The 140,900-nt window shown below is 39.4% G+C and overlaps 14 protein-coding genes across 15 annotated transcripts in view; 6 read left to right on the top strand and 8 right to left on the bottom strand.

Moving 5' to 3' along the window:
* The first annotated feature begins 710 nt into the window (after positions 1-710).
* LOC107303736 (GATA-type transcription factor sreA-like) lies at positions 711-2,727 on the top strand. Its single transcript, XM_040529521.1, has 2 exons — positions 711-823; positions 931-2,727. Exons 1-2 carry the CDS (start codon positions 794-796, stop codon positions 2,158-2,160), a joined length of 1,260 nt encoding a protein of 419 aa, XP_040385455.1. The 5' UTR covers positions 711-793; the 3' UTR covers positions 2,161-2,727.
* Positions 2,728-5,963: 3,236 nt separating this feature from the next.
* On the bottom strand, positions 5,964-9,450 carry LOC102715713 (V-type proton ATPase 16 kDa proteolipid subunit). The gene is made up of 3 exons (XM_006663795.2): positions 9,165-9,450; positions 8,621-8,906; positions 5,964-6,398 (listed from the first exon to the last, which is right to left on the bottom strand). The coding sequence occupies exons 1-3, from the start codon at positions 9,241-9,243 to the stop codon at positions 6,266-6,268; spliced, it is 498 nt and encodes a 165-aa protein (XP_006663858.1). The 5' UTR covers positions 9,244-9,450; the 3' UTR covers positions 5,964-6,265.
* Positions 9,451-10,781: 1,331 nt separating this feature from the next.
* Positions 10,782-16,866, bottom strand: LOC102715992 (fatty acid amide hydrolase-like). The gene is made up of 18 exons (XM_040529908.1): positions 16,460-16,866; positions 16,169-16,278; positions 15,822-15,882; positions 15,509-15,699; positions 15,146-15,275; positions 14,149-14,226; positions 13,514-13,774; positions 13,273-13,420; positions 12,925-12,967; positions 12,751-12,822; positions 12,582-12,662; positions 12,347-12,450; positions 12,167-12,259; positions 11,981-12,049; positions 11,644-11,708; positions 11,490-11,551; positions 11,301-11,396; positions 10,782-11,131 (listed from the first exon to the last, which is right to left on the bottom strand). Exons 1-18 carry the CDS (start codon positions 16,542-16,544, stop codon positions 11,069-11,071), a joined length of 1,812 nt encoding a protein of 603 aa, XP_040385842.1. The 5' UTR covers positions 16,545-16,866; the 3' UTR covers positions 10,782-11,068.
* Positions 16,867-22,886: 6,020 nt separating this feature from the next.
* Positions 22,887-29,337, bottom strand: LOC102716271 (filament-like plant protein 3). 2 transcript variants are annotated; one of them, XM_006663797.3, is made up of 5 exons: positions 29,240-29,337; positions 27,715-27,931; positions 26,329-26,656; positions 23,691-26,071; positions 22,887-23,543 (listed from the first exon to the last, which is right to left on the bottom strand). In XM_006663797.3, exons 2-5 carry the CDS (start codon positions 27,829-27,831, stop codon positions 23,199-23,201), a joined length of 3,171 nt encoding a protein of 1,056 aa, XP_006663860.1. In that variant the 5' UTR covers positions 27,832-27,931; positions 29,240-29,337; the 3' UTR covers positions 22,887-23,198. The 2 variants fall into 2 exon arrangements, with proteins under 2 accessions (XP_006663860.1, XP_040385841.1); XM_040529907.1 differs by lacking the exon at positions 29,240-29,337 and adding an exon at positions 28,664-29,053.
* A 2,795-nt stretch (positions 29,338-32,132) lies between these two features.
* Positions 32,133-38,271, bottom strand: LOC102713230 (CBS domain-containing protein CBSCBSPB3-like). The gene is made up of 14 exons (XM_015843348.2): positions 37,966-38,271; positions 37,719-37,878; positions 37,026-37,158; positions 34,821-34,991; positions 34,569-34,647; positions 34,361-34,474; positions 34,203-34,269; positions 33,994-34,099; positions 33,855-33,913; positions 33,657-33,766; positions 33,452-33,579; positions 33,288-33,370; positions 32,896-32,985; positions 32,133-32,783 (listed from the first exon to the last, which is right to left on the bottom strand). Exons 1-14 carry the CDS (start codon positions 38,121-38,123, stop codon positions 32,607-32,609), a joined length of 1,635 nt encoding a protein of 544 aa, XP_015698834.2. The 5' UTR covers positions 38,124-38,271; the 3' UTR covers positions 32,133-32,606.
* Positions 38,272-41,202: 2,931 nt separating this feature from the next.
* Positions 41,203-44,543, bottom strand: LOC102716550 (gamma carbonic anhydrase 2, mitochondrial). The gene is made up of 5 exons (XM_006663798.3): positions 44,294-44,543; positions 43,359-43,502; positions 42,527-42,652; positions 42,126-42,277; positions 41,203-41,702 (listed from the first exon to the last, which is right to left on the bottom strand). Exons 1-5 carry the CDS (start codon positions 44,406-44,408, stop codon positions 41,418-41,420), a joined length of 822 nt encoding a protein of 273 aa, XP_006663861.1. The 5' UTR covers positions 44,409-44,543; the 3' UTR covers positions 41,203-41,417.
* A 1,301-nt stretch (positions 44,544-45,844) lies between these two features.
* LOC102713507 (calcium-dependent protein kinase 28) lies at positions 45,845-50,568 on the bottom strand. Its single transcript, XM_006664311.2, has 7 exons — positions 49,442-50,568; positions 47,917-48,060; positions 47,682-47,834; positions 47,462-47,577; positions 46,718-46,885; positions 46,373-46,597; positions 45,845-46,291 (listed from the first exon to the last, which is right to left on the bottom strand). Exons 1-7 carry the CDS (start codon positions 50,058-50,060, stop codon positions 46,160-46,162), a joined length of 1,557 nt encoding a protein of 518 aa, XP_006664374.2. The 5' UTR covers positions 50,061-50,568; the 3' UTR covers positions 45,845-46,159.
* A 3,971-nt stretch (positions 50,569-54,539) lies between these two features.
* On the bottom strand, positions 54,540-58,920 carry LOC102713784 (probable sodium/metabolite cotransporter BASS1, chloroplastic). The gene is made up of 7 exons (XM_006664312.3): positions 58,402-58,920; positions 57,897-58,037; positions 56,414-56,569; positions 56,218-56,339; positions 55,996-56,133; positions 55,731-55,791; positions 54,540-55,270 (listed from the first exon to the last, which is right to left on the bottom strand). The coding sequence occupies exons 1-7, from the start codon at positions 58,834-58,836 to the stop codon at positions 55,073-55,075; spliced, it is 1,251 nt and encodes a 416-aa protein (XP_006664375.3). The 5' UTR covers positions 58,837-58,920; the 3' UTR covers positions 54,540-55,072.
* Positions 58,921-61,906: 2,986 nt separating this feature from the next.
* On the top strand, positions 61,907-64,769 carry LOC121056039 (zinc finger protein STAR3-like). The gene is made up of 2 exons (XM_040529769.1): positions 61,907-62,300; positions 63,003-64,769. Exon 2 carries the CDS (start codon positions 63,068-63,070, stop codon positions 64,502-64,504), a length of 1,437 nt encoding a protein of 478 aa, XP_040385703.1. The 5' UTR covers positions 61,907-62,300; positions 63,003-63,067; the 3' UTR covers positions 64,505-64,769.
* A 2,001-nt stretch (positions 64,770-66,770) lies between these two features.
* LOC102714333 (alpha-(1,4)-fucosyltransferase-like) lies at positions 66,771-70,643 on the top strand. Its single transcript, XM_040529770.1, has 4 exons — positions 66,771-67,404; positions 68,876-69,049; positions 69,588-70,164; positions 70,236-70,643. Exons 1-3 carry the CDS (start codon positions 66,889-66,891, stop codon positions 70,155-70,157), a joined length of 1,260 nt encoding a protein of 419 aa, XP_040385704.1. The 5' UTR covers positions 66,771-66,888; the 3' UTR covers positions 70,158-70,164; positions 70,236-70,643.
* Positions 70,644-71,775: 1,132 nt separating this feature from the next.
* LOC102716830 (RNA cytidine acetyltransferase 1-like) lies at positions 71,776-82,838 on the top strand. The gene is made up of 25 exons (XM_006663799.3): positions 71,776-72,002; positions 72,293-72,464; positions 72,572-72,694; positions 72,877-73,050; positions 73,245-73,355; positions 73,593-73,726; positions 73,804-73,897; positions 73,981-74,079; positions 74,647-74,783; positions 74,861-74,955; positions 75,076-75,199; positions 75,275-75,362; positions 75,432-75,531; positions 75,624-75,676; positions 76,434-76,610; positions 76,696-76,733; positions 77,007-77,094; positions 79,267-79,446; positions 79,535-79,643; positions 79,807-79,876; positions 79,955-80,102; positions 81,282-81,410; positions 81,487-81,612; positions 81,860-81,922; positions 82,149-82,838. The coding sequence occupies exons 1-25, from the start codon at positions 71,806-71,808 to the stop codon at positions 82,392-82,394; spliced, it is 3,075 nt and encodes a 1,024-aa protein (XP_006663862.1). The 5' UTR covers positions 71,776-71,805; the 3' UTR covers positions 82,395-82,838.
* Positions 82,839-84,440: 1,602 nt separating this feature from the next.
* Positions 84,441-96,321, top strand: LOC102714877 (tRNA nucleotidyltransferase cca2). The gene is made up of 17 exons (XM_006664316.3): positions 84,441-84,448; positions 84,863-85,273; positions 89,219-89,492; positions 90,541-90,671; positions 91,047-91,164; positions 91,622-91,674; positions 91,786-91,835; positions 91,938-92,036; positions 92,475-92,584; positions 92,742-92,869; positions 93,037-93,127; positions 93,921-94,004; positions 94,931-94,993; positions 95,098-95,242; positions 95,421-95,585; positions 95,689-95,783; positions 95,868-96,321. Exons 1-17 carry the CDS (start codon positions 84,441-84,443, stop codon positions 95,979-95,981), a joined length of 2,139 nt encoding a protein of 712 aa, XP_006664379.3. The 3' UTR covers positions 95,982-96,321.
* A 13,579-nt stretch (positions 96,322-109,900) lies between these two features.
* Positions 109,901-111,953, bottom strand: LOC107305422 (transcription factor PCF3-like). The gene has a single exon (XM_040529487.1). The coding sequence runs from the start codon at positions 111,728-111,730 to the stop codon at positions 110,435-110,437; it is 1,296 nt and encodes a 431-aa protein (XP_040385421.1). The 5' UTR covers positions 111,731-111,953; the 3' UTR covers positions 109,901-110,434.
* A 26,092-nt stretch (positions 111,954-138,045) lies between these two features.
* The window catches only part of LOC102715164 (dystrophia myotonica WD repeat-containing protein-like), a 5,855-nt gene continuing 3,000 nt past the window's right edge, over positions 138,046-140,900 (top strand). The window contains exons 1-6 of the mRNA XM_040529328.1: positions 138,046-138,497; positions 138,941-139,255; positions 139,339-139,447; positions 139,536-139,638; positions 140,540-140,627; positions 140,723-140,806. Coding sequence (XP_040385262.1) covers positions 138,318-138,497; positions 138,941-139,255; positions 139,339-139,447; positions 139,536-139,638; positions 140,540-140,627; positions 140,723-140,806 — 879 coding nt within the window. The 5' untranslated portion in view covers positions 138,046-138,317. The remainder of the gene's footprint in view (positions 138,498-138,940; positions 139,256-139,338; positions 139,448-139,535; positions 139,639-140,539; positions 140,628-140,722; positions 140,807-140,900) is intronic.

A 140,900-nucleotide genomic window follows, 5' to 3' on the forward strand; every position in this document is an offset into this window, starting at 1 on the left:
TAGAAGAGTCGGTAGGATAAAAGCGACAAATGGATCATTGAATAGGCCAGGATGGTGTACGGTCCAATCAATACGCTATCTAGAAAATTTGGATTAACTTGGTCGGATAATCCACATCCGCCAAAATAAAAACGTCATATCCAAAATTCGCAAACGTCCATTACTAAGCTTTATGAAAGCATTACCATATCTTCACTTGGTTATCTCTAACTGAACATGGAGCAGATTGGTCGGATGGATACTATCCAATCCACTTTCAACCTAGTATCCGACAAACTTATTTATTATGTGTTTCATATATATCCTTATACTAATTAACATACTCGAGTTCAAAATTACTTATCGAAACTCATCTTACTTTTAATCAATTTTACCTTTTTAGTTTCGAAGACACTTTCAAAGTCAGCCTAGGGCGAGTGAATCCGGTTTAATTGAGAGCCAACAGATTTTTTAGTGGTATTCCTTCTCGAGCTCCAATTCATTCTGTTAAGCTCCCGTTAATGAGATGCATGGAAAGATGGAATGGGAGGAAATGCAGTCCAGCCAGGAGATTTGGACAAATATACTTTAACTCAAGAGATAACCTACAAATGACAAAACAAAACCGAAAAATGTCTTTTTTTTTCCAATTTTGCGTCATTCGATTTCCAGACGCCAAAAAAAGAGAGAGTAAAGAGAGTCCCACGTCTTGCGTCGGCATCTTTACTGAAGCTCCCCTCTTTCCCTCGCCTGCTGACACGCCTCGCCGCTCGCCGCCGCTCGAGCTCGGTTTGCTTTCCGGCGCCCGGCGTCCATGGCGGCGGCGGAGGGCGCCGGAGAAGAGGTACAAGTATCAACCAATCTCTCTTCTTTGTTTGTTTGGTTGTTTCTTTCGTGGGGGTGGATTGATTTTTCGGGAGTCTAAAGATAGCATTTTTTGTAGCCGAGCAGCCGCCTGGATTAGCCAGGCAGAGGCGCCCAAGATTCCGGCGATCTGTGGCCACCGGAGACATGGACGGCGCCGGCGGCGGCGGGGAGCGGGGGCCTCCCCACGAGTACGTCCTCGCGCTCCCTGTCATGGCGTCGCTCGCCGTCGTGGCTTGCCACCTCGGCGTCTCCGTCCCCCGCAAGCCGCGGAGCTGCCTCCCCCGCGCCGTGCCCATGGGGTGGTGGTCGTTCAGGCTCCCCGTCCTCCCCCCGCCGCCGCCGCCGCTGCATGCGGTCAAGAAGGAGAAGGAGGAGGAGGAGGAGGAGGCGAGGGGGACGCGGTGCCCGCCGCGCGTGGTCGTGGCCCTGCTTCTCGATCCCGCCGCCGCCGCCGCCACGGGCAAGAGGCCGCCGAAGAGGGCGAGGAGGTGCCTGAACTGCGACGCGATGGAGACGCCGCAGTGGAGGTCGGGGCCGATGGGGAAGAGCACCCTCTGCAACGCGTGCGGCGTCCGGCTCAGGGCGGTGGGCACGCTGCTGGACCGCCGGCCGGCGGCGAGGACGATGGCCGAGCCTCTCCCGAGGCCGGAGAGCCCCGAGTCGCCGCCGGACGGCCCGATCTGGGAGCCCAGCCACAGGCCGTCGCCGTCGCCCGACATCTACCTGGTCAGGAAGACGCCGAAGCCGGTAAGGCCGCCTCCCAATAAGAACCACCAGCCTTCGCCTTCGCCATCACCGGCGCCGGCGGCGAAGGCGAAGGCGAAGAAGCCGAAGCAGAAGAAGAAAAAGAAGAGGAGCTGCGTGCACTGCGGCTCGACGGAGACGCCGCAGTGGAGGGAGGGGCCGACTGGGCGTGGCACGCTGTGCAACGCGTGCGGCGTGCGGTACCGGCAGGGGAGGCTGCTGCCGGAGTACCGCCCCAAGGGGAGCCCCACCTTCTCGCCGTCGGAGCACGCCGCCAACCACCGCCGGGTGCTCCAGCTTCACCGCCAGCATCGCCAGAACAGCAGCTTCCCTCCTCCTCCGCCGCCGGCGCCGCCGCCCAAGACGGTCGACGAGCACCAACCGGTCGCTCCGTCGCAGGAACAGCCGGCTGACATACCGCCACCGCAGGAAGAGCTGGTAGACGTGCCGGCCGCCGCCAACGCCGGTGGCGGCATCGGCGAGGCGACGAGCGCGCTGGACGCGCTGCTGTTGGACGGGCCGTCGGCGCCGCTCATCGTGGACGGCGACGACGATTTCTTGGTTAGTTAGGTAGCCCAAAGAGGAATAATTTCAGCTGAGATGAGAAGAAAAAAAATACTAGTTTTTTCGTTTGATTTTTCGGCAAACAGTTTTACCATCTTTCATTGTGAATACTCTCGTCTTGGAAAATCGATCTTTGCGTGAAAATCTCGCTAAATCTCTCACCGAACTTAACGATTTTTTAAAAAAATTCTTGTGCTGATGAAATTGATTCTAAGGATTAATAGGTTTTTCTGGGTGTGCCAAATTTTGCTGCACTTGCCATATTTTTACTTTAGCTCAACTCAGTAGTAGATTATTGGTAACATTTCCAGTTATTGGCGTGGAGATTTTACAACCACAAAAAGAATTCAGGTCGATCTAGGTTGATGTATATGTAAAAAAAGACTACAGATTCAGAGATGATTTTAGATTTGGAGTGTGTCAAGATAATTAAAACTAGCATGGAACCTCCACATGTGCTTTTGTGATAAATATATAGATTTCCGATACTATAGTTTACATATATATGTTTCGTCGTAAATTCGATGCCATCAGTCCATGTATAGATTTGCAATAGTATGGCTTAAATCTGCATTCGGTGACAATTTTGTTCAAGCATATATAGCCTTGTTCAATTTACTCTAAACATGATCACTACAATGTGTGTTATACGAAACATGGAAATGGTCCTGGTTGCACTTTTTGCCGGAATCCTGTTTCGATAGTTCGAATACAGAATACTACTACAATTTGCAACATAAAGCATGGTAGTAGTAGTATGTACATGAGAGACAAATTGGGCAAGACTGTGTGTGTGAGCTTCACTTTCTTCAGATAGGAGACAAATCGGGCAAGACTGCTGTGTGTGAAATTCAGAACATTTCATTCTTCTTCGGATAGCTAGATTCCCCGGACATAGGCCTAAGCCTAGTATGCTTCTAGTACTACTGTTTGTAGACTTCCAGATTGCCCACTCGTGAAATGGTGATGCTTCTGCTGCCCACTGCAATCTGTCAGACTGTCAGTTCAGACTTCTGTCCCATCAGACATGGTGAGATGAGGTGCCAAGTGGCCCCACCGTGCCCACGTGGATGCTGTCGCTCCACCTCAGCCTGGCTGTGCCCTCAAGGCTCCTTGTACATTGGGAGCACACCGTTGCTTCGGGAGGACACGGCCACGTTAAGGCTATCCCCAATCCTTACTATCATTCAATTTTCATAGCGTTAAATACATTGTCACGTAAGTAAAAATCTTATGGAGCAAGAAAGTTAATAAAAAAAAAGAAAAAAGACGAAGAAACCATGTCTCATAAAAAAAACCATCTCTACATAAGAACCAACGATAAAAACAAAATTATAGGTGGATAAAAGGAAAGAAAGGAGAGATGATTGGATGATAATTTAATTTGAAGACACTATCCATTGAATACATAGTTTCTACTTATAGTGTCTATATAACATGACAAGTATGGAAACTACTTGATAGTTTCTGGGTTGAAAATAGCCTAATGGGGTAAACCATGGCCTAAAACAGGTGTGCAGTTTTAGGCCATTCATATTGCGGTGAGGTGGCGTTCAACCCTAACATGCCACGATTGCAAAAGCTTGCCACCTTGCACTTTTCGGCTTGAAGATGGAGCCCCTTGTACCCTGGGCAGAAGACGATCACCCCAACCTCGAGAGTGGCGAGGGGGTCCCTAGGGCTACGCGCTGCGGGAGCTCGGTTCCTCCGAGCGTAGCCTGGGCGCCCATGAGCTGCCATCTTCACCAAATAGTCGACCGTTGTCGTCCGCTGAGCTCCACCGCTGCCTGTCGCCCATGGCGCGCCCCGACGCCCATCGCACACCGAGCTCCGTCGGCTTCGTCGCACTTCGCCACCTGCCACCCGACTGTCGTCGCATCCGCCCGCCGCAGCCAGATCTGCGCTTCCGGAGCCAGATCCACGCCGCGTCACGCTTGACCACCACCGTTGTCGCCTAGGCTCCGCCGCGTCTGCCTAAGCGCCATCGCGTCAGACCGCCGGAGAGAGAGAGGGAGGGAGTGTTGGAGAGGTGGAGAGAGGGAGGGAGAGGCAGAGAGAGGAAAGGGCGGGCGAGGAGAGGGATAGAGAGAGAGGCGAAGAAAGGAAAGGGAGAGAGGGTGGCGGAGAGACCAAGGAGGATTCAGAGTTTACTGTGTTTGTGGGTCTCATTTGGAGTAGCCTCCGCTGTAAAAGAAGTGGTTTACGTGGTAGTTTCATTCACGTGGCATATGGACGTGCACCCTGCAATGTGAATGGCTTTAGGAGAATATGCTGTTTGAGCATTTCATTGTCACTTGGATGAAGGAGTGAGGGAAAAGAGGCAATAACAGTAGCACTAAGGGTATTCATAGTACAAAGGATCTCCATCAAGAATCCTTAGGACCCAACTAGGATAAAACCATCCATCTAAAAAGAACCACATCCCACGTGTAAGTGGTTCTAACTGATTCTCAGTTTTTCATGTCATCCCCTATATATGTCTATTTTGACAATATATTTTTTTTATTTATATAGAAGTCCATATTTTTACAATAAAGATCCTAAAATAAACAAGTAATACTAAATCTACTCCACCCCCACTCCATCTGGCGACCTACTCCTTTGGACCCCTCCACCACAGTTGGCGTCGTGCTCCTCGCCTCCCCATCCAGCGCGATGCTTCCCCTCCCCGCTTCGCGTCGATGACGTACTCCTCTCCCCCTCCACCACCGCCTGCGCCATGCTCCTCTCCCCCTCCACCAACACAGCATTTCCCCTCCCCCGTCGGCACCGTTCTCCTCTCCCTCCCTTGGCATGTCGTGCTCTTCTTATGCGGCAGCCACCTATGGAGCTTGGGCGCCACGTGGAGAAGCTCGAGTGGCGTGGATCCGGCGGGAGCTCAACGATGCAGCGTGGAGGAGCTTGGGCGTCCCGGATCGCTACGAGGAACATAGAGCTCGGGCAAGATTTGACTTGGCTTTCCCAAGGCACATGCCCGCCATGGCTTGCTCTATTTTCTGACAAAGTCATTCTATCCTGCTGAAGATACGTGGGTCCTGGTGAAACTACTCTTCCCCATCTATCCCACCTGCACATAAGCAGTACGCCTACGTGACAAGTTAAAACCACTTGCTATATGTAGATGCACTGTAAATGCACTAAATCACAAGGTGACAAAGTGAGTGAAAAGCGTTTAGGGCAGGCAGGCGTTAAACATGGGGGGTGGCAATGCAACTATGCAAGCAGCACACACTTCTTGACAAGATTCCAAAAATGGTTGAAATTTGTGAATATTCTTACATGGCCAAAGACAAGGTAACTCTACATTGTATATATGGTAATGTCGGAAACGAGGATTTAGAGTTTATATGGTGGATTAATGATGAGGTTAATATGGAAATTTGATTTTCTAAGTTCAAATCCTTTTTGGGTTGAAGTAACAATTACTCTATTCTATCCGTTATGTATTGTAAAACTTTCTATTATCCATAGGGTCGATGTATACACGTTTAAATTCATTATTATTTATATAAATATAGATAGAATCAAACAATCATATGATATAGAAAAGAGAGTAGTAAGACCAAAGTAGTAGACAGCTCACACCAATGGCCCAGTCCCTCTCATCATCCCCAACAAAAATCTCACAACCCTTAAACAATCGAAGCAGAGTAAACCGTAGAATTTATAAATATAGTTTTATAAAACCATAGTTTGTGAGGGCCAATAAGGCGATATGAAGGGACGCATGAAAGCTGTACCATCTTGAAAACCATGTTCAACAATCCCATGCAAAATTCACTTATCACAACTCAATGACGAAGACAGAATGATTGAATGAAGTCTCATGCTCCCATTGCATTGCGAGTTATTTGCTTATTCACCAGATTACAGCACTGTCTAGCCAGACCCAAAAAACTGTGCATAAATAAGATTCAGATCGTCGCCAGCACCACCACAACGAAAAAGAATGGCACCACAAGGGGCAAACCTCCCTTGGATACATATGTTTTTTTTTTCACGACCCAACAGAAGAACATAAACTAGACAGAATAAACCCCTAGAGCTCAGCTTGTAGTTTCAGGAATATGAAACAAGAACCCACTAAGGGTTGCGTGTTGAAGCAATATGCCTAATCGGCACGAGATTGGCCGGCACGAGACGATAGGATGATGCCGACAATGAGGCCATAGAGAGCAAGAGCTTCAGCGAAAATGAGGATGAGGATCATGCCCACAAACAGCTTTGGTTGCTGAGCATTCGCCCTGGAGACAAAGAATGTAATTAGAAAGGAGTAATAAAAAATTATAATGCTAGAACCACATGTTTTCACTAGCAGAGAAATTTAAAGCTTCAAATAACTCCTGCCATAGTAGTGTGCTACTCTAAACAGGGTTTCTCTGACACAACTATCCAAACTATTTTAGGTGTGGATGTGGAAACCCTCAAGTGATGAACTCTTAACATGGAAATAAATTAAGCCTTGTACTTTGTTGGAATCATCAAATAAGCTAGAACAGAGGTAACAATTTACAAAATACCAAAACATCATATAGGTGAAACAGAATACAGATAGGGTACCATATCAAACTGCAAACTTAAAATAAGATAGAGAAAATAGATGTGAAAGCAAAAGTTGAAATAACAGCATAAATCAGCAATATAGACAATATATTGTGCTGCTAAACTGGATAATCTACCTAAAAAAGAAAAGAATTTATGGAAGAGACGGGACTCTTTTATTCAGATTTGTATGAATTAGAAAATTAAAAAAAAATGTCTATTTTACTCCACCGAGCTATTTCATTGGAGCACTTAGTCCCCTAAACTATTTTTTGGCTCATTTTACACCCAAACTATTAAAAATGATTCAGTTTACTCTCTAATGCTACTTCTATTTTTTGTTTCTCTTCATATTAGTCATAGTTTGCACTGAAATTTTGATAGGATGATAGATGCATTACAACTTACGTCTCACCAATCTTTTAGAATTTTCAAACTGTTTACATAGGTTGGAAGTACCTTAGGTTGATTTATACATCAATGGTTTAAGGTTCAGGCAAATAGTCACGAAAAAATGAAAATGTTTTTAGGGGTTAAGTGGTCCAATCAATTAGTTTGAGGGAGTAAAATGGACCTTTTTTCTAAAAAAAAAAACAGCTTAAAATACAACTTATGGCTCTAAAAAAAGGGAAAAAGTCCATTTTACTCCCCCGAACTATTCCATTGGAGCACTTAGTCCCCTAAACTATTTTTTTAGCTCATTTTACACCCCAAACTATTAAAAACAGGTTACTCTCTAACGCTACTTCTATTTTTTGTTTCTGTCCATATTAGTCATAGTTTGCACTAATATTTTGATAGGATGATAGATGCATTACAACTTACGTCTTGCCAATCTTTCAGAACTTTTCAAGCTGTTTACATAGGTTGGAAACACCTTAGATTGATTTAAACATCTACATTTTAAAGTTCAAGCAAATAGTCACGAAAAAATGAAAATATTTTAAGGGGTTAAGTGGTCCAATCAATTAGTTTGAGGGAGTAAAATGGACCTTTTTTATAAAAAAAAATCAGCTTAAAATACAACTTGTACTAACAATAACAATAAAAGAAATGTTATGAAGTGGTGAAGTGAAATATTTTCAATAGTTTAGGGGGTAAAATGAGCCAAAAAAATAGGTTAAGGGGTTAAGTGGTCCATTCAATTAGTTTGGGGGGAGTAAGATGGACTGTTTTCATTAGAAAAAGCTCCCAATATACCAGATATAATGTTCATGTCGGATATCTAAAGAGCCATATAAATATTGTGGAACATTTCACATATTTTGGTCCTCGGTGGATAAATATGTAGAATGATCTTATTGGAAACACCTAAGGAATTTGGGGATTAATACTGTGATCAATTGTGCCAACATCCTTAGCTCTGTTAGAACAATAAGACCAAAGGTTTAAATTCACGGTTTGACAGCCTTGTCCTAAAAAAGCTAAAGTGCTCTGAAGCCTGAAATTTAACTGATTGGACCATGATTTAACACACTCAAGCTAATTGTTTGTTTGACACTGATAGCAGCAGTACAAGTAGTCTGTTAGTTAAATAAAACATACCCTTTTTTAACACACAAAAATGTGAATCTGACATATCAATGTTAACCGGCAAGCACAAGACAGAAGCTCCAGAAAAAGTAGAGTTTTGTCATATCTGGAGTATTCACAAAAATCTAAAACATATACAACTAGCAACTTGAAGCTCTAAAAAATTTCGTTTAAGTATTCATTCACATAAACAAGTATGCACTTGCAAATGTAATACTTCACTTATAGTTTGCTACGCATATCATATCCTAATCTAATCGGATGGAGCCACATTAACAACAAGCAAATTAACTTTAGTAGCAACTAGCAAACCAAAGCCAATGGCAATTACAGCTAATGAATATTGATACTCATTATACAACAAGGGAAGATAAAGCACGCGGTTTTCTACCTGACTCCGGCATCACCAACAATGCCAATGGCCATTCCGGCAGCAAGACCAGCAAGACCACAAGCGAGTCCAGATGAGAGGTGCGCGTAGCCATCGAAGAGGTAGTAAGGCTTGGCCTTGGGGTTGATCCCTGTGCTGATGATGACGGCGATGATGAGACCGTAGATACCGAGCACACCAGCCATGACCACGGGCACGATGGACTTCATCACCAGCTCCGGCCGCATCACACCCATGGACGCCACCCCGACGCCGCTCTTGGCCGTCCCGTACGCTGCCCCCATGCCTGCAGCCACCCAGAGATCTCGTCAGAATCGCATCGTGGCTCCAATACGAGCTTTTCTCAGATCAGATCGGATCGAAGCGCGCAGCACGCGGATCACGGCGGATCGGAGCAGCCCGGAAGCTCCAGTGCCCCGCGAACCTCTCATTCTCTCATGGAATCGAGCGCCAAGAAGAAAAGATCGGGGATTTCGCAAGTCCAGACCAGCGCGGAGGCGAGAAAGGAGAGGGAGGGGGAGAGAGAGAGAGAGAGAGAGCGTACAGGAGAAGACGAGCGCGGAGGCGGCGCCGAGGAAGCCGAAGAAGGGAGCGGTCTCATCGCCGCTGAACACCGACGACATCTTCGCCTCCTCTCCTGGTCGTCTGCCGCTGCGACGGTGAGCCCGCAAGCTCTCTCCGGTCGCCGCGAGCAAGGGACGGGTCGAACGAGAGCGAGCTCGTGGGATTGGGATTGGGATTGGGCTCTGGTGATCCGATCTGAGGAGATGGGGAGCTTCGATTTGGGGGGCTCGAGGTTGAGGAAGACGGGAGGGGGGCAAGCCGCGAGGTCGTGTGAGGAAGAGAAAACGAGAGGCGCACGCCGCGGCGTCGTTGGGTTTGGACGGTTTTGCCCCTCGTGACGTAGGCAGGCAGGCACGGCTGTGGTTGCCTCAGTGTGGAGGGGTACTATTGTCCAATGTTAGGAAGAGAGAGCCCAAAAGGATGTTTTCCTCTGCTCCTCCGTCTGTCCTAAAATACTCCTTCGGTCATTTTACTGCTGATTTATTATGAGATATTGAGATATACTATATTAATATTTATTATTTTATATATTTATTGAAAATAGATTTAATAAATAGATCAAGTAAAATATATATTGTTTATTCATTTTGATTTTCAAAGTGAAACATTCAAAGCTACAATGTATCTGAAGTTTAATAGTTATGGCTCCCATAGGAACACATGATTTTTGCTTTATTTTTCTTATACATTTATCCACTTTATTTAAAATTCCTCCATTACACACTTAAAACTAAGATCTAGGCATGAGGGGGTCCACTTAAATGGTGATTATAATTAAAAAAACGTAAAAACTTTATAACTTTTAGGGCTTCTCATATGTAATGTGTCATATCAGTGTAAAATCATATGACAATACATGGATAGGTAGATAGCTTTCATATTTTAGTTAACTCTTTTGGGTATTATGCAAACAGATCATAAAGATGGCAATATCATATGAGTTAAATTCGTATCAATGTTTTCTACTCGTCCAACCATAAGTGTACATGTCAATTTGTTTTTGGATTACGCAATAGTACTACAAAAAGGTATAACTTACCTGGTTATGTTTTTTGGGTGGAACCTCCTCATCAAGATTCTAAATTTGATACAGGTTTTCATATTTATAACCAATTATTCTTTCATATAAACAATTGCGGTGACATCTCATAAAGATATTTACTCATTTGTCACTCTTACATTTAGCATTTAACTTTTGTCTATGACATATAAATTCAGAACTCACTTGTCATAAACACAGGACGATAAATTATTAAAGTAGTTATGATAGCATTAGTAGTAGTAAATAATTGAATGCCATCGTGCCATAACGAGATAGGATGAACCATATCTGACACTATTGCCCTTGTGAAGGAGACGTATTTACCGGGGGCACTATCGTCAACTCGCAAAGTGATTTTTATTGGGGATACTTGTCGCCACGTCCGTGGTTTGTCCCTGCGCCCACGTGTATGTGCGGCCACCGCGCTGAACAGTCCACCGACATGGCCCCACATGCCAGTGGCCCACATGCAGCCGATGCTGCAAAAATCCTAATCATTTCCTTTTTTTTTGTCCTCCTCCAGTAAACTTGCTAAATCGTACTACTACATTTATGTGCTAAGTACACTAGACGAATTTTCATATATATATTTGCATCTATCGTACAGAAAGTATTTGCTCATATAATGCATGCATTTAACTCATTTTTTTGTTCCCACTAATCATCAGTGTCTGCACTTGGATCTAATTTTGCTCTCTTCCTTCTGATCATATACGCTACCAACAATTTGTGTCGTTGGGAATTCTTCCGCGAACTGAAAATTGATTCTCTTCAATTTCGGAGACTTGATCGAATCAACGAGCTGAACTTTCTGAATTCTGATAGATATATACATACGCGGGCTACTCTTTCTTGAGGAGATCATAGAATACTGTAGGCTTCATGTAGTTCTTCTTGCATGCCTCCTGTAGATCAAACCCAAAAAAAAAAAAAAATTGCCAGCCTGAGTAATCGATCAGCAAGCACAACCCAGGTTTCACTTCCAAACAAATGCAGATGTCTGTAGTTCTTCAGACAGGATGCTGTTTATACATTCTGATAGAGTAAATGTTTCGTTTGTGTTTTTTTACTTGCCTGCATTGCGAATGCTATGTGGAGCAGAGTCGCTTCTGACCACGGCCTGCCGATGAACTGGAGACCAATCGGCAACCCGGCTCTGTCATACCCAACCTGAAGATTGATCACTGGTTAAATTCTTCTTGTCTTAAGCACAGTTTGAGTTCTTGATGCAGAAAGGTATAAACAAGCTCAGGTATATGTTACCATGACAGTAATGGCCGGCAAACCGAGGAAGTTTCCTGCAATCGAGTACCTGACCAGCGCGGCTTTGATCGAAAAGGCATGGGGCTCAATTAGGATACATTGTACTAGGTGTGAAGTTAGTGACCTTTGTTTCTTATGAATTTTGATTCATTACCTCCGTTTATGTAGTCGAGTTCTCCGCTTTCGAGCGCGTCATTTTGCAGCTTGTAGGCAGTCACACTGCAGAAAGATTTAGTAAGGAAGGATGAACATAATCTAGTGAAAAAATGAACATAATCTAGTGAAAACAAAGCAAACATGCAAATTTTTTAAACATGCACATTACGACATTTATACTTTTCAGAATTCTGAAACGGCTACTGTAGCTTATCATGACAACTTTGCAGGTGCCGAGAATTGCTTTGCAGATTGATGGGTGAGAAATATTTAATGCCAGGTGATGCATGTGAGATTATCTGAATAGAATGGATAGAGAAGAAACATGACAATACCCGGTCATTGGTGAGACAATCACATCTGCTGACTTGAATATCTCCTTGTGGAAGTACATCTGACGATTCCTGAAAACATGGATAGCAGTTTATCACCAAGGTTTGTAAACACTGAAGCACTCAATTGTCATTTTTTACAAGATATTCTCTTGTGTTGATGGCTTCATCTTTCAAATATCAACTCACCGAAGTCGTTGTGAATTCAGATAAGCTCTACTGCTGAAGGAACCATACACGCTCAGTGCTACCCTTACATCCCAACCGATTTCAGATCTTCTCCTAACATAATTCACGCAATGCAATGTCAGTTAATCCGCAGGTTTGATGCATCAAATGCACAAAAAGGACACTATGCAAACTACTCACAGTTTATCGAGATATTTAGCAAGGGAAGCTGTACACTCTGAACCGATTGTCACATAGTGCGCAAGGCGCATCTCCTCGATCTCCGGTATGGTCACATCCAGAGTCTTATAGCAAGAAAAAAAATCAATGAGATCGTATTCCTTTAAACCGAATGACTGATCATGGAGTTCATGACAAAATTGCTGGCAAAATTGTCCGTGCTGATTTAGGACTTCAACCACAGAATCTTCCTTACCTCCCAACCATAGTGTGCATGCAGAGTCTGAAGAGCTTTGTCACAGCAGCTCCTGATTTCCTCTGCACTGTCATTAAACCACTGTTTCCAGCGCACATTTAGTACAAGGTCACAGTTAAATCATGCCAAATTTATTTGCTCACTTCACTTGTGCAATAGTCTCGCTGACCTTTGCATATTTTGCAAGCTTGATGTTCTTGATGGAGAGTGAAGACTTCAGCAAGGGCAGATTCAGCTCAGGCTATAAATAAAAAGACACCAACTTTGTCAGGAATTCAATATCACTTAATCAGTCATCACAGAAACTGTAAATCAGCAAGTACTTATTAGGGTCTCAAGTTACCCGCAAGTAAGAAGGCTGAGACTGATCAACGATTGCTGAATATCTGGAATCAAGAACCGAAAACATCACAAGATTTTAACTTCGTTTCTTTCAAAGCACGCATTGTACAATGTATGTTAATGCGATCAGGTTTACTTCACTCCAACAAAAAAATAACTCGAGATACCAAATCGTTTCTACTATTGGATCTAGCTGAGTGAGATGTATACTGTTAGATCCAACGATCAGAAATGATTTGGTATCGTAAGATATCGGTACTCGAGGTATTTTTTTTTTACCGAAGCAAATCTCTAATGCAATGATTAAGATGGATTTGTGGAAGTAATTAAGAGGTGTAGTGTCACTGACGCGACTGCGGCATCCTCGACCGTGCCAGCCAGGATCCCCGGCATTCCGACCGTCCAGTTCAGCGGGAGAACTCCGGCGTTCGACAGCCGGCCCGCCGTCGGCTTGAAGCCCACCACGCCGCACAGCGCCGCCGGCATACGGACAGATCCTGCAAGACACGGCGGCGCCAGGGGGCGCCGGCGTCAGTGTGGCCGGCATGCACGGACAGCAGATCGAGAAGCGGGAAGAGGTACGCTTTTACCTCCTCCGTCGACGCCGAGGGCGACGGGGCAGAGGCCGGCGCAGACGGCGGCGGCGGAGCCGCTGGAGGAGCCGCCGGAGACCCTGCCGGGGTTGTAGGGGTTCCTGGTGGAGCCGTGGTGCGGGTTGATGCCGCTGGTGCCGGCGCCGATCTCGTGCATGTTGGTCTTGCCGGCGAGCACCGCGCCGCACGCGCGCAGCTGCGCCACCACCGCCGCGTCCGCGACGCACGGCCGCGCGCGCCCCAGCCACCGCGTCCCGCCTGCATCACCACCGTCCGATCTTCATCTCACCGTCCAAATTTAATCACAGCATATACAGCATTGTCTCCATTCAAAATAAAGATTTTTTTTTCTCATCCTTAAAGAATTAAATATATTAAGATGTCATATTTTTCAATGTAAAAATTTAATACCTAAGATACCAAAATTTTACATTTTTGGTATCTTAAAGTATTTTTTAAGAACGGTAAAAAAGTACTCTAAACTATTAGCATTTTCTTTTGCGTTTTTCAAGATGTAAATGGATATCTGTCCATCCAAATTTAATATTAAAATCCGTACATTGATTGTATAAAACATATAGAAATGTTTATAATTTAAAGCGGATGGGTAATTATTACAGCACACAATTAACCTGTGGTTGGGTAGTGCAAACAGTCGATCTCGTCCTTGACGGCGACCAGTATCCCGTCCATGGCAGACAGTGGTGTCCCTGCGATTAATGTCGAATTAACAGCAGATTAGTACATGTAATTACCACAAGATTCTACTGCACCGCATTGTAAATTATTTTCAGGTGTCTGAACTCCGGTGATGCATAATTCTCCCTGTAATTTTAGTAACGATCGTTCAAGATGGCAGAAGTGATGTTTCAATCCAAATGGCTTTATTTTGTCACAATTTTTTCATGGTTCATAAGGAATATTGTCCATTTCTATGTAGATTTGCATCTAAATGTGATCACCAACAATCCTAAGAACTAGACTGGACAGGCCAGCCATAACTCTGCAACAGCCCTGATTGACCTGCAACCCAATCGAATACAAGCTAACAGCTAACGGATCGATCGGCTACGCAATGAATGCTTGTCTCCACGGCCGTCTTTACAGTTGGATCAAAACTCCCTGTCAGGCTGTCACTGTTTCCTGCAAGTGATCTTAACCTGAATGTGGCATTTGACATTTGGGTATGCTAATTGCAAACATTAACCTTTCTTCTTGATAAATCCTGGTGCCTTTCTCTTGTTCAGAGAATTCATTGCAGCCGGCAGAATTCATTGCAGCAGCCTCCTTTCCTTTCTGTCTTTCCTCATCTTCCCATTGTGGATCAACCATGATGCATTTTTATTCAGAGATGTCAAAACAGAAAAAACTCAAGAAATTCTTTGGACTTATATATGTAGTACACTGATGCTGCCTGCCTGGTTGTTACCAAGTGGGTACAAAAAGTTTGGTTGGCTAAAGGTCAAAACTGAAAGGTGGTGAGTTGGTTGAGAGGGACACTTTCAGGCCACTCCTGTGTGCTGCTACTGCTGCTGATAATTGCACTGATCTTGCTTCTGATATTGTTACTGTCAACTTTTCTTTTGATAACTAATGAGTACTATCCAGTGTAAAAGAATGTTTTTTTACCTCTCTGGTATCTCAGGGTGGACTCCTCAGCCTGCCTGATGATGTCTTCAGGGTTGTAGCTGATGAAGAAGGCCATGCTGAGGCCTGGGCTTGAGCACTCCCTCACTGCATCCAGGAACCTCTTTGCAACCTACAACAAAGTTGCTGTTCTTGATCATTTCTAGCCTTGCAATTTCTAGTTTTTGTTATCATATGTTGCAATTGTCAGTAACTACTAACTAACTAAACCTAAATGTATTTTCACATGAGTACAAGACAATTCAGTTACTAGTCAAGGAAAGAGACTTGTAACCATATTATTAGGCCTAATAACTATGAATCTTTTTAAGTTGAGTACAATGCAGCCATGCAAGATCACAAAACCTGAACAGGAGTGGTCTCCCCTGAGCTGTACGCCCTGTTGAAGTCCCTGATCGTCCAGCGCTTGAGGCTCGACGACGGCGAGCCGGCGAGGGTCGACTCGAGGCTCGCCGGGAGGCAGCTGATGGCCTCCTGGACGCGCTCCGGTGGCGACAAGTCCGGCTTCGTCAGGCACACATTCTGCTCCGGAATGTCTGCAGAGGATCCATCGATCAACAGTGTCGTTGTTTTGCGTCAGATGAGATCAATCGAAGAAGAAGATTTTTGTTGTCAGAGCAGGAAAAAAGTTTGCAGAGTTCAGAGAAGTGCAGAGAACCTTCCCAGCTGTGTGTTGCAGTGAACAGTGGAGGCTCTGGGATTTCGGCATCCTGCACAAGCTGCAGATGAACAGTGTGGGTTAGTTCACAAGTTCACGACATACAGAAAGCTGTGTCAAATCAGAGAAATTATTCCTGACACTGCTCCTAGGAATCGCAAAACAGTGCCACTTGCTGGTTTGCACTAAGCTGAAATGAAAAGTTGAGAAGAAGATATCTTTTTCAGGTGGAACTCTTCAGTTCTCACTGAATTGTCAGACGACGCGATCAGAATTCAGAACTAAAGGAGAAATTTTTATCTGAAAAAAAGGGAAAACTTTTCAGGAGAATTGGAGCGCTGCTGCACCTTGTTGATGAGATTATCCTTCTTCAGGATGTAAAGCACCATCGGGCCGATGATTGGCATCTCAAGAATCCACACGAAGATCTTCACCAGGAGCCCGGCTACCCGAGGAGCTGAAGAACAAGAAACCAGAAAAAGCAAGAAGAAAGAAAGAAAGAAAAGAAAAATTCAGGCTCCAACCTCACGAAGAACAAAGTTCCGAAACCAGAATTCAGAATTCGCCGCTGAACTCAAGACCAAGCTCCAAGAACTGAGCCCAGAATCTCGAACGAGACTGAGGCAAGAGAAGCAAACCTTTCACGTTGGGGCTGATGTAGAACTCGTCGCTGTCAGGGCCGAGATTGACCTCGGCGGCCGGCCTGTACACCTTGGCGGCCATGGACGGCAACTTGGGGGGGGGGGGGGGGGGGGGGGGCAAAGAGACGCTCTCTCTGAACTCTGAACAACAACAACGACTGCTCCTCCCTTCCCTGTCTGATCAGCACCAAGAATTGGTACCTTTTATACGACGACAAGACCCAAGATGAACGGCAAAAACAAAGAGAAAAGGTAATTTCTTGGTGAAGAATTAACTAATCAGAGAGGAGGAATGGACAAACTGATATATAGATGGTGATAGAGAGAGAAATGTGTGGCTTTGGACTGTGCATGATATATACACGCACAGACACAGTGATTGGTGTGTCTGTCAGTGTGCAGCAGAGAGAGAGAGAGAGAATTGAGAATCAGCGAAGTTTCTTGTTGAAGTTTTGGCGGGGATCCTGGGAGGAACGGTTGCTTGGTTTCCAACGGTGGCTTCTTTTTCTCTGTCCCTCTGCCTTGGGTGTTTCTCCCAGTAGACCCTGTTTTAATTAGTCGGTACGAAAAAATAGTAACAGATTACTATATGATTAATTAATTATTAGCTATAAAAATTAAAAATAGATTGATCTGGTTTTTAAATTAGCTTTTTCTATAAAAAAAATTTTTAAAAAAATACCGTTTAACAGTTTGGGAAGCGCGTACGAGAAAAAAAAGGAAGTCTGGGTTATTAATGATTACAAACGAACTAGGTTTACATCAATTTTGGGTACTCATCAATGTTGGGGGTACCATGAAATTTAATATGGCAAAAATTGTTGGAGGACTAGCTTAATCTTTGATATTTTTAAACACTGTTTAAATGTGAGTTGTTACTCCAGTTTGTTCTTGTGTACAGGCTAGGACGAATGAACGGTGTACAATCAATGTTACCATCTAATATTATTTATATTTATATTTATACATCGATTAAATAGTACTGGTAGGAGGGGCAGTACCAGTTTGTTCTTGTGTACAAGTAAGTTAGGACAATGTGTAAATTGTAGTTTTGTAGATATGCATATGTTGACAAACTGAGGCTTTAATTTTAATGAAAATAAGTTACAATTATAAAGAAAAATTCTAGGTGAAAATCGTGCAAAGTCAACTACATGTAATAAAACTGCACTGGTTTACTTTAATTTGGTTTTATGCGCTTAATTGGTACGGTAATTTTCTGGGTGAATTTTTACCGGCTTGGTCCATCTCAAAAGGTGATGCCTAATGTTTTTTCAGGTCCATGTTACTGTCAAACCGAAGCTTCTATTTTGGTCCTCGATGATAATTCTATGTCAATTGAATTCAAAATAACCAAAAAAGAAGGTTTTAAAGCAACATCTCTGTTCTACGGTTTCATTACGTCGATTCGCATCAAAAAATTAAGATAGAGCCTTTCAAAGAAAATGATGATTAATTGAGTCAACGTAGAATTTTGGTCATTAGGATAAATAGTTGAGCATGTGGTCCATTAGCCACTTGACTGGATTTATTATTTTTAATGTCACCCTCTCTTGATTTTGTAATCCATAATACTGCAAATGATTCTTTTTATGATAAACAAAGAAGAGGATAAAGCTTACCAGCCTCATCTTACACTCCGTCTTATGCTTATAAGCCAAAATTTGAATTTTTAACTTTAATTTTAGAGTAGATTTTAGTGTCTAATTTCCTGTCTTAACTTTTAATCACTAAGAACACATATATAAAAGTTTTATTCATAAATTATTTTTATTTGCAAATAGATTATCACCCCTAAAATTCATAGGAAGCCGAAATGAAGAGTTGAAACATCTTGACATGACCTATGAGGAAAGTAAGTTTTTTAAGAGTAAAATTACTATTAAAGAAGACCTTAAGTCGTTATCCACCTTCAACATGTCCCTAGAGAAGGCAATTTAACCGCCTCTCTCCCACCAAACTCATTCACAGGTTGTCACAAAAACCTGTATACTCTGCCCATATTCTACATGAATCCAGCAACCAATCAATATTTGCTGATTTTCAAGACGTGTAGCATACAAAAACCATAAGCATGCAAAGGAGATCTTCTGGAAGCTCACAGAATTTTTTTTAAAAAAAAGGATAAACAAAAAAGAAAGGAAGGCAAGGATGGAAGCTGGGAAAAGGAAGAGAGAAAATCAGCAACCAACTATTCCAGCAATTGATGCATGCATGCCCAATTAATTCATCATCTCTTGTACCTCCCATCTATCCTTGCAAAGATGGTTAACCTAAACCCATTCAATACCTCTTCTCTCAGGGCATTAACTTGCCTCCTATGATTAAACCCTGTGGTGTGCTCACCCAAATTGGAGGCTGATTTATGCTTGTACTACTGCTACACTTTTTGTTGATATGAGCTAATTCTATTGACCATTGATTGCATCTAGATCCAACCCTTGCTATGGCATGAGCAGTTCTTGCCTAATTCTTGGATGCATTGATGCATAGAAGCTTCGGTGCTGCGGTGCTCACTCTCTTGCCAATGATGTGTGTCTGTTTCTCCATCTGATTCTAAATATAAGCTGCTCTAGACTTGTGCCTTTCATTTATAATAGTAGTTTAAAAATATAATTTATTTATTTACAAGAGAAATTGCAATTGTTTATTAAGGGCAAATAGGATAAAATTTAAGAAAATGCAAAAAGTTTAAAGAAATATATATTTAAAAGAGATGAGAAGGCTAGAACTACTTGATTTGGAACCAAAGAAAGTACGTAGTACCTCAGCTCAGGGATTCGGACCATCTACCATGGTTAAGCAATGGCAGGCTAGCACAGCAAGAACATAGAGGGAAAATAGCATAACACCGTAATTGGCGCCGTGGTACTGTAGCAAATCACTGTGGTAAAAATAACACTATACTTATTGTTTTGTAGCGTAGCATGTGATGTAGCAGATGAATCTATAGCCGTCCATCTTAAAATAGATGGCTAAAAATCTTCCAATGTTACTGTTCCTTGTCTACCATTAGCATGGAATGGCGGAGGATCAAATTCCCCTCAGCTCAGCTCAGCACATGCTGGATGCAACTGGAACCAAATTTGCAGAATAAGCTGTGGGCGTTTGCAGTCAAGAATGTGACATGTTCCACTGATGGAATGGATGGTTAAATTGTGCTACAGACAGCTACCGATACTGCGTAGTACTACGTCCTTCTCAAAATTTATGTTTGTTCATTTTCTCCAAATGTGTACTTCCAGTATTTGCCAATGGAGAGGAAATTTTAGGAGAGCACATAATATTTGCGCCTCCAAGAAAAGGAAATGTTTCCACTTCGTACAACGTTTTTCTTCAAAAGATCAACACTTAATCTCATGCAATAAAATGCTCTACTATTTAGCCAAATGCGATCTATCAATTAATAGGGGTAGTTATGAACCTTCCGTGCAAATATATGAATTTCAGTCTCATCTTTTCGCTTATGTTTATGTTTATAAATAAAATTTAAAATTTTAACCTTAAATTTAGAGTAGAGTTGAGGTTTTATTCATCGTATTTTATTTTTTAACTTTCGTTTTTAGATCGCTAAGAATATGTATATAAAAGTTTTATTCATAGGTTATTTTTTATTTGTAAGGGTCCTTTGAATCACAGGAATGAAAAAATGGAGGAATAGGAAAAACAAATGATTCTGACAGGATTATAGGTGTAAAACAGAGGATTGTAAAACACAGGAAAAACGTAGGAATGACCGTTTGATTGGAGCACAGGAAAAAACACAGGAATTTGAGAAGAGATATAGACTCAAAGGATTTTTTCCATGAGGTTCAGCCTCTTGTTAAATTTTCTCCAAAACTTGTATAGGAAGATGATTTCCATAGGAATTTCATAGGATTTGATAGGGTTCATTCCTTTGATTCAAAGGGTTTTGTAGGAAAAATTTCTATAGGAATAAAATCCTATAAAATTCCTTTGAATCAAATGCCTAAATATATCGTTTAGTGTTGTTTTGGTACGTGGGTTCATAAGTTTGACAAAAAGAAACAACTATTTGCAAATTATCTTCATGCATCCTAGTTCCTTGTAGTTTTGGGCTTTAGTTCAAGGGAAGTGGGAGCGGTAGGAATCGGGCTATTACGGCAATCATACATCAACTAAGGTCATCTTATAGGCAGGTTTCCGTTTCCATTGGTTACCACGGGAACCGATTTTATTACCACTGCCATATAATGTACTTTATTTTTTGATTTTTTGTCTAAAGTTTGATCATTCGTCTTATTTGAATAAAAACTTAAAAAAGTTAGTCACGCATAAAGTACTATGATCTATAACAATAAAAATATAAATTGCAAAGAAATTTCAAATAAGACGAAGAGTCAAGATATTGTATCTAAAAATTAAAAAATAAAGTTATTATGGGACAGAGGCAGTAGCAATAAGTACTTGCCTACCCCATGGGTAAACATCTTTTGGTTTATCGGTGGAATATGCAAATATTTGGAAACAAAAAATGATTTATAAATAAAAGTTTTATATATGTGTTCTTAGTGATATAAAAGAGAAGACTGGAAAATAAACTACGATGAAGCAAGTCTTAAAATCAACTCTAAATTTAAGATTAAAAATTTAATTTTTAGCTTATAAGTATAAGTATAAGCGAAAAGACGAGGGTATAGTTTAAAAAAAATGAAATTTGGGTAAATACTGTCCGAGTACCCCCATTATTCACTGCAGTAACCGTAAAGTTTTCAGACTTATCGCCAGTGCAAATCCTTCTAGTAGGCATTTAATTTGCATTATTAAATGATTAGCAATATGCTTTTTGCAAGTTACAATTTAGGATTTGATTCGCTTCAGCTTGTTGCTTTTATTTACACATGCATTCTATTTCGTGCGAAATACTTGTGATATATAGTTGACTATGACTTTATACACCTTATTATTATTTATAGTACTCGTAGAACAATAGCTGTGGCTTATAGAGTTCAGCCATATCGCGTGGATGATTTAGCTATATGACATATGTGAATCCAATCGGCAGAGGGACATGAATTATGGCAAAAAAAAAGTGTTTTTTTTATTTCTGAAAATGTTTGATTTACCTGCGGAATTTCTGGCTTCGTCTAATTATGAAATCAGACATTTTAAGCCCCTAACTCTTTAAATTGAATGAATTAATCAAGGGGTGTCTGGTTCGTAGTTTAGCGGGACAAATCAGATGAAGTCAATAGTCCAAGTTCTATTGCGTAATAATCATGCTCGTATTTTTACTTTTGCTTATGCTTATAAGCCAAGATTTAAATTTTCAATCTTAAATTTAGAGTTGATTTTTGAGATTTTTTATTATAATTTATTTTACAATGCTTTTAGATCGCTAATAATACATATATAATAACTTTATAGGATGGGTTACTGTATTTGCGGGGCACGTAGAAGTTTGGAGTGATGGTGCAACGTCACCAATTGATATGGGAGGGGCAATGTACGAAAATAAATTTTTGTAATTGGTAACAGTGGTGTAATTATAAGGGTATTTTAGTGACAATTGTATTTTGTGTGAATATCTTCTACGCTGAATACGCTGAATAGTGATCGAAAAGTAGTCCCTAAAATATAATCAAAAATTATACAAATATGGTCGGTACCATGTAAATCGATGATCAATACCTTTGATCTCACTTACAGCGTACCAACATGGTATCTTTCTCTATTTTTCTAGACTTTATTGCCTTTATGTGTAATTATCATTTTACTCTAGCACCTAAACATCTCTAGTATCTTTTATGTAGTACCTTCTACCGTGGAGCGTCAAATCTTTACCCTTTTACAATACAAACACTGAAATAGATCTCAGGTTTTATTTACAAATTATTTTTTCATTCGTAAATATGTTGTTAGCCAAAAGATCATTAATACTTGTGCTGCTTGTTTCTGTAGCCCTTCCTGATAAAGTCATAAAACAACACTATTTTGCGATCAATGCTAATGAATTCTGGATTTGAATTTGCTAAACTGTACAGTATAGCTGTACAAGTATGGTACAGGTTAGGGTTCGTCGACAAATTTGCGCCACCTACCGGTCAAGAGCATCGCAACGCACCCTGTACCCTACAATTTACTCTAATTTCAGGATATTTTTACTATCCAATTTCAGGACATTCATTTGGACCAGCAGAGCAGTAATTTTCTCCTCTCCAGCACTGGAAGCCTTCTGATGGATTGCACAGTACTTTCAAGACATTTTAACTTGATCAGCACCAAAAGACAAAAACTTGTTCTTCTGTTTTATTGTTGTAGCATTCTGTATTGAACACTGAAAATAAAAATATATAGTGCAACATGAACAGCCAAACTTCATCAACCCATGCAATTATTTTCCCAGAGAAATTGGAAGACACTGAATGTGGACATTTTGTTGCAAGAGGCAAAACAAGTATGATTGGTAATATGATCACACAGCAAGTATAAGCCGCACAACACAAATACACAATGTATCTGCACTTCTGCAGTCTCACACTGATACTGAGCTTACATTTTTTCTTCTTCTTCTTCTTCTTCCTTTTTTTTGGCAGCAAACAGCCAACACTGATACAGTAAAATCTCATCAAGCAGGCTGTAAAAACTGAGCTTGCTGGAATGGAATTCAGCACACGAATCTAACAATCAGCTTCTGTAAATGTACACGGATCTACCTAAAGATGAGAGCATCCATGAACTGTTAGTGGCATCTGGACAATTTCTTCGCCAGCTCTTACTTTCTTCTTTTGCTTCTGAAACTACTAAGTGAAGACAGCCCCCCTGCAAACACTGACATTTCTTCGGGTGGGGAAGAGGGCTGGATCGATGGTAGCGGTGAAAAGCAGCTGCTGTTGCTCTTTGGAAGGTCGAAATCATACAATTCATCTGCAAATACTGCAAAGTCAGCGTCACTGTTTCTAAAGTCAAGAGGCATTTCTCTGATTTCTCTGGGTTCAAGCCTTTCAGGCTCCACAATCATGTTGTCGATGTCTGTCAGTGATTTCAACTGACGTCCAAGAGAAGCTATGGTCTTCTGGCACTCCGCGAGCTTCCCGGCAGCGCTCGCAAGCTCCTTCTCCTATGACAAACACAGGGATTTATAATCGGATCAACTTCTTGATAAATTCTAATGTTGTGTCCAGTGTGTGCTAAGCAAAGAGTAAATGTTGTCAGGTGTATCTAGCAAACAAAACAATTACAAGGATAAGTATATAGATAAACCTACCTGCTTGGCCTTCAGACCACCATTCGAATTTGCAAGTCGCCAGAGCTTTGCATCCCGACTATCCCTCGATAACCGAGCCTCTAGCTTGCGGTATTCTTGTTCGAACTCTTCTGATAACAATCTCTCCTGCAACAGCTCCCCTTGGAGCAAGCTCACCTTGTTTGTCAGATTTCCAACTTCCATCTTTGCTGCATCAAGTTGTTGCTTCATTGCCCTTCTCTCTGACTGCATGGCTTCTTCCTTTGCAGTGAATTCCACTGCTGAAGATACCTGTTTCTTGAGTTTTGCTTCAAAAGTTTCCACCTTCTCATTGAGCTTTCTGTTATCCTGAAGTGCAGACTCAACCTCGGACTCCAACACCCTTTTTATAGCCTCCACAGCTTCTAGCTGCATTTGAAGCTCTGCAGAAAATGTCTTCTCCTTTACCACCTCATGCTCAAGTGCAGTCATCGTACCACGCAGCTTCACTACTTCTGAGTTTACTGACTGGAGTTCTGCCTGAAATGATTCTTTAAAAGCATCCACAGAAAGAGTTCTCTCTGCTTCGATCTTCATCTCCAACTGTGCTGCAAGATCTTCATGCAGTGCCTTCTCTTTTTCTACCTCATTCTGTAGTGCTCTAACAATGTTACGCAGTTTCAGTACTTCAGTGTTTGATGAACATAGCTGTGCCTCCATTGATTCCTTAACAGTCTGGACAGAACGAGTTCTCTCTTCTTCAATCTTCACCTCTAATTGTGCTGTCAGTTCTTTATGTAGTGCCTTCTCTTTTTCAACATCATTCTCTAGTGCCTGAACTATGCCATGTAGTCTCTCTACTTCAGTGTTTGCTGAACAAAGTTGTGCTTGCAATGATTCTTTAACAGCCCCAACAGCTGTTTCAATCTCCATTTCTAATTCAGCTGTGAGTTCTTCCTGCCTCACCTTCTCTTTTTCTACTTCATCCTCCAGATCTTTGACAATGCCACGCAATCTCCCTACTTCAGTGTTAGCTGAGTGCAGCTGTCCCTCCAATGATTCTTTTGCATTACATGCAGCCTCTGCTGTTGCTTGGTGCTGCATGGAAAGAACCCTTTCAGCTTCAATCCTCTCTTCTAATGATGTTACAGTCAGACGAAGCTCTTTGACTTCCACTGAAAGCTGTTCTAATTGTGACTCCAATTCTTTCCTTTCTGCATTTTCATCCAATGAAGCCACCACCAGAAGTAACTCCTCTACTTGTACAGATTTAGACTCCAGTTGAAATTCCAAAGCCTTCTTCTCCGAGCTCAATCTCTCCAAATCCCCCAAAGTAGCATGCTTGGATTCATTTGCCGAGTCCAACTCCATTTCCATTTCAACTAGCCTGTTCTTAGCTGCCACTAGTGCATTGCAGGAGATGTCAAGTTGATTTCTTGCTTCCATTAGCGCTATCTCGAGCTCCTTTTTTTCACATTCAATATTCTCAACCTGTGCATGCAAATCAGCCACCTGGTTCCTCAATTCTTCAGTTTCAAGTTTAGTGGAGTTGTTTCGGGTCACAGCTTTATCAGAATCTGTTTCCATATCGAAGGTAGAGCTTGTGCGGTCTGATTCAGGCAATGCAGCTAATCTTTCCATCTCAAGAAAGTCATCCATTAGGTCAATTTCAACAGGATTATTCACAAGATTTTTCTCATCAGCTTTGCCACTCCTGAACTGATCAAGCTCGGCTACCAGAGCAGATGCCCACGAGTCAGAATTTCGCAGTTCATTATCAACAGCAGCCATACGTTCAGCACTGTCAGAGTGGCTATCAGTTAGTGATTCCACACAATTATTGCTTGCCAGAGGCCTAGAATCATTAATTAATGTTGTTTTGCAAGTTAGATGATGTAATCTGCGGCACTCTGCCTCAAGCCTTGCAATTTTTTTCACACTTTCCAAATGTTGCTTACTTGCTGTCTCCGCTGCTTGATTGCTCAAGTCTCTTTCCAGTGATAGTATCTTTAGATCCTTGGACTGTACAAGAAGCTTGGACTTGACATCCAAGTTCTCTTTCTTAATTTCCTGAAACTTTTCTTGCAGGTCATGCTCTATAGACATGTTGGAGGCTTCTATTTTCATGGCTTCCAGCTGCTTCGTCAGCTCAGTGATGCAGTTTTGGAGCTTTGAGTTCTCAGACTCCAACTCCTGGGATTTGGTAACTACATCACGGACTTTCTCCTTCTGATCTTCCCGTGCTAGGTGCAGCTGCCTGACACATTCCTTTAGGGCCTCGTCTAAGTGGCTGACTTGAACCTCGAGAGAAGCATTTTTTTCAGCTAAGTGGCCAACTTGAACCTCGAGAGAACCATTCTTCTGTGCTGAAGCTTCAAGTAGCTTCTTCAGGGCAGTAACTTCAGATTCAGCTTGTTCCCAACCTACAAAATATTGTCAAGGACAAGATGAGTAACACAGAAACAGAGATAAATAAAGTTAACTAAATCAAGTAGATCTCTTGCACTAACTGTCTAACTTCCACAAATATAATTCAGTACTCAGAAGTAACTTTGCAGATTAATGAATGGATATGTGGATCAATCATTAAGTGCACAGTTTCTAAGGACTACACACAAAATAATTTACATAGAGGAATCATTTAGTTAATATGCATAAGTTATAGAAAGGGAAGTTTTACCCAAAACAGCCTCTTCTGTGACTTTGGCGTGCTGCCTCACCAAGTCCTCTTTAGCATTAATTGTTAAAAGTGCAGCAGCAAGTTTTTCATTCAAACTCTTCAAGTTCTCCTTGACATCTTCATCTTTGACATTTGAAGACGACTGCGGCTGTGGTGATTGGCCATGCTGTGGAGAAGAATCATTTAGTTTCACTCCCAATACTAACTTATCATTCACGGGTTTGCTGTCTCCAGACTCTTGGGTCCCATCATCCCTAATCCGTGAAGATATTCCAGTTAATTGGCCAGGATGTGGTGGAGCATTGTTTGAGACAGGCCTCAGAATCTCCTGGTTTAACAAGAACAAAAATTGAACAGTCAGAATAAATCATCTATTATAATTTAGGGAAAAGATATCCAGATTTAGCAAAAAAAGATGTCATATATGTATAACTTATGTCCATATTAGGTGCTATTAGGCAGCTCATTTAGCTCCATACAAGAAAACACAAAAAGGTTGACAAAAAAAGGCATTGTGTTTATTGCTGCAGAACTTACTAGTTAGCACCTTGAATAATATACATAGATTTCAAGAGCATTCTGTAGGAGACTGGAGAAACTGAATCTCATTGTCTTTATTTGGTAGATACTATTTTAAATGATTTTACAGAATTGAATTTCCTCATAATTAGAAGTACTTAACTCCATAAATACTACCAACTTCATTTTGTCTGTTCAAAGTTTTTTCTTTGCTTTCATGGAAAAGGGGGTTACAAATATTATGAAACATCACTATAATACTCATTAATAGAAGTAGAACTTCAGCTTCATACTCAACCACAAGTCCTCAACATCACAAATCATATACGGTTTGAGCTACCGTTATGAGCATGATACTCAGTAGGTATTAGGTAGCGGCATGCTGCTCAATCTCGGACATAATACATCGAGTCAACATCAATGCATTCATCGGACATTATCATCTGAACCACTAGAATCAGGTCAGACTATAGGTTTGTCTGTGCTAGATATCTCTCCAATGAAGCGAAAATGACATCTTGCCTGTACATGCCTAAAGTGACATTTCTGATAATCTTATAATGTAAAGCTCCAAAGTTACAATCTATGAAAATCTACGCTCTCTCTGATAACTAAATTTATCACATCGGCAGAGTCATGGATTGTTACTCCCACTCTCCTTTATATCAAAAACTTGTAAATCGGGCTTCTCGTTTCCTTAAAACCTAAAATGAAGATTAATTTATACTAGCTAGAAAGAGAATGGCTATGACTAAAGAATGCAACAACCGTGACGCAAGACTGAAAAGAACACAGCAACTAAACTGTCCTAGTGAGGTAGAAAGATATCCAGGATAGAAAACGAAGGCATCAGGCATGGGGTAAAACCTGATCATCAGAGTAATGCTCAGAATGTGACGACACAGAAACGGTGTTCTCGGTGCCTCCAGGGCTCTTGTCTGACGGCTTGCGCCTCCAGAGCCAACTAGTACGATCCATAACCATGAACTGTTCAGCAGATCAGAGCTGAAACTCCTGCTTTCCGAGTTACCACCAAATGCTGCTTTTCATAGGTCGGCAGCTCGTCAAGTTGCAGATTGCTGGTCTGGATTGAACAACATGCAATAGAAAAATTACCACCGAGAATGACAACATTTGATTGTGAAAGACGCAACATCCTCAACACACTACCTACTGTAAAGAAAGAAGCAGCCATGACAATTCACAAGCACACAACTTTTTGCATTGACTAGTACCCCACAGCACATGCTGCAAGACTGTCACTCAATTCTTTCATCGCAACTTGCCTAAAGTTAATCAAGCCCTCCTCATATACATACTAACGCTAAACCCAATCAGAAACAAACCAGCGCAGTGAAAACGAAGAGGCAAAAAAACTGCAAGAGAAGAAATTTGAACCAAGAAGGTGCAAGGCTGCATCATTGTACAAAAGAGAAGTGGGCCAAGATGAAATTTATCACCAATCGCAGTAAATAAAACAGTAGCAAAAAGGAAGTTGCACTACTATTTTTTCACAAAGAGAATGGCTCGGTGCAAATAAAGAGTAGCCACCAAGCACCCCCCCCCCCCCCCCCCAATTCCCTCAAAATCACAAGAATCCCTGAAAAAGATCTCAGCTTGACGCCCAAACTCCTCTCGAGGTCCCAAAATCCAGACGCAATATTCAGGTATTCCCGCGAAATCCGGCGAGAAAGGAGGTAGCAGAAGTGGGAGAAAACAACTGATGCTCAAAGCAGGTGAGGAAGAAACGAAGAAGGGAGAAGAGCCGAGGAGAGCGGAGCAGCAAGCAAGGAGGAATGGTGGCGGGCATTAATACCGCGTCGAATTCATCGTCTACACGGAGAAGAGAGTGCGGCCTCGCGTCGCAAGACCTCCGTGAAGAACGCAGCACAGCCACCACATTGCCTCTCCCTTCCCAATAACTCTCTCTCTCTCTCTCTCTCCTCTTTATCTCTCTAGGACGAACAGGGCGGCCATGAGCTGAGCTGGGAGGGAAAGCGAGAGGGGGCAGGCGTCGTCACAGCTCACGCGCACAGATCGGCAGCGCACACAGGGAGAGGAGAGGAGGAGCTCAAAAGCGGGTGGATGGAGGGGGAGAGAAGAACAAAAAAGTGGCGCGGGGCCAGCCAGCCATGGCCACCACCACCCCCTGCAGCTTTCGCCATGTGAGGCCAGTACAGCTTGTGCACTCGCTCCCTCCCCTCCGCTTTCGAGCTCCCGAGCAGAGCGAGGAGATGAGGAATAAATGCCTCGGGGAAAGTGATAAATGCAAGCATCCAAAGCTCCTCTCTTTTTTCTTCTTCTTCTTAAACAAAAAATCAATACAGAAGAGATTTCGCGAAGAACATCACAAGAAGAAGAGGTAGAAGAAGAGGAAGAAGAAGAAGAACACCTGCATCATTCGCCATTGGCGACCGGCATTGCCTCGCTCCCGCGCGTGCAGCTCGAAATCGGGGGAGAAGAAAAGCTCGCAGCTTTCTTAGCCACCGCTACTCTCGCGCAAGGAGTATAATAGTGCGGTGTTCGATGCAACCACCAGAGGATTTGGATTCTTTTTGTGCTGCTGCCGACCCTGGCGAGGATTTGATTGCGAGATTCCAGCGACGACGGGGGTTTAGTTAATTAATCAAGGGATTAAGCAGCGGGTTAAGTATAGTAGGGGATTAATTAGCGGCGAGATTCCGGTTGGTTTATTTTTTCTCCTGACGACGGTTCGAGTTTTTGTCGGTCTGGATGGTCAGCGGGGCCCACGCCTGTCAGTGACTCAGACGCGGCGGGCCCCACGTGTCGCCGCACGCGACGACGTGTACGCCTACGTGGCGGGCGCGCGCGCGCGCTCTCCCTCCCTGATTCCCTCCCTAGTGAGCGGGGCCCACGCTGTCAGTGGGATGGGGGTGGCGCTCTCCCTCTCGCTGGTGGGTGGGGCCCGCGTTGTCAGTGGGATGGAGGTGGGGGCCCACGTGTACGAGTACGTAGAGGGAAGTCGTGGGATTGTGTACTGTATAGAGCTTATTTACTCGTGCTTGTATTGATGTATTTTTGTACCTTCTTGTACTGGGTATTTCCACGGCAATAATGTGATTGATTGATTTATTTATTTATTTATTTATTTATTTATAGGGGTTCGTACTTGTAATTGATTCACTCAGGATGGATGCATGGGGTACGGGAGAAAGTATGTACTCTGTACGCATGGTTTCTGTACTTTGTTATGGTAAGAATTTGAAGGCTTCTTTAAGCTACTTTTTAGTGTGCTTTTTTTTCTGTGTGTAAGGATTTGACTTGTTAGAATTTTTTTTTGTTTCCATGGTATCCTTAAGGAGAGGTTTTGTAGGCACATGAGTAGTTGATTATATGTACGAGTTGTATAGGTTTTTTTTTTATATGTCTATTTCTATTTGAATTATAAAAGATTTTACCTTTTAATGGTAAGACTTTGAGTTTAGACAACAGTGGTCTGTTAGGTTAAGAAATATTTCTTGATAGAATTAGGGCTAAATGTCGCTACTTCTTTGGTAGGTTTTCAGTTTAAAGGCTCATTATTTTTCCCTAAAATATGTATGTTAACCGTAAAAAAAAGATGAATTTAAAAACTGTGCGAATAAAAATATAAATGTTTTATACCAACCGATGAGGCTCTAAATTAAGGAAAGAATGTAGCAATTGCCTGGTTAATATTCGCGGCAGATTCTAGATGTTGCAGTTCATGAAAATATACCATGGTTCAGCCAAACGTTGAATAGAGCGTCAAATGACCGTCACGTGTTGCACGGGCTCACCTTTCCTTTCTCATGATTTATCTCACCCCATACGTGTTCTTTCGTGTGCACTCATCGCTCAATGTCCTTAATTAAATCATATACTTTTCATATACCACCGCATGTAACAAAAAAAAACATGGATTATTATAGTTACATTCTTTACAGGTAAAAAATTATCTGATTTTTTAAAAATTATTTATAGTATAAATAATGGAATTAATTATTATAAAGTTGAAATATATTTTAAAAATATAAGATGATAAATTTCTATATAGAAATATTAACAAAATTGCATTGTTTAGTAATCTAGAATCCGTACAGGCAAAAGCCAAGAAATAATACACAAACAAGTACAACTCATATCTGATTCGTCCTTGATAACATATGTTAAACCGAATCTACAAAGTGCGACATGGTGAAACATAAAAAAGATAGGATTTTATTGGTATAAATCCATATATTAATACAAACCGGGCAGTTTTTTTTTTGAAAAACAATTCTCTGTCATAAATTTGGTTACACCTTAACAGATATATGTAGAAGTGGTCCTGAAGCATTATTCTGAAATCTAACTTCCCAGCAAGGTCAGTGGCAGCTATGGTGCCCATGCTATGTGATCTCCCGGCAATGATGGCCTCATGGACTAGAGAAAGTGGTACATCCACACTAGCAGCTAGGTAGCACATGTTCTCACTTTAAGCTCACTCAATTATGCTCCTGTGTTTATGGTTTGAGAGTGTGTCCACAACCTACACAGAGATTTTGTGCCCTAATTGTTGATGCTATCTGCTAATCTATATACTCCATGTACAGAGACAGAGTGCATATCCAGAGTGAGAGATGCTATTACAATCTAATCATTGTGTAGTTAGCAACTGCATTATTTTGTTAGTGGACATGCTAACTACCAACATGCTATACTGCTGGTACAGATATGCTGCTACAATCAATATTCCATGGTATTAATTATTATCCCTTAATGAATAGCTAATTAGTATACTTCTTGTATTTATTATATGCATTAGAGCATGCATGCATGTGTATTAAATATAATGTTATGCTTGGGGGGAAAATGAAGAGCAAAATTGCAATCATGTTGCTAAACCAAGCATTGCCTTTCAAGATACAGAAAGGCAAAAAAAAAAAAAAAAGGTGAAAGAAGCACGAGACTACACTCTAAGCCAAAGCTGCTGTTGCCGAGGAGGTTAAGAAACTAACCAAAACCAACTAACTGAATGAAAAGCTCACCAAAAGATCCAACACAACCAACATGCAAGATGCAACCATAACCTAACTTGAGCCACACATCATGCACACCTCTCTCTCTTTTTTTTCCCCTCACCCAATCATGCCTTAATGATCAATCAATCACACAAATGGATTAGGGGCCACTCTACTCTTACTGGGGACAGTATAATGATCACTGAAAGTTAAGTCATGTTTTACACTATAGAAGGTAATACTGTTGTTTTAACTTTTTTTTTTCAGAGAGTAGTATAGCTTAAAGGTTGAGTTGCTTCACTCACAGTACAAGAATCTATTTACAGCTCATCTTAACTTGTTTATAGAATAAAGAGGCACATACAGTTTTGTCAGTACAGTGGAGAGTGGACAGTGGAGTGCATCTCCTCATTAGTACGGCCTTGTTCATCACAATAACTCTCTAACTTGAAATGGAAGCCAAATAGTAAAAGAAGATCTATTTACGGGTGTCCTTTAAAAGTGAATTTTACACTGGTTATCTGTAAACAAGTAGTGGTACATAAATATGAACTAGTAGGAGCATCCTAATGTTTATAGTACATTTCACCGCAGTAGTGAATTTGCTGATATGCGTGCAAAATTAAGAGACAAAACCAACATGGGCAGATCCTGCTGCCCGGCGTCAGAAAATTTCAGTTCATCTGATGCAACCTTTGATTGCTCTTCACTGTGTCATTTCTTGGCATGACTTAATTAGCTGGAGATGCATTGGAAAATTACCGGTTCTTCAGGAGATCACACTTTAGCTCGTTTCAAGTAAACCATCACTGCTGCACCGCTGAGAGCGACCACACCAGCCATGAGCCCAACATGAACAGGCGACAACCGAGTTCTGCGAGCAGGTGCCAGCTCCTGTGATGGTTTTGTCACCTCCGTGCTGAGATCAGACATATCGATGTGCAACTTCAAAACCTGACAAAAGATATATTTTCACTGTGGTGAGATGGCAGCAAGAAAAGTTGGAGAGCCCTGCAAGTTGCTGGAGTGGCTACGATACCAAGAAGAGTCCATGAACAATGGATACCTTCAGCCCAGACGACTTGGCATGGAGCACGGCACCAGCAAGATCGGTGTCGGTTGTCAGCAGCACGCGGTCGCCTTCATCATCTTCGTACTACATAGAACAACACGATTAAAATGTGGGGAAGTGCTGGGAAATGGTGGCTACCCTCTAATTAGTGTCTTAATGGTGTAGGGTAAAGACAGTAATTAAAGATTTACAGGAATAGATAGATGCATATTAAGCTAACAGTAACAGTTTTCCTCTCAAAGTGCATTATTTAAGGCAGTGAATATTTTGTCACTGACAAAACAAGGGAAGCTTGGCCATTGATACCAGAAATAACACAGCTAATCTCTTTGTTCTGCATCATTATGAAAGCACTAGAAATTGTCAAGACAAATACTCAGTCTTACCAGGAGTTGCATTCTGCCCTCTTCATCAGTAATACTTAATCTTTGCTTTATTGAAGACACTAGCTCGTTTAAGCTCTCTGAGCCTGCAGCAACAAAAAAACAAGTTAAGAACAGTTATGTTTGGATGGTATGAGAATTGTTAACATACTTGTGCAAACTATTACCACAAGTGAATCTATGCACGCGACCCTTTTGGTCTTGAAGCTTAAAGGCAAATGAATTTCCAATAACAGGGGGGTAAATACTACTCTTTCCATCTCCAGCCTCTGACGCCAAGAGCAATGATACTTCGCTGGGAGATGTAGAAGAGAATAATATTAGGGGCAAGCAAATTATCAAAAAAAATCAACAAATGAACCATCAACAGACCTACGGCTATCGCATTCCTCATCAGGAGACTCCAAAGCAAGAGTAGAGTCCCAAAACCTCTGCATTACTGTATTTGCCACGTCGTTTACAGTGTCATTGCCTCCTTCAACCTACAAATTGAGAATATATTCAGAAGCTTAGCATTGGAATCTACTGCAGAGTGGAAGCAATGTCAGGAACTAAGGAGCTAGGGACTACCAATTGAATGGCTGTGTGTGTAAGCTGCAGGACATCCAAGCAAGCAGCAATTTGTCCTTCTGTTGAGGAAAATGTAAGACATGCATCAAATAATAAAGTCCCAGAAGGTGGTCATGCAGACATAGCAATAAGATTGTACCTCGATCAACAACAGGAATATGCAAGAATTTTCCATCATGCATTATATGTAATGCATCAAGAATTGTTGTGTCTAATGTAGCAAAATCTGGGTTTATAGTCATCACCTTGAAAAAAAAAACACAAGTTACGCAGTGAGTTCATGAGCAATTAAACAAAGCTTAGATGTTATCTGAAGAGAGACAAGAAATTGTAAATCTGGTGGGAAACCTTTTCTACTAAGGTCAATTCAGGAGAAAGGTTCTGTGCAACAACACGCATAAGCAAATCTTTTGAGCTGCATTTGGAAATCATGTACGCATCAGTAAGTAGAAAGAAAAATAACGATGTTGTAAACAATAATAGAAGTACTAAAATAGAATGCTCACGTGAAGATCCCCTGTAGTGTGTTTCCTGTAGTGACAACCACTGAATTAACTCGAAACTCACGCATTTTCTGTGTTGCTACATACACTGGATCTGAAGGAGAAACGATTGCTACTCTGAAAGTTAACAGAAAATAGTCAGAGAAAACTCATACTGTTCAATCTTTTGCTATAATTTAACAGAAAATATCATAGGAACCAGTTACTATACTTTGTGCCCTCCGTGATAATGGTTGACAAAGAAGGTTTGAACATCCGCTCTCTTAGAGTTTCTATGAAAGCATAAGGAGCTGCATCCAAAAACAGAGAATACCTTAAACTGATTGGTACCAGACATAAATATGTATATAGCAAAATGGAGAAGTGACAGTCCACAAAATGTACCATACATGATATATGTTATGCACGTTGTACTTTCAGGAATGAAAAAGAGTGAAGTAATTGATAATATGCAACGAAGTACCTGAAAAGTTTCCTCCTAATTGGCGCTCAACCCCTTCTACAGCAGCTGCTATTGCGCTCCCCTGTTCTGCTGCCTTTTCCAGTCTTGATATTGCATCATAAAGGCATTTAGCAATGTCCAGCATAGCAATAACCTCACCATTTTCCACAACTGGGAGGTGTCTAAATTTCCCTAAAATATGTAAGAACATATTAAAGAAACTGTTGCCACTATGTTTGTGAAAGAAGGAACTAAATTCCTAGCCAACCAAGTTCTATGTGTAACAAAGTGAAATAGCCAGAATACTTATATGCCAACTGAAGTCAGGAACACACCAAAGATATCCTAGACATCAGATAAGAAAAATCAAGGAATCTTCTTTACTTGTTTTTTTTGCTGAAGATATTGAGATACAAAGACAGATAAGATGCCTAACATTACCTAGAATCGTGCTTTAACCTTTCACTACACTGACAGAAAAAGGTGCATATTAAGCTGATCTGATAGTGACAAAGAAGTACACATCACAGAATATAACTAAACACTTCGTATTTTCACCTAAGATAGTATTTGAAAGTTGAAAAGCAGGAAAAATCGTAATAATATAGTTCATGTGGATATTCCAAGAGAAACATGAGCTGCGCCAGAATTTAGGAGGTAGGCAGTGAGAAAGTTGAGCTTGCTCATGCAAAGAGAATACAAATTTGGCCTCTAACATCAGGGTTGCTTTAGTTTTCCTCACTCTGTCAGCCTTTACAGGGCTTAACCATCATGTAATTTCTGGATATTGGCATATTGCATTCTTATTCTCTGCCTACTATAAATTAAAGAGGCAAAACTACACTTTTTCCAAAGAAAAAAAGGCACGAGCAATTTACACAGCAAACACATATATTATCTTTAATGTTCTAACAAATTTTTCATGTAGTGCAATAAATTATCCCCATTTCACAAAAGCTCTAACAATATTTACTTCTCCACGTGTCAGTTACAACAGTTAGGTGGTCCCATTTTGTCTAACCGGGTACTTTGTGTCAACTATGATTTAGGCCGCGTTCGGCAGCCCCCCTTAGTTAACTAAGCCCCCCTCGTTTTCCACGCGCACACTTCCCGAATTGCTAAACGGTGTATTTTTTGCAAAAATTTTCTATAGGAAAGTTGTTTTAAAAAATCATATTAATCTATTTTATATTTTTTAATAATTAATAGTTAATTAATCATATACTAATCTATTACTACGTTTTCCGTGCTAGGCATAAGGCCCTGTTTCTTTCAGCTTAAGATTATTATAATCTAGATTATTGAGTCAGATTATGTAAGCTAGATTGTTATAATCTATAGTAGAATAAGTTGTGAGTTGTTTCTTTTCTAGATTATTAGAGCCTAGATTATTGGGTTTACAAGTCTAAAAAAGGAGTGGGATGGCATGGTGGGTAATTTTTCAACCAATAATCTGAAAAAAGCTCACCTAAATGAGCTTATTAGATTATAATAAGCTGGGCTCCAGATTATAATAAGTTACTACAATAAGCTGTCTGTTTCTTTCAGTTTACTTCCAACAATCTGGATTATAATAATCTCAAGCTAAAAGAAACAAGCATAAGTTAACTTATGCCCCCCATGCCGAACGGGGCCTTAGTACAACACTGAAACGTTGGCAAAAGAGTCATGTACAATGATAGTGAAAATAACTTGACGTGGTACTACTGCTAAATGAATAACGGAAATAACTGAGTAGTCTGCTACAGTCATATCAAAGAACATTTCATAACACGGTATGGGAAATTAGGAATTTAGCGCCTGTTTAGTTCATGAAAAGAAAATTTTTTGGAGACACATCGAACGTTTGACCGGATGTCGGAAGGGGTTTTCAGACACGAATCAAAAAGCGAATTTTATAGCTCGTGTGGAAACCGCGAGACGAATCTTTTGAGCCTAATAAATAATCATTAGCATATATGGGTTACTGTAACACTTATGGCTAATCATGGACTAATTAGACTCAAAAAATTGGTCCCACGATTTCTCCCCTAACTGTGCGATTAGTTTTTTCATCTATGTTTAATGCTCCATTTAGGTGTAAAGATTCGATGTGATATTTTTGAGAAAAAATTTGGGGAACTAAACAGGCCCTAATAACTAACTCAATGTCACTGCTACAGTGCTACGGTGTTCCTATAAATATTTTACTGAAGAAAGCATACAAATGGAGTGCATCTGACATACCTTGAACCATCTTCTGCAATGCTTCAATGGCAAGCGTATCAGACATGGCATATGTGGGGTTCCGCGTCATGATCTTGGACATGATGGTTTGCTCCACCCGCAGCCCCTCAGCAACCACCCTTGTAGCAACATCCTGCACCCCCGAATGGAACCCCAAAAAGTTGAGAAAAAGAATCATCTTCATCTTGAACGCGCTAAAATTGACCATATGCCAATCAGCAAGATACTGTAGCTAAAATTTACAAAGACGTTGGGGCTTTTTTTTTCCTGTTTAAAGCAGGGTACAAAGCATAAATGGAACTCCATGGCTTGGTGCAAACGGACTTTCACTTTACCTCAGCTAAATTCAAACTTTTTGCCAACATCGAAGTGAAAATGAAAAGGCAGAGGGAAAAATATGCAGCAATACAGCACTGGTCCTACTTTTTTTTATGGATAGAAACATACAAATGAAAATAAAAGATCTTTAACTTTGACACAAAAAGCCACTTGCTATGCTCCAAAGTCCAAACTGGTAATCCAATCCAGCCATCGATGTTTTTCAAAAGAGAAGCGCGAGGGTGTCGTATCCACATAGCATCGAGTTCAAAGAATCATACTACTCTGCCAATCAATCACTATAAAAGCAAACTAGTAGACATTCCAACCATCAAAATTCTAACAGATTGGGAGGGAACAAAAAGGGAAATCCACCTTGTCAGTAACTATGCCGGAGAGGAGGCCCTGGGCGTCGGTGAGCAGCACGGCGTCGACCCGCCTCGCCGCCATCCTCCTGCACGCCTCCGACACCGTCGTCCCCTCCGGTATCGTCAGCGCCTTGGACAGCCTCAGCTTCCTCACCGTCCTCTCCCCGCTTCCACCCAGTACCCAAAAACCCGATCAAAATCCAACCTTTTTAAGGGACGGAAGGGAGGTTCCAAGAGTCGGTCGGTGTGCTTACGTCAGCTTTCCGGGGGAGGTGGGCTTGGAGGAGGCCTTCCCGTTCCCATTGGCGGTGGCCGCGGCGGCGGAGGGGTCGTCGGACTTGCGGGAGGAGGCCGACGGCGGGCGGCTGCGCGTCCGGCGGGTCGGTGGCGCCGCGGCCGAGGCGGTGCTCATGGAGCTTGTGGCGGGGATAGGTTACGTCGATGAGGGAGTTCGGGGAGGCGGCGGCGGCGGCGGCCGGAGAGTTTGGAGAGCAGGTGGGGATGGGAGCTTCCGCTTCGTTTCTCCTGGGGGCGTCGTCCCTTCGACAGCGCGTGGGCTTTTTTCCAAGACGGCCCTTGAATTATCAAATTATTAGTTTTTCAAGTGGTAGTACTATATGAAATGCTTGTTTCTTTTTTATTTTTTTATATTTCTAGATTTATGTATTAATTAGTGTGTATATATATATATAATTTATTACTATCTATTTAATTTAAACGATGCCAGAAAGACATAAGCGAAACTGAGATATTAATTTGTTATTAAGGCCGCTTTTATTATCTTTTTTTATTACTCTATGGTAGTTAATTTAGTTATTTGTATCCGCTGATAGATATCCAAAATTAGATAATTCAAATAATCTGACAAGCTCATGTAGAAATAACGGCATCTTGATGAGTAGTACCAGTATCTTTATTAGATTTGAACATTTTCATGCATGGAGAATTATGTTGTGTGATTTTATGACAACTCCCTCCATTTGCAAATACTTCTTAGCTTTAACTATAAATAGTTGAAATTTTTAACTGACATTGTAGTGAGTCGCTCTAACTATAGAATATTGGTAAAGTATGCTTTCAATTATAAATCTAGTTATAATTTTCACTGTACATCATAAATGATGCGTTTTTGTTTGATCAGCTTCTCCACACACACAAACAAATAAATTTGTGCCACCCTATCTCTAACAAAAGAAAAAGAAATTCAGGGGCTGATTGAAACATCCCCCACCACCACCCCCTAAAAAAATGTAGCACGGGTAGCCGAATATTGTAATTGTACACTCATTAAGGCGATGTTCTTTCCGGGACGAAGTATAGAAGATTATACTATGTTTTATGAGTATTTAATGATATAAATGATAAAATTAATTACTATATAACTTAAAAAATACTGTAAAAAATGAGATAATTACTTTTGTATAGAAACTATTTTAAAAAATCATTTAGCAGTTAGCAGCGTGTGTAGAGACAGGAAATAACTTGCACTGTACCATTATAACGAACGCAGCCTAACTAATTTCCACCCTGACATCCCAACGCGTGAACCATATCCCACTGCCTCTGGGTCCCACACGCCACCGGGCCCACACGACAGGTGCGTGTCCACACTGGTGAACCGGGTCCACGCAGATCATCCCCCCAAATCACTCAAATCTGGGAGTTGCTGCGCTCCGCGCCGCCGCTTCCTGCGGCGGATTTTGAATACTCCCAAATTTTTTGAATCCGCTCCCCGCGGGACGAGCGAAAAGCCCCCCGGATTCATTAAAATTTCCGAAACAGGCCCCTCACCTCCAGGTCAGCTGGGGCCCACCTGGCAGTGACGAGGGCGGCGTGGCCGTTGGTGCGGAAGGCTGTGGCGCCGCCACGTCACCCGCGGAGCGAATCGGTGGAGACGGGTTTGGTGGTTTTGGTGCCACGCTGTCATGTTCAGCTGATCGCTGACATGCGTAGGTAGGACAAAATATTGGGTGCTAAGCGACAGCGCTGACACGATCACAAGGACAAAATCCTGAAGAAAAAACATCGGTTTTTTAGTTTAAGAGAAAATAGTTGGGTGGATTGCTGCTATTTTTCGTGGGCAGGGAAGTTCAGTCTATCCGCTAGCGTTCTTATCTTTTCATTTTTATTTATTTTTATAAATTTAGATTTAAATTTTTAACATTAGATATAGAGTTAATTATCAAAGTTTATTTTTCAACTTTAACTTTTAAATCGCTAGAAATATGTATGTAAGAGTTTTATTTATAAATTATTTTAATTTATAAATATATTGTTTGACTTTTCCATAAAAAAACAAACAATCCCTTAGTTTGATTTTCGTCGTTAGATGTCCACTTGTTTGTTGTTTTCTTTAATTTTGAGTAAATTTTATAATAAGTATAGCTCAAGTGTGCGGGATAATCTAAAAGAACAACAACGATAAGATAAATGTAATCCCATCAACGAAGCAGTGTTAGAGGTTTAGCTAGAGAATAGAGGAGATAGCGACTCGTGAGGCAAATAGAAGAGGAAGATGAGTGGATGTGCACCGTCAGTGTTTGAGCGGCTGAGGTGTGAAGGTTTGTGCCCTATGCTCCTTTTAAGCATGGATTTGAGTAAACATGAGCAACCAAACAAAACTCTTAGATGTAGGAGATCCGTTAGAAATGGAGTATTGGACTCCCATAGTTTCGTGTTTTTTAAAGAAAAAGGTAAAGCCATGTTTTTAAATAAAAAATATTTTACGAGAAAAAAAAATTTATATATATGTTTATAGCAACTCAAAAGCAAAATCTGTAAAATAAATCATGATTAAAAAACCATAAAATTAAGCTCAAATTAAGTTTTAAAATTTAAACTAAAATTTTAAAGTTTAGTTTATTAGTTCCAGCTGCGAAAGATGGGAGCCTTGGTCTGTTATGTTCACTTGTTAGATATGCATGCAAGTGGTATTAATGCTACAATTTTTCATCACCTAATAGACACATAAAGAGGATTAGGTTGGGGCTTGGTAATGGAATCATACGTTCTCGTATTTTTTATAAAATGTGTAACTGAAGCTAATATTCTTGAGAAGATATTAACAGCTTATTAAAGTTTACTCAGAAATTTTATATTGCATAGATGTGTGACTTCACCATTTTGCTAGTACGAGCAAAATGTGTTTACATTGTTTACAGAATAAAATCAGATTACCACATTACAAAGGGAAATTTTATTTTGAATCTTAGAATTAATTGGAGGTTTTTTGCTTGCCAGGTATACGAAAAGGCTCCATTTATAATAGAAACCTACTTTAAAATTTAGAGCTTAATTTTATAATTAATTAGAGTTTTTTGCCTGCTAACTTTTACTCAAGTATGAATAGACATGGCAACGGGGACCCATAACCCGATGGGTATTTACTCCATTAGGATACACGTATGAACTAAATATATTACCCGTAGGTATGTAATCGAGCAAATGTCTTTATCCGATGGGTACGCGTTTCTACTCCAATGAACTGAACTGTATATATGGTGTAAAAAAGTGACCCCCAAACTAAACTGCTCTTCATTGTAATGCAAAAAAAGGGTAGTGATGTATATGGTCGATTCTAAAACAATGCTCGACCCAAATCTTATTGGGCTTGAAAACATGCAATGAGATCAAAACAATTGTTCCAAGGTCAACATGTGACAACAGCACAAGCTTCCCGAAGAGGAGGGAGCTTGACAAAACACATTCAGTGAGCAACAGCATTTGGAGCCTTGTTTGGGAGGATGTTGTCCGGGAGGATGAGCTCCGGCGGGATCTCACGGACCACGCCGAGCATCGAATCGTACTCCTCGTCTTTGTGGGCAAACTTTTTCCTCAGCATCTTCTCGAGCTCAATCTCGTCGAAGGTCTTGGCGTTCTCAGCAGCATGGACTTGAGCCAAATTGATGTAGTTCATTGCGGACTGAGCAATGAACGCCATCTCCTCTTCAGTAAGCTTTCTTAGGAACTTGGCAGGATTACCAACCCAGACCTAGCAGTGTCAGGAAACTCTATGGTTTAATAAAGTCATGTAATATATTGAATTAATTGTAAAAACGAAACATAATTTAAGTCTCGCAGCTGTTCATAGCAATAGCATGGAACGTAAAATATGGAAATCAATATACATATGCAGCCAGCAGCTTTGTTTGGTAATCCTCCAGCCCCCAATTACAGGCTTGGAAATGAGGGAAGAAAAACTACAGTGATTCATGTAATTATGTTGTCAACACATTGTAATTATAAAGTAACCGTTCTTTGGAAAAAAAATGTAGACTAAACCTCTACGTCAGAATCATTTAATTGCATTATCTCTGATAACTCCCTAATTACAAAATGTTGGCAGTTCAGTGCATATTTCCCATATAGCAAGTGAAAAAAAAAAACTTGCTTAGCAAGAGAATAAGAAGGTAACCTCTCCAGAAGGAATCCTTGTGTTCTGCTTAACAAGCGATCCTGCCCCAACCATGCTGTGCTTTTCAACCACCACTCCATCAAGCAGAGTGGCACCCATACCAACAAAAGCTTCATCCTCGATGGTGCATGCATGCAGAACAGCACTATGACCTGGCGGAAGCTTATTAGTTTAGGTAGGAGCATAACACAGTGAATAGTCCAGGCAAAGTGAAGCTCAGAATTTTCAGTTCATGAATCAATTGAAACACTGCAATGAAAACCATTTTTATATGATTCTATCATGTATAAATGATGTCATGTGATTAATGTCTTCCAGAAAAACCAAATCACTACCAACAGCATAACATCATGTGTATTGCCAAAATCATTATGAAATAAGATAGGAAATGCTCTACTGACCTATTGTAACATTGCTTCCAATTATGGTTGGGAGAACCTTCCCACTGATGTTCGCTTTTGAAACATGTACAAGGGAATTGTCTTGTATATTTGTTCCAGATCCAATATGAATGCTGTTGACATCACCTGAGGACAAAAGAATGAAAAGGAGCTAAAATGGTTATCACTGAACACAGGAAGCATATACAGTACAACCCCAACATTATAGTTACTGAAACTTAAAATAGCTATATGCTTGAGTTTAACCTATTAAGTATGACAGCACAAATACCTCACAGTCAGACTATGATACAAGATCATATGGTGCTGGAGGAATGTGATCATCTGAACAAAGATGCTTGGACACTTTTTCTACTTAGATTTGGTTATAAATGAGACCGTACAGCAATTGATCAAAACTCAAAACTATTCTCATCATGGTGGTGAGCATAGAAGTCTCATAATAATCTAGCATCAGTTACAAACCCAATTCTTTTCAAAAAGTGATGTAAATCCAAAGCTGGTATGTTGGGATCTGATGTGTTGTTATCGCATCATGTCATCAATGCAGGTCAAAAACTGAAGCTTCATGCGAAGTGTCGATTGAGAGTCTAACAATGAAAAGATGATGTACTAGAGCTGTTTGATTGCATTTCCTGACAACGGGCAGTTATGTCAGTTTTCTATATACCATAACAATGGGTGTTATGCAGTCAGAAGCAAGTTCAATCCAAAAACAAAACGTAAACTAAACATACTGTTGCCAACAAGGGGAGATAATTATCAAGACAAAGTCCATGCTTACTCAGTAGTGCATATATAATACTAGAGTATTTATTGACAAAGAAATTACCTCTTAAAATGGAGCCATACCAGATTGAGGATCCATGTCCAATCTCAACATCGCCAATCACAGCTGCACTGGGAGCAACAAAAACATCCTTGTGGATTCTGGGTTCTTTCTCAAATATGTTCATGATCGTGCGATGCCTTGACACTGACAAATGCCAGACAGCAAACGCTAACATATCAGTCGAGCTCAGGCTAAAATTCAAGTATCTCAGTGAATTCATACACTTACAGAAGTTGTAAATTGATCTATCAAACTAAATGCGCAGAGGCCCAAAAAAACAACAGAACAAGACCTTGATCATAATGTCCTATACACTCCTAAGTCCTATCTATGCTAATTTCTGCCGATTTACCTGATGCTGCAGCACGGTGATGATAACTCAGCCAACTACAGCAGCACTCCCAGCCCAACTAGAGGGGAAAATGACATTCTTCATAATTCTATGGAACAGAAAATAATAGTAGATACACATCCACTCGAAATGACATTCCAATGAGTAACATAAACATAATAACCAATATGGCGCAATCCTTGATTTACTTCACTGCTGTTTTGAGTTTTGACACACAGGAATCACTTATTGAAACCTTCAAACGCAGCACTTGACAAATAACTGACGATACTGGAAGCAAACACAGTGAAACCTAACTTAGCTCATTTCAAGATTCATTGGATCGCATTACCCCTAATCCATCCCTACTATGTGCCTTCCCAACAACAACCACAAGGCCGTCAAGGCTGTGGCTAGCGTGCTCAAGAATGTGTATGCATACCAATCAATCAAACCTGATCCGACACTAACAACAGCTCCCGAACTCTCCCACAGGGGAAACGATGAGGAGCGGCCGACGACCGACCCCCGGGTGCGAGGCCGGTAACTAGGGAGGTGGGGGAAGGGGGGGATAGAGGGAGAGAAGGGCGGTGCTGCTGCTTACGCTGCTCCTCGACGCGGAGGCCGCCCTGGATGGTGGATCCGAGGCGGTCCATGGCCTGCCCGGTGCCGCGGATCCACTTCCCCACCGTGTAGATCGCGCGCCCGAGGGTACCCATGCCGGCCTGCCCCTCCCCTCCTCTCCTCTCCTCGCCCCGCACCCTACCTCTGCCCGTCCGACCGTCCGTCCGGTGCTCGCCGCCGGCCGCCGCGCGCGAGGTGGTGGGGTTTGATGGCGTCTGGTGAGGCGAGAGTGAGGAGAGAGAGGAGGCGAGGAGATGGGATGGGGGCAAGCCCCAGAGACTACGGCCCACAACTGTATGGGCCCAGTTCTGTTGGGCCACGGAATATAACTTTTTAATATGAGAGATTTAAAACTTTTGATGCGGAGATAAAAAAAAATTGATGTTTTTTTCATTGTGAAGGTTAAAAGTTTTGATGCGTAGGTTAAATGTTTTGTCGCAGGGATGACAATTTTAACGTGTGGTATGTATAGGGTGGGTGTTCGTGCTGAATAACCAGACCGATTGGGACGAGATTATGCCTCGTGACTGGCATGTGAGGTCTCTACTGTATTCACCGTCCACCGTCGTTGCTTGCTATAGATATAGTATTTTCTGTTTACAAAACTTGTATCTGTAAACTTTGGTGCAAACATCATGGGTTAAAAAGTGTGTGCCAGTAGGGCATATATGCGAATTAACAATGTGTTTGGAAAGATACCATCAGCAATGGTAGAAGCATTTTGATAGGTGAAACCAAAAATCCTGTCGAAAGATAAATACTACTCCTATTAAATAAAAATATAGATCAACCTCTACTCTAATGTATCTTTCTTTATTTTTTTAAAACTTTTTGTACTAGTCCACTGTGATAAATTTTTTGCGGTTTTTACGGTTTGCAACCACTGTGGATTCAGAAGCAGGTTGGCTTGGGTTCAACCTTACGGCCCAGGACGGTTAACCGCGGTTACCATGGTTGCAAACCGCAAAAACCGCACAAAATTTATCAAAAGTTTATTTTTGCCATCAGACACTAAAAGCTTCCACGATTTATGGTTTTTCTGCACATGGAAGAGTCCTTGATCTGAAGTCTACACACATGCTTAAGACTAAAGACATTCATAATTGTCAGTAGTATAAATGTTGCATCTGAAAGCACAGTTGGCTTCTCCATCAATTCAGACAGACTGAAGATGAAAATCAGACCCATCACCATGAGCCTCCATTCCTTCATCCCATCAGTTTCAGTACAAGGGACTAGGAAGCAACACGTCACAGAGCTGATTGTCTGAACATACTTTCAGAGATCAAGCAGCTGACCAATTCAGGAAAAAAAAAAGGCTGAAAATTAGGGTCTCAAAAACATTTTCATTGCACCATTTTCACCTGTCTTTAAAGAAATGCAACAAGGTGCATCCATTCATTTAGAGAGAGAGAGAGAGAGAGAGGCATATATCATATAACACTTCCCCCATACATACTGCACAAGGCAATGTTTCCAGAGATCAATCGAAGATAGCGAGAAACGTTTGGAGCAAAATTCCACACATACCTTATTGGAACTATAAGGAAAAAACAATACATTAACAACAGTGGAATTCCAATACAACATAAAATCATCAACATTTATCCATGATGAAAAAGACTGATATGAGCAACTTAACATACAATCTCCACTTGTCTTGAACCTAAATTTTGTTACAGTTGTACCATAGTATGCTCTCTACAACTAATGCTACTACGGAAATTTCACAGCATCTGGACAGAACAAACAACAGATGACATATCAGTCACTAAATCATGTGTTCTGATAAGTCCAGCTGATCAGGCATGCAAAACTTGAGAAGATCAGGACCCTATTCTTCGAGTCAGTTTTCGCTGGGTTTCAAGATATCACCAAGATTCACATGCAAGCTGTTCCTCATTGTTCTCCTTCCTGCTCCACCAGCATTGCCCTTTCTCATCATCGCAGCAAATTCACTGTAATCAATTTGTCCATCCTGAAAACCAATTCAACAATTAAGTGAAAAGCTAAAGCAGACAAGTATTGAGGTGGAAAAAGAAAAGGAAAGAAGACCAACGTTATTTTGATCCACATCTTTGATCATATCCTCAAGATGAACATCAGAAATGCCAAACTGCTCACAGGCTTGTGAGAGTTCATCAATGGTTATGAAGCCACTTCCATCCTTATCAAAGAAGGAGAACGCTGACACCAAGTTTTCCTCCCTCTCCAGCTTATTCATGTGCAATGTAGCTGCTAAGAATTCACCGTAGTCAATGGTTCCGCTGTTGTCAATATCAGCCTAGAACAGATAAACAAAGTCAAATTTACAATCTCAATGGTGTGTACTATAGTATAAAACTCTAAGCATTTTATCTTTCAATAAATATGAAACAGTATATTAAAAAAGACAGTAGCTTACAGCATCCATTAGAGCCTGGATTTCTGGTTCCATTAGATCTGAGCCCACCCTTTTCAGGCCATTCTTCAGTTCATCATAAGTTATTGTCCCACTATTGTCAGTATCAATCATTTTAAACAATTCCTTCAAACCTCCTATCTCTTCTTCAGATAGGCTTTCAGCAATAACCTGCAAGAAAATAAGATGCTTAGTCACTGAAGAGTTCTAGGTTCGAGTTCAAGCATCCTGAACCATGGTGCCATCTGTATTGAGCACATTTGCAGTCTTATGTGATACTAGCTATTCAGTGAGATGACAGTTGAGAAAGATCCAATTGAACAGAACTGCACATCTTAGATAAATGAGGAAGAGACAAGGCCTAATAATATTATCGTTACACGATAATTCATCTATGCAAGTCTTAATCTTCTCAATTGAAAATGTGCAAATGGTTATGACATAAGGTCAACTAGAAACTTCCATTTTGAGTGAAATTCTTTCTAGTCTTAATATTTTGCACTCTGTTAACAGGACTGCAAGACTAACCAGCTAAGACATGAAAAACATATGTTCTTAGTTAACTTGAATGAAAGGTTCAAAATATAGAGTTAACTTGAATGCATCGAACAAATAAGGCAACATGAATAGAAGTGAGGCTCATTAATCTAATGCAGTGCTAATGGAGTACTGAATTTAGTACACAAAACGGGTCAATTGGAAAAATAAACTTAGCACGCAAATCAGCTACATGAGAGATCCCCATACCCTCAGTGCCATCTTCTTGAGTTTGTTCATTGCAGAAAAGTGTTTCAGCCTTGACAAAACAGCAGAATCAATAGGCTTATCAGGTGCCACAGCATCATCAACAATCCACGGATGACCTGGCATAGACAATGTGGTTCTTAGTAAAATACACTTCCATGACATAGGTTCTTAAACACACACACCAACTCTCGAAGAGGGAGAGGGAACAAAAAAGACTTACAGAGAACCTCATGAGCAGTCAATCTCTTTGTAGGATCTCGGATAAGCATCTTACGGACTAGATCTTTAGCACTATCAGATATACTAGGCCATGGTTCAGATTCACAATCAAGTTTGCCTCTCAGAATCTGCCTGAAGATTCCAGATTCAGTTTCTGCAAAAAGAAAATTTAACCTATGTAAACATGGTAATTTCATTATCACAATTCAATATCCAGAAACAGCGGATAATTTTACCTGCCCAAAATGGGGGCACACCGCACAGCAAAATGTACAGAATTACTCCAGCACTCCAGACATCAGCTTCTGGGCCATAGCATTTCTGAAGTACCTCAGGTGCGACATAATAAGGGCTCCCAACAACATCAGAAAATTTGTCGCCTGAAGAAATGTAAAGGAAAATTATTCTCTGTCAACAGACTTTGAGTGTGAATTTGGACTTTTAATTGGTTGTATCTAATAAATACAAGCAAATGCGCATGAGCTAAATACTTCACTCCCTGATGAATAACAGGAAATTCTTGTCCATAGGCAAGGTTCCATTTTGACATAAGGTTAAATTTAGCTTATACTGCATAACTATCAAAGGTAACACGGAGGGGCACCCATTTTGACATAAGGGCCACACTTCACTCAAAGGCAAGGCTCTAAATATCAAGCAGTGTTGATCACCCACCTAGTAGCAACTATACTGCATAACTGGCCTGACCATACAAACCAGTAAATTAGTAATCATAAGGTAACACGGAGGGGCACCTGTTCCTTTTGCAGCATATCATACAGCATAGCATAACCATTTTTTAGACTCTGCTTGAATGAATGGTACTGCCAAAAAAAATCACCGTATGCAATATAGCTCATGTCCAAATTGTGAAATGGGTATTCAGTGGCAGGATTGTCTACTGAAATTGGTATAGCTATGCTGGAAGAGTTTTATTTCAGAAAAGAAAGGATCAGAGTATAGAATGCTTTTCAGGAAAGTTAAGCCTTTCAAAGTTGAAGACAAGAATGTGCTTTCTGGTACCACAGAGTTTGTCAAGTGCCTCTACTAGCTGATACAGCGCTTAACCAAGTGCATGTTCTGCACGTCCACATATGAACTTAAACACCTAAAGTTTGATTTGATATGCTATGAACTCATATCAGGCCACAAGAATAATCATCCATCTAACCATCACTGTTAAAACTGGAAGTCATTTTCAAATCCCATGACATTTCACTGGAATTTGACGAGGACAATGCTATATAGACACATTCACCCTCACATCCTAGTGATAACTGCTACTGGTGATCACATAAATTTCCCTCAAAAAGTTGTAGCTTATGAAAATTACCAAAAGAAGCGCAGCTACAAAATCTGATGGCATGTTATGATTATATACCAACAAGCAGAAATGCCTTAGAAAATCAAACCAATCAGACCACAGGAATACTCCTTTCCAACCATTTACAGTAGCATTACTGATGTATGTAAAATTAAAAATTATATCTACCATCGATAATACTCAACCGATGACTACTGTAAATTCCAACCTACAATTTTGGCATGGTTTCAATCCAGTACAATTGCTCCTATCATATAAACCTGAGGACACTTTTAACAGCATAATGAGCCATCCAATATATGTAAACACAATGTTAGTGAGCCCACTATCTGCCATAATTACACTAGGCTGATGCCGTTGTTGGATCAAACAGCAAAATTAAAGTTACGCTACGCTGCCAAATTGATCAAAGTATGAAAAAGATCGAAGACACTCACCGGGCTTGTAGAACACAGAGAGCCCAAAATCGGTGGCCTTGAGCGGGGCGTCCTCGGCGGTGCTGGCGAAGAGGAAATTCTCCGGCTTGAGGTCCCGGTGCATGACGCCGAGCGAGTGGCACCCCTCGACCACCCCGACGATCGTCCTGATGAGCTGCGCGGCGGCGCGCTCGCTGTAGTGGCCCTTGGCGACGATGCGGTCGAAGAGCTCGCCGCCGGCGCAGAGCTCCATGACAATGTGCACGAAGAGCGCGTCCTCGTAGGCGCCGCGGATGCGGACGACGTTGGGGTGCTCGGAGAGGTGGTGCATGATCTGGATCTCGCGCCACACGTCCTCGTAGTCCTCCCGGCACAACAGCTTCCGCTTGGGGATGGACTTGCACGCGTACTCGCCGCCGTCCGCCTTGCCCACGCACAGGTACGTCGTCCCGAACTGCCCCTGCCCGAGCTTCTTCCCGATGCGGTAGTGGTCCCGCACGTTCGCCGTCTTGTGCGGCAGCACCGACGCCGGCCGCCCCACCGACGGCGCCGTCACCGGCGGCGGCAGCCGCGGGTGGTGCGCGTTCGCCGCCCCGCCCTTCTCCCTCCCCGGCCCATGCGGCTGCGGGTCCGGCTGCATTGCCGATCGAAATCGGAAGCTTCCTCTTGCGATTCTCGCCTCCTCCTCCTCGAAATTCCTACGGATTTGGATTGAACAACGCCAAAAAAAAATACTGGATCTCGCGGCGGGGGGGCCTCTCGCCTCGGCCGATTCTCGGATGAACACGACACGATCTGTGGCTACCAAGAAGCTTTAGGTGAGGTTTATGGCGGCCAAAGGGAAGGAGGAAATGCAAAGCAATGGGATTGATTGCTTGCTTGCTTGCTCGCTCCCCCCTTTTCTCCCCCTTCTGGGGCGGTGGATTCTTGCAGGGATTCCAGGTGGTGGTCACATGCAAAGATCAGATTTTTTCCTCCATGTGAGGCTGGATTGGGATCAAAAGAACCGGCTTTGATGATTAATTCGATTGGGGTTTGCGAATGGGAATGGAGCTTTGGATTATTAGGGCATGTGGGGGAGCATGCCGACGATGGTTATCTTCTCCTTTCTTGAGAGAGAGAGAGAAGAGAGAGAGGGGAAGGGAGGAAGAAGACAACCGTGGTCGGAAACTTCCCCTCCAAATATTTTTTTATTATTTTTCTCAACAGTTTATCACATGCCCTTATTAATTTCATTTTGCCTTTTTCTCTTCTCTGTTGTTGCTGTATTTTCTGAAATTTTATATTAATTAGTTTCTCGGTAAGAAAAATGTTAAATATCGTACATTCAAGAGACCATAATTATGTGTACGGAGTACATTCATTTACTACGGTTGATTTGTTATGACATGAAGTCGAGTTTTTTAATAGGCAATAAAAGTCTCAAACCCTCAATTTTTCTTCAATATATGCTTATAATTATAAGTTAAGATTTAAAATTTTTAACTTTTTTTATCGTAATATTTTTCACTCTTTCTTTATATTAATAATAACTTTATATTAATAATAAGAACACGTATGTAAATGTTTTAATTATAAATTATTTTTTATTTATAAATATGTCTTGTGATAATATAAGTCTACGGCCATCCCAATAAATTTTTTATTTGCATAAATACCTTTTTTCACATTAAATAATGTATCATGTCAATACTTTTAATGATATAGTAAAATAATAATAAATTTAAATGTAAAATAGGAAATATCTTACTGTTGTAAATAGGGTCAGAGTAGGATTATTTGTTTAATTTATTTATGCATTTGTCTTATAGAAAAAAGATTCGGTGAAACCATATATGCATTGTTTATATATAGTGTCTCTGGCATATATTTGTGTACGAAACAACTTCAATAAAAACGATGCATTGATATATGGATTATTTTCATCCATTAATTAAATGTTCGATACTTATATTTAAAAACATAAAAAAAAATAAAACCTCTCAACAGAAATGGTCTAATGGTGATCATTAGGAAGTGAAATCAACTGCTGATTAGTGGGGTCGCATGTTTCACTAATCATTCCTGGTTTATATATACTTTAATTAATCCGGTCCAATATATTTCATTATTTTTATATCGTCCTTCTCACATATGATTATACCTTTTTTTTTGTGTGTGCGCACATGCCTCTGAAAATTGCTAGATCCACGTGATCATGCGGACTTGTTTTGATTACAACTGGTTCAACCATTCAAAGATATTTTTCCATCACATGTGCATATGCTCTTTCTTTCTGATGTGTCCTTTTCCGATGTGAAGTCATTTAGATTTGTAATAATCCCAATAAATGAGTCTGGAATTTTCTAAGTCAATAATTACTTTGAGTGAGGTTGGGGTCTAAAGTTTCTCTTTTCAGCTTTGATAAATATTTTCCCAAATCACGATGTAACTAGACGTAATTCTAATAATAATAATAGCATACTCACTTCTTTCCCGGAATAAGTGATCTATTTACATTCTAAACTTGTTCCTAAATAAGCTATCATTTTATATTATTATTTATTCCACCTGTAACCTCTCATCCTCCCTATTTTACCACCAATTACCTCCCCCTCATAAACATCTATCATTTAATAAGGGGTATTTGATCATTTTTCTCCCCTGATAAATTAGCATCTCTCTTTTGAAACTGAGTAAGCTCCTACAAAGTTTGCCCTATATAAAATTGTCTGAAGTAATATATTCAGGTAGATATTTGCTCTCCAGTGAGTAATGACCAATCTAAACATAAATAATTAGACGAAAAAAGCCATATTAAGAATACAATAATTAATTGAGCCGAAACATTAGAAAATAACGGGTTCTAATGAACTAAAAATATTTAAATGTTCGTTCAAGAGTTAGAGCATCCTCAACAACTCATCTATCTCATCCTCTATCCTGAAAATAGAGGATGAAGACTACAAATTGAGCTCCAACAGAACGGCTATCCTATCATCTATTTTTAGATATCATCATATAGAACCTTCATATTTGAATGATCTCTCTTCATCCTTCATCCAAAGAGATATAGAGGAGGGTGAAAATAGTTTAGATGATCATCCAAATGAAGATATGGATGACCAAATTTAGATGAGCTGTGAGGATGCTCTTATATCGTAGTTCATCTAACAGCCTTGTATCTATAAAAAAGACTTGCACAGTTGCACAAGATGAGCCATACATGACAGTGGTTCTCTAATTATTTTTTTCCCTTTCCTCGTTCGCCATCTCTCGTGCTATTGGCTATTGGATTTTTCCCCTTTATTTATATTATGGAAATGAGACCTATGATAATTAGGTTGTTGAATGGAAGAGCAGATGAATGATGAAGCCTCCCATTGAGTTTGTGAGTGTTATTTGCACTATGGACTATGGACAGGAAAAGAGAGGCTGGAATGAGAGCCATGGCAGCTGAGCTGAGCTGAGCTCACCACTGTCCTTGCATGATGACAGCATGATGTGTTTGAAATCTAAATGCACCATCGAGAAAGGGATTGTTCATCGGTGACAACGGTAATTAACGAGTCCTCGTTTGGCTTAGTGAAGAAAAAACCAATATCATTTTTACAAATAAAAAATAATTTATGAATAAAAAATATATATATATTCTTAGTAATATAAAAATCAGAGTTGGGAAATAAACTACCATGAAAAAACTTAAAATCTACTTATAGATTTAAGATTGACAATTCAAATATTTAACTTATAAGTATAAACGGATACGAAAAGATGTGGCTGTAATAAATCTGGCATCAATCCAACATCAACTCTAATTAATCCTAAAACTAAACTCTAAAATTTAAAAGAGATTTTCACTTTGAAACGTGCCGATGTGATTTTTTTGTTAATTGCGTACCAACGTAAGACCATTTTGCTAGTATAACAAACTACTGCATTAACACATGGATTACATAGATGTAGATGTAGTCATATCTAGATATTTTTGGTTCTTTGATAGTGATATGTTGATGTTGATAACAATCTCGTTTTATAAGTTAACTGACATCCTTCCAAAAATTTATATTCTCAGAAACATTAGAGATTTTCTCTGTTTTGTATAATTTTTTGTTCGGCTGATAGCAATATAGAACTACTACTAGTACATCGAGTAAAGGAGCATCAATTTGTCGTTTTTTTGTCAGTAACTCTTTTCTCGCAAGATGCAGTTTTTTTTTTCTGAGACATCTTTAATAACAAATAACAAGGTATAAGGGGTAAAAAGTTAAGGAGCACATGATTCACACATCATATTAAAAATAGTAAAATTTTGGACGTCAATCAGCGTGCAAATTTATCTATAGTTAAACCAGAAAGTAGACATCAGCTGTAGTTAAGTACTACTAGTATAGACAACTTGCAATTGTTTAATAAACGGATTAAAGGGGAAAAATCCAGTTTGCTGATAGCAACCAATGAAACAAAGATAGGTGCTCAAACATGCCATGCAACAGGTCACATGCAACAGGTCAGGTCATGGATTTATTTTATTTTATTTTACTATGGAAAAATGGTGATGAATTATTAGGATATACTGGCAAGATTTGTCATACATCTGTTCTTTTTTTTTTTCAGGAATTGGGCTTAAACTCCTTTGTGCACATGACCCAACAGCTGTTGAAACAAAGTGGAAAGGCAAGTAAAAACTGTCATCGGTTCATCACAGCTATTCATATTCCATTGCATACCTTTTCAAATGTTTGACCTAGAAATATTCAACAGAATCTGACCTGTACAGCCTTATGATTCATTCAACCATGATAGCTTCATTTAGATAACATGTGCACAGCTTCATTTAGATAACATGTGCACCTGATCATGTCAATATCATGCAGAGTTGCTAGCCACTAACATGGATTTACAAATGAAAAAAAATCTTATGATAAAAAATGTAAGAAAATTTGTACAGCTGTTCCAACATATATAAAAGAAGATAGAGATGTGCTCCAAGGGTTCCTTGAACCTCACCAACCAACACATCTCCATGTGGGGTGCTGCAGTGTTTGGTGATTATTTATGATAAGTACCATGAATGCTGGTGTGTATCCTTGACCAGTGCCATTGTACCCTGCTTCCTAGTGCATTGAAAATCATACATGGATTTAAAATTGATGGCATGTGGCTTTGTCTTCAAGCATAATATTGTACAGAATCACATGCTACATGATTCAGCTGGTCCTGATTTTTTTTTTGTCACATGCTAACAGGAAGCCAATGTTACTAGGAGCTTCCCAAAATCAGATCATCAGACAGTCACATTAGCATAATGGAAATAACTACATATGCAGTGTTCAACTTTTGACCATAATTCTCCTCTTAATTTGCTGACATTGTACAGCTGATGGTTCTTAGACTTCTGGGTTGTTGTTTAGATTTTTTGTTTTTCTGTCACAGCATACATTGCTAAGATCTTTGCATTATTCCTCCGATAACAATTGATTGTGTACATCAGCAGAAGTTCAAGAAGGGCGACATTTGAAATTTATCTGCAATCTCAGAATCCCTAGTTCCCTACTTAACATCAGGAAGGGCACCATTGAAAGTCAAGGATATACACAGCATAGTTTTAACGTTTCTAATGTTTCTTACAGAAGATTATGCGAAGAGTTAACTACACAAGATAAGAGCAGGTCATATATCTGGGCCATTTGGCATATCAATGGTTTCAGTCTTCAGATCAGGTGGAGTCATGTATTGCCAGACAAGACCTAATGTGCTGCCCATTATGTTCATGATGACAGCCGAGAGTGCAGGTGGCAACGCAACTAAGGGAGAGGAGAAATGCGCAGCTGCTAATACTACCCCTAAGGATGAATTCTGCATCCCTACCTGCAATCCGAAAAGGAATTCTATTCATCATACTGGAGATAACCATTCACAGACTAATTCTATTCAGTTCTGAACTGAAACAAGACCAGTTGAAAACGTTACACATACACACATGATCAAGACCATGTTATCAACTTTAATGCTCCATATTTAACTGTATTATGAGAAATATACTTACACTATGGGCGATATACCAATTTAAACTATAAGAAATGGATAGATATCTTTTTATGGTCAGTGATTTACTGTTGGTAATGGTTAGATTTTGTCATGTTTACTACTGCCTCTCCCAAGCAATGTAAACCATCTGATTTTCTAAATGAAATTAAACAGTACACTTTTACATAGTTGAATAAGACTTCACTTTAATTGTGATAGAAAACTGGTAGCTATGGATGCAATCTGCATTTCTGATGATGAAAACTTAGTGGCTTTGGTAATTTCTGATCAGATTGCATACCTCAATGGATATTGCTCTCCTTTGTCGTTCCTTAAAACCACCTATGGCTGCTGTCATGTACCTATGTGTGGTAAAATTGTGTAAAGAATCAGAAATCTCGATGGTTGATACTACTACAACAAGCATCCATAACATTTTGGTTGAATTAATAGAAAGACAAAACCTCACAACTAGTGCCCAATTTTTCTTAAACAAAAAATCTCCTATTCACACAACCCAATGTAGTTCCTTCATATAAAAAACTATCAAACCGTTCAGTGCTCACCCGACAATAAAACCAGCAAAATGCAGCAGGAAAACAGACAGCATCACAACCCCCATATCCCCAGAAAATAGGCTTCCATTCCCATAAGATGCATCAGCAATTGTTGATCTTAGCCGTACAAAGTTCTCAGAGAACACACTGTCCAGGAGAAAAATTGGTAAAAACAGGTGCAGTTTCAGCTATTCAAAATCCAATAATATAACATGTTAGAAGAACTCAAACCTGCATGCCAGAAGTGATGAAGTTAAGACTGCCAGAAGAGGTGCAAAAGGAGTAACAAATTTAACTATTGATGGGAATGCACTTTGTATAGAGGACCCTAATAGAATTGGAGCAACAACCACCTAAAGTGGAAAAGAGAATGTCAGAAAAGGCTAATCCATATTCTACAATGAATCAGTGGCCTAAGAAATTTCACCTGCAGAGTACTTAGAGAAAGCTTCACCGCATCCACTGGAACATAAGCACCAGCAAGAATTTTTGTTAACAGTGGAGTAAGGAACACTGCACCAAGAGTGCTGCACACAGTCATGACGATTGATAGTGGAACATCACCTTTAGCAACTAAAGTCACCTGAACCACTATATAGAAGAACTAGGTCAATGCATAACAAAGAAAATCCAGGAAAAAATTCAGAGCATGCAAAAGATTTGTGTGCCTTTTCATAAAGAGACAACCTAATGTACGGAAATCATGGACAGCACAAGGGAAATTCCACACATGGCAGCTAACCAGAAAACGCGGATTTTGCGAAATTGGTATTTAGTTCTGATGCTTCCCCAAATATTCCTAAAATATATTTCGCCATGTGAAAATTAAAAGTTCTTCTAGGAAGAGCATAATCAGTCCCACATACATGGACAACCTATGTGGCATACTCTGCCTCCAACCAACCATAGATAAGAGTCAGATGTATCAACCTTAGCAAACAGCCCATCAAGAGCGTTCATTACCAACGCAAATAACGCAAATTGTCATCAGTGCCATCCAAGTACACCATTGCTCACCAAAGCCTTTGTGTTTGAGAATTTCCCAGAGAAACAGTCAGGAGACAGAATCAAAAGTAAGAGGATGTTATGAGAATTGACAGTTTTCGTATGCAAGATTGAAAACAGATGTGGGATACTCTAGAGAAGTATCCCCCAATAGATTTAACCAAGAATAAGTTCTAGTTTTAAATCCATTGCATTTTTCCCCTCCTTTTCAAAATTTCGAGTTAGAATAAAAAGAAAAAAGGAAACGATTTTGCATCTTTGGGAAAAGATTGCATGACATCCAATTGTACATAGATGCTAGCCTATGGATATAATTCTTAAGAAGCTTCACAATTCATTGAACCCGATGGTTCAAAGAATTGTGAAGCTTCTTTAATAGAGAGACACTTTGCTCAATCATGCATATTTGACTGGCACGACAAACACTTGGAGAACTAATGGCTCATAAAGCCAGAAAGCTAAACTAAAATAACAGAACATCTTATTTAGAAGTAACCTGTCACCAAGAATAACTTGGTGTTTGGATGTTCCTTTGCCACTCAAAATCATATGTTCACTGTTGGGACTAGTTGTTCAGCTCTACAGTGCTTTTATGAAACAGGTTGGGTCGCCGCACATTTCACCTTAAACCTAGTTGGAAGTAAAACTTCAATGTTGGACTGTGCAAATAGCCATAGGATTCAAAGTTCAAACACTTGATCAATATGCACATTTGAATTCTTGATTTGCATGGCCATGTGTGTTTTAATCCTTAATTCCATTTCAGTACATAAAAGGGGCCACCAGTGAAGTTCCCACTCACCCAAGTACACAATCAAGTGCTAAATTATCCTGGAAAAATTCCAAATAATGAAATACTAAGAGTCTAAGAGGAATGGTTCTCTGGGAAAGTTTGACAGTCTTACCACATTGGATGCAGTTCCTCCAGGACAGCATCCTAGTAGAATTAGGCCAACTGAGAGGGCTGGAGAGAGCCCCAGCACCCGGCTAACAATTGCTCCAAAGGCAGGCATTATGGTGTACTGTGCAGCACAACCAAACAAAATCTGCAGCGGCCAAAATACCAAAAACCTTGTAAATTCCTTCCTGTCTTAATGAAATTTGGTTGTGCAAAGAACCAAAAAAAAAATCATCTCCTTGGATTAATCACTACTCCCTGAGTCGTTTTGACTTTGGTGAAAGTCGAACTACTTCAAGTTTGACACTTTGACTAAGTTTATAAAAAAAATTGTAACATTTACAACTGAAATTTGAGACTTTGGAGACTTAGAATCATGGACACAACTGAAATTTGAAAGATATAGATCATCAAGAGGGCAATGAATCGACAGGGGAGATTGCCATGGAATTAGAGCTAGAAATGGAGAATCTTTGGCGCCAAAATTTGCAGGGTGGGAGGAGAGTGCTTACGGAGAGGGGCCTCTCGCGAAGGAGCGCCAAGAACTCCCGGAGCTCGAGGGTGAGGCCCATGGCTAGCATGATGAGCCCCAGGGCGAACGTGTACGACCCCGGCGCCAGCGCGACGAACCACCGGAACGCCTCGGGCCGCGCGACGGCGACCGCGGCGCCGGCCGTCACGTAGGCCGGGTACAGGCCCGCCGCGGCGGCGAGCGCGGAGTGCCACCACGGTGCTGCGGCCGCCGCCGCCGTCACCACTGGCGGCGACGGAGCAGGAGGTGCCGGGCCGGGGCCGGGGCCGGGGCCAGCGCGGCATTGGCGCGGTGCGGCGAGGCGCCTGGCGTAGGAGAGGCCGGAGCTTGGCCGCGGGGAGCTGGCACGGAGGCGGGCAGGGGTGGCGGTTGCCTCCGGGAGGAGGCGGAGAGGGAGGAGGAGGAGGGGAGCCATGGCGCGGCCTGTGGGCGGTGGGTGTTCGTCCGGTTCGCGCGCGCGCAGGCGGCGCGGCAGGTGGACGTGGAGGTGGTTGCGCGGTGGTGGCAGCAGAAATGGAGTGGAGTGCGAAATATCGCTTCGAGGACAGGTGGTCACTGGTCAGTGCGCGCAACGCGACGACGCCTTGCTGGGTTAATTTGTTTACGAGAATGTCATTACAACGTGTGTATTTGGATGTGTGTCATTAATATTTTAATATTTTTTATGTGTGTCACTAATATTTTTTTAAATTAGATTCATGTTATTGCCGTGATTTTTTCCATCCATTTGTCTTATTCCTTCCATTTTCTTCCCTCTCCTTATCTGTCGGACATGGAGGTAAAGATGACGATGACGGATAGAGCAGCGACGGCGAGCAGCAAGACGGGGCGGGAGGTCGGCGGCAAGGCGGGCGAAGGTCAGCGGCGAGCATGCGGGACGAGCGAAGGCCGCCGATGGGGCGGACTGGGCATGCGGAGGCCGACAGCAGGCGGGCGCGGAGGCTGACGGCGGGCGTGCGGGGCGGGACGGAGGCCGGTGATGACGACGTACTCCTGGATGGTGACTCTCGAACAGTGGCGACGACCGACTTCCGGCCAAATCTGGACGGTGGAAGCGGCAGCCTGGCCGAGCAGTGGCCGGACGACGGCTTCGGCGGCGGCCGGACGATGACTTCGGTGGCGGCCGGATGTAGGGGAGATGACGGAGTGGATGGAAAAAGTTACGACAGTGGCATGGATCCAATTTGGGAGTTGTGGCACCATCCAAATACACGAATTACAATGGTATTTTTCTAAATAGCTATATTTACAATGGCATGGAACGGATTAACCATTTTATTTTCCCGTCTCCACGTTTTGGATTTTTTTCATCGGCATGCTTTACAAGTTCACAAGAAATACTATTCTCTCCATTTTGTATTATAAGACTTTTGTATATTCATTTGTGTCCTAATAAATCTAAGAGAAAATCTAACAAATGTCATTGACAAACACTTGCTCTAAGAAATGTCATCTATGAATGTGAGTTCTGTAAAATGCTATCATACAAATGAATTTGTCTAAGAAATGCCACCGCCGTTAGGGTTCTGTCAACTTTTTTCGTTAAGTGCTATAGTATGAACAGTATATTTAATGGCAAAAAATGGACAGAAACGTACGGCAATGGTATTTTTCAGACAAATTATGACATTCTTAGAACTCGCATTCGTCAATTGCATTTTTTAGACTTGGACGTTTGTCAATGGCATTGTTTAATTTTTCTCTAAATCTAAGCACATATACAAAACATATATATTGATATATAGATGAATCTAGACAAGCCTAGAAAGTCTTGTAATATAGAATAGAGGGAGTACTTTACCGAAAGAATTTTTAAGCTATAATTAGATTTATCTATTGATTACTATATATTATTTATATATGTATATATTTTTTTAGTATTTACAAGAACCCCAGACAATACTAAAAAGTTTTACATTAAGAAATTGATGCATTAGGTTTAAAATTTTCTATGTGAAAATTATTCTTGTTATATTTAAAAGCAATGTTTTAATTTTATAGAAGTTAATTCGGTCCTTTATATCCTTAAACTGCTACCAAGAAATCATACCATCCAAAAGTTCCATCCAATTATTTCGCTTCCGTTTATACTTATAAGTCAAAATTTAAAATTTTTAGCTTTAAATTTGAAGCTTGCATCATACTTTATTTTTCAGCATCTTTCTACTATTTTTCGTTTGTAAATATGTCACTAAACAATCGCCCTCTCGTTGAGTTTTAAACTGAGATGATTGCTTTGAGAAAACAATATCTTATGTTGCTTGCACAAACAAGTTAGGAATTGCTTATTTGAGCTGACAGTGTTTATGGACTTATAATCTCATTTCCACTCTTGCTTTTAGAGCCACACAAGTATAAAAATCTTGCGTAGACAATTTTAGCTTATTTTTTTCTCAGCAAGGTGCAAGACTCGATACGTTGTACGGAGTTGGTTTGGCCAAATGAGCCACAAACTTTTCCCAACCTAAATTTGAAATTTGGTTTTGGGTTTTTACCGTCGTTTATTTTACGGTCTTAATTTTTGATCACCAAAAATACGCACATAAAAAAGTTATCCTTAAATTATTTTTTATTTATAATATATTGTTTGGTTTTTTAATAAAAAAGCCAAACAATCGCTGCTACGATGCTAGAAAGCGTATCTTGTTTGTTTTTTTGAGTGTGCCAAATGATAATCTCATACCGTTCCTTCTTAACGGAAGTGGATCCTCTGCCATTCCATGCTAATAGGCTAATAGTAGAGGATGAACAATGCACTGGTATCGGATAAATCTCAGCCCTCCGTTTCAAGGCAAACGGCTACGGATCGGTGTGCTACAGTGATATGCTAAGTACAAAACAGTGTGAATATTATTATTTTTTGAGCCACAGTGCATATGCTCCGATATTTTGCCATCCTCTTCTTTTACTGTGCTGGCATACCATTGTTTAGGTGATCCGAATCCCTTCCTAAGGGTCCCTTTGAATCACAGGAATGCAAAAACGAAAGAGTAGAAAAAATATAGGATTCTGATAAAAATGTAAGTGGAAAACAAAGTGTTACGAAACACAGGAAAAACATAGAAATGACCGTTTGATTAGACCACAGGAAAAACACAGGAATTTGAGGAGCGATATATAATTTTTTCCATGAGGTTCTGCCTCATGTTAAAATTCCTCCAAAACTTGTATGAAAAGTGGCATTCCATATGAATTTCACAGGATTTCATATGGTTTATTCCTTTGATTCAAAGGGCTCTGTAGGAAAAATTTCTATAGAAATAAAATCTTCTAAAATTCCTATTGAATTTCCTTTAAATCAAATGGGAGGCCTTAACCCACAGAGGAGAAGACCACCCGTCTGAAAACAAATACAATCACACGCAAAGGCCTGACTGATCATCTCTCCACTAACCACTAGTATAATCAAGCTGCTATAAACAAGTGCTCCCATGTGCTAAGCACCTGCGTTACTGCCAACCAAAAGAGCCGGCAAGCAACTCAAATCTCAATCCCCAATCAGAGAGGTCAAACCAGCCAGCCCAGCCCAACAAGCTCAGAGCAGCGTGGGGGTGACCGAGGCTCGAGGGGCGCAGAAACCCATCGAGGCTAATCAATCGCGATTAGCCACTGACAGCCGACTAAACTAGTAGCAGTAGCAAGACAGTCGGTCGATCGATCCTGATCTTGGAATCGGGAGCCCCATCCCAATTAATTTGACTCTACAGCCCACGACTCCATAGCTAACACCCCCAGCTTCCCGGATGCTTCTTTCCTCCTCCTCCTCATCCCCTCTCCACCATCTGCTGTTCTTGGCGAGGAGAGGAGAAGACGACGACGACGAGGCGTCGTCCATGGCGATGAGCTATCAGTGATTCTCCTGCTTGGCTGATTGACTGGGTATGTGATCGCCAACTTGCAGCTTCTGTTTTGTTCTCGTGTAGGAGGAGGAGATGAGGCTGGGGAAAGTGATCTGGTTAAGTTTTTTTTTTTCTTTTTTTGGCTTGATGCTGGATTTGGAAGCATCTTGCTGGCCAATTAGGTTATTATGATTGGAGTGGGTGTTTTGTTTCCCCTCTGCTTTTTGATCTTGGGAGGTCAGGGGGATGTTCTTGGATCTGAGTGTTTTTTCCTTATTGTTCCTGTGGAAATTTCTTCAGGGTTTGTAGTTAACTAGTTAAGTTTAGGTGGATTATTAGGCTATTCTGAGCAAAGATTGCGACTTATGGTTCTTAGGATATCTAGTCCCTGCAGGAAGTTAATGATTCCGTTGTCCTTGTTTTCAATGTTAAATTTGTTTTGTGTTAGTAAACATGGATGCTTCTTAGATTAGCTTGCATCATGGATTCTGAAAATGATCAAAGATGGTATCTTGTTGTGCTTAGCATATTCGCTCAGATAAGAACTTTGATCGTGTAGTTTATATCAATAAAAGGTATCGGTTTAAGTTCATTTCGGCATTGCTGACTGTGTTAGTGAAAAGGATGGAGCAGATTAATTCCCAGTTTCTTCGAAACGAAAAAAGTGTTCTTTTTTAGTTGGCAAAAAGAAAAGAACAATCTTTGAACAGGCTATGGTTTCTTGATTCCTCTTCCTGTGCAGACTTCAGACGCGATATCTTCTAATTTTTCTTTGAGAGAGCACGCGAGATCCTTGGCAAGGTTTCGATGGATCGCGATCAGGCTGCAAACCTCAGCGCCATGAATCCTCTGTACCAGTTCATGGCGGATCAGGACGCTCTCCTCGGCATGGGGATGCAGCAGCAGCAGATGCTGGCATCGGCTAGCATCCGGCACATGGACTGGAGCCCGGACACGATGCTGGACAACCTCACCTTCATCGAGGAGAAGATCCGGCAGGTCAAGGACGTCATCCGAGCGATGGCCGGCCGCCGCGGCCCGGCGCCGGGGGACCTCGCGCAGCAGCAGCAGCAGCAGCTTGTCAATGCCGACCTGACGTGTCTGATAGTTCAGCTCATCTCCACCGCCGGGAGCCTCCTCCCGTCGCTCAGGAACTCGTCGTTCCTCAGCCGCTCCCCGCCGCCGCCGCCCGCCGGGGCAGGAGCCGGAGCTGGAGCTGGAGCTGGACAGGCGGTCGGTCTCGCCGCCGGGGAGAGCTCGAGCTCGGTTCGGAACGAGGTGAACAGGGAGGAGGAGATGGGTAGCCCTGACTACGAGGAGCTCTTCAAGGGATGGACCAACGGCGGCGCCATGGACGAGTGCATCGGTGACGACGACGACATTGCCGGCGGCGAGGAGCAGGGCGTGAAGGCCGACGTGGAGAACCCGCCGCCGGCGCTGCCGGAGACGTCGTACCAGGTGCTGCAGCTGGAGGAGGACGAGATCCTGGCGCCGCACACGCACTTCTGCTCCATCTGCGGCAAGGGGTTCAAGCGGGACGCGAACCTGCGGATGCACATGCGCGGGCACGGCGACGAGTACAAGAGCGCGGCGGCGCTGGCGAAGCCGCCGGCGTCCGGCGACGAGGAGCGGCCGGAGCTGCGGTACTCGTGCCCGTTCGCCGGGTGCAAGCGCAACCGGATGCACGCCAGCTTCCAGCCGCTCAAGACCATCCTGTGCGTGAAGAACCACTACAAGCGGAGCCACACCGAGAAGCGCCACATCTGCGGCCGCTGCGGCGCCAAGAAGTTCTCCGTCATGGCCGACCTCAAGACCCACGAGAAGCACTGCGGCCGCGACCGCTGGCTCTGCTCCTGCGGCACCAGCTTCTCCCGCAAGGACAAGCTCTTCGCTCACGTCGCGCTCTTCCAGGGCCACGCGCCGGCCCTCCCGCCGCCGCCGGAGCCCGCCTCCACGGCTCCTCCGCCGCCGCGCCGCCGAAAGCAGGAGCCGGCCGCCGCCGCGGGGGCCTTCACGTGGGGCGGCGCCTCCGCGCCACGCGACGACGGCGACGCGCTTCTTGACGTGAAAGGCATCATCGCCGGCAGCGGCGGCGGCGGCGATGACTTCTTTGCCGCGGCCAGCTTCGGCTCCATCGATTTCAGCTTCGGGCAGCTCGACGCATTTCCGGCGGACTCCTCGCTCGCGATGCTTCTGCCATCGGAGCAATTCACAGATGATCGAGAGGAGAACGGTGACAAGTGAGAGCTGCTGCTGATCATCTTGCCATGCTGCTGCTTCTGCTTATGCTCGTCGACATGGCATTGCACTGCCTGACTGGAAGTAGTTGTTCTTCAGAACCTTCAGTTCCATTTTGTATCTTAGATACTCTCATATGCACACCTATATATATATATATAGATATGTTGTTGCATATTTTTCTGCCTCTTATTTATGAATAAATTATGGTAGAGAGTAGCTTGTTTCACTTCACATTATAGTACATACTTTTACTTTATGAGCTTTTTAGTTATTCTTAAGAAAGTATTTAGAAGTATCATATGTCTAGGCCGCGTTCCGGTAAGTTAACTTACCCGACGCGAAAAATATAGTAATAGATCAGTACATTATTAATTAATTACTAATTATTTAAAAAATATAAAATATATTAATATGATTTTTTAAAACAATTTTTCTATAGAAAATTTTTACAAAATATATCCGTTTAGCGGTTCGGGAAGCGTGTGCGTAAAAAAACAAGGGTGATTAGTTAACTTATCAAGGTAGCCGAACACGGCCCTAGTTTGAGAACTTGTTACCTCAACCTAAGTGTTCGGCTGGATCAGTTAACTTTCTAGATTCCTTTGTTTTCCACGTGCATGCTTCCCAAACTGCTAAATTGCATGACCAAAAAAGTTTATACGGTGAAAAATATTTTCTCTCGAGGTTTGATAATAAAATTATTTATTAAAAAAGATTAAAAATAAAAAATCTCAAAAAGTTTCACTTTTGCGCTAGGTTGCATCATGTAATCAAAGAGGAATATTGTAAAATATGAGCAAAATTTATGAAACATATTAACTTTATATTATGTTTTATGAAGTTCCATTTGGTTTGTATAGAATTTGATGAAATTTCAATATGTTTGATGATTTAGTATGGAGTTAAGTGAAACTTCAATACAACATCGTAAAAAGTAAAAATACCTGCTAAATTTGGTACGAAGTGAGGCTGGGCGTGAATGCACGATTTATCTGGTGCAAAGTACAATTTACTTTTTGTTTAGCATCTCTAGTATAAATTTCAATTTGTTCATTTCCTATAAAATTTTCAAAAATTCCCTCCGTTCGAATGTCTCCTGGAATGGATTAACTTCAAGGGGTTTTTTGTGATAGCCCCTCGAATAATTCATGTGAATTTTTTCACGGGAGCATTAACTCCTAAGTAAATAATGATTCTTTGCTAGCTTTCAGTCGTGATGAGGTTAAGACATGGATATTGAGCTGTAACATTGGAAATTTTCTACAACTTTATCTATAGTGGGGCAATATGAATTATACTCATTCTAACCGCATCTTTGATAAAATGAGAAATGCCATTATTTCCATAGTTCCATTTCACACCCATTCATTTTATGAGAATTTTTTCTTCTGAAAATACATGAGCGGTTTAGCTACTGCCACAGTGACTCACTAGCTCAATCCAGCTCATTTCATTTCACTCACTTTGCCATTTCTTGTGGCTCGAGATATTGCTGAGCAGAATTTTACTCATAATTATAAAAAATAAATTTCTTTATTTGATTGATTTGTTTGAATTGAACAAAACTAACGAGTATTACTACGAGATAGTGAGATACTCCAAAATAATGCTATTTTTGTCATCCACCATTTGTCCTATAATGTAGCTAATTCTTTTCATCTACACTCTCTTCTAAATCAATCATAATCTTTCTCCAATTATCATCATCTACTTCTTAATTACATACTCTCTCAATCCCTAAATATTAGACACGTTGGTTTTTTAACGCATGTTTAACCGTTTGTTTTATTATTATTTATAAATATGTAAAGTTATATATATGCATAAAAGTATATTTAATAATAAATAAAAATGATATAAAAATATTTAATAATTATATAATTTTTTAATAAGACCAATAATTAAATATGTATAAAAAAATAACTACGTTAAATATTTAGCGACGGAAGGAGCGCTACATTCCACGACGGAAGGAGCGGTAGAAAATCTTAGAAGGAATGGAAAAACTCAAAAACATACATGCCATTGTGGGTTGCCATGGCCTGGCCTGTCAACGCAGAGGCCCAGCCCAGATACGGTCAAAGTCAACGCCATCGGAAATGGTAAACGGATGCCGCCCGCCGGCGACTCGCTACCCACCCCCATGTAGTGCACTAAAATTTTAAAGTTCAATTTCATAAAATGTTAAGGGTCTAAACGAAAAAAGACTCGCTTCTATCGCAAACCTCCGACTATGCGAACCGAACTTTTCCAAAACCCCCCTCCAAAACCCCGTAATTCCACTCCCGCTCCCCCCTCCTATCGCCTCCCCCCTCCTCCGGCTCCGAGATCTCGCGCGCCGCCGAAGCTTCCAGAAGCTTCCGGAGGAGGAGGAAGGCGCGCCGCCGATGCTCGTCCCGAAGCGGATCAACTACATGGCCCCGCTGCTCGCCTCCGCCGTCATCCTCCTCCTCCTCCTCTCGGGATACTTCGAGCTGCCCTCCGTCTCCTCCTACTCCGCCTCCCTCTCCCGCCCCGCGCCGCTCTTCGCCACGGCGCTCGACACCGTCGGCTCCCGCGACCGGTCCCCCTTCACGTCGCTCCTCTCCGCCTTCGCGGCCTGGGACGCCGCCGTCGGGTGCCCCCGCATCCGCGCCAAGCTCGATACGGCTGGGGCCGCGGGCGCCAACGCGAGTGCGGCGGCGTCCATCACGGGCGGCGCAGGGTGGGGCGGCGGCGGGAGGTGCGAGGACATGAGGGCGCGCCACGTCGGGGTGCTCGTCAAGGGGTGGACGTGGATCCCCGACGCGCTCGACGGGGTGTACACGTGCCGCTGCGGGGTGAGCTGCGTCTGGAGCAAGTCCACCGCCGTCGTCGACCGGCCCGACGCGCTGCTCTTCGAGGGTGCCACGCCGCCTCAGCAGGTAGGCGCTATGCTTCTTCTCCATCCCTTCTTGTGCGATGGGGTATACGATTATGCAAACATGGACTGCCTTTCTGTGAATGGATTTGATAAATTTCGGTTGTTTAACATCTAATGCGGATCAAATTAGCGACAACTTCATATAGTTATTTACTATCTGGTAACGCTCGTGTGGCAGAATTGAAGAATTTGCATATACATTTTTTGCTTTCTGCGTGATAGGTATAACAATGCAATGCTCGATTAACAAGTTCGTTAAGAAAATTCTTCGAATGTTAATGCAGATCTAAAAAATATATGTTACTAAATTGTGCTTGTTTTCAGAGGGTCATTTAGTGGGCATTTGGATACTCGGACTTGAAATAGGTTGCCACTTGCTGTAGCCTCAGGTAGTTTTTTTTTGTTGGCTAGGCAATGAGTCTCGATGATCCAAAAGAAAGTTCATATGGCCCAAGGCAATTATTTTTGCTGAGTAGGTAATGTGTCTCAATGATCCAAAAGAACCCTTTGGTCATAAATGTTGCGCAAATGTCTTTGATTATTTTTCTCCAAATCGGGTGCTCTTGGATTTCATTGCTAGCTAATGAGATACTGACTTCATATGCTATCCCTCAAAGACATGATGAACTTGGCAACATTTGGTTGATGCGTTCTTCTCTCATTAGTAATAAGTATCAACAACTTGGCACCTTCTCTGTTTTTATTTTGGGCTTGGTGTTCAGTCACCTCCTGCCACGAAGTGGTTCATCCTGTAGTGTTGCATCCCTTCCATCATCACTTCTTTGATATTCTCTCCCTGAAGACCTGCTCAAGATTTCAGCAATGAGCAGGCACGACAGATGACCTTAGCAACTGATTAAATCATGTTATTCTGAAGATATGCTCAATTCTGATGTTTCCTTATTATCCAGCAAATACTTGCATGTCCTGCCAATGGGTCTTGTGGTTATGTGGCAAATGATGTTGAATCCACCACATATACTTCCTAAAAGTCCCTGGCTGTTAGCCTATCCCCAATGGAAGTTCAGTACAATAAAAAAACCTAGTGCTTCAGTGCTCCTGTGCACAGTGGGTCACACTAATTTTAAAGCAGCAACGAAGGGGTAAGTAATGTAGTACACCGTTGGTTTTGTCTTCAAAATTCGTGCTAGGTACTGTAGCTCGGAGTATAGAAGCACAAGTGGAGGGTCACCACTCTCCACAAAAGTACTTGCGGAAGAATCACATATAGAGTGTCAGTATTAAGTTTTAAGTGGCATGAGTTACAAGCTCACAGCTTTGCAAGCTGCCAAGAACTTATTTGTGGAATGAAAAACCATTGGTGTTTTACTAACCAATGCATACCATTTCCTTTAGTAGTTTATTTTTTTTAGGATTATTTCATAACTTTTACACAAATGCTTCTTTAATGTAGTAAATGTTGTAATCTTTCATATTTCCAAGTTGAAAGTATTCTTTAACATATTTTGCAGAGAATGAAAGGCCTGCCGCTTCGTGTATATCTTGATCTGGAGGCTAGTAGGAAGCCAACTGGTTTCGAGGACATTTTCATAGGTTACCATGCTAAAGATGATGTACAAGTAACATATGCTGGAAAATCATTCCACACTAGTCGAAGTTACCATGTATCGACTGAAAAGAGAAATGTAAGCTCAAAACCCTTGCATAGTAATTTCATGCATAGTAATCAAGATGCAAGTCTAAGCTAGCCAGCTAGGTAGTGATGTTTAACTTTCCATGCATTGTGTATTCCCAACATTATACTATGTAAACATGACACATGACATCATGATTCCTGACTCTGCTAGATCACTGTCCCATAGCATGTTGGGATTAAGTGTGCCTTGTTGACTGTACAAGTATAATGTTAACACTTTAGCAGGCACCACAACCTCACACTCCTAGGGTGAGGTGTTCCCTTTTGAGGCTTTCTTTTGTCTTGTTTTTTCCTGTATTTCATTTTTCTCTTACTTTAGGTCCAATTGGCAATTAGAAGTAGTATTCAAAAGAAGCTAACAACATAGCTTAGCAGGTGCTAAAGTGCTCCTGTTACTGGGATACCTGATGGTTTCTGTAAAAAGATGAAATTGTGCATGTCTATTTCTGCGATACTTTTGCACTGTCAATTTTTGTTTTAAAATCTCAGTTAATCATCTCAACGGCTGATCTCCTGTATGTTGTCAGGATGCACTTATTTACTGGTCATCTTCAAGGTGTCTTCCTCATAGAGACAAAGTTGCAAAAGATTTCCTGTCATTGGTTCCACACCACTCTTTTGGGAAATGTTTGAATAATGTTGATGGTCCCGACATGGCATTATCCATGTATCCAGTTTGCTCCACCAATGATAATGGCAAACCACACTGGTGGGATCACCTTCACTGTGCAATGTCACATTACAAGTTTGTTCTTGCAATTGAGAATACCAAGACAGAAAGTTATGTGACCGAGAAATTGTTCTATGCCTTGGAGGCTGGGTCAGTGCCAATATACTTTGGGGCACCCAATGTCTGGGACTTCATTCCTCCCAATTCTATTATAGATGCTTCCAAATTCAGCTCACTCCGTGAATTGGCATCATATGTGAAAACTGTTGCCAACGATCCCATAGCCTATGCAGAATACCATGCATGGAGGAGGTGTGGTACCCTGGGTAACTTTGGTAGATCACGTGAAATGAGCCTTGACACACTGCCCTGTCGACTTTGTGAACTTGTTAGCAAAAGAGGTGGTAGGAATGCAGATGCATTGTGATTGACTGGTTAGTACCCTGACTCCATAATAGTGTTCACTTTGTTCTTACATAGTCTGATAAAACTTTTGCATTACTAGGTAATATTTTTGTGTCTATACTTTTGACGAGAACCGAATGACTTGAACTCCAATGTGGGATATGTTACATGTATCCAATTGGTATGCAATGAAGATGAAGTGCTTGGATGTCGGAAGGAAACAGTTGATATTGTTCTGATAACACACTGTATTTCTTATTACATTTTTTCTATTTCTTTTTGCCTACAGATTTGAGAGATGTACACAGTAATTAGGGAGTCATGTTTGTAGGGAAAAATGTATGAATGAACATTATATTGCTAATGTTATACGGTCATTAAGATCACCCTTATACCGATGTCTTGAAGAAATGTGATGATACAGAACCAGCAATATCTTGAAACACTGTATGCTGCTTGATGCCTATCCAATTCTATGAAACTACAATAGAGTGAACTATGTGCTTATTTTTTTTGTAGAGGCTGTGAAGTTGTATTTAGGACTTATTTTTCACTGCCTAATACATTGCATTTCCTTTGTTTTTCCAATAATAAAATGAAAAAAAATGTCGTGTGCTTCCTTATAAGAACAATTGTCTGGAGCTGTTCTAATTTAGGATATTCCATGACATGGTAACCAAATTTTTATTATTGTTGGATAATCTAGACCTAATGGTTTACCTGCTAATATGCCACAATTCTATCTTTGTTTATGGGATGCAATAAAATTGTAGGTTCCTGAGTGCAGGAACTTTAGTATGGACGGTTCAATTCATCCACGTAATGGTTTTGGAAGAACCAAGGGCAATGGGCACCTATGGTCATTATCACAAGCGCAAATTGCATGTAATCTGTTCAAGTGATCTCCCATCTCCAGAGATTACAGTGACAATTCCTCAAGATCAAAGTACAGGAGCTGAACTTACTATTTCTTCCATTGCCTCGTGAAGAAATGAACCTTAAACCTCATAGACAATCGTGAACCTGTTTTTATTGTTAAAACTTTTATATTTATGCTCTCGGCAACTTAAACGCCGGTGTTGAAAAAACATGATGAAAAATCTAAAACATCAATTCTAAAATTAAATTTTAAAATTCAAATTTTCAGTAGCGGCATATATACCTTTGGGCTAAAAGATGGATTTCCAGTAAACACGAGGCATTCTGAATCATGAACCTGAAGGCCCATCTAGGCTTTCATCGTTTCGTTTTTTTTTTAAAAAAAGACCAAACAATTTATTTACAAATAAAAAATATTTCATAGATAAAAATTTTATATACATATTTATAATTATTAAAAAACAAATGTGATAAAATAAACTACAAATAACTATAAAATTAATTAAATTTAATTTTAAAAATTCAATTTAAGTGAAACGATTGGAGCCCGGCCCATCAGAAGAAAGAAGGCCCGGGCGCCCGGCCCATCTTTCGCTTAAACCCTAAATCCCCCGTTCCCCACGCCTCCGGACCTCACCTCCCCTCCCCTCTCGTACGCGCCTCGCGCTCGCGCTCTCCGCCGGCGCCGCCCGCTCCCCCCATTCCTCCGCCCTCCCCGCCGGCGACGTCGGCGCGCACCTCATCCCCGCCTCCCCCCCCACACACACAAGAGACCGGCGGCGGCGGCGAGGATGAGGAAGAAGGTGGACGAGCGCATCCGCACGCTGATCGAGAACGGCGTGCGGCAACGCCACCGCTCCATGTTCGTCATCGTCGGCGACAAGTCGCGCGACCAGATCGTCAACCTCAACTACATGCTCGCCAAGTCCCGCGTCAAGTCCCGCCCCTCCGTCCTCTGGTGCTACCGCGACAAGCTCGAGATCAGCAGGTGACCCCATACTGCCCCCACCCCCACTGTTTCGCTCTTAGCTTGCTCTTCTGTTCAATTGAGGATGGACGAGCCAATGCCACGCTTAGCTTGCTGATTCGATTCGATTGGTGCACCTGCTGATTGTTGAATTGTAAATGGTGTGTGTGTGTGTGTGTGTGTGTGTGTGTGAGAGAGAGAGAGAGAGAGAGAGAGAGAGAGAGAGAGAGAGAGAGAGAGAGAGAGAGAGAGCAATGCCATTCCAGTTAATTGTGTGAAAATGCTCTTTTTTTTTTCCTTTTTGAGTGTAGTCATAAGAAGAAGCGGGCCAAGCAGATCAAGAAGCTCATGCAGCGTGGACTCATGGACCCCGAGAAGGCTGACCCCTTCTCGCTCTTCCTAGAGACGTCGGACATCACCTACTGCCTCTACAAGGACTCTGAGAGGGTTCTTGGCAACACATTTGGCATGTGCATCCTGCAGGTCTACCATCAACCTTTGTTTTGTTTTGTGTTGTGTTTTTTTTGGGGGGAGTGATGTTGCTGCTGTGAAATTTCCCCTGCACTGATATGATTTTGAATGTGCCGCAGGATTTCGAGGCGCTCACGCCAAACCTACTTGCAAGGACCATCGAGACAGTTGAGGGTGGGGGTTTGATTATCCTGTTGCTCCGCTCCCTCTCCTCTCTTACCAGCCTTTATACAATGGTCATGGTGAGCTCAAATTCTGTGTTGCACTCTGCTTCTCTTGTCTCTGATGCATACATATATGATCCCAACTTTACCAATAAACTTGACATGTTTGGTTTAACATGCTACGTCTTAGCTTCAGTGCTCTATCTCCCCATCCTGCTGAGTTAAAACTTGACTACATTGGGTTGTTCCTGCTCCAACAGGATGTCCATGAAAGGTTCCGGACAGAGTCCCATAACCAGTCTGCTGCTAGGTTCAACGAGAGGTTCTTGCTATCGATAGCATCTTGCAAGTCATGTGTTGTCATGGATGACGAACTCAACATTTTGCCGATATCTTCTCACATGAAATTTATACAGCCAGTTACAAATAATGAGGTATTGGTGCTGAAAATCTATCTCTCTCGTAGAACTCTAAATGTCTTGTTTGGTTATGCTGATGGTGTTCTTTATTCTTATAAATGCTCCTGCTTAGTTGTTTGCAGTCTTTTTTTATTAATCTCTTGGACATTCTAGTTGTTTCAACCAGGTCATCATATTCCACTATGACATATTTTTTAACGTATGTTTAGGATTCAGAGGGACTGTCAGAAAGGGAGAGAGAGTTGAAAGATCTAAAAGATCAATTCCGTGAAGACTTCCCTGTTGGTCCTTTAATTGGAAAGTGCTTCACAATGGATCAGGTACGTTTTAGTGCATATCCTGTTTAAGTTTAGAGATTTTTTTCAGTCCTGGAGGTACTGAGAGATACCACATCTTATACTGTAAAAGTTAGTCCTTGGATTAGGAGGTAACGAATTTTGCTATAAAAAAGACGGTACTCATGGTTCCTCTGAAGGATTCTGAAATCACTCTTGAGTTTACCGTATACATGGAATCTTTCAATCTGCAACGTGCTGAGATTTGAGAGTTATGTACAGGGTAAAGCTGTTATCAATTTCCTTGACTCTATTTTGGACAAGTCCCTGAGGAGCACGGTAGGCTTGCTTGCTGCCCGTGGACGTGGGAAATCAGCTGCCCTTGGTCTTGCCATAGCTGGAGCCATTGCTGCTGGGTAGTGCTCGGCTCAATTAAAGTTAATTGTTTGTTGAATTTTCTCTGTAATTAATGCTAATCCCTTTTGCTTTTTAGATATTCAAATATATTTGTCACAGCCCCAAGTCCAGAGAACCTAAAAACATTGTTTGAATTTGTGTGCAAGGGAATGAATGCGTTGGAGTACAAGGTGTTTGTCTATTATCTAGTCTTGGTCTTAAAGTTTAAATTTTTGTTATGCAGTTAATGAACACATCATTCCACCCCTTTCAGGAGCATTTGCACTATGATGTAGTGAAGAGTGCAGATCCAGAATTCAAGAAGGCAACTATTCAAATAAATGTCTACAAGCAGCATCGCCAGACAATCCAGGTTGTTATGAGCATACTACTTCCACCCAAATGTTATTCCTGGGCTGTTTAGGCTTATCAGAAGTTGATGGGGAGGGGCTTCAAAATTCAAACTGTATGAACAAAGGGATCCTTTAGCTTCCCTAGAAAACTTTAGTAATGTCCTGTTAGGGAGGATTAAACTTTTGTTGGATTTAATAATCCATCTTGTTAAATGCTGCAGAAGATTGAAAAGCTTTGTCTACTTTGCCTGTGAAGGTACACCAATGCAGCATAGGACACAAAGTTTAATCAAAGGCTAGTACTTTTGAATGTACTGGTCCTTACTGAGATTTTATGTACAGACCCTACCGTGGCAATTTTGCTTTATTCTTGGGCGATCTTTTTCACATGAGTTTTATTTTCTGTAGTTCAAAAATATAAGCGATCATTGTTTTAGCAATCATGTTTTTTCTTGGTAGGTCATTCAATAACGTGTGTTTGATGGTCATTGTTTGCCAGGAATAACTTTTACTAGCTTGCTACCCATGTTGAACATTATTTTGCTTAATATTAATCAATCTGGCTCAACTCTTTTTACTGTTTGCAGTATTTGAAACCACATGATCATGGAAAACTTTCGCAAGTTGAACTCCTTGTCATTGATGAAGCTGCTGCTATTCCATTGCCAATTGTGAAGTCCTTGCTTGGTCCATACCTTGTTTTCCTATCTTCCACTGTCAATGGGTATGCTTGCTTTCCTTTCCAAATGTGGTAACACTGTAATTCATGGTTGTGATCATTTTGGATGTTTTGTATCGAAGGTATGAAGGAACAGGTCGATCCTTGTCTTTGAAGCTCCTCCAGCAGTTGGAATCCCAAAGTCAGCCAGCTGCTTCAAATGATGGACCCAATTCAAGTAAGAGTCCACTTAATTTTATCTAAAACAGAGGTTCTTATATTTAATGCACTTATTTTGAAGAACCTTATGTATCTTGAATGTTTTTCACTTATTTATGTTTTTTATTTTGACTTGCAGGTAGGCTTTTTAAGAAAATTGAATTAAACGAATCCATTAGGTATGCATCAGGTGATCCTATTGAGAGCTGGCTTAACGAGTTACTTTGTTTGGATCTTGCAAACTCCATTCCCAATATTAGCAGGTGAGCATCATCTAATTGCTTTTTGTATAACCCCAACTTACATGCATGTCTGAAATAAACTGTGGTTTTCTTCAGGCTACCTCACCCAAAAGAATGTGATCTTTATTATGTCAACCGAGACACACTTTTCTCATATCATAAGGAGAGTGAGATATTTTTACAGGTATGGATTAGAAATGTCTGCTTTCCTTATTGATTAATTGATGTTTATCATAATTACTTAATATTTCAGAGGATGATGGCACTTTATGTTGCTTCCCATTACAAAAATTCACCCAATGACTTGCAATTAATGGCTGATGCGCCAGCACATCACCTATTTGTATTGCTTGGTAGGGACTACTTGCCCAGCAATCACACCTATTTAATATGGCAACACTGTAAGGCTCTACTAAGTATTAACTTGTATTCTTTATTTTTCTAGGCCCAGTTGATGAGTCTAAAAATCAGCTTCCAGATATTCTATGCGTAGTCCAGGTGCTGAACTCCTTCCCACTTAATATTCTTCAGTGTTTTATTTTGAAATGTTCTTTGGGCATATGCTAGTTCTTTGCTGAGGTAGTAGCTGAAAGACTGAGTATATTAAACATTCTTACATGATTGCATGATGAAATACATCCTAATGCCATGCACCAACATTGAATATATTTTGATAGTATATTTGTTTTGTGTTGAAAACATTGCTATGTTCTAAAAATTTGGTCAAAATATCTTACAGTATGAAATGGAGGGAGTACACATCTTAATATGTTATGCAATGGTTGGGAATCAATATCAATCTATTTAATGTCGTTGAGTCAGTTTGCAACTGTAATCACCATATGTGCACTGTTACAAAAAAAGAGATGTTAGGTGTGGTGATACTCCCTCTATTCACAAATAGATGCCATCTTAGTATCCATGCAGTCGAACCTCGAAATCTTAAATCACTAAAATATGCAAAAAAAACATTAACATTTCATAAGTAAAAAATGTTAGCAGATATTTTAAATTTAACTTCAACACTTTATTTTGCCTCCCATCTTCAAATGACATGAACAATCTATTTAAATTTAACTTCTCCATTTTATTTACTTACTCTGCTTCCCATCTTCAAATGAACAATCTAAGCTTTGATTTAGAGTCGAATGTTATCTATTGGAAAATTTTTCAGAGTAGTTCCTACTAAATACACCTCCAAAACATTTCAAGATGTTAGGCCTTGCTTGTAAATATACTTGTTTGGGATCTTCAGGTCTGTTTGGAAGGTCAAATATCTCGAAAATCAGCTATGAAAAGCCTAAGTGAGGGTCGTGCACCTTGTGGTGATCAAATACCATGGAAATTTTGTGAACAGTTTCAAGATAATGTGTTTCCAAGTCTCTCAGGAGCTCGGATTGTCCGAATCGCTGTCCATCCAAGTGCTGTGAGGGTGAGATTTAATGCCTTTATAGAATTTGTTCTGGATGTGTTAACATCACACTCCATACTTTAAATATTCTACTTCTCCAATGCAGCTTGGATATGGTTCAGCTGCTGTAGACCTTTTGTCAAGGTATGCGTTTGTCTTCTTTACCCTAACTAGGTGCTATGGGTGCTGTGGGGTAGTATCTGTTGATGCTCTTATGTTTGCTATAATCAGCATATGATGATTAACGATTATAAATAGAGTGAAGGGACTTGTCTAATATCACTGGCAACTCTCCCTAATTATTAATTTTTTCACGTGCATTTATTTATCCATACTCAATTACGGACAAAACTATTTATTTCAATCTGTTCCCATTTGGTACCGTTATTAATATTAATATTATTATTGTTTTTGAAGGTATTATGAAGGGCAAATGACTCTATTTGCTGAGGATGAGGAGGAAAATGAAGAACCTGAAGTCAAGATCACTGAGGCTGCAGAGAAGGTCCATTATGTTGATTTGAACAACTATTTATTATGTCCATTTTGTATCTTATTCTGTGTCAACTTTAAATAGCTCAATTGTTAGAACTTAGAACTGTGTCATATTGTTATGGGTTAGAGTTCATAGGGGGTAAACACCGTCAAGAGGATAGCCGGGCAGCGACAGCTGCTAGGGATGAGAGAGGGACTTAGATTGGGGAAGACTAACTCTGATTCATTGCTTGTTTAGAATAATGATACAATCCATCCTTATATAGATGGTGAGACTTAATCCCTAAGTAACTAACTTGATCTAATCTAACTTTATCTCCTAATCCTATCCTATCTCCAGTGCTACAGTACCGCATGTACTGTTCATCCGCCAGAGGGTTGGGCCCATGGGCCTCAATCCTTCGGCCCCTACCTATGACACTACATCCCTCCTTTCGAGCAGCTCGCCCTCGAGCTGCAGTACTACTAGATTGACTCGTACGACTCTCTAAATAAAACCTAACATAACTTAAGCCTTTTACATCTTGGCTGGTGACACAATTATAACTAAAAAAATTAGGTGTTGGTGCCAGCCCGTGTCTTCGTGGCAGCCAAAATCGCCGTCTTCGCCTCCGATGACCCCAACAGCAGTGGTGCCAGTGCCATAGCCAACCACATGGGCGAGGGCTACCCAAAAATAGCCCCTGCCCCTGCCAGCAAGGATCCCCCGGCCATCTTGCTTCAGGGAAGGGCATCCTAGAGGAAGCAGGTGCAGCTACCCTTGGCCGTGCACCACGCCGCGCACCATGGCTTGCTCTGCACGCTGACGACCTGCCTGAATTACGCCTCTTGAATACATGATGTTGTGGGCGCATGGATGATGGATGATGGCGCGACACAATAGCCTTCATTGGGGAGCGCTGAGAGGATGGTGATGTGGCCAGCGACGACATTGCCGTGCCCACCACCGCCGTCTGCAGATTGCACTTCTCTTCCTTCTCAATTGGCGCATGCTTCGTCCTCATTGAGGCTGCAAGTACCGCTAGGTTGGCCTGCATCCTTTTGAGGAGCCGGATGCACATGTCTCTAGGATCTTCGGTGATGTCTTCAACAACCATGGCTCTGATACCAAGTTGTTATGGGTTAGGGTTCATAGGGGCTAAACACCGCCAAGAGGATAGCCGGGCAGCGACGGCTGCTAGGGATGAGAGAGGGACTTAGATTAGGGAAGACTAACTCTGATTCATTGCTTGTTTAGAATAATGATACAATCCATCCTTATATAGATGGTGAGACTTAATCCCTAAGTAACTAACTTGATCTAATCTAACTTTATCTCCTAATCCTATCCTATCTCCAGTGCTACAGTACCGCGTGTACTGTTCATCCGCCAGAGGGTTGGGCCCATGGGCCTCGATCCTTCGGCCCCTACCTATGACACATATGGTTTCATATTACATACTCTCTCTGTTTTATATTATAAGATGTTTTGACTATGCGCCTAGATTCTTTAGCATCCATTTTAGACAATGCTAGAAAGTTTTATATTGTGAAACGGAGGTAGTACTTTTTTTGGATCCCTTTGAGAGAAACAAGCACACTATTTTTTTTTGTAAGTAGTTTTATATGAATATACGAGCTGGCTTAGTATATCATTGCTAGCAACAGAGTCATCCTTTTCTGTACTAATATACTCCCACCGATCCCAAATATAGGTTCTTTTAGACTTGGGCACAAGAATTAATAAAACAATCAGGATTTTTTTGCCCTTCATTAATATTGCATTGGGAAAGAGGAATCACTTCATTTTTGAGAGAGATGTTATTTGTTTACCAAGGGCAAACAAGGTAGATAGTTGAAAAGGTTCCTAGGAAGTCCTAAAACGACTTATATTTAGTGAAGAGTTGAGAAGGCTAAAATGACTTATTTTTGGGATTGGAGGTAGTATCATGTTCATGGTAGTACAACTATGACCACCAACTGTGAACTAAACAATGCTATTCAATTAGTTGCGTGTTGCTTGATGAATTCTATGGATTTGTAATCTGCACACTCTTCTATCTGTATACATTGTACATTATGATGTAAAACCCTGTTTGCCTACCATAGTAGGATTAATTCGAATTAATATATTGTGGCCAAACAATATGGTTTTGCTTGTCCACAAGTCTTAATCTTACATTTTTGTATATTTCTATTGCAGGCTTCTCTGCTAGAAGAGACCATAAAGCCTAGGGCAAATCTCCCACCACTCCTTGTCCATCTTCGTGAGCGTCGTCCTGAAAAGCTCCATTACCTAGGTGTATCTTTTGGACTGACACAAGAACTTTTCCGCTTTTGGCGGAAGCATAACTTCTATCCATTCTATGTGGGCCAAATTCCTGTAATAATCTAATCTGATGTATTCGTCGTTCTTCACCTTTGCAGTTCTTCTGTAGTAGCTTCTTATATTTCCTATATCTATTCTTCAGAGTGCTGTGACTGGTGAGCACACATGTATGATCTTGAGGCCCTTAAACAGCGATGAGATTGAAGTTAATGAGTCAAGCAAATGTGGATTTTTGGATCCATTTTATCAAGGTTAGTCACAAGTTTTGGTACCTTCTCTGATGCATTTCAAACTGAAGCTTCTTCATTTCTTTAACTGTACACATCAAATCTGATGTAAGGTTTACAGTTCAAATTTTTTCCCCTTTTACTTGACTTTTGGGGCATTAGCTAAATTTTGGAACAATGTGCTCAGATTTCAGACAACGATTCAGGCGGCTTCTGGGAACATCCTTCCGGCATCTCAATTTTAAGCTTGCAATGAGGTATGTTGAAGTTTCAATTTTTTTCATCATGGCAAAGAAATTTGGTGACGTTCTAATTATTTGGCTGTATGTTCTCAGTGTATTGTCTTCCAAGATAGATTTTTCAGATCATGAACCCTCGGAATATTATACCAATATTACCTCAAAGATATTGGGAGACTTGTTATCACCACATGATATGAAACGACTGGAAGCGTATTCCAACAATTTGGTTGACTATCATCTGGTAAGAAATTCAATGAAGGATTTTTAGTTTGATTCGACTTGTTCAAGGTGGCTAGTTATTTGTAGGCACAAGTAATTAAGTAGAGATGCAGATTGGGGTCTATATTGAACCAAAAGTCATGTTCAAGGTTTCAACCCAGATATGTAATTAACACCCATAATCTCTTATCCATAGGGCTATGGTTTACTTATTGCATTCATGACTGCACCATTAGAGTGAATTATTCTGTTGGAAGTGAACTTGACAGACTGTTGTGTCCCTTGCTGAATGTGAGCACCATTTAGTTGCAAAGTGCTCAATACATAGGTGGATGTAATGTCCTCTAGGAAGATGGACACTGATGCCCAATGTAGCAAACTGTTGGTCCTAGGATGCAAAGTCTAGGATTCTCCGGCCACCATCCCAGTGACTCGTGCAGTTTCAAGCACCACCTCACATTTTAATCCTTCATGAGTCTTTTGCCAAGGTTGGTGCATGTACAGTTGCCCTCAGGCCTCAGCCCTTCACTTGTGTCCTGGCCTCTAACGCACCTCTTCCAGGCAGTTCCCAGTAAAGATGCTGATTCCTTTTCCCCAATGCCAGCTTGCTATGTGCCCTTTCGAGCTGTAGAAGTTCATTGGTCCATGGCTCATCCACTATAAATGAGCCTTCAAAACTCAAGCATGGGCATATTGACCTTTCTAAATTTGACCTGATTGCTCTTCCAAAAATCTAGTACTAGAGAAACAACGTCACATCTTTTGTTGTAAAATTTACACAAATTGTTAGTTTGATTAGAAGCAACTCATATTCTTGCCAAACAGGGGCACGCATATTTCTTTTGGGTTCAGTCGATCATATCATTATGTGTTTCGAAAAATGCCATCAATACCTATACATACTTATCCTCAGGAACAGTCAGACTTCTGGCAACATTTAATCTGTGCAGCTGCTCTGCAAATCATGGCCGCCTTATAATTTATTTAATTTTACAGTTCATTTCTGCAAAAACTTTTTTTTTTGCTATGATATGAGAATTTTATCTTCTCAGCTTCTTGTATATTATATTCCACCTCACAAAAACTCTCAAGCAGGTTAAAAGTTAATATGTTGCCATTCGCCTTTATGTCAAATAGAAACTGTGTTATTAAGGTGATAATTGAAATGCTTCCAAATTTCACCGTTCTCTGGTTCTTGTAGATTCTGGACCTTGTCCCTATCCTTGCGCACCAGTATTTTTCGGAGAAGCTTCCTGTTACACTTCACGGTGCCCAAGCAGCTGTTTTGTTCTGTATGGGACTACAAGACAAAGACATAAGTGCTACAAAGGTTAGTTCAAGTTGATCTCAAACAAGTGTAAAGTACCTGTAGTTGAAATTTATTCTTTTGGGTGCTCTGTCGACAGGAAGAACTGGGGATAGAAAGGGAACAGGTTCTGTCAAACTTCATCAAGACAATGAAAAAGTTATATGGTTACCTTCATAATATTGCCGGAAAAGAAATTGAAGCAACATTACCACGTCTAAAGGAGGTAAGTAAACTATATTTTGTTTGTTTTTGTTAACTTAGTATTCACATGTACTCCATCCGTCCCAAAATGTATCTATTTTGGGATAAAGGGAGTAATAATTACACATCCAGATTTGGCATTGTTAATTGGTGTGCATGCAGGCAAATGCGTATAGTTAGATAAAGTTCTGCTTATGGCCATAATCTCAAAATAGTTTTTTTGACTGCTTCATATTTTGACCTATTTGTTCTATGTCTACTGCTTACAGATTGATACGGCTCCTCTTAAATCACTGGATGAGGATCTCGATGAAGCAGCCAGAGAAGTAAAGGTATTGTTTCTTATATACATTAATTACATCACATACTTCAAATCCTGAGTCATCCACTGAGAAGTAATCAGGATATTAAAACTGACCATATGTCATACAGAAACCGCCAAAATTATTGAGCACCATTGTTAGATGTGGACAACATTTTGTTTAAACATGAAAAAATAAGGCTACATTTGTATGCTGAAATTGTGATCTCTCCTAACCTTATCTTGGGCAAATATAGGAACAAAGTAGAGCAACGGATGAGGCTAATGTGGACCCAAAGTTTCTGCAAAGATATGCAATTGACGCTGATGATGATGAGATTCAGAAGGCACTGAATAATGGAAAGATTTCTGCGAGTGGTGTTATCAGTGTGAAATCCAACAAGACAAAGGCTGAGAAGCAAGAGAAGCGCAAAGAAATGAAGAAATCAAAAAGGAAAGGAGCTGATGGAGAGAGATCTGAGTCTAAGAAGAAGAGATCTTGAATCAACAGCTAAAATTAGCACATCCAGTTCCAGACTGTTGACCTCGGTTGCTCTTGAAACTCACCAGAAACATTTCCTATCCATGCTGAGGAGCCCTGCTAACACAAACTGCAAGAACGTGTTCATCTCACAACTCGCAAGAAGGCCAAACGAGCTGACAAGTTCTCCACAAAACATCTGGCACTAGTAGCCATCAATTTTGATGCTTCAATTTCTCAGAATATATATATTTTTTGCTGTATCCTCACTGTAACATAGTTAATTTTGTTGAGTAAGAAAATGGCAGCTTGCTTGTTTGCCAAGTGGGTATAATCCTTACATAGAACTGCAGATTGCTTGCACGTTGGGGGTTTAGTGGACATTTATCCTTGAGAATCTGAACTCTGAAAGGACCAAAGAGCGATATGAGATAAACCAACATGGTGATGGTGTTTTTTTTTTGAATGCATGGTGAGGCCATTTCCGGAGGATAAGGTACCAATTTCAACCATTTCAGTTTACAGACAAAACAAATGTTCAGAACTTCTGATAATTCTGGCCCAAGTGACACACTATAAGCTACAATTCAAACATAGACGCTGGAGATTAATTGAAGCCTTGACATCTCTGCCAGCTAGTAGTGAGACTACTGACTGCTAATTTGTAAGCTGAATATTGTTAGCAGCCGGAGTGAGATTGAGCAGCTTGCATGACTTCCAACACACTTCCGGTTCAACGGGATATTTAACTATTTGCCACTATTGCATTTGGCAAATCTCTAAATGTCACTCTTATAAATATGTTTACATATATACCATTGTTGAGAGAGAATGGACTAATAGTTTGCTACTTTTGCACACTTAGAGCAACAATTCAGCATGCCAACATGTACCAATGACACAAAAATTACCAAACTACCCCTTTTTATTCTGATTAGGACAGATAGCAATATAGCACAGCACAACACATTTGTAATTATGGAAAAATATTATAACACAACACATGATCCAAATAAATAACAAGCACATAACAGTACATACTATCTCATTGGCAACACAAATATTTTTTAGTATTTGGCCTTTACAGTAGACCACATACTGCAATAAAAGTTCCCCCATTGAGGCCGATCCGGATGGGGCTGGCTGGATCTGGCTATTTTTGTTTTTTGACACAGGGGTAGTTCGGTAATTTTGCGTTATTTGTCCACGTCAGCATGCTGAGATGGCGCTCCATGTGTGCAAAAGTGGTAAACTATTAGTTCATCCTCTCTCAGCAATGGCATATATGTAAACATATTTGTAAGAGTGACATTTGAAGAGTTGCCAAATACAATAGTCGCAAATAGTTAAATATCCTGTTTAACTGACAGCTGACTGAACATGGTTTCTAATCTTGAGATGCAAAAAAATAGGAAATGCTGTTATTAAAACTATGGAAAATAGTAAAATACCCATGCTTTTTAATGGAAACATATTACAAAATGTCATTTTTAATGGAAGCATATTACAAAATGTCATAAAATTTGTTTATCAACTATAGTAACATCACTTGTTTGGATCAAATATGGACTATTTCATAATATTAAAAAATACCAGGAGCCAATTGTAAAGAACGATAGAAAACAATAGGATACAGATTTACCGTCCACTAGAGACATTTAAATTGTGGCGACTTGTGCTCGTGATGCTGCAAGTGCAGCTGCAAGATGTATAATCCAACTATCAGTTACTGTTATGTTTGGTTGGACTTTTAGGATAAAGTCAGTTAGGAGCAGTGAAAACTTTACATGTCATGGTCAGCATGTGAACTTCAGCTCTCTGTCTTGTTCTAGCCTGCATTCCAATTCAGATAAATGTTCTACTCCGTACGTGATATCCGTGAACTCTGGATGGAGCAATGTATACATAAATAATGCCGATGTATTTGACCCGGAAAATAAGTGCCTTGTTGGTACCTATATATTTGTTTGAAAAAAATATATTTATGCTTAAAAATACATGTTGTGAATGCCATTTTTTTCTTAAACCAGAAAACAAAGGTGTTGTCTGCACGGTAAGATGTAAAATGATGGGAAGGTAATTCCGATGCTGAGAAGCAAGGGCTTAGCGAAGCATACAAACGACGGTCCTGTTTAGTTTTCAAATTTTTTTTCCCAAAAACATCACATCGAATCTTTAGATATCTAAATAAAGTATTAAATATATATGAATATTAAACTAATTACATAGTTATGGAGGAAATCACGAGACGAATCTTTTGAGCCTAATTAGGATATGATTAGCCATACGTGCTACAGTAACCAACATATGCTAATGACGGATTAATTAGACTCAAAAGATTCGTCTTGTGATTTTCGGACGAAATCTGAAATTTGTTATATAATTAGACTACGTTTAATACTTCAAATATATGTTTAAAAGTTTGATATGATATTTTTAAAAAAGATTTTGTAAACTAAACGAGGCCGTAGGGTAGAACCATCAACATAGAAGCGTCTACAGCTCCGGCGTGTGGCAGTTCGAGGGCTACGGCTACGTGCCGTCGGGCACCACCGGCGCGTCCATCATGCAGGTGTTCGGCGGCGGCGACAGCGCCACCACCCTCATGCTCCACGTCTACGGCGGCGAGCTCCGCTACTACGACCGGCAGCTCGTGGAGGCCGGCATCTACGACCGCTGGTTCCGCCTCAACGTCGTCCACGACGTCGCCGCCTCGGAGCTCACCGTCTTCGTCGACGGCCGCCGGCGGCTCCGCGTCGCCGGCCGCGGCGGCGACTCGCACTACTTCAAGTTCGGCGTGTACGCGCAGAGGCAGCCGTCCAGCCGCATGGAGTCTCGCTGGAGAGACATCAAGATCCTAAGAAGGATTAATTACTATTTTATTTTTTTGCCTCCGTTTCGGTTAAATCTGAATACATATATAAAACATATTTACTGACTCACGAATGATTCTAAATTATAAAAAACGTCTTATAATATAAAATGAAGGGAATACTTTAATTGATTAGTGTTATGTATACTCATATATGATTGTGAAATTCATATGTTGAGTGTATTATGTGTGTATGTATGTAGAAGGATGTATTATGTTCAATAGGAGAAGGATGAATCTGATGTATGTTTACTATAAGTAATATCTGTTATATTGGTTATAGAAGTAATTTTATATAATATAGTGTTGAGTGAGGATCTTGTTTCCGGATTATACTTGGAATAAGGAGACAAGCTGTCTTATGACATGTATCCACTCTGTTGCAAGATGTAGCATGACACACATTTTGTGACGACCAAGTTTTTTTGTATATAGCTGAAAAAAAAACTACATGTATTTGTGGTTGTTGGTCTTGAGCCGTCAACTTGGATCATGTTGGCAAATAATTGACTGTATGTCAAGTGTACTTTGTTGCAAAGTGTAGTATGCCACACATTTTGTGATGCTCAAATCTTCTTCATATCGCTGATACTAGCAGCAGGTGTTCGTTAGGAATGCGTGAATTTTACAGAAAATAGTTCAATTTCTCTAAGGTTCCTGTAAAATTGGTTCATGCATTCCTAATAAATATTTGGTCATATTAGTTTCTTGGTAAGCACATTTTAACATGCATAATTGCCTAAAACAAGTGCTCCGTGCCACAATGCATTCGTGACCAGAAAAGACACACTCGACACATACACAGAAAGTTCAGACATGATTTATTGAATGCAGAGCATATCAAGGAATTTCACATTTGATAACTTATTATTATACCAGTAGGCGACCTAGTAGCTCTGCATCAAACTTAAAATCACATCCAATTCTTAACAATTCTTAAATTTCTTATTCATAAGTTCATGGATCTCTCCATGATCGATTCATTCATTCATTCAGTTACTGGAATACGGCAGCTCTGCCACTGCTGCAGCTCCTGCGCCTGGACCTGGACCGCCTGGACCGTCGTCGTCACCGGGCTTGCGAACCACGACCGTCACCGGAGACGAATGCTTGCTCGTCTTGGAGCCTAACCTCCTCTGCAGTGACGACTGATCAACACCAAGAGATCGATTCAGACATTTGTTTGACAGGCACAGCATTTTTCATCATGGGTTCAGAGATTCAGAGAAAATGGAGCTTACGTTCTTGTCGTCTCCAGATGGTCTCTTGTCAGAGTTATAGACTACCTCAACCTGTGCTACTCTCTTCTGCAAGAAAAAAAAAAGAAAAGAGCATTTCAATGTCCATGCGTGAAATGTAACAGCAATCAGTCTAAATTTTTCTGATGGACTGTGTCTGTGTCAATGTGATCTTGATGTGTGTGTTCTGTAACTAACTGAATGTGTGTTTCTCAAATTGCCAATTTGTCACTACTGACTAGAAGCTACTTGGAGACGTAGAAATTTGAGATTTGCTCTGGTCCAACAAAAAATACCTCGAGGTATCAAATCATTTTTCACCATTGAATCTAGCTGAGTAGGATGTGTGTTGTTAGATCCAACGATCAGAAACGATTTGTTACCGTGAGATACCAGTACCCCGAGATACTTTTTGTTACTTTTTATTAGACTGCAAAATTGCTCTAGAAATTTTACCTATGAGGTGATGCCCTCCTCTTTCTTCTTTTTGTCCTTGCCATTGCCTTTGTGGTCTCTTCCACCCATGGTGTTAGCTGAGTGTATGTATATACCTACAGTGGTACTTTGGGAGATGTTCTTCAGAACAATGGCCGGTATATAGAGACAACATGGATTAGAGAGAAGAAGCTTACCTAAGAAATGATATCCATATATATATGGAAGTGCATGATTTGAATGCTAATCTACCAACTATAGAGATTACATGCCACACTGCACTTGTTTTGGAGTATTTTTGGGCTAAAGTTGATGGACATTTGGATAGAGTGAAATACTCCCTCTATATTTTTTTTTATGTATGACACCGTTGATTTTTAGAATCACGTTTGACCATTCGTCTTATTTAAAATTTATATCCAAATATACAAAATTATAATGCATAATTAAAGTTTCTATAATAATAAATCATATTATAACAAAATAATTAATAATTATATAATTCTTTTAATAAGACGAATGGTCAAACGTGGACTTAAAAGTCAACGGCGTCATATAAAAAAATATGGAGGGAGTAGCAGTTAATTACCATCATTTTAGGTAATGCATGGAATAAGCAGATTCAGGGAAGCTGCCAATTTTTTTTTTCGTTGGAGGGAAGCTACAAGATTTCAGTACAGGTTACTACGATTTACTGTCATTTCAGAATAGGGTCACGAAGTTGATTTTGTCTGTGTTTTGCTTGAGCATGGGAAATAGTATTTATCTGATAAACTGAGAAGTATAAATTTGTAGTCCGTTACATCGAGCTCACCAAACAATAGTTCATTAGCTGAAGGTTCATATTCAGGAGTTTCAGTTCTCCGATTTTTGAGAAGACCTATTTTCAATTCAGAAGGTCCTATTTTGCTTCATTATTGCAATATATATTGTTCACCACAAGTTTTCAATACGAATCAACAAGAGAGATCCGCTAAAGACATTTGGTGAAAAAAAAAATGTCGAACCAAGCACGAGTAAGATATATATGGTAAGAAGTATTTCAGACGGCCTTTTAGGATCTGAATTTTATGGAAATCAAAACTGAAGTGGAAATTGCCTTCATTTCATTGGCTTAAATTTGTGGAAGTCTCAGCTTAATTTTAGGAACTATTATAAAAGCAAAAAAAAAAGTATGACATTCACTTTATCAAATCCCAATGTTTTTTTCCACAATTTCTAGTCTCAATGTATTTGTTTTCTACTTTCATAAATTCCAATATAATGATGGATCAAAAAGTAAAGTTACTTTTAGAACAAATTAGATAAATAAAGATAAGATTATTTTAGAACGGAGGAAATATAGCACGAAGGTTCACAAGATGTTGCTGCATTTCTAGAGGTGTAAGTAATACTCCCTCTGTTTCACAATGTAGGACTTTCTAGTCTTGATTAAATTTATATGAATGTTAATAAATCTAGACATATATATAAATTATATATATTTATCAATTGATGAATTTAGATAGGGTTAAAAAGTCTTACAATATGAAACGAACGTAGCACAAATAATGAGGAACAAATCAACCACCAACCGCAGAAAAGATTACATGCGTGCGCCTCCATTTTTATTTGAATGATTCTCACCCATCATTTATCTTAGCACTTTTAATTGCACAACCTTTTTTAAAATGTAATGTCAAGTCAGAATCTTTCTTCCGGATTATGGGTCTGTTTGGGAAACCTTAGATTCTAAAAAGCAGCAGCTTTATAGCCAGCTTATGAGGATCTAGAAAAGCTTCTAAACTTAGCTTCTCTAGCTTCTGTATTCTTAGTTTATTTTTCAGAATATGTAACCACATATTCTTACAAACTATGTACTGTTTGGGGCAACGTCTGGCAGAAGGGGAGAAGCTCCCCAAACAGGTCGTATAATTGAATTTAACTATTAATATTAAAAAGTTAAAAACCTAAGATAATGAACACAGCTGAGAATAATCTACGCAAAAACACAACCTGTCTGATGAGTAATGCGATCAGTGGGGCCTGATGAACTGGGCCGTGTTATATATTAGGCCTGTCAGTGTTATAAAAAAGCCCACAGACTTTTCTCTCTAAAAAAAGGAAAAAAAAAGCCCACGGAATGATAGGTTCGTTCCATCGTGGCCGTTGATCTCCGATCGGACGGCTCTCACGTGGCCTCGCCGGGTACTGGAGCAGGACGGCGGCGGCGGGGAGGGTACAATACCTCGCCGGGAAGCGCCGCCGCCGCCGCCCCATGTCTCTTCGCCTCCTCGCCCTCCCCCCACGCGGCCTCCTCCTCCTCCTCCTCCCCCGCCTCCGCCGCCGCGGCTCGCCGGCGGGCGCCGTCCACGCTAGGGCCTTCGGCCCCTCCAGTTTCCCCGCCCGCGCGCGTGTTTTCTCCGGAATGGCGGCCGCGGGGTCTCCGCCGCCGCAGGAGCGGCGCGTGGAGGTGAGGGAGCGCGTGGAGCTGACGGAGAAGGAGGAGCGCATCTTCCGGAGGCTGCTCGACGTCGTCCGCCACTTCGGGCTCGGCACCCAGCTCCGCGTCGCCGGCGGCTGGGTCAGGGACAAGGTCACTTCGCATTTTTCCCTTTTGTTCGCATCGCAAGTCAAGTACATGGAGAACGACCGTGCAAGGAGCAGCTGTGTTAGTAGCAAACCATTCTGAAAATACGTTCAAGAGTTCTGGTTTAGGGCTTTTGGGGTTCGGACTTGGGCCTGCGAATTCGCGCCCTGCGAATTTAAGAGTTCGATGCTAGTTTTTTCTGGGTTTAGGAATTTGTGCTTTATCGTGCAACTATTTATTTTGGGCATTTTGAAGAAATTGTTTTGCTATGTGGGGGATATATACATATATTTTAAATTTTATTAAGTGGACTTTTGGCTGCTATAGCTTCAGATTATTGTTTTTATGACTATGTTTAGGGCTCATGAGTGGAGGGATTACGAGGGATGATTTGGCTTTTTCATGGTAAAAGTCAAATGACATATTTGCAAACGAAAAATATTTTGTGAATAAAATTTTTGTATATGTATTTTTAGCGATCTAGAAGCCAATGCTGGGAAATAAACTTCAGCGGAAAAAAACCTCACAATCAACTCCAAATTTAAGGTTGAAAATTCAAATTTTGGTTTATATAAGCATAAGCATAAGCAAAAATATGGGGGTGTAGATGACTGCGTGTGAATTGTGGATTGTTAGGCTGATGGGTTTAGGGAATGCCTCAATCAACTCGTTTGTTGGTCTTGGATTCTTGCTAGTCTATAGGTAGCAGAGCTATTGCCTCGACTGCGTTTAGTTGGAAATTTTAGATGCATACGATGCACATGGCATACTGTAGTTTATGGGCATCCTCCTATAAGAATACAGAAGTGAACGTTCCCTTGTTGGTATGCATAGTTTGGGTCTTTTTGGCTGTGTTATGTGAATGCCAGTGCTACTCATTCAATATTTGCACGATGGATACTGCATAGTATGACAAGCAGTCAAAGGAGACGCAAGTAGATCCCTGCTCCCAAAATCAAGAAACTAGTGTTATTTCTTTGCAGTTCATCTTTACGAAAATGTATTGTTTAGTAGTTTTGTTGACTCAACTTTTGCCTTGGCATATACTTGACAGCTATTGGGGAAAGACTCCTCTGACATTGATATTGCACTTGACAATATGACGGGCCAGAATTTCTGCGAGAAAGTAAATGAGTATTCAGAGTTGTTGGGTGAGGAACAGAAAACAATTGGTGTTATTCAGTGGTACGCAATCTTTATAATTACATTTACAGCGAGTATATATTATTACTGTCCTCTTGTTTTTATCCCTTATTTGGTCAAGCTCAGCAGAAGCAATTAATTTACTGAGATCACATAGCACATAGCTTATCAAATAATTTTCATGACCTTAATGCCATTATAAGCTTCAAGCTTGTTTGAGTTGGCCTTACAAAGTATTCTGAGTTGAATTTCATATATGAAACAAATAACCGTCTGATAGAGTATCATGACCTTTAAAGTACAAGCAGATTATGAATATTTTCTAGATCTAAGTTTATCTTGCTTTTACCATATTGGCTATTGTATTAGCCAAATACCTGCTGTGTTGGGGTTCTGATGTTTCATAGTTTCTTTCAGCAATCCTGATCAATCAAAGCACTTGGAAACTGCAAGGATGCTTATATTTGACATTTGGATTGACTTTGTGAACTTGAGGTCTGAAAAATATGCTGAAAACAGTCGTATTCCTACTGTGGTATGCACACATACATAACAAGCATTGTTTTTTTAGAATTTTTGTATATGCTGTTAGGTTCATATTTCAATTATTTATTTGCATGTATTGATCATCTGGGTTTTAGTTAAATTTGCACGGCATGTGTCTTTTTTTTTGGGGTTTTTTTTTTGGGGGGGGGGGGGGGTAAACTCCCTTTGTTTTTCATGAGCATGCTTCCCGAACTACGAAGCAATACATTTATTTTGCAACAGAATTGTATCTAAAAGTTGCTTTAAAAATCATGTTAATCTATTTATCAAGTTTGCAATAGCTAATACTTTAATTGTTCACTATTGAGCCACCTTGTTTTACGTGACCATCTTCTTCTTTACCCACCTTCAAAGTCATCAGTTAACACAAATAGCCATTAGCATTATTGGAAGCAATGTATAATTCTTTCTTGCTTATTTTGTTGTTCATCTTTTCCAATATGCAGGAGATTGGTACTGCCAAAGAAGATGCATTCCGTAGGGACCTAACAATAAATAGGTATTTTGTTTTCAGATGAGTTCTGTTATGCATTTAAATTTGTGCTTTTATTGCCAAGATATTGAGTTGTCTAGTACTCTGTTTAATATTTCTATATTCAAACTTGGACAGTTTATTCTTCAATATCAACACTTGCTCAGTGGAAGATTTAACTGGAAGAGGTGAGTTTCGTGGTTGGATCCTAACATAGAAGCTTGTAGGTATACATGACCTTTTTCAAATGCTCATGCTATCTGTAATCATGTTTTCCATATTCCATGAAGGTATTGAAGATCTGAAAAAGGGTCTTATTGTTACCCCTTTACCTGCCAAAGCTACCTTCTTGGATGACCCCCTTAGAGTTCTTCGAGCAATCCGATTTGGTATATTCAAACATCCTTTTAATTGATATAAAATATTTCCATTGCTAATTTTATGCTAAGATATACTTTAAGATTACTTATTTATTCATGATAAGTTCACTTGCTAAAAGTTGATAACATCTCATATTTAATTCCATTTGTACTTGGGCAAGTTTGGCTCATACTCAATAATTGCTCTCTTTGCTGAACGTTCACTGATTGCCAGTTCAGATTCACTTTTTATGCTTATGTTATCATGTGATGTGCATGAATCATGATGTTTGAATTTTTTTAGCATATAAGAACTTAATAATTATAGGCATGATATCAGTAGACATGTAATTGCGTGCTGATATTTCAACTGATACCTTGTTTGTTTATTAAATTATAATTGAATAGTGTGCCAGCGGCATGCAACATTGCATTTCTTTCGCATATGCTAATGTGTATCTCTCACAGCTGCTAGATTCAACTTTACATTAAATGAAGATTTGAAAGAAGCTGCTTCTGATGAAAAGGTGAAATCTGAACTTGGTAGCAAGATTAGCAAAGAGCGCATCGGTCATGAGGTCTGGTTTCTGTCCTACTTATTGCCAACCTACATTTCCTCATTTTTTTTCTCTCTTCATCAGCGTCAAATTAACAAAACATTATCATTCAATATGTATCTAGTAACATAATAGAAAGCCCCTTGTCACCCATTTAACCTACTTGTATTTTATGCAGGTAGATCTTATGATGTCAGACAAACATCCAGTTAATGCAATGTGTTGTATTCGTGATTTGGGATTATTTTATGTTGTCTTTGCTTTTCCTGAGAAGACCGACCCTCAAGTTCCTGACAAATGTGATCAGTCAGTCCTTTCTCTAACATACATCTACTATATGTTTTGAGTTTGTTATTCTATAGGGTCACCAAATTACATTTCAGACTTCTACCTGTATAGGTTCTTCTAGTCATTTCCATTAGCATGTGTGCTTCACTTGACGATTTCATCTCCTATTGTATATTTTTATGCAGGCTTTGTGTTTCACATATTGAAGTTGCATGGAATCTTGCACATTCTATTGGCTGCTCTGTGTTCAGTGGTGGTTCTGATTCCAAGTCGCAGGTCTGAGAAATTTCAGAATGTGTCTTTTTCTTTGTTAAGTACACACCATTAAATCAAGGGTTAATTAGATCTATACCATTGTAACTTTCACGGATTAGAAAAATACCACTACAATTCACTTATTTGAACTGATGCCATCGATACTTCTTTGAAATTGGATCCATGGTGGTGTCGGCGCCTTCGACGGGAGGACGGGATGGATGGATGGAAAACGTTGGAGGAGCGACGGAAGTGATGACGGAGTGGCATGGATCTAATTTCAAAGAAGTATCGATGGCATTAGTCCAAATAAGCGAATTGTAGTGGTATTTTTTTAATCCGTGAAAGTTACAATGACATAGATATAATTAACCCTTAAATCAAACAAATTCTCCCCTGTTCCCCTCCCCTCTAAATTTCTTTATAGTGAAAATGGTACTTACATAACTTCACTGCAAATAACTAACAAACCATAGTTACCCATCTTTTCCATAACATTGTTTTGGATTCATTGGTGGAATAAATGACAAGGGGAACTTACATAATTTGTATGCCTGATTGAACCATTGAGTTTTGGAGTAGAAAATAACATTATTCCGTTGTTCCTGTGTATTCCTGTAGATTGAGTTACAAGGAGCATATTATTATTGTTATTATTCAGAGGACCTATGACACTAAGCTTTTCACTTCCCACTTACTACTGTTAATTGACTCCTATGTTACTTTCCCTGTTATGGCTAAACCAAATTAAACAATTGGCTATAAATTGGTATATATTTTCTTTCCTAACACTAAGACCTGTGATGGTGTTTAGGATGAGCACCGAAGACTTTGCTTGTATAGTGCACTATTCACTCCGCTTCGGAGTACAGTATACTTTGATAAAAAGTCAAAGAAGGTAACATCTAACTCATGCATACTCAAACTTTTCTCCAATGTACATACTTCAACTTTTTTAAGCAGGTAAGTTGTGTCAATTTAATCCTCTTTGATTAAATCAAACATCCTCCTTTTTGCAATGATACTAGTGGTAACTTGCTTCCTACTAGGTTAGCAGGAGAGTGCAGACTTGGTGCATCATGGACTCATGGCTATTAGGAGCTAGTACTTATATTTGCCTGAAAGTCCATCCTATATTTTGATAAGACGGCAGGTTGTTTGTGTGGCTGCAAAAGTTTATAGTTAAAGAGAGTAGATTGTGAACCATTTAGATACATATGTAGTCATAGTTTTGTTTCTACATACTGAACTGAATATGTAGAGTTCTTAGATGTTCAGATTCATTTCAGTCTCTGTACCTTTGTAGAATAAACATTTAGATACATATTCATTTCAATCTCTGAATATGTAGCATTACTTACCTATGACTGAATTTACATTCTCCAGTAAAACTAGTGGCTCATTTTTAAATGCTGCTCAATAATTTCCAATTGTCCATCATATAAGTCAAGCTTTTTGCATATGGGTCCGATCAGCAACTTGTAGTTTTAACTGGTATGTAGCATCTAATAATCAGATCTTATTTCAGAGCACATATCCCTGAGTTTCTGTAAAGGCTTTGGTGTGCTTGTAATTTTCTTGTGGCTGGTTACTGACCAACAGTGGCTACTAAAACAAAATCTTGTGCGAGGAAATAGATGGCGCTTGTTTTAAGTTTTAACTGTCCCAGTTACGTTCAACTTATATGTAAACAATGGGTTAGAAGACTAGAACAGAGTCCACAGCTGTTGTTAACAGTGAATGGTTTTACAAACCAAACAACTATTTCTTTTGCTGTATTATTTTGTAGCAAGTATGCTGACTAGCCTGTTGCATCATCTTCAGATTCCTGTTGCAAACTATATTATTCGTGACTCCCTGAAATTAAAAGCTAGTGATGCTGACACGGTAAAATTTCTTGAGTAGGCCTCATCATCCTTTTTACTAGCTTATGCCTGCTGTTTTGTACTGTTAGAAAATAAATCAACTTATGATTTCTTCTGAACTTGAAGGTTGTCAACATACATGCTGCAAGTGAAAAGTTTGCTGAATTAATTAATCTCCTTGAGTCGAATGAAAATTTGGCAAATGTCAAAGAGAAACTGGATGATGAATACCTTGAGATCCCAACAGACTTAGTTAAACGTGTCTCGGCAGGTCAGCAGAGAGTTTGCTGATTTTTAAATTTGAAAATCATTTATATTGGTTAGTCTTTAGCCTTTTTTTGTGTACCAGTTGCCTAATTCGGCTGTTTAATTTGCCTAATAATCTAGATTTTAGCTCATTATAATAGTTATGGAGAACTTCGTGAGAAAATGTGACTTTGAACATTCAGGGCTTATACTTCGTGAGATAAAGGACTTTTGGCGTGCGGCATTGTTTATCTCCACACTTACCTATCCGGAGTTTGGTAGTGCTAGTGACTGTCTCAGCCATCAAGATGAATTACATCGAAGGAATGAAAAATACAAGACAGCTGAAAGTTCAATAACTGAACTAGGTAAAGAGCTACCTGATGACCGTTTTCCTTCATGAAGTGAAAGCCGACCTGTTCATATCCCTGTTAGCATTTCCTTATTTATATCCTCCTACGTCTCATACAGAGCTTGATGGCGTATGGAAGATGAAACCGTTGCTTGATGGGAAGGCCATCATGGGGATTATGCAGGCCAAGGCAGGTCCGCTCATCGGAAAATGGGTATAACTGACACTAATCGGTTCTGTCTGAATTGTTCTAGTTTTTTTTAACACTTTCTAACACATCATTCTTCCGTTCTCGTAGCAACAACGGCTGTTGAAGTGGCAGCTTGCGTATCCAGAGGGAACCATGGAGGAGTGCATCGAGTGGATGAAGCAATCGCAGTCGAAACGCCAAAAAGTAGAATGCACCACATAAACAACATTTTGCTGGTGTACAGGCAGTCTTCAGATAGGGCTCGAGCTTCCCTTGTTGCTAGGAGTAGAGCTTTTCGTCGACGATCTAGATCGGCAGGATACCCGGTATCCTCCATAGCTTTATCTTGGTTGTCTTCGTATCAGGGTGATTCTGGTGGAAACTTGCGAAACTCTTATGGTGAAATCAAGCAATCTACCATATGATGAATAGAATGGCACACAGTGTGAGAGAGCAGTGAGCAAGTAATGTGTTTGCATGGACATCTCCCTCCTTTTAAAGGGTCATTTTTTTTTTGCTTTGGGTTTAGGTTATAACATAAAATTTGAATTTTCAACCTTAAAATTAAAGTTGATTTTAAGGGCTTTTCATCGAACTTTATTTTTTAGTTTTGACTTTTAGATGCTATGAACACATATATAATAGTTTTATTCGTAAATTATTTTCTGTTTCTAAATATGCCGTTTGTCTTTTTCTTCTAAACACCCTAAAGATGACCAAAGTAATCTACCTATTTGTACGTAGAGTTATTACTTCTCAATCCTCTCTTGACTGAAGGGGCTTTTAGAGGAGATTTATTCTAAACCTATTAATGGTGTAGAATTATTACTCATCAATACTCTCACTCTCTGATCCCTTCCTCTTGAGGACTATCCAAATAAGGCTTTAGAGGCGAGGAAAGGTGGGGCAGAGGAGGATTTCGAAATGATCTGAGTTGTCAAAAAATGATGGGGAGGAAGAAGAGCTTCGATGCAAATGTTATGTCGGACTAGCGAAGTACCCGTGCATTGCAATGAGAAGAAAAAAAACTAAAACAACTAATTTTAATTATCTAATATTTATGGTAATGAATGATATTAGTGATATGGAGGAGAGATGTCAATCATGATTGCCTGGCATCGATTGTCTGGTCTAAGATGCTATGTAAGATTAAATAATAAGATAGGGTCGAGAAAAGATGAGAGAGAAAATATGCTACCTATCATAGTCCGGTAGTCTTCGTGCGATCTCGAAGAAAAAGAAAATGAAAAAGAGTGTATTGACTAATCAATCTTCAAGTAAAAAAAAGAGAAAAAGAGTATATTGACTAATCAATAATTGAAATTAGTGTATTAGACGTAATATGTGTCACCTTTTAATTAATAAGTTGCTTACAGATAAAATTAGATGTGGCATTCACCTCACCTTTATAGTAAAAAATGCTAAAAATGTCTCGTGTGATCCATGGTTAACTACCTTCATGATGACACTTTTAAGTACTAAGGTTCTGTCTCTATGTTTGCTACACTGACTGCAAGTACAACTTTGAACTAATTAAGCTAGATGTTATGGTGCCCGTGGCCTCTTTTGTAGACGTACCTTGATGACACTTGTCCCAATCTTTTCATTTCTGCTTATGCCTATATGACAAAATTTGAATTTTCAACCTTAAATTTAAAGTTGGGTGTGCGATTGAAAGTTTCTTGTTGGAAATTTTAAGTCACAAATTATTTGCTTAAATCTTTAATTGAGTAGGCAAGAAAGGTTTTCTTCGTGAGGGTGGTGATCCCACAAGAGAATACCACATTTTATCTGTGAAATGGGAGAAGGTTTGCAAGCACCAAGCATGAAGATCTAGGTGTCAATTCCTTTATAATTTCAATTCAATGCTTTGCAAGGAGCCAAGGATTGGTGGAAATTAGAATGTGAACAAGGATTATGGCCAAAAATTGTTTAAGACTAAGAATTTCAAGGGTGATTTGACTAGTTTAATTTTCTCCACAGCCTGTGATTCCTGGAGGTTAGAAACATGTATTTTGAAGGCTGGAAAAAGCATCTTGGTACAATTACAGATTCTTGTCAGATTTGTAGCACTGGGCAGAAACCCTTTGCTGAGCAATACCTGATTATTTATCACGGTTGCGATGGTAAACATAGACTTTGCATAATTACATTATTTGAAAGAAAAAAAATTCTAAACCTTTCTGTTGAAAGATGATGGTTGCCATAGGAACATGATAGGGTGTAATTACCATGGAACACCACTGCCGCTGAAATCTATGTAAAGGTGGTGAAATACTGAAATGCCTAATCTTCATAAACCCCTCTTACTTATCATCTGGTGATAGATACAATTCTCTTTCTGAAAGGACCATAACCTGAGAACACATGCATCTGGCAGCCCTAGCGATGTACTATCATAATGATCAATTCCAGATATCAAATCCAGGTAGCTAGCTAGATGATTCACAATCATGCAGTACATGATCAACATCGTCTTCCACCCTCACGAGCTCAATCGATTTGCTGACGGACACTGACAAACCTTTGACAAGTACTGCAGTAGATTTTCATTTTGTTTCATGTCCTTCTCTGTACTGCTACTAATTAACAATAGCCTTGGAGAGAGATTTCGCAAATACTAAATTGGTGACATACAGGGCGCTTCTAATTACCAAACTATAGATGACTCACACGAGTCAAGAGTTATTTTTTCTTTGCAGCTTGCCAGCTTTATTGGCGACGAATATTTCCAGGTATGTTATGAACAGGAGATTTTTCATAAAAACACATCAAGACCCAATTTTCTGCCAGATTTCATACCAGTATAAGTAACAGTGTTTCTTTGCTCTCGATGCCTGAATCACTTCAGGAGTATTTCTGTTTAAATGCATATGACTAGGCAGCCAATCTCCTGCTGTAACTTATATCCTGAGCAGCATAAAAAGTAACACACAGAATAATTGACAATACAATTGCAAGGAGACACAAAACTGATGTCAGGTAATCAGGAGTCCAGGACAGCTTCATTACAGAAACTAACATTTGCAAGAAACAACTGAGACAACAAAGCAATGATCAACAACTATTTTTAAGAATTCAACCATAAACATCCATGGGTAAGGTATTGTGACATTCTATGATGATAGCAAAAAAGATTCAGAAATAGCCATTTTCTACGCAATCAAGCCATCCTACAACTTCATCCTCAGTTCTGTTGATTGAATTCTGATTGTCACGAACCTAGTTGGAGGAGGTCCGGTACAGCTTGCCGAAAACATGCAGGAGGGCGACGACGGCGAAAAACCCAATGCTCATGATCAGAACAGCATTGGGGGACATCTTGCAGCCCGCGGCCTCCTCGGTGTAGAACTGAAGCATTGTGCTGGCGCCGCCGCCTCTGGCCGCAGCACCGCCGGTGGTTCTCCGCCTGCGCAAGCTCGCGGCAGCCGCTGCACTCCCTCTGGCAGGGCCGTCGCCATTGGCCGCCATCTCGTTCTAGCTCTCTACAAGGGAAATGAGCGCTTGAAGCATTAGAAACTACAGCACTGAAATCATTCGCACTACGAGGCTCAATTCGCGGGGTTCAATGATCAATCACCCTATGTAAAATTCAACAAGTTCAACGAGAAATTCAGAATTGTTATTTACAGCTAACCATCCTATGTAAAATCGCCTTAAAAAGAATTTAACAAACTAATAGATCGAGTGAATCTTCTAATTGAATCGACTGGGAATGGCAATTCTCAACAGCGCGTTGGATGAAACTATCAAATGTAATGCTTCACTCCTAGCACCGATGCAACAGATCACAGAGACACAGGATGAACAGGTGAATCGTCGCGGCGACAGCGCAGATCGGGAATTCAAGTTTAGAAAAAAAAACCGAACAAATCGGAGCACGAAGAACAGATAGATCACCGCCCGTAGATCTCAGAGGAAGGGAGAAAACCCACTTCGCGGCAGATCGAGCACGACGAACGAACAGATCGCCCTCCCGTCCCCTCCCGTCCCGTTCCGAACCAACCAACCCAGCCATCCATCGGATCACGCATCACGGGGGGACGAACAGGGAGGAAGCAGAAGAACCGAGCGGATCGAGGATGGGGATGGCACGCCGTACCTTGAGGCGGCGGCGGCGGCGGCGGAGGATTCGTCGGAGAAGGGCTGCGCTGCGGCAGATGGATTGGGGATCGCGTGTTTTGGGAGCGGAGGGTGGATTTCAATTCAAGGACGGCTTCTGAAAGAAAAAAATGTTGGATTTCGGGCCTATTAGAATTGATGTTTTTGACAAATTAAATTCATTTCTCTATAAAAATCCGTAAAATTCGTGCGTTTCAAGGAGGTTTTTGCGGGATTTTGTCGACAGATGTCATGTCACCAATCGACGATCGTAAAGTATTGTAAGGCTTAATTCCATGGTTTCACGTGTTATTTTTTGTTTGGTTAATTATCTTTCATTTTTGCTGACTCACTTTTCCTCGTGTCTTTAGGATGATAAATAGTACTCTCAGACTAGGTAAATTTTTTTTTAAAAGTTTATGTAATTTGTTCACAGACATTCCAAAATATGTATGGGCTACAAGATGGACATCACAACTATTTTTTTTTTAAAAAATTGAAGGGTGCAACCATGCTGAAATAATGAACTTGCCTATTGGAATAGCATATATTAGAGCATCTTTAGTAGGTACTTTATCGCATTGTCTAATCCTCTATTCTAAAAATTAAGCACGTGAAGGGGAAAATATTGCTCGAGCAGAAACTCAACCTCATTCTCATTCTCTAAAGATAGAGGATTAAAGAAAAACTCTAAATATGGATGTTCTCTCTGCTCTCTTCATATCTCAAAATCCAATCATAAGAGAAGATTGCACTATTATAAAATATTAATAAAATATTTATGGATAATGTAATATGGATATTACATTGACAATATGAATAACCAAATTTGAATGAGCTATTAGGAATACTGTTAATTAGGTTAATGTAATTGAACTAGACTCCTCCCCAAGTCAGGGTTAAAACCCTAGAACGGTAGCCACAAATATATTTTATAGCTTTTTGAAAACCTTAAAATATTTAGATTTTCAAACTTTTTCCAAATTATCAATTTTATTCTAGATTTTTTAATACTTTTTCAAAATTAGGATTATATATTATCCAACACTCAAATCTGCCATCACACTAGAAGCTTGTGGTCCGGTCCTAGTGACATTCTCATCTTTTTTTTTTCATCGAAAATCTCTCTTTAATTGGAGCAAAATAACAAACTATTAATCAAAAACACTTGCTGGAATACTTACCATCAACATTCAAGGCTATTTTGGGTTTGTTTGGAAAGCTTTAGATTCTAAAAAGCAGCTGCTTGATAGCTAGCTTCTAAGAATCTGGAAAAGCTCTTAAACCCAGCTTCTCTAGCTTCTAAATTTTTAGTTTATTTTCTAGAATATGTAACTACAGATTCTCAGAAGCAGTGGATCGTTTAGGATAGCTTCTGGCAAAAGTAACTTTTGAAAAACGCTGCAGTTAGAAGAAACTTTCCCGAACAACCCCTTTATTTAGTTGAAAAAACTGCAGTGAGAAAAGAAGAGCAGAAGCAGTTATCCACGTGAACACATGTGACGTAGGCATCCATAGACATCAGTACCCCGGTCCACGTCGGCGTGGAAGACACGCGTTACAGATCTTATCCGTTGTGCCTCCGTATTGTCGTCGTGTCAATTGGGTCGTCGCTGTCTGACACTGTTTTGTGACGTGTTATTGGTGCTGATTTTCCTTTGTTTTAGGACAGCCAGATGTCAAAACAAATGGTGTGTAGCTGCCACTGGATAGAGTAGTTTTCAGCTGCTTTTTATTTGGTACCCCAGGACTGCTGACGTGTACGTAATCCAATGCAGACATGCAGGATTATTTTTAGGGTATTTAGAAAAAAATTGAAAAAAAGTCAAACAGTATAATTTACGAATAAAACTTTTATATACGTGTTCATATAATCCAAAAGTCAAATCTAGAAAATAAACTTCGGTGAAAAAATATCAAAAATTAACTCCAAATTTAAAGTTAAAAAATTAAATTTTGGTTATAACCTAAACCCGAAACCAAAACCAAAAGATGACTTCACGCATTATCATATTGTGTATTCGTGTATCATTAGTGTATATATACGTGACTCGTGCCACATAATCACTAGAAGTGCTGTGAAGTCATTATAAGTTTAAGCTCCAACAAAACAAAGCTAATTGAGGGCTTTCTTTAGATTATTAACCATTGTCAAAATTTAAATTTTCAAACTTAAAATTAGTTATATGGCCTTATTAAACTCTATTTCCAACTTTAGCTTTTAAACTGTTAATAATATATATTTATATATCATTCATAAACTATTGTTTATCAGTTCGTTAATTTTTATAGCTTATTATTATAGCAGTGAGATCCCGGATTTGCTAAGAATGTCTTGTGTTGTTTCTTTTTTACTAAAATTACATAAATATAGCTACAATACAATTATAATGTAACTAGCGTATCATTACAATGTAACTAGCATGTAACTGTAACGTGACTAGCACTGGGCCATGTTTTTTGGTACCTGAGTTTTACATGCTAGTCATATACGAGTTACATTTATAGTTATATGGTAGTTGTATATTATTACACTATAATTGTATTGCGGTTACGTTCGTGTGATTTCAGTGAAAATAAATCAGACTCGGGTGATACATAAAGTCTCCTGTGAGAGCTTTGACATACATGGTTTTCTTGGCGCCCATCAGAATAAGGGGTTGTTTAGTTCCCAAAAATTTTCACCAAAAAACATCACATCGAATTTTAGATACCTAAATAGAGTATTAAACATAGATAAAATGAAAAACTAATTGCACAATTACGTGGTAAACCACAAGACGGATCTTTTGAGCCTAATTAGTACGTGATTAGTCATAAGTGCTACAGTAACCCACATGCGCTAATGATGGATTAATTAGGCTCAAAATATTCGTCTCGCGGTTTACAGGCCAGCCGTGAAATTTGTTTTTTCATTCGTGTCCGAAAACTCATTTCGACATCCGGTTAAAAATTTAATGTGACATCCAAAAATTTTTATTTTACCAACTAAGGCCTAAAGCTGTGCAACCATAAGGGTTGGGCGAGGAAGGGTTTCTTATCAAAAATTTTCCCAATTCAGACTTTCTACTTACACTAGCAAAACTAGACATCCAATAGACAACAGCTCAAACGGGGTCTTTTTGATTTTACTCTCGTGACAAACAAGTATCTGACATCAAGACAAAAGACTGAAAAGAAAACTTGTTTGGTGTCATATATACAATTCAAATGGAGATCAAAGTAGGGCATATGTGCATAGTAAAAGGACTGTCTCAACAGCATAAGATTGAGACAGGTTGACTCATTTGTTGAATCCATGGAGGAGAATAATCGGAGGAACTGATAAGTTGAATGGCTGATGTTTATTACCGGGTTATTACAATGTTTTACTTGATGGAACTTGCGGTCGGGGAACAGAGATGGCAGCGGGGACCCGCGACCCGAGACCTGATGAGTATTTACTCTATTAGAGTCCTAGTATGAACTAAATATACTATTCATAGATAAGTAATCAGATAAATACCTTCACCTGATAGGTATGTGGGTATGAAACGTTCTTATGATCCTTATACCCATTTACCCATGGGTAATAAATACAAGTTTAAATGTATATTATGGCCCAATATCAGATTAGCCTAGCCCAATAAAACAAACTCTAGGTATTTAAACCATTTATACATTTTCCACCGTATGAATGTATGATGTCTTAAGTATATATGTATATAGTGTATATTGTGATGTCTTAGGTATTTACTCGTTGCCGTCCCTATTAGGGAACCATGGTTCAAAATCGGTCTGGAGTTTGCCAGCTACAAGAATATGAATTTGAAAGAAAGGTAGTGTTTGAATTGTATAGTTGCTCTGCCAGCAAATTAAAGCCGCCAAGTAGCTAATATTTTCATCGGAGAATTTGAGCTCTTGCTTAAACAAAGATGCCGGGCTTTCATATCGTTTGCAGGGGTGTAAGTGGACCGATCCGCCAACCCGTTTATAGGCCAATTAAGCGGGTAGTCTATCAGATTACCCGCTTAATTGATTTATAAGCGGGTTCACGGGCTTACCCACTTACACCCTAATCGTTTGCCTTTCAGGTATAGCCAATATAAAAATTTTGAATTTCAGCAGTTAGTTTTAGAGTTTATTTTGGGGCTCTATTACTCACATTTGACTTTTAAACCATGAAAAATATAGATATGACAAATTTTACCCGTAATTTGTGTTTATCCCTTGTGTGCCTGCTGTTGGCTTTATCTTGTCACATCCAAGACTTTCCTCCGCATGGCTGCAAAATCCAAAAAAAAAAAACTATTGCAAGAATTTACCAGGCATGAATATGTGATGCTCGGAATTGAATTAAATGCTAGAATATATTTGGTTAAGATTTTCTTTTGGCCAAGGCTTATAAGTTGTGACATGTGACCCAACAAAAGAAAATAATTGTAGGACAAGAATTTTATATCTCTACGTGTTTAAAAACTAAGACCTAGAAATTTTTTTAAAAAAACAATAACACCTACTCCATCGGTCTCATGAAAACAACCTAACTTTTGGAAACGAATCCGAACATGTAGGGAGTAGGCTGCTGGAGTCATGAGGACCATCTCTTCGCTGTTTCACGAAAAAAAACATACAAAAGACATGTTTGTAAACGAACATTAATTTATAAATTATATATATATATATATCTAAAAGCAAATACTAAAAATAAAGCTTAAAATTAATTTTAAATTTAAGATTAAAAATATAAATTTTGGTGAAAAGACCGGATTGCCGGCCGGCCACCTGAACGGATCGAAAATCTTGGATGTAGCAGCAGCCAGCAGGCAGCACGAAGAAGGCGAGGGAGCCAATGGGGCGGTCATGAGTGATACTACTGTACTCCCTTCCTCGGTCTCTGGATAAATCAATATTTCACTTTTTATGTATAATGTTTGACTCTTTATCTTATTTGAAAAAAATAAAAAAATATGATTAATATTTTTGTTTCTATTGGATAATAAATTATGAATAGTATTTTAAGTGTGACTAGTTTGTTTTAAATTTTTTAAAATTTTTTTAAAATAAAACGGATGGTCAAACGCTAGACACGAAAACCAAAGAATCGATTTTTTTGACAGAGGGAGTATATTGATAAGAGTGAGTTCAATAGTGTAGCCAACTATTGGCTTTAACTTGTCTATAGCAAACTTAGTAACTAATTCATATAATAGCATAGACTATATAACTAATATTCGGTTTCACTTGTCATACACAAATATATCTTAAAGTCCATAATGCAGTTGGCTATAAATTAGTAGCCCGTTATCCTTCTCTCTTCTCTCTTGTTAAAATATGTTTATAGCTGGTTATTGTACTTGCTCTAAGAGCAAGTTTAATAGTATAGCCAACTACTGGCTTCAATTCATCTATAGTCAATCTAATAGCCAATTCATATAACAGTTATCTACAAAACATCAATACATGATCTCATATGTCATACACATATTTTATCTTAAAGCCCACACATAACTAGCTACAAATTAATAGCACACCTCTCCTCTGCACACCTCCCTGGATATGAGCTGCGTTTTGCATGCAGTGTGACAGTGTGTTGCAGCAGCAGCAGCAGCAGTAGCCAATGGGCCACGCAGGAAATCCACCTTGCATTGCCATTGCGTGTTGATTTCTGTTTTTCTTTGTGTGTTTGTGGGTCTCGCAGAATCGAATCGCTTTTCAATGATAAGACGACTGCAGCATCCGTTCATTATATTTTACTCACTCTCTTCTAAAATAAACCAATTTTTCATTTTTTACCTAAAATTTTTAACTCTTCGTCTTATTTAAAATTTTTTTGCGATTGATATTTTTGTTTTTATTAGATGATAAATCATAAATATTACTTTACGTGTGACTAATTTTTTTCTAATTTTTTAAAAATTTTTCAATAAAACAGATGGTCAAACGTTGGACACGGAAACCGGAGAATTGATTTTTTTTGACAGAGAGAGTACTACCTCCGTCCCATAATAACCTTATTTTTCATTTTTCCGTGTCCAACGTTTGACTATTCGTTTTATTTAAAATTTTTTTGCGATTAATATTTTTATTGTTACTAGATGATAAAATATGAATAATACTTTATACATGACTAATTTCTTTAAATTTTTTAATAAATTTTTTAAATAAGACGAATGGTCAAACGTTGGACACGGAAAAACGAAGAATGAGGTTATTATGGGACAGACGTAGTACTTCCGTTTCATTATTATTTCCACACGCGCACAAGATGCGCGCCCCGCCGTATATTTTTCAACAGGAAAAAGAGACGAAATTGCACCATCATTCATGATATAGTATGCACAGTTTTCACTCTCCTTGATTCAAATCTCTCTCCTTTTTTTTTCAGTTCTTTCCGTATTCTGGCGGTGCCAAAATGTTGGATTGTTCTTCTCATCTCACTGGATGAATACTTTGTTGGTCTTTTAAATCAATATGTTGTACTTGTAGGACACGTTGCCAATAGATTGTAATGTATGGATTATCGCGGACTGTTTCCTAAACTTTTAAACGATTCTAAAATGAAAAAATAAGCCTTTTGTTGGTATTTATTTTTAAAATCAAGTCATCAACTTATTTATTTATTTATTTATTTATTTATTATTTGTAGCTTCAAATAATGTAATGGCCAGAGACTATTTCATTCATCATCCATAATTCGTAATGTGTTCAGCACCCGCTTTACATTTAGGTTGTTTAGTTTAAAAACATCACATCAAATTTTTAGATATCTAAATAAAATATTAATATATATGAACATTAAAATTAATTACACGGTTATGGGGAAAATTGTGGGACAAATTTTTTGAGTCTAATCAATATATGATTAGCCATAAGTGCTACAATAAACAACATATGCTAATGATGGATTAATTAGACTCAAAAGATTCGTCTCGTGGTTTTTAGACGGAATCTAAATTTGTTTTACAATTAGACTATGTTTAATACTTCAAATAAAATAACCATACGCGTCGATGTGATATGTCTCCTAAAAATTTTTGGGAACTAACGTGGCCTTAGGCACTGTTTAGTTCCCAAAAAGTTTTTCTAAAAACATCACATCGAATCTTTAGACGCATAAATAGAGCATTAAATATAGATGAAACAAAAAACTAATTGCACAGTTATGGAAGAAATCGTGAGACGAATCTTTTGAGCCTAATTAGGCCATGATGAGCCATAAGTGCTACAGTAACCAACATGTACTAATAAAAGATAAATTAGGCTCAAAAGATTCATCTTGCAGCTTTTTGGCGGAATATGTAATTTGTTTTTTCATTTGTATCCGAAAACCATTTTCAATATCTTGTCAAACGTCTGACGTGACATTTGTTTCAAAAAATTTTAAAATCTAGACGCACCCTTAGCCCTTGTTTAGTTTCTAAATTTTTTTTTCCAAAAACATCACATCGGATTTTTGGATATCTAAATAAAGCATTAAACATAGATGAATAAAAAAAACTAATTGCACAGTTACGAAAGAAATGTTGAGACGAATCTTTTGAGCCTAATTAGTCCATGATTAGCTATAAATGCTACAGTAACCAACATATGCTAATGATGAATTAATTATTCTCAAAAGATTCGTCTCGCAGTTTCCAGGCTAGCCGTGAAATTCGTTTTTTCATTCGTGTCCAAAAACTCCTTCCAACGTTCGGTCAAACATTTAACGTGATATTTCTCTCAAAAATTTTCTCAATCTAAAACACCCCCTTAACCGAAAAGTCGTACACCGCAAAGTAGTCTGTCATGGTCACTGTCGATGCGTAGTATTGCGGATAATCACACACTTTCATCCATTCTACAAAAATAAGCAATTCTAATATTTAAATATTTTATTAAAATATAAATTTTGTGGTATTATTCATAGTACTATCTACCATTAAAAATCATTCTTATTTTACCCCATGTATTCTCTCAACCCATCATCAATTCCTTGTTTATTAAGAAACACCATATTCTGTTTTTTCTCAATCTTAATATCTGTTTAATAATCTACAAATACTTATATTTTGAAACATATCTAGTTATAGCACTTTGTACTTACAGGTACCTAAGCAGTCCTCTGTTCTTTGAATAAGTGACACCGCCACTATTTTGTTTTATGCTTTGATCACTTTCTTTAAGCAAAATACAAATAATTAAACTATGTTATCTTATCGAATATGTTATCACAAGTAACCATATAACATGTTCCTTTTTCATCATGAACTAATTATTCAAAAAGCAATTTATGGTCAAGTGAGATGGCAACTTGGCAACATCACTCTCAAGTCATTCGAGAACGAAGGCTGCGTTCGGTAGCTCTACTGGTGCCTTATCTCTCTGTATTTTTACAAAAATTTTCTATAGAAAAGTTATTTTAAAAAATCATATTATTTATTTTATATTTTTTAATAATTAATAATTAATTAATTATGTACTAATCTAATACTATATTTTCCATGCCATGCCTAGAATAAGTTACCTTGTCATCCAATACCAAATGCGGCCGAAGAGAGTACACACATCCATACCGATGGTGTATAAAATTTCACTCCGCTAAAATAATGCTTCAAAGATACTAGTGCAGTGTATGTAAAAAAACTGCTGTGCACAGTGTCTGAAAGAGATCTCAATTCTGGGATAAGCAATCAGCTGGTTGCTGTCGATGGTGTAGACGAAAAATACTCCTCCTAAACACCATAACAACAAAGAAAAAAATACTCTCTCTGTTTTAAAATAAGTTTATTTTTCAGTTTTTAGATAAATTTTTTACTCATCATCTTATTTTAAAAATTAAAATTAAAATTTTTATTGTTATTAGATAATAAAACATAAATAATACTTTACACGTAACTATTTTTTAAAAATTTTTATACAATTTGTTTTAAATAAAACGAATGATCAATCAGTATACATGAAAATCAAAAAATAAAGTTTTTTTTATCTCAAGGAGGGAGTACACAGCAAAACCAAACAAATATCTGGGCCAACAGACCGGCTGCGCCATTGGATTATGCCTCGAGATCCACGCAGCAGCAGAGCATCAGTAGCAGCAGCAGCAACTGAAAGCTGACGCGACAGGCAATAATTAAAGGGATAAACCAACTTGTGTTACCACCCATTCCAGATAACGACGCCTTTCGTCTGTTAATTAATCCCATCACCAACGAAAACGCGATCTCTCTCTCTCTCTCCTCACGTAATATAATTTTCCAGTCCATTTTTTTTGAAAAAAACATTTTATTTTGTGTACCATGCATCACCACTGGATTATTATCTTCACTGGCATGCTTTGCTGATCTCTTCATTAGATTTGCCTGCCTTTTAATTTTCTTCCATTCCACTTCTTTATTTGATTTCTTTTGGTACTAATATATTTGTGTCTGTGTGTGTTTTTGGTCATTCATGATTCATGTAGATATGTGATGACCTAACCCTGATAAACTTTGGGAGTGTTGTGAATGCTTGTGAAAGAGACCCTTTCTCTCTCCAATGCATGAGTGGAAATAGCATAATGAATCTTTTCTATTTGGCCAACCCAACCCATAAAAGCCCTAAACATAGTTCATCCCAAATCTATTCACAGAGCTCCTAGGACATAGGAGACATTATTCACAATGCTCCATTTATCTCAAATTCAAGATCTTAACTTGGGAGTTAGGACTGGCCATGCCAATTTATATTTCTTGCAAAATTCCTGTTCCAAAAGAGGCTATAAGTTAGGTATATATCTCCTCTGATAATATTTTCGGCGAAAAATGTTTTTGCTGGGATAAAAATAGCCCAGGTGAAAAACAATTTACCAGAGCCAAGGAGATGCATACAAATATTGTTTCATCAACCACAGCAAAAGAATGAAAAATGCTGCTCATCTTTGCTGCCATAGATACAGGTAGTAATGCTAAACAGAGACCTAACAAGACAGATCCCAAGGTTATAAACACAAGATCATTGCCATGTAGAGCAGCACAAGACACAAGCATAGTGAGAGAAAAAAATACACTAGTACTAGGAGAAAAAAATACACTAGAAATGAATGGAAAATAAACTAGAATTAATTAACAGTGCAGCAGCATAAATCAAGATGATCAACTGTACAAATCCTCCCCTTCTCTCTCAAACTCCTTTTTTCTTGGCCCTCCTAATTTGGACCCACTACTAATCATCATCAAACCCATCTCAACAAGACAAATGGTTCTTGATAGATCAATCCAAAAAAAAAAAAAACAAACAATACAGAAAGGAAAAAAAAACAATACCCCCAAAAAAATTTAATCAACAAGCTAGGCTAATGAACTTAGCAAGCAAGAAGTTTTGTTCTTGCATTGCATTGGATTGGATTGGCTTATCTTGGCTTGCTCAGCATTAGCTTTGCTTTGGTATGCTTCTTGCACAAATTTGACACCAGTGATCCATTTCTTGCTTCCTCCTTTGCCCAATCCAATGGTGGCATCAGGCAATCCCATGAACAAGACAGCAAAAGAAGTTCTAAACCCTAGGTGACCACTAGCTCCATTACCAAGATGTGAATGATCATGGCGAATTCAGAGGTGTAGGTGGTCGTCGCGAGCTTACTGCGAGCTGTTGTTGTTGTTGTTGCCGTTGTCCTCGTCGCCGCTGTCGTCGTCGCCGTCACCGTCGTCGTCGTTGCCGCCTCCGCCGCCGCGCTGTTGGTCCATCTCTGGTTGTTGCTGCTGCTGCTGCTGGTCTCCGGCGCCGCCGCGGTTGTACGCATTGAGAGCGGCGAGCATGCCGAGGTTGGTGTCCGACATGCCTCCGGCGCCTGCGCCGGCGCCGGTGCTGGGGTAGTTGACCCGCGTTGACATGAACTGCAGCGGCGCCTGCACGGTGCCGGAGCCGCCGGTGCCGGAGAAGGACCACATGGGCTGCTCGGCCGGCCGCGCGGCGGCGGCGGAGCTGGCGGAAACGGGCAGCATCCAGAACGCGCCGCCGGGCGCCGCGGGGTTGGGCGCGACGGCCCACATTGCGGCGGCCTGCGGCGTCGTCGGCTGCTGCTGCTGCTCGCGGGCCTTGGGCGCGTTAGGATCTTGGCGGTCGTCGTCCTCCTTGAAGAGGTCCTCCCTGTAGCGCTTCCGCATGAAGGCGCCGGCGCCGGAGTTGGGGTCTTGGGGCGACGGCTCCTGCTGCTGCGGCGGCGGGAGGAGGTGGTGGTGGTAGCCGAGCATGGCCGACACGTCGTGCTGCTGGGCAGCCGCCTGGTGGTGGTGGGGGTGGAGAGCGAGCGCCGGGAAAGGGGAGGCGCGGTTGGGGTTGGAGGCGGAGGCGGCGCCGGCGCCGGAGCGGATGGAGATGTTGAGGGAGGAGAAGTTGGCAGGGATGGTGCCCGTCCCGGTGGCCGCGATGATGGCCGGCTCCGCCTGCTGCAGCAGCCACTCGATGGTCTCGCCGTCGGACTTGTGCCCCAGCTCCCGCGTGAGCTGGAACACCCTCGCCGCGCACAGCGCCGGCATCCGTATCCTCCTCCCCCGCCCGTCCACCTTCGTGTGCCGGTCCTTGGACGGCCGCTTCGCCACCGTCCCGGCCGCCGGAGTTGTCGGCGCCACCACCTTCTTGTCCGCGCCCGCCGCCGCGCCACCCGACGACGCCTGCGGCTGCTCAGCAACGACCGGGGTTATCGCGAGCGCGCCCATGAACGTCTGCTGCTGCGCCTGCGCCTGCGCCGCCGCCGCGGCGGCGGCGGCCGCAGCCGGCCCGGCGTAATAGAACGGGTGGTGCGGGTGGTGCTCCGCAGCGCCGCCACCTCCACGCCCACCGCCTCCCGCGCCACCCCCGCTCCCTCCACCACTATTACTGCTCGACGGCGCCCCCCCACCCCCACCACCGCCCCCGCCGCCGCCATGGTCCATCCTCCCGTGCAGCAAACAAACCAAGAACCGCCGCCACCACACCAGGCCGGCCCGCACCGCAGTGGGAAAAGGTCGCGCCTTCGCGCGTGGGCCGCGTGGTCGCCGGAGATGGGGGCGGAGGGAGGAGGAGCACGTGCAGGGCACGCACGGCGCGGTGGTGGCCGGGGATGGCCGGGCCGCGGTGGGGCTGGGCAGGGAGGAGGCGGAACGGAGGCGCAGAGAGAGAGAGAGAGAGACAGACAGGGAAGAGGGTAGTGGGGTTGGGTTGCCTTTGGCCCTATTATTGTTTTCTTTTATTTATTTATTGTTATTATTATTGTGGCCAATTTTCACACAAATTTATTTTCCATGCAATTCCATAAACCCTAGAGAAGAAACTGGATTGAGAGGCACACTCCTATGCTAATGTTTGTGTTGCCTTTCCTTTTCACTTTCCACTTTTGTTGCCTCAGAAATTCATGTTTTCTTTCCTTTGATTGGTGAGCAAATGACTAAAAGGTAGTAAGTATTGATGTTGAAAACAGGGGTGAAATTCGTGGAGGTATAATTTTCCGCACAATGGATGTGCTTATCCCAACATCATCTAGGTTTGTAGGCGTATTGATGTAGATGATGACATATAGGGTGAGCGGGTCAATAACGGACGAGGCATCCCCGCGTAAACTACGCGTCGTATTAATTTGGTAAGGAGAAATGTATAATTTAGTAATCATAATTATTTAAAGCTATAAATGTCTTGTATAATATATTAAATTCTTGCTTTTACACGTATTTATTTTTATTTATTTTGGCACGGCTCGATGAATCGTCCTTGGTAAAACCATACATGAATATACCATTTAATTATAGAGCATATGCTTTGTGTCCACAATCAATTATGTAAGACAACTTCAATTGTTCCAACTTGAATTTGAGATCTCATCCATTTTGATCATCAGTTTGATCCATTGTGCTCCTCGAGTAAGTTCCTCGTACCTATAACCAAGTTGGCAACAACAATTACCTACTAAATATTACATCTCATACACTTTGATCTCTTGTTAGATCCATCTTGCCCCTTAAATAAGTTCCTCTTAACCATATCTAAACAGGTGGTAACAATTACCTACAAAACACTCAAAAAGGACATAATTCAAAAGAAAGGGTGAGATAACATAACATCAAGTGTCAACCTAAATGTTGCCAAACTCGGAGCATATATTGTGTTAAACCAAAACATCCACACCTGTAAATAAATCCATCCCAAGTACTACCTCTACCTCCGTCCATAAATATTTGACGCTGTTAATTTTTTTATACATGTTTGACTATTCGTCTTATTTAAAAAAATATATAACTATTAATTATTTTTATATTATTTTATTTATTATTAAAAATACTTTTATGTATATATATAGCTTTACATATTTGAAAAAAAAATTTAAACAATACGAATAGTCAAACATGTATAAAAAAATGAACGACGTTAGAGAGAGTATTTTTGAAATTCCAATGGTGTATTGGTGTGGTGGCAGTGTCACTTTTGCATCCCTCTCTTTTTCTCTCTTTTTTTTTTAATTATTTGGAGGTCCTTTTCTAATTATTTGGAGAGAAGAGAGCGGCAGAGAAGTAGGCCACTCGTGGGTCCTCGGAATGATGGACCAACCCAAAGACGAGAGAGGGGCGAAAAGCCTCTGCAAAAGAGCCCCCACATGCGCCCAAACACTGCACATACCTCCTCCAAAACCTGTGGAATTTTCAGCACTGAATTTGAACTGGTGTGCATGATGATTTTATTTGTTGCCTAATTTGTTTGTGATTGTAGTTTTTCCATGGTTTTTTTATCATAATGGTTTGTCACAAATTTGGGAGTGTAAAGATGGGAAATGATTGTGAGTATGAGTTGCTATGGTCGTCGAGTTCTAGCTGGGACATTAATAGCGATAGTCCTGTATGTTTTTCGCACGAGACTTTACATACATGATTCGCTTGTTATTATGCGGCAGATTTTTTTTCTTACTTGCTTTGGAGTGGTCTATTCTAATGATGAAATAATTGGCTTTTAAACTTTTTATAATGTTCGAACTTTTGTACAGGTTCTCTTTTTACTACTGTCATAAATTGTAACAACCATGTACTCATGTTGCTATGATTTTATGGTTTTACAGACAATTCGGTAATACAAAAATCATATCTTACAATAAAATGGTGTTATGCACCTATGTATTTTTAAAACTACTGCAATGGTGCAGTAGTATAGCTCACCTTTTGAATTATAATTGAATCATATAAAGCTGAGGGTTGAAAGTGGCACTTAGATGGAGAGGGGTGGCTTTTTGTAACTTTTGCATGATTGAGAGTGTATGTAGGGTGGTGTATTCTTGTGTGGAATTAGGGGGGAAGTGAAGCCAAGGGAGACACTGCAGGTGGAGGGTGTCAGAGAGGGGAGCATCTATTGCTGATGACAGCTCATCCCAACAGCACCAACCATGGCCTCTCCTTTTTCCCCATTTCTCTCTCCTCTCTTCTTGGCTCTTGCTGCCTGTACTCCTCTACCTCTACACACCACTACACACTATGGTCTTCAATTTTTCACAAATAAATAATTTATCATGGACAGAATCCTCAATTATCACTTAAAAATAGTGTATTTGTCAAGAATAAATCAAGCCTCAATTTGCATAAGCACTGGTTCTGCACTAGGAAAATAATAGTGATAATAGCCAGAGAAAGGGACATCTGTGACCGGTGAGTATAACTGAGTTATCTGTAAGTATCTAAACTTTATCAATATAATGATAAAGAAGCTGATCACACAGAATGTCTTTTACCTGCACATAACATGGCAGAATATAAAATTGCAGGGAATATATATTTTTTTAAAAATCCACCCATGAGGCTAATTAAAAAAAGGAGGAATTCCCAAATAAACAAAGAGCTGGGACAGGTAGGGGAAAGGTCTCCTGCCAGTCAACTCCAGGCTGGCCCACCAGCCTCCTTGAAATTAAAGAATAATTCCATGTTGGTTCCAAAAGGAGAGAGGAAAATATTTATTAAAAATAATAAAGAAATAAAAAATGATCAGCAGTTTCACATACAGAGTGTCAGCTTGGAGTTTTCCCAAATTGCCATGATTAGGGTAACATAACAGCATGTAGTTGGGTAAGCAATGTGGGAGTTTGATTATCCATCCCCATGCTACTCCCTTGTGGGACTGATCATTCAGTCCTAGCTGCAGGTATAATTTTGGGCAGTGTAGAGGGTATGCTTTGCTTCTAATACGGCTTATGATAAGAATAATTTGAAGTTTACAACCTAGTTTTAGAATTAATTTATGATTTTTTGGATCATCACTTAACTATAAATTTGGATAGATTTGAACAAAACTCTGTTGCATCACCTTGCAAGGTGTGGCTAACAATTTTATTGGTCACACCTAAATTTGTGTATGTGTTGGGGGTGGCCGAGCTAACAATATGATCAAGATGACTAACATAGTTTCTCGATGGTTCGTTTTATATTATAGACTTTAACTGTCTCGGTAACAGAGATGTTAATAGTAAAGCTGACTGTGCAATTAACCCTAGTACTTTAAAATTATAGCATGAGAACAGTGACTACGTACTGAATTACTTGTCTAAAAAATATTTTATAAACCATTGCTCAATAATCCATTCATTCTTATGGTTGCGATAAATCATAATTATTAGCATTTGCGTGTAAGGTCTCTCTATTTGGTTTCCAACCACATTTCACCACACTAATATATTAGTACACACTTTAATTAAGTTTATTATGGCTGATTAATCATAAAATCACATTTAAATAAACCCTCTATCTTATCTTAACTGGAGTAGTTAAAAAGCGATGTTAGCCATCCTCCCGCCATTGGCAGGCGTCCATCGCACATTCTCACACCTTGTATTCCAACGACAAGAATCATCTTTAGAGCAAGGTCAGTAGAAAAGTTAACCAGTAGTTTTAATATAGTTTCATGTCATTAAAAAGCTAATATAGAGTTAAGTTATACATAAACATATATTATATCATGATCAAACTCTTATATACACTTAGTGTGTTGGAGCTTGTATTATAATTGACTGCAGATCTTCACTTTTATTGCCTTTTCATCACTCCTCCATATAAAAATAAATACGACTTGATAATTTTAAAAATCAGCTTTACTTATTGTTCTCACTCTCAACGAGGCCTTCATCCTCTACAATTACCATAGTGCTCTTACAGTCATTGATTTATGAATCCTAGAAGAGTAGGACCCATATATCAATAGTTAAAATGACAGTAACATGTAATGATACAAACCCTCGTCAATGTGTACCCTACTTCCAGGCTCTCAACCCTTCCTAGGCCCATCCATAATAGTTACATATGACCAGTTATTACGCACAGTTAAGTTACCACATTTTCAATAGATAGTCACTGATTTTTTTGACACACCCCTGATCATCTAGTTTATTCAAAACATGCGTCAAAATATATTTAATAATAAATCAAATCACATCAAAATAAATAAAAATTACAGAGTTTTTTTAATAAACAAATGTTTGAAAATGTCTAGTAAAAATCAGCGTCTGCATATACTTAAAATTTTGGAGGGAGTAGTTTATATAATAAAATGGTCAGTATGTTTCCTTTTTTTTCCTTTTATTATTGCATAAATGCCAGCTCATCTGTCTTGTGATCAAAGGTAGGCTAAGCTGGTCAAAGGTGTGGTCAAAGTCTATATTGCACTGGCACACGGCTCACCCGACATAGCAGTGTTGGCCAAGCATGTGTGAGTATGAACGACCATACACAAGTCTCTTTATTGTTGACTCAACCGGAGAGCTAAATGCCTCTAAAAGTCATATGGAGTGATTGTTTTGTTTGTTTATGAAAAATATCAAATAGTATAATTATAAACAAAAATAATTTATAAATAAAACTTTTATATATGTATTTCTAGCGATATGATTTCATATAAAAACCTAGGCTGAAAAATAAAGTTCGGTGAGAAACTTTAAAATTAACTCTAAATTTAAAGTTAAAATTTGAGTTAATTTCAGAAAACCCCAGGTTTAGGAGCCTATGTAACACATAACCACATATTCTAATTACTTTTTTACATAACACCATGTATACGGTCTAATTAACAAAAAAAAAACCACAGGTTTAAGAGATGTGACGTGACATTAAGGGAGTGACATGGCATCATTTCTCCACGTCAAGCGAGAATCCCCATCTCTCGCATGTGTTGGCCCTAAGGGTATTCCTAACCTAATAACTATGATGGTGTCCATAGTATTAAATAATTTGTCACCTAGGATGAAAGATGACGTGGCAAGTGAATAAATGAGGAAAGAGAATGAAACCATATATTGCATGAGACATGGTTTCTTGATGATGTGGAATAGTAGTGTTTGCATTGGAAAAGTAGTGTCTAGTACTAATTTCTTGATGATGTGAAGTTTATGGAAACTACATCTAGTGTTATGGGTTAGGAATGCCCAATAGGCTGCACTTTAACCTGGCAAGGACCAAAGTGACATGGAGAAGCGATGACATGTCACTATCTACATGTCACATCACATCTCTTAAACCTGTGGTTTTTTTTGTTAATTAGACTGTATACATGGTGTTATGTGAGAAAGTAATTAGAACATGTGGTTATGTGTTACATAGGCTCTTAAGCCTGGGGTTTTCAAATTAACTCTTAAAATTTAAAATTTTGTTTTATAAGCATAAGTAGAATGGAAAAGACGTGGGTGATGAGAACCCGACAGAACAACGGGATATGCTAGGAATCCATTTGAAATTACTGGTGGATTCTGACAAATCCGAGTTTAGGATAATTATTCGTAGACAGACGAGTAAATTGAATATTAGAAAGTTGGTAGGTTTATTTCAACTTTGTCCCTAAGAAATGTTGATGGAAATTTTGAAAAAAAAACCATGATGTTTAAGAGCTTATAAAAAGTCCATGGTAATATTGTGCCTATCATGAAAATACCGTAAGGGCGTGTTTGGATAATAGACTATGAAAGATGGGATTACTGGTTGAGATTTAAAGATATTTTTTGGTCGGTGGGAAATCATTTCCCTAACCCATTTGTTGAACGGGCCAAAAGAACTTATAAATAAATATGAGTGACATGGGTCATATGGCTTATTGAGATGCAGTAATTAAGTACTGGCAAATGCAACATAAACCTCTCGCATCTCGGTTTTTACTGTCGTTAGACTTGTTGAGCCAATATTAACTGAAAGATTACTAGATAAACTAGCCAAGTTTTAAAAATCAAACTCAGATCAAAAATTTTGACAAAAGAACACCTGAATTTCACCGATTTTCTTCGGCAAAATTAAGTGATAATCGTGGGCATTGATAAAACTGCCTAAAGGACTCCCAAAAATGTTTTGTAAAACCTGACTAGCACGGCGCAACAATTGGTCCTAAGCAACCTGGTCCTCCCTGCAATTGGCAACTGCCTGATTACCATCGCTGGCTGTCCACACGTCACGGGACCGATCTATCTATCCAACCATACGAAACACTATAGCCTTTTTATTTTCGTCTTATGTTTATAAATTAAATTTAAATTTTTAACTTTAAATTTAGAACCTGAAAGATGAAGAAATATGTGTTTTAATTGCAATAGATTTTTTTTAAAAAAACAAACAACGTTTAACCGTTCGTGAAAAGTGGACTCAAAAAATGACTGTATTTTGCTTATAAAACAGAGTTGCTGAATGCGTGCTAAGTTGGAGGCTCACTCGGAAACACTGGGATCCTAATGTCATATCGAGTTTAAAATGGCCCCATATAAAATGATTTGTTTAAAAATACCATCTCTAATTCATTTTGGTTTAAACTTATCTTAATTGACGTTGCTCACACGTTTTATCATCTTCTCTGCCTCTTCCTTAGCACCGATATCATGTTCTATACATTAAATGTGTCAAAAGAAACCAATTGTGGCCAAACTCCATATGAGACAACCACAGCAACTCATCTTCTAATGACCCCGATATCAAAGAATGGGGACTTGCGACCACCGTCGCAAAATGATATGTCAGATGCAGTACGTTGGGATATCCTATTTCATCAGGGCTGCTCAATGAGCGGTAAACTAAACCATATGGCTTCTTAGCCTATTAATATTTCGTACGAGCATGTGTGCGCTCTACGACACATGAATGTGTGAGCGGTGACAGGTGAGCGAACTCAACCCAAATGAGTTACGAGGGTTCAAATTTTATCTTATTGGGATAAACTTAGACTCAAGGTGATAGGTAAGAGTTTTTGCAATTTTCCAATAACATTATTACAGTGCTAGTCTAGTGCAGAAGCCTCGTGTTAGAAGACAGGTTACCGGTCGAAGGGAATTATTCTGGCTGTTTCCCTGATTACCGGTTAAAAAAAATAATCAAAATCTGACTGAAACCAGTACGGAATCATATCCTGCTTTGTTTTGCCTGTATGAACTTGACTGTGATGAATCAGCAATTAAGGTGGTGCTTAGTTGCCAAAATTTTTTGGCAAAAACATCGCAAGGGGTTTTCGGACACAAATGAAAAAACGAATTTCATGGCTAGCCTAGAAACCGCGAGACGAATCTTTTGAGCCTAATTAATCCATCATTAGTACATGTTAGTTACTGTAGCACTTATGGCTAATCATAAATTAATTAGGCTTAAAAGATTCGTCTCAAGATTTCTTTCATAATTGTGCAATTAGTTTTTTGATTCATCTATGTTTAATGATTTATTTAGGTGTCAAAAAATTCGATGTGATGTTTTTGAAAAAATTGTGGGAACTACCTAGACACCTAACCCCTCTGTTGACCGGATCCGCCGGACCAGTCAACCGCCAGCTCAATCTGTCCGGATCCTCTGCGCCTGAAAACCTGGAACGGCCTGTGCGGTCACCACAAATCACTTATTCACTGTGTTCCAAAATAGAGAGTACAAAGTTCTTCTCATTGTCTCTTTTTCACGCGAATGCTTCTCGAACGGCTAATCAGCGTATTTTCTGCAAGAGTTTTCTATAAAAAAGTTACTTTAAAAACATATTGTCGTGGATTGAATTACAATCAAATTGCTTTGAGTCAGTTACCAATCTCCATAATGGGAGATTACACAATTCAAACAATTAGGAATTCAACTCAAAGTAAAATAGACGAAGAAAAATGTTGGAATTCAAGAACGATTACTGATTACTAGAAACTTTTTGTTAGAATCCAAAAGTTCTTTACTAACTAGAAAGAAAAAAGAATTAATATCTTTTAATTTTTATAACTAATAATTAATTAATCACATACCAATCTATTACTATTACTATGTTTTTCGTGTTGGATAATTAATCCGTTGCCGAACGCGGACTATATAAAGAACGAATATTAAGAAATTCAATAGATATAAATGAAGAAAGGTTATAATTTTTCGAGAGGAGTAAGTACGTGGAGAATTAGAAGAACGCTGAAATTGTTCGATGAGAGAATGTATGTGAATAATAGCTAGTTAGAACCAAGATATCCATAGGATGTTTGGTTCTTTGCTAAACATTACTTATGTCGCCATACTTTATTTTATGTAGGTTTGACTAGTTAGGGGTTGTTTAGATGGAGCTAAAATTTTTAGCCTCATGTCACATCGAATGTTTGAACACTAATTTGAATTTGAAGTATTAAACGTAGACTATTAATAAAACCCATCCATAATCTTGGACTAATTCGCGAGACGAATCTAATGAGCCTAATTAATCCATAATTAGCCTATGCGGTGCTACAGTAATAATTTGCTAATTATGGATTAATTAGGCTTAAAAAATTCGTCTCGCGGATTAGCTCTTATTTATAAAATTAGTTTTTTATTAGTATATATTTAATACTTTAAATTAATGTCCAAACATCCGATGTGACTAGTGACTAAAAATAAGTCCCTAGAAACAAACACCCCTTAGTATCTTGTTTGGTTTATGGTCACGCTTGTCGCGAGATTCTCTCAGTTCTTATGATCCACGTATCATCAACTCAAAAGGTATGATATGATTTATTTTGCTAGCTAAAATATGACTCACTTTTATTGGTCACAACTTAGAAAAATATGGGATAAAGGTATGGCAAATGATGCTAACCACGGCGGCCGAGCCCCCGCTACCCCTATTAAAGTTTTTGGAGCGTCGCGAAGACCTCAGCAAGCATCAATAGAAATGGGAGCTAAAACTCTGTCTAACTTGTATAGCAACTAGACAGCCCCTTAAAATCCAAATACTAGGTATGTTTTTTCACTTTGATTATTTACGGTAACTTGTACTAATTAATGCGGTTAATTTCACTTTGATTATTTACGGCCTGCGAGTAAACATAATAATAATACTATTGCTACATGTGATTGGGTTGGTGCACCCCGCACGTGATCTGCACGTGATTATTTAAGGCCTTGTTTAGTTTTTAAACTTTTTTTTTAAAACATCACATCAAATCTTTGGATATCTAAATAAAGCATTAAACATAGATAAATAAAAAACTAATTGCACAGTTACGAAAGAAATCTTGAGATGAATCTTTTGAGACTAATTAGAAAGTGATTAGCCATAAGTGCTACAGTAACCAACATGTGCTAATGACAGATTAATTAGGCTTAAAAAATTCGCGAGTCTCGCGGTTTCCAACCGGATCTGAAATTTGTTTTATAATTAGACTACGTTTAATACTTCGAATATATTTCAAAAACTTAATGTGATGTTTTTTTTAAAAAAATTACAAACTAAACACCACCTTACGTTCGTACGTACGGGTACGGCCCAGATGAAAACGATGTCGTCCCGTCTTGCTTGCCTCGTAGTATAAAAAATTCACCAACGACTGAGGTAAATACTCCTTCCGCCTTTTACCTGACCCTCTTAACTGTTTAAAGTTCGTTTTATTTAAAAATTTTATTTGAATATATAAAATTATAAGTTATATTTAAAGTTTCTATAAAAATAAATTAAATTATAATAAAATAATTAATAATAAAATGTTGAAGGGAAACAACCACCCTCTAAATATTAATAATGATTACTCCGTTGAAGTAGGTTTTTTTAGGAGGAGTACGATGGTATTGGTGTTACTGTCACTTACTGTAGTAATTTGGTGTGCTAGTGCTAGCTGTTACAGTTTGGTTGTCCAGTTCAGGGCCGGTGGTGGTGTCAGTGGTTCAGAAAAATATTGTAGTGCATGAATTTTAGGGTGCGTTATATTGTAAAAATTTTTGCAACAAATGTTACGTCAGACGTTTAACCAGATGTCGAAAAGGGTTTTGACATAAATAAAAAAACAAATTACAGATTCCACCAAAAAATTACGAGACGAATCTTTTGAGCCTAATTACACCGTCATTAGCACATATTTGTTATTGTAGCACTTATGGCTAATCATGACCTAATTAGTCAAAAAAATCCGTCTTGTAATTTCTCTCATAACTGTGTAATTAGTTTTTTTTTCATCTATGTTTAATGCTTCATTTAAATGTCCAAATATTCGATTTGATGTTTTTGGAGAAACTTTTTGGTAATTAAACAACCCAAACAGCAACCTAGTGGTACTCTGGTTCCCCTGGGATCGATTGGTTTGAAATCGCATCGGCAATGTACATCGATTAACTTGTTATTATAGCTGGGATCCTGAGCATGGGGCCATGGCGCATGGGTACCTAGAGCTGGGCATAAAAGAGCTAATTGTTATTTTTAAAATCATTTTATGTCATTGAGAGTTAACTTAGAGTTATTTTATATGAAAGTACACATAAAAATATGTTATGCTATTAATATATGGCCCATATATATGGTCTTTGGAGTTTGTGCTATAACTAACTATAAATCTATAATTTGTTTTCTTTTTCAGGGGTGTTTAGATAAGTTTTTAGTCCATATCACATCGGATGTTTAGACACTTATTATAAATATTAAACGTATACTACTTATAAAACTAATTACATAAATAAGAGCTAATTCGCGTGACAATTTTTTAAGCCTAATTAATTCATAATTAGCACATGTTTACTGTAAAATCACATAGGCTAATCATGGATTAATTAGTCTTGATAGATTCGTCTCGTGAATTAATCCAAGATTATAAATGTGTTTTATTAATAGTCTCATTTAATATTTATAATAAGTGTCAAAACATCCTATATGATAAGGACTAAAAAGTTTTAATCTCATCCAAACACCACCTTTGTTCTCCCCTTCTCTATAAGCACAAAAGTGATGTCTTAGTTTTTGGAGCCTGATTATGTCACTTATTATACTCGTTTTTAGCTATTACATTTTATAAAAATGCTTGAGTTTTTGAGTGGGATATAAGGCGAGTACAACTGAATTGCTCGTATACATAGACAAAAAGAGAATGAGAAGAGAGAGGTTATTGTTGTTGTATTTTTTATTGAAGTCCAAGATTATGGGCTACTATAAAAACCACATAATGTATAAATAGGTCATAAGGGGGCTTATGACCCACTTCTATTACCACAATTTGTGGATGCCTTAAATGAATTTGGTCATGCTAAGTCATAAATACTTGGTTGATATTTGAAACAAACTTTGGTCAAACTAGTGCTAAAATTTTTAGCATAAATAACTTCCCAGATTATTGTTTTACAAAAACCAAAAAAACACTCATAGTTATGCCTCAAAAATATGTGTTGCCATAATATCATAAACTTGTTAAATTATATATTTTTAAGCATAAATTGGCAGCTCAAAGTTATACAAATTCGTTCAAATCTAATCATAAACGTAAAATATTAATTACTAGACTAAGGTACAAGCTAGCTCCATTTTATTGGTATTTCTCACCGAATAGTATATTCATAATTTTTTTAGGAAATTATAATAGTTTTTTACTAGAATTACAGTGCAACTTGGACGGTTGGACTACAAATAAAGCTGTCTACATTTCACACTCATCAAGAGTAAATTAACATGACTAAAAATTAAACTTTTAGGTTAGTCCCAATATTATTTTGGTTCCAGTCCATACTGGCCCATTCTCTTGTGGACCAGTCGTACAACGGGCGAATCTTTGCAAGTTTTAGATCCTCTTAGGCCTTGTTTAGTTCTCTAAAAACATCACATTAAATCTTTGGACATTTAAATAAAGCATTAAACATAGATGAACCAAAAAACTAATTACACAGTTATGGGAGAAATCGCGAGACGAATTTTTTGAGACTAATTAGGCCATAATTAGCCATAAGTGCTATAATAACAAATATATGCTAATAACGGTATAATTAGACTCAAAAGATTTGTGTCGCAGTTTCTTGGTGGAATCTGTAATTTGTTTTTTCATTTGTGTCCGAAAACCCCTCCCGACGTCTGGTCAAATATCTGATGTGACATTTGTTACATACAATTTTGTAATCTAAACGCACCCTTAATTCCATTCATTTGGATGCATATGCGTATGATATTATGATATGCTTTCTCGTCTAGAATTATCACGTCAGATATTTTGGATTTCTGCGCCATGTTCCCCACCCCTAGCTCCTAACGGTATGCTTTGAAAAAATTCTTATTTGATCCATGTAAAATAAGATTTTTAGAGCTTATTTGGAACAAAGAAATTTTTAATGAATTTTAATAAACTATATTTCTATGGGGAAATTCTTATATGGTCATTTAGAACAAAGGAATACCCATTCCAATTTCATTAGAAATACCCCCAACGTATAGTAATTTTAGAGAATTTTCAACATGAGGATCTAACGTCTTGGAAAAATTCCCATGTGTCTTTCTCTTCTAATTTACGTGTGTTTCCTCCGCTCGATCCAAACGATTATTCTTATAAATGTTCATCTTTTAGATTTTTCATAAAAAGCAAAACAATATATTTGCAAATAAAAATAAATTATTAATAAAACGTTTATATATGTATTCTGAGCGATCTAAACGCAAAGCTGAAAAATAAACTACAATGAAAAACCAAATAGCTTATAAGCATAAGCATAATTAGAAAGATGAGAATGATAGCTTTTATAGGTTTCTCCAATCCATAGGGCTTAGGTTGATAGGGCACTCCAATTCTACAATTCTTTTATTTATATGTTTTAATAATACTCTTACTTATACATAAAAGTTAGTTCAGTTGTTTATATCATTAAATAACTTTAAATCAGGTGATTGTTCGATGATTTAATCTTAGAAATATAAAATACCACATTGTCCAGATTCCTAAATCCTATCAGTAGTATCAATTGAGATACTCTGCTGTATGTGCCTGCAGGGCCCACCTGTTAGTGAGCACTGTAGAGGATCCATATATAGTTTTGTCTCTTTACTTCGGTCGGGTTTAGTTCGTAAAAAGTTTTCCTAAAAACATCACATCGAATTTTTAAACACCTAAATGGAGCATTAAATATACATGAACATTAAAACTAATTACACAGTTATAAGAGAAATCGTGAGACGAATCTTTTAAGTCTAATTAGTACGTGGTTAGCCATAAGTGCTACAATAACCTACATGTGCTAATGACGGTTTCATTAGTCTTAAAAGATTCGTCTCGCACTTTCTTGGCGGAAATTATAATTTGTTTTGTAATTAAACTATGTTTAATACTCAAATATATGTTCGCATATACGATGGGATATTTTTGAAAAAAATTATAAACTGAACAAAGCCTTGATGCGCTGCTATTGGTACCTAGTACTAATAGGCAAATGAAAATTTGTCGGTCATGCATGCATGTACCTATGGATCGAGGGTGTGTACGGATATACGTGTACGGCTAGGAGTGCTATCCTATACTGGTAGTACGTCGTTGGTGTTTACGTGAAGCCATTGTCTGACGTGATCGCCCAGGGTCACCTCGACTCATCTCTGCTTCATGGATTATCTTGAATGAATATTATGGCCCGTTTAGTTTCTATGAACTTTTCTTAAAAACATTACATTTAATCTTTAGATATCTAAATAAAGCATTAAATATGTATGGACACTAAAATTAATTATACAGTTATGGAAAAAATTGTGAGACGAATCTTTTAAGCCAAATTAGGACGTGATTAGCCATAAATGCTATAGTAGCCAACATGTGCTAAAGACGGATTAATTAGACTCAAAAGATTCGTCGCGATTTACAATGCGGAATCTAAAATTTATTTTGTAATTAGACTACGTTAATACTTTAATTGTATGTCTAAATATTTGATATGATGTTTTTGCAAACTAACCGAGGCCTAAAATTCAGGCCCTGCTTATTTCGTCAAAAGAATTTTTTATATATTACACTGGATGTTTGACCAGATATCGAAAGAGGTTTTGCACACAAATAAAAAAACAGCTCACCTGAAAACTACGAAACGGATCTTTTAAGTCTAATTAATATGTCATTAGTACACGTGAGTTACTATAGCACTTATGGTTAATCATGACCTAATTAGGCTTAAAAGGTTTGTCTCATGTTTTCTCTAACTGTACAATTAGTTTTTTAAAAAAACAATATAGGAGCTAAATGGGCCCTCACTTGAGCCACATTCGTTTGGTAAGCTAGATTCCCTCTTTTTCCACGCGCACGCTTTGTGAATTGTTAAACGGTGTGTTTTTTTAAAAAAATTATTGGAAAGTTGCATTAAAAAGTCATATTAGTCTATTTTTTATTTTTTATAATTAATAATTAATTAATCATGTATTAATCTATTACTATATTTTCTGTACAGATTACTTACCCTACTACCGAACATGGGCTTTGTCAGATAGGAAATGACCTCTCTATACTAACTCTATTCGGAACTCATGAATTTTACATGAATTTTAGAAAAAAACATTCTGATTCCTCCAACTTAACTTAGAAAATCCTTCAAAGCGAGGCCCCAAATTAAATAAATCTAATATTAAATTTAATAGTATATAATAGTATGAATATGGGTACTAACAAATGTCTCGTTCAATCCTAGATTTATTTATCTTAGGATACAAAGTATGTACTTACTGTAGCATATATGAAAGATATCATCCCTTGCGACACATATTCGGACATATGGATGATTCCACACAGAGCATTTGGCCGTTTAACAATGTTCACACGACGATTGGGTTTTGTTGGGCGTTTTCTTCTTTTTAGTGTTAATAAGTACTGCCTTCGTTTCTTAATGTAAGATGTTTGGCTTTTTTGGCTGCAACGTTTGACCATTCGCCTTATTCAAAAATTTTGTACAAATATAAAAATTGACAATTTGTGCTTAAAGTTCATTTGATAACAAAATAAGTCATAAGCAAAATAAATGATATTTTCATAATTTTTTAAATAAGACAAATGGTTAAACATTGTAAGTCAAACATCTTACGTTATGAAACGAAACGAAGAGAGTACTATTTAGCAAGCAAATGAAACCATTTTCGAAGGCATGCACTAAGGCCCCTTTGATTCAAAGGAAATTCATAGGAATTTTAGAGGATTTCATTCCTATAGGAATTTTTCCTATAAAGCCATTTGAATTAAAGGAATAAATCCTCCTATGAAATTCCTATGGAATGTATCTTTGTATACAAGTTTTGGAGGAAATTTAATAAGAGATTGAACCTCATGGAAAAAATCCTTTGAGTCTATATCTCTCCTCAAATTCTTATGTTTTTCATGCGGTCCAATCAAATAGTCATTCCTACGTTTTTCCTGTATTTTGTAATCCTCTGTTTTACATTGATATTCCTGTCAGAACCCTACGTTTTTACTGTTCCTCCGTTTTTTCATTCCTATGATTCAAAGGAACACTAAACGTTTGTCTTGGAGTGTATCCAATGAACACACACATACAAACACAGTTGTATGTGCTTAGTAAGAATGATACAAGACATCCAGGTTAGATAATCAACGAGTTCTTTCTCGTACATAATAGGATAGCTGCACAACAGTACAACTATATCACCTAACTAGTAACATTCATCCTAATATAATTGCATTTATAGATTTCCGTGTCCAACTTTTAACCATGTTTTATTTGAAAATTTTATTAAAATATTAAAAAAATAGTCAGACATAGAGTACTATACATGTTTTATCATCTAATAATGATAAAAATACTAATCATGATTTTTAAATAAGACGAACGATCAAACGTTAAACAAAAAACGTAAAAATACACTTATTGTGGGACAAAAGGGTGTACATGATAGAGGCTCACCTGACATGAATATCTCTAGCAATAGCTCCTATTTTAAAATCCTCGAATTAAGATTAAACAGGGCTGCCCTGATTTCTCAAAAACTCTATAACTGCGTCACTTCAACGTACACCGACTAACTAAATTGAAGACTGTGATATAATACACTATCAACTTCTTTTTCATTTCCTTACATGCAACATACTAGCACATCCATCAACGTTCTCCAACTATGTAAATCTTACATCAACCCATACTATACATCACTCAACCAGAGAATTAACCTATGGAAAATCTAAAAACTACGAAAATGAAATTCTGACGACAATATGAGTTCAGTTTTTGGAGGTCTCGACAACCAGAAAGAAAATGGTAAACTAAGGGCATGTACAAATGATGTAGACAGCTGTTGTCTATAAGTTATATATAGACAAGGAAATAGACAATACTTAATATATCATTTTCTGTGTTTATATTTATTGCATGCAACCAATACATAAATGTTGCATCCAACCCATGCATTAATAAATCATCAAAATTATCTTGGAGCATATGGGACGTTGCCGTCGTCTCTGAGCTGAGCCGAGGTCTTTTTCGCAAAAACGTTGTCTTGAAGACGGGGCGACGCCAGTTGTACTTGCCCTAAATACCAGAATGGCGATGGCCTGGGAGGTTGATAAGGAAAAAGTCCTCGTGTCGGAGGAAAAAATTGATGGTTGGGTCTAGAGTCTCTAGGATTGGGATTGTGTGGTGAGATTCGGCAGCCATTCTATTTTAGGTCCTCTATTATGGACTTTGCTTTTTAGTTTTGGATTCTAAAAATGGTTTGAGGGATTTGTTTAGGGCTCGACTAGAGTTGTTCTAAGAAATTAGCCTCCCATAATCTCATTGTTTATTTGTTGCCTTATCGACTGCAGCCAAAATTTTAAAACCGATTCTAAGTTTTGTTTTTTAACATCGTAATAATCTATTTTCTATCCATGCTTGTCAAACCATGAATAATATAGAAAATTTTACTCTTATATTATCTTGTATCGTTTCATTCATATATTTTTTTTGTTTATTAGTCGTAGCGTGAATAATATAGTGATTGTTCTTATATATTATTTTTTATCATTTCATTCATATTTTTTTTGGTTTACTGGCCGTAGCTTAACTATTCAGATACTTAGAGCATCCCCATCCGCTCATCTAAATTTGGTTATCCATATCTTCATTTGGATGATTATCTAAACTAATTTCATCCTTCATATCTCTTTGTACTCCAATAGATCATCTATATATGACATCCTCTATATCTCTTTAGGGGATGCAGAGAGATCATCCAAATATAAATGTTCTCTCTCCTAATATGGATGACATCTAAAAATAGATGATAGGATAGCCGTTCTGTTGGAGCTTAATTTATAATCTTCATCCTCTATTTTCATGATAGAGTATAAGATAGATGAGTTGTTAGTGATGCTCTTAGCTGCTGGTCGGTAGCACGTTGAAGCTATGGTTATAGTATACATAATTACAAATAAAAAGTTAGCAATTAATATGAGGTAACGGATACCTAAGATAAATATTTTATCTGCCAAAAAATAGAATAGAAGTACTAGCACGAGACATGGCTACTATGGTGACACCAGTGAACACTTCTTATTTTATTGGTGCACTCTTGCATCCTAGTGCAACCTTTTAGTTCTTATATTAGTCTCTATTTATAAATATATACCTGTTCACAGACAATATTTGGTTGGTTGTGAGCATTTTTTTAGTAGAAGGTTGTGTGTCAGCATTGAGATTTTTTTGGATTTTTCCCTCCGATTTTTTTGTTTGACGCCGTTGACTTTTTATCTACGTTTAACCCTTTGTCTTATTTAAAAATTTATATAATCATTGGCTATTTTATTATAATTTGGTTTATTACTAAAGTAACTCTAAGCATGCTTTATAATTTTATATATTTGTATAATTTTTTTAATAAGACGAATGGTCAAACGTAAATCAAAAGGTTAACGACGTCCAAAAAACGGAGGGAGTATAAGACTTGAAATTAGATACATATAACAAATGCATATATTGATAATGAAAGCATGTACACAAATCAGATCTTATAATATGAAACAAAATGAGTATAATGTTCTAGAGCATGTGTTAATCTATGGAAAATTTAACTATTTGCCACCGTTACAAACACCTACTCCTGAGATGCCATTATTAGTTTTTATCATAATCTTTTGCCACCGGCAAGAGAAGGTGTGTTAATTTTTTGCCAACTCCGCACACGTGGCAGCCTAGAACACATATAAGCTTGAAAAGCATGGGCGAAATGTCTCTTTTACCCCTAGCACTATCTTGTGTTTCATAAGATACAAAACCAATTACTTGATACTTTATAGCAATATATACATGACAAAATAAACATATATGCATACAGTAGCAACTCTTTAATCCATGAATAAATAACAATCACCAATTTTCTTGATTCAAAAGTTTACCATACACATATATATGCATAATAACTAGGGCCGTGTTTGGCCATGCTGAGTTAGATATCTAACTCTTTCTTTTTTCGTGTGCACGTTTTCTGAACTACTAAACGGTGTATACTTTGCGAAAAATTTTTATAGGAAAGTTGTTCTAAAATGTCATATTAATCTATTTTATTTTTTTAATGATTAATAATTAATTAATCATGTAATTATCTATTACTACGTTTTTGTGCCGGATAACTAACCCATCTTCCCTCCATTCGAACGCAGCCTAGGTCTCAACCCATATTTAAAAAATAAAAAAATGGTGACTGTTAATTATTTATGGATTAAAGAGTTGCTACTGTACACATATATATGTTCATTTTGTCAGGTATATATTACTGTAAAAATATCCAAATAATTAGTTTTGTATCTAGAGATGGCAATGGGGAACCTGCGACCCGAGATCCGATGGGTATTTACTCCATTAGGGTACGGGTATGAGCTAAATGCATTACCTGGGGTTAGTAAACGGGTAAATATCTTCACCCAACGGGTACGTGGGTACGAGAACGTTCCTATGATACCCATACCCGTTTACCCGCGGGTAATAAATACCCGAAAGGCTAAATGAACATTCTGGCCCATATATGAAATTAGGCTAGCCCAATATGAAACTCTAGGTATTTAACCCTCAACCCATATATGAAATTACGTGGATTTATATATTGTCTACTACTAATTAAGTATTACTTGATGGGATTTATGGTACTGTGTGACTAATGCAAATGCCTTGTCGTTGGCTGGTTGCTACAATTAGATTAAAACATTTTGTGTTATTTTTATCGTCATGTCAAATTTGACGGGTAAATGGGTGACCCGCGGATGAGGCTTACCTAGGCGGGTATGGGTATGAGGAATTTTTTATACCCGTGGCGGGTATAGGGATTTTAGTGGGTCTAAATTTCAATAGTGGGTATGGGTATGGGGTACCAATACCCGATGGGTATTTACCCATTGTCATCCCTATTTGTATCTTATAAAACACAAGATAGTTCTAGAGACAAAAGAAACATTACACGTCATCCCATGCTGCCACATATGTATAATTGGCATAAAATCACATGCTTGTGGCAAATAATGAGGATGAAAGCTAATAGTGGTAACTCAGGAGGAGGTGTTTTTAACGGTGGCAAATACTTAAATTTCCCTTAATCTATAGTCCTTTTTTGTCATATTGTTTTATCTAACCGCTTATATCACTCGTTATAGTTGTTGTTACCGCCAATAGGTCTCACTCTGCATGCACTCGGATGCACTTGGTTGGTCCCTCATCCAGTCGTGTCAGCATAAATGGTGATATGGCAGTGCGTGTCAGCATCACGTTTTTCACGCTAGCTTACCTCGTGTCATCGCAAGATCTAGTAGCAATTTTATCGCAACCCCGTGGCGCGACTTTTGGTCTTTTTAGGCCATGTTTAATTTTACAAAAACATCACATTAAAATTTTAAACACCTAAATAAAATATTAAATATATATAAATATTAAATCTAATTACACATTTATGTGAGAAATCGTGAGATAAATCTTTTGATCCTAATTAGTATATGATTAACCATAAGTGCTACAGTAACCAATATGTGCTAATGACGGATTAATTGGACTCAAAAGATTCGTATCGCGGTTTCCAGGTGAAATCTAAAATTTGTTTTATAATTAGACTATGTTTAATATTTCAAATATGTAACCGCACGCGTCGATGTGACATTCCTCCCAAAAATTCTTGGAACTAAACATGGCCTTAGTTTTCTTGCAGTAATATACTCTCTCCATTCATATTATAAAATCTTTTCAATTTATTTTAAGTTAAATATTTTCAGGTTTATCAAATTTTAAAAATATAGTAACATCACATTACTAAATTTTATTGAATAGAACTTTTAATATATTACGAGAGTATATTTGTTTTATGTTAACAATGTCGTTATATTTTTTTATAATTTTGGTCAACTTTAAATAAGTTTGACTGTAAAAAAGTCAGAATATTATGAAGCAGATGGAGTCCAGTCCTTTTCTTTTATACATATTCTTTTTATGAAGAATAATTTTCATATTATGACGGAAGAAGCTGTCACTGGAAATTTTATCTAAGCAAAGAAATTTGTGTATATATATATATAAGTAGCAACTGCAGATAATGTCATGTGTATAATTTTAAAATTTTAAGGGTCTAATGGCATAAAAGAAAGATATTAGAACCATATTTATTTCAATTTAGTACGGCGGTATAAATTGAAAATGCTATATATTTAAATTTATATCTGAAGGTAATCATGAATCACTTCTCCAATCAAACTTATAAAATACCTCTAAGTTAGTGTTCCAATGTCCCCTTTTCCAACTTCCACTCTCTAATTTTTCGTTCATATGTTTCTTGATCTGTTGAATGATATATTTTTCGTAAAAACATTATATAAAAAGGTTACTTTAAAAATGATATTAATCTATTTTAAAGTTTTTTATGGCTATTACCTAGTTAGCCATGATCTAATCCACCACTCGTTTTGCATGACAGGAAACACTTTCAATCCTGCAAATCCCCAAATGAGCATACCCTAACCAACAAATTGAACATCCATCTATGGTGGGGTTGTATGTGCAAAACGGCATCCACTATGATTTAAATCTTGGTGCACACAAATATTAATGGGTTTTCAACTGAAATTTAGTGAGATTTGTCGGTTTTTATCTGTGTGTGTTAAAAGACATTCACGAGTGTGGGATCTGGTGTTGTGTGTGTAATGGGTGTGTGCGTGTGTCTGCCGTGTAATCGCAATAATAAAAGTGAAGATCATCTAAATAAACAAACAAAGTGGAGATCACAGGACCAACTGACTCACAATAAATTGATAACCAAGTAAACCGCCTATATTATTGATTGTTGTAATGACTCACCACAAAGAAACCGATGATTGTTAGGGGATTTTTTTTGAGAAATAACATTATTTTAATGAAAAATCACAAGATTAGAGGACATCCGTAGAAAATCGCAATTTTAACACCCGTCGAATAGTGGGTGTTCGATTAGGCCCTGTCGAACTGCTACTGTTCGATAGCGGACCCTATCGAACACTCACCGTTCGACAGGGCCCACCACCTAGCGCTGAGGAGGCTGCCAAACTGCTGAATATTGACAGCCCCCGTCGAATTGCTGAAGGTTAATAGCCCCCCACCTCCCCAGTCGAACGATGGTGGTGTTCGACAAGCGCATGTAGAGGGTCTGTCGAACACCACCAGTTCGACATACCCCTATCCAGGACTAGTCAAACTGTCCCTGTTCGACAGGCCATGTCGAACACACTCACCGTTTGATAGGGGGCCTATCGAACTACGACGACCAGCCTTTAAAATTGCGATTTTCTATGGATGGTCTCTAATTTTGCGATTTTTCATTAAAATAATGTTATTTCTAGAAAAAATTCTTGTTTGGGACCGAACTGTTATGCCAGGTACGGAATCATTAAAACTGATGTTAATTCACACGTGCAGGCATGTTCCCTCTTTTGGTCTCGACAGGTCAGGTACAGTCACTTGTCTAGTACCTGGTTGATGTTTTCATCTTAATTTCTCACCCGACCTGTACCAAAAATATGACTTGTACGATATACCATTGAAGTGAAATAATCAGTGGTGTAGTATTAAATAAGGGGCTGACTCCGGTGCATATTCACACCGTTGATTTATTTTTATTAAATTATACCAATATTATTAGGTATAGTAGAAATTTGAAGGGATTTTTTTATTATAAAAAAACAAAATTACAAAATAATGTTAATCAAGTAATTAACAAAGTAAAAAATACCTTTTTTCTACTAGTAGTATAATACTACAAGCAAAATGCACCTAGATAACCGATGCGTACAGAATGATATATAAACATGCAATATGCAAGGTTTAAAATCTTCGGATATAGCTGTTTGATAAAGGTCCGGCAATTTGATTTTATATACAGTTTAGTCGATCGCTATAGCATATAATGTCTTAACCGACGATTTAAATCACTGGTAACATGTAATGTTTTTGGGAAATTGCAAGAGTTTAAGTTCAGCTTCTTCCAAAAGACACGAGGATGCTAATTAAACACTCACTGTAGTATAGAGCTTACTATATGTGATGATGATGATGATGATGAAGAAGAAGAGGCGAACTGAAAGCCTGGATCCTGAAGGTACTACGAACTGCCGCCGGTGATGCCATTGCCAGCAATGCGTGTTGCGATGAGCACCTCTCAGTCTCTCTCTCTGCATGTGAGCTCTGAATCTGTGATGAACAGAGCTGCATTTTTTGGGACCATGGCGTGCCTGCCTGCCTTCCCTGCCGTGTTCGATCGATCCATCCATCCCCAGCCAAGAATTTTTACCAGGACAAGATGACTCGTCAGCCTTGAAGAACTCAACACGTCTGCTGCTGAAGAACTTGCAGCCTGCTGCTGCACTGCCACTGCCACGGACAGACCGTGTAGCTAGCTGCTTGCACTGTCGACTGTTCTTCAGTCATCACACACAGCGTCATAAAAGTATAAAACAGCATTAGAGTTGATAGCTAAAGTTTTGGTCTCATCACATCTTCTTGGACTCAGCTCCCTCTTGAGCAGGTTATTTAGATGCAGTGATTTGGTCTGAAAGCTTGAGCTCTGTGTTTTTCTATCAATACATTCAGTGATTGGGAGTTAATTTAGATATCACTCATCAAGTCATTCTCCAGTGAAATGAAGCATGGGAGTTTGCACTTGTGGATCATCGTATTTCTCCTGTTATCTGAATCAAGAGTGTGGTCAGCACAAAAGAATATCTCCCTCTTGTCTATGTATAATGTATTAATGCCTGCTTATGAAATCCTGAATCTACTGAATGATGTAGCTTGCAAACTTTTGGCACTAGTATAGTAGTGTTAGTAGAACATGATATGAAAATCCTGTCCAGAGAATGGCAGAACACCGGGTTGGAAGTTGGATTATACTGTATGCTTGAACTACAAACTTTAGAAATGGCAATCTAATATATGAACAAAAGACATCCCTTAGGTATGTAAAAGAGTTGATCATCGTCTGGGTTCAGCATTCAGACCTCTTGGATTGCCTTGCACCAATTCCTCTCAACTCGCATGATGTGCAGCAAATGCATATGAATATAACTCTGATACTACTTTTCAAGGCATATATATAGTGCTACTGAGATTCATATTCTTCTTAAGCACAGACTGTCATGGGAAATCTTCTTAACCAACCATGCAATCTACACTAATCAACTGGCATTATCAAAAGTATCACCCAAAAAATCACGACATTAAAGGTCTGGAAACTCAAGCCCTGAATTCAGAAGTGTATACAGAAGCCATTAAGATTCCAATGCCAGAACATATTCATAGAGGTCTTCAAAGTGAAGTAAAGTGTGTAAAATCTTGTCTTTTGGGTGTAAAACCCCGTGTGATTGTCTCGCAGAAATGGGCCATTTGCTTCTGCTTTTCTGATGGGCCGACGAAGAGCGCGGGCCGAAATTTTAGCTGAAAAGACCCTAGCAATACAGAGAGAGACCACAAAGTTGTTAGTTATATTGCTATATTTTTCTATAAATTTAGTTAAACATAAAAGATGTTTGACTGAACAGATTTAAAGCGCCTTATAATACACACCATCTATTTTAAAATATGATCATATATGATATTTAAATCTTATATACATTTCTAGCACTATTTATATTACTACTTCTCCACCAAGTATTTCTTATTCAAAATTCTCCCCATTTTATCCTTTCATACTCACTCACTCATATATATTTCTCATTTATTAACGGACATCATTCACTAATCTTAATCTACACTAAACAAGCTAGAAACACTTATATTTTATAACGGGGTAACAGAACACAGGACGTGGAAAAAAAGAGATCATGGCATGTCTCATGCTTAGAAAGACACAACTGACAAAAGTCAACCCCTGGCAAGGATTTTCCTGACATTCCAGGAGTATTTAGTCTTTTCAATTAGTTTACGCTAGTGAACTGTATTTGTCACCACAATGATATCATTTATCAGGATATGATAGAATATTTCTTCAACCATTTAATAAGTTTTTGAAAAATTAATCCGGACAACTCTAGGCATACAAGTACTGCCTACCAAGTAGGCAAGCACTGTTATAGTATTTAGTGCTGCCTATAATACCTGACTACTGTGCACTAACTCAGGTTTAGGCACAGATATAGAATTGTAGTGAAAATAAAATGACAATATATTATACAAATCTATAGGCTTGTTTGAAATACAGGAATTTAGAAACACATGATAACATAAAAACACATAGAAACAAATTGGCATGCACTACAAAATCATATAAAATCTTTTTAAACACAAACTAATGCTCAGATCTCCTAAGTAGATATATTTATAGTATAGTAAGATAAGCAAAGAAGTCCCCCAAAGATAAGCTAATTACACTTCAAGCATGGCGAAAGCAAATGACTTTAAAAGAAACTACTTTGCCTTTTTAGTCTGGTAATAGAATATTGACATGGCGACGTAGGTGTAGACTATGAAACCATGGTGAGCTGTAGAGGGTGACGTAAGACATGAACATGAATGGTCCTCTAGAAGATGAAGTTGATGGGTGATGTAACATTGATTAATTGTGTGAACTTCATCCAGACATCAAATAACAATTCCTGGAAACAAGGAAGGCGATTAGTGCAGCTCACACGAGAAGAAAGTAGTGGCTAACACAACCTTTTTTTGTCTGAGGCAAAGGACAATCCATGCAATTCAAGAAGAACTCTTGTGTTCCTAGCTAGAAAAGTTTCCCCTACTATTTTGCTAGTGGTTATCGTTATTCTGTGGTGCTGGAATTATCATGAGGTAACCACGAAAAACTAAGGATTTCAAAAATTCAAATAGTTATCTCATGGTTTATCGTACCATATAAAAATTCCTAGCTATTGGTTGATGATGAGCTCAAACTAGATGGGAGACGATCATTGAATGAAACACTGATATTACTAGGGCAAAAGAGACGGACGCAGGTATACAAGAAATAAATAATTACAGTAAGGACTCAACAACGAGAAATAGATGTAGGATTTTAGAAAGAAAGTGCTAAAGCAAAGCAACACAAATAAACATAATTATTTATAGAAAAGGTTGTTTGAAAAACATACTATTACTAGTAGAGAGAAAAGATAAAGGATTGTTGAGATTCTCGAAGATAAAGTAAAAATATTCAATCCTATTTTTGAAATTTCGTACAATTAGGAATTCTAAAAGACTGACGTGCAAATTGAGAAATTCTAAAGACAGTTGAAATTGAACTAATTCATAAAAAAAGGCGAATCACATGTGTTCGTAACATCACTGCAAACTGAACTACTCCATTCATTTGTTACATGTTTGATCATTGTTATTTTTTTAAAAAATGTAATTCTTATGATTGTATATTACCAAATATATTTTAATTATAACTTATTTTTATATTCACACAAAATTTTTAAATAGATGAAGGGTCAAAAGTATTGGGTGAGAACTGGAATTATTTATTTACCCATTTCCATTTCCATTTTACCAATTTTAATTTTAATTAAGAAGAGAGAGAGAGAGGGAGAGAGTAAGTAACAGTTCCGCTATTATTACGTCATATTTCCGGCTCCAACTCCAAGCCATTTTCTCCGGTCTCCTCCTCCCAAATCGAGCCGCCTTCTCCTCCTCCCCCTCGCCGCCGCCGCCGCCGCCGCGTGGATCCATCCATCCATCCACCCCATCCTACTCGCCGCCGAAACCCTCCCCGTGCTACGGACCTGTCCGCCTGCGGCGGAGGCGGGCCCAGCGGCGGGGCGGCCATGGCATGAGACCGGGCGGTCTCGTGCGCGCGCGATTGGTCGGTGGGTGCTAGGGTAGCGAGCATTCGAGGGAGGGAGGGAGGCGCGATCGGCGGGCCGGGGCTGCGGTGGCGCCGGGCATGGCGGCGAATTCTTCGGCTTCCGCGGCGGGGGCCGGGGCCGGCGGCGGCGGCGGCGCCGCGGCGGCCGGGCTCAAGACCTACTTCAAGACCCCCGAGGGGAGGTACAAGCTGCAGTACGAGAAGACACACTCCGCCGCCGTGCTGCACTACAACCACGGCGGGAAGACCGTCTCGCAGGTAACCCTCGCCGCTCCTCGACGGCCCTAGTTGTGGGGGTCCGGGTGCATATTCCGTGGGGATCTGCATAGATTGGGTGCCTATCGATGACGATTTCGGCGGTTTCATAGTGTTTTTGGAATCTAGAGGAACATTTTTAGGTAAAGTCTTACGCTTTTGCTACATCTGCTGCGTGCTCCGTGGTACTTGTAGAAATGCTGGATGGCGTTGATTTCTTCAATGAACAACTCACCTTGCTGCTAGCGTTATAGAAATCCAATCGTTAGCTTCTAGTGCCTCGTTGATAAGGTTGCGAGTTCAATCAGTACATCTTTTCTTGATTCTGTAGTAATAGCTTGTGTATTGGTCAGGTTTGCTGTGTGCCTGTGTGGTCTGTTGCGTTGTATCGGAAAATAGTTTTGCAGTTTTGTAAGTCTGGTTATTGATGGTTCTGATTATCGCAGTTGACGGTAGCATATCTCAAGGAGAAGCCTGCTGGACAAGGCTCAACGCCTTCAACGCCAAGCTCCAGCAGTGGAATGCGTTCTGCAGCAGCAAGGCTTCTCGGCACTGGGAATGGTAACCGGACACTTAGCTTTGTTGGGGGAAATGGTGTAAGCCGGGCTGTGTCTGCAAGCAGCCGCATCGGGGGAGGCCTTGGTACATCTGGAGGCATTGGTAGCTCGCAAGTTGTGGCAAATTATGATGGCAAGGGTACATACATTATTTTCAATGCCGCGGATACACTATTCATCAGTGACCTCAACTCTCAAGACAAGGTCTATAACCTTTTTATTGTTTTTATGCTAAATGTATATTCTAGTGTATATTGTTTTCTGATAAGCCTGCTAAATTGTACCAGGATCCAATAAAGTCCATCCATTTCAACAACTCAAACCCACTGTGCCATGCATTCGACCCAGAGGCCAAGGAGGGACATGATCTGATTATCGGAATGGGGTCAGGGGATGGTCAGTGGCGTTGTAATTTGAATCACTCTCTTCTTTAAAGTATATTTCATGTAACCACGAGGTAATTTTTTTTTTGACCATTTTGCAGTCTATTCAATGTCGCTGAGGCAACAGTTACAAGATCCTGGAAGGAAGCCTGTTGCATCCCAGCACTATAATAAGGGTGATAAGGATGGAACAAGCACTGGCAGGCATGTTTTATTTTCACTGTTCACCCAAGTGTCAGATAGGACTGTTTTATTTATTGGCACCTCCTACATTTTTACAACCATTGGTATGAAATTTTTTGCTGCTTGTTTCCTACTCCCTGCAGTCAAAACTGAGTAACACCTTTGAGTGGCACCTTTTGAATGCACATGGTCAAACTTTAACTTTATCTTTAATCATTGGGGTTTTCGATTGTTTGGGACATAGGATATATATATTTTTGGTTAAATTGGCACAAATACAAGTTACAAGACCTCAACACTCATGCTCACGTTATATGTGCTTACAGTGGTTTGAAGTATCTGATAGACAGAAAAAGAACTGCTTGAAAAGTTATTTGCTGTCATAAGGTCTCCCAAAGCATTCTAAAACGTACAATAGAGCTCTCATTTGGGACATTGGAATAAGTCCAAGGTTGGGCAGTGCTTTGAATGTAATGCTACTGTTCTGATTCTTTCTGTTGACCAATCTATGGTGGCAGCGGGATATTTTTTTTGAACTCTACTCACTTAGTCCCATATGCCATCAAGCTTGAGCTTCCTGTCCTGTATGAAATCATTATATTATGGAGAATGAAGGATAACCTTATTCCCTTTTGTTCTTGTCATCTGGTGTTGCATAGCACCCACTCATAAAAGTAAATCTTGCATTGCTGCTGATCTGTGCTTCTTTTAATCTAATAACTAGAACTTATGTGTTTTAATTCATTAAGCAGTAGGCTAGTTGGTCTTCCAGATGCTTAGCTATTTAATTAAATTACTTAATTGACCTCTGGATGTTATTGCTTAAGCAGAATGCTGTTTACGTAGTCATTCTTGCAAATGTCCTTCTCTTATTAATGAATTGAATCCTCTATTAACTGTGGAGACACTAATTTTTTGGCAGCCGATGCACTTCTGTTGCATGGGTGCCGGAGCGTGAAGGAATCTTTGTTGTTAGCCATTCTGATGGAAATTTGTATGTGTATGATAAAGTGAGCAGCTATTGGTTATCGGATTTGGTATATTACAATCTGGCTTCTGTTTGATGATGATTGAACTGATCTCTATTGATGTACTCTCTATTCAGTGCAAAGATGGAAACACTGAGTGTACATTCCCAGCCATAAAGGATCCAGCTCAGTTGATGATTTCACATGCAAAGTCCAGTAAGGTATTTTAGGCACTTCAAGAATTACTTTGGTCCAGTAAGGTATTTTAGGCACTTCAAGAATTACTTTGGTCAAGTATACCTTGTTATGGAGGAT

The sequence above is a fragment of the Oryza brachyantha genome, chromosome 12, assembly GCF_000231095.2.
Source record: "Oryza brachyantha chromosome 12, ObraRS2, whole genome shotgun sequence".
In the NCBI taxonomy this organism is placed as follows: Eukaryota; Viridiplantae; Streptophyta; class Magnoliopsida; order Poales; family Poaceae; genus Oryza; species Oryza brachyantha.

Coding starts and splice junctions, on each gene's coding strand:
- LOC102716830 (XM_006663799.3), top strand. CDS start 71,806: ATGAGGAAGAAGGTGGACGAGCGCATCCGCACGCTGATCGAGAACGGC. Junction 75,200..75,274: donor TCCATTCCCAATATTAGCAG/GTGAGCATCATC, acceptor GGTTTTCTTCAG/GCTACCTCACCCAAAAGAAT. Junction 75,363..75,431: donor AGAGTGAGATATTTTTACAG/GTATGGATTAGA, acceptor TTAATATTTCAG/AGGATGATGGCACTTTATGT.
- LOC102713507 (XM_006664311.2), bottom strand. CDS start 50,060: ATGCAGCCGGACCCGCAGCCGCATGGGCCGGGGAGGGAGAAGGGCGGG. Junction 48,061..49,441: donor CTCTGTGTTCTACAAGCCCG/GTGAGTGTCTTC, acceptor ACATTTCTTCAG/GCGACAAATTTTCTGATGTT. Junction 47,578..47,681: donor GACTGCTCATGAGGTTCTCT/GTAAGTCTTTTT, acceptor TGTCTATGCCAG/GTCATCCGTGGATTGTTGAT.
- LOC102715992 (XM_040529908.1), bottom strand. CDS start 16,544: ATGGCCGCCAAGGTGTACAGGCCGGCCGCCGAGGTCAATCTCGGCCCT. Junction 14,227..15,145: donor CACCCTGAGATACCAGAGAG/GTAAAAAAACAT, acceptor CATTAATCGCAG/GGACACCACTGTCTGCCATG. Junction 12,451..12,581: donor ATGCACACTATGGTTGGGAG/GTAAGGAAGATT, acceptor TCTTGCTATAAG/ACTCTGGATGTGACCATACC.
- LOC102716271 (XM_006663797.3), bottom strand. CDS start 27,831: ATGGTTATGGATCGTACTAGTTGGCTCTGGAGGCGCAAGCCGTCAGAC. Junction 26,072..26,328: donor CACAGAAGAGGCTGTTTTGG/GTAAAACTTCCC, acceptor AATATTTTGTAG/GTTGGGAACAAGCTGAATCT. Junction 23,544..23,690: donor GTGGTCTGAAGGCCAAGCAG/GTAGGTTTATCT, acceptor TGTTTGTCATAG/GAGAAGGAGCTTGCGAGCGC.
- LOC102716550 (XM_006663798.3), bottom strand. CDS start 44,408: ATGGGTACCCTCGGGCGCGCGATCTACACGGTGGGGAAGTGGATCCGC. Junction 42,278..42,526: donor TGGAAGCAATGTTACAATAG/GTCAGTAGAGCA, acceptor AGCTTCCGCCAG/GTCATAGTGCTGTTCTGCAT. Junction 41,703..42,125: donor CAAGGATTCCTTCTGGAGAG/GTTACCTTCTTA, acceptor TGACACTGCTAG/GTCTGGGTTGGTAATCCTGC.
- LOC107305422 (XM_040529487.1), bottom strand. CDS start 111,730: ATGGACCATGGCGGCGGCGGGGGCGGTGGTGGGGGTGGGGGGGCGCCG.
- LOC102713784 (XM_006664312.3), bottom strand. CDS start 58,836: ATGGCTCCCCTCCTCCTCCTCCCTCTCCGCCTCCTCCCGGAGGCAACC. Junction 58,038..58,401: donor TTCGCGAGAGGCCCCTCTCC/GTAAGCACTCTC, acceptor TGGCCGCTGCAG/ATTTTGTTTGGTTGTGCTGC. Junction 56,134..56,217: donor TCATCACTTCTGGCATGCAG/GTTTGAGTTCTT, acceptor TCTCCTGGACAG/TGTGTTCTCTGAGAACTTTG.
- LOC121056039 (XM_040529769.1), top strand. CDS start 63,068: ATGGATCGCGATCAGGCTGCAAACCTCAGCGCCATGAATCCTCTGTAC.
- LOC102713230 (XM_015843348.2), bottom strand. CDS start 38,123: ATGAGCACCGCCTCGGCCGCGGCGCCACCGACCCGCCGGACGCGCAGC. Junction 37,159..37,718: donor CCGGCATAGTTACTGACAAG/GTGGATTTCCCT, acceptor TCGGGGGTGCAG/GATGTTGCTACAAGGGTGGT. Junction 33,767..33,854: donor CACACACAGCCATTCAATTG/GTAGTCCCTAGC, acceptor CTCAATTTGTAG/GTTGAAGGAGGCAATGACAC.
- LOC102715713 (XM_006663795.2), bottom strand. CDS start 9,243: ATGTCGTCGGTGTTCAGCGGCGATGAGACCGCTCCCTTCTTCGGCTTC. Junction 8,907..9,164: donor CTCCGCGCTCGTCTTCTCCT/GTACGCTCTCTC, acceptor GGGTGGCTGCAG/GCATGGGGGCAGCGTACGGG. Junction 6,399..8,620: donor GTTGGTGATGCCGGAGTCAG/GTAGAAAACCGC, acceptor CTTTGTCTCCAG/GGCGAATGCTCAGCAACCAA.
- LOC107303736 (XM_040529521.1), top strand. CDS start 794: ATGGCGGCGGCGGAGGGCGCCGGAGAAGAG. Junction 824..930: donor CGGAGGGCGCCGGAGAAGAG/GTACAAGTATCA, acceptor GTAGCCGAGCAG/CCGCCTGGATTAGCCAGGCA.
- LOC102714333 (XM_040529770.1), top strand. CDS start 66,889: ATGCTCGTCCCGAAGCGGATCAACTACATGGCCCCGCTGCTCGCCTCC. Junction 67,405..68,875: donor GTGCCACGCCGCCTCAGCAG/GTAGGCGCTATG, acceptor CATATTTTGCAG/AGAATGAAAGGCCTGCCGCT. Junction 69,050..69,587: donor TATCGACTGAAAAGAGAAAT/GTAAGCTCAAAA, acceptor GTATGTTGTCAG/GATGCACTTATTTACTGGTC.
- LOC102714877 (XM_006664316.3), top strand. Junction 93,128..93,920: donor GTTCTGATTCCAAGTCGCAG/GTCTGAGAAATT, acceptor GATGGTGTTTAG/GATGAGCACCGAAGACTTTG. Junction 94,005..94,930: donor TTGATAAAAAGTCAAAGAAG/GTAACATCTAAC, acceptor CATCATCTTCAG/ATTCCTGTTGCAAACTATAT.